The sequence below is a fragment of the Ranitomeya imitator genome, chromosome 5 (genome assembly GCF_032444005.1).
Source record: "Ranitomeya imitator isolate aRanImi1 chromosome 5, aRanImi1.pri, whole genome shotgun sequence".
In the NCBI taxonomy this organism is placed as follows: Eukaryota; Metazoa; Chordata; class Amphibia; order Anura; family Dendrobatidae; genus Ranitomeya; species Ranitomeya imitator.
This window is the reverse complement of record NC_091286.1, coordinates 420,121,115-420,264,814: the sequence shown is the minus strand read 5'-3', so window position 1 is coordinate 420,264,814 and position 143,700 is coordinate 420,121,115. Positions and strand designations below refer to the sequence as shown.

Sequence of the window (143,700 nt, the reverse complement as noted above, 5' to 3'; positions counted from 1 at the left end):
TTGGCACAGGAGACAGATGCCCGAATATAGTCTCCGATGTCATGGGCCATATGCGGCCACCAGTACGCCCTCACCAGAAGCTCAGATGTCCTCTTGGTCCCAAAATGTCCACCCATCATGGACGAGTGAGCCCAAGAGAGAACCTCCGGTTGCAAATTAGATGGCACAAAAGTCTTGCCCGGAGGCACAGACTCTAGCAAAGCCGAAGTCACAGTTCTGAGGCTCTCTGAAGGGGCAATAAGCTGAGGCTCCTCCTCCTCTGATGACACTACGAATCGGGAGAGAGGGTCGGCACGGATGTTCTTCTCCCGGAGAGAAAATGGAGGGTGAATTGGAACCGGGAGAAGAACAGGGACCTGGTGAGAATTTAGCCGCTGGGCAGTCTGTAGATACAGAAAAAAGAAAATGATTCAGCTTACCCTTGTGATGGTATTCTCACAGCCCACGAGAAATTTGATCCGAGCACGGAAACATCTCGGCTTGAGGCCAGGTACTTGTGCATGAAAATGAAGATATCCAGCTCAGGAAATAATATCAAAAGTCTTTATTTGGACAAATTTAAAAAGAAAGCTGCTTGACAAACCAGTGCATACTGGAGGAAGGAATGTCTTGAATAACTGGATGCGTTTCGAACACGTAGTCCTCAGTTTCAGAAAGAATTGCTCTGAAGTAGTCTTTTGCATTCACCAAGTCCTTTTTGTCTTCTATGCTGGGCCCATAACCTGTTGCATAGTTTGGTTGCAGAAGAAACTTGTAAGAGTAGATTATATGGGGTAATTCAACTTTTATCTACACAGAACATGAGGTACATGCATCAGCTTCTTAATACAGCATAACAGGAAGTCTGAAGGACCTTTTACCAAAGAGAAAGTGAAACTAAAGTACAACAAGTATACACATTACATTCAACTAAGCATATAACAGTAACAACATCGACATCTACTGTCAGAAAAGTGTAAACTCCTCCTGCCCACAAATAAGTCTGTATCTGTTCATATCTGCCAACAAGTATATTATGCTCACACTACATTACATGCATATACACACATTTAATGAATAAAAAAGTTAGTGTGAGGCTTCTTTAAATGGTACCTAATTTTTATACAGTGTACTATATTGAGTTTATGTCACAATTTCTGAATCTATCTATATATATATATGTATATATATATATATATACTGTATTTCGGAGTAACATGTGCTATCATTTTTTACCTGCATTGTTATAAGGAATACTTAATAAATGTAGCTTGATATAGAAAATGTACCATATTGTATACAAAACTTACAGTTCTGATCCAAAACTCCCCTTTTTTTCTTAGATTCAATTCAAAACTGCCATCGCAAATACGTTATAGAAAGCATCAGTAATATAAAATGAAAAGCATATAATTAGCAAAAAAGCACACAACTCAACATCTAAATACATTACTAGCATTCTTCTTATGAATGTGCTGTGAAAATGAAATTTGCAGCATGTCAGCAATTTACTGATTTTTTCACTTTCCTGTAATATACGGCAAAAGTGAGAGGTTGTCGTTTCCACTCCCCAATGTTTCCACTGTATGCGTGGTATACTTGTCATATGTCTGTAAGTGCATAGATTGGTTATCGTCTGTGTGCCGTGTTGTTGAATATGATGGGATTATTTAGAAACCATGCAAACGATCAAACTGAGTTGCAAGTCAATTGCAAATAATACACAAAAAGGTTTATAGTGTACTAGATGGCAGCCCGATTCTAAAGAATCGGGAGTCTAGAATCCATATATACTTTATTTATTCAAATGTAAGAATAATACAATTAATAAATAATAGTAAGAAAGAACAAAAAATGGCTGCACTCACCAGCTCTTGACAATTCTTGTTATTTAAGGTACAGTTACACAGGATCCATGAACATGCTTGTGAGGGGAGGGATGAAAGACATCAGACGACAACTTGTCTTTTTGCTCTGCATTATTAGTATACTTTCTATCAGACCTAATCTTACGTGCGCCATCAGCAGCTTTGGGCTCTGTGTCATTAGTATCCTTACTATTAGAGCTCATGTTGGCTAAGCTAAACAGCTTTAAGCGTGGTGGTGGCAAACAACAGGTTAATAAGAGGCAGTGTCAGGTAGTAGGAAAATAGCCAGTTAATAATAGGCAATAGTTCTTTGCAGGAATGCAGATATTAATAAATAGGCAGTTTATATTGCAGAGAAATTGCTGGGCAATAATAGACAATGTCCTTATGTGGCAAATAATAGAGCAATATACCCAATGTGGCAAAGAAGAGGTTAATAAACGGCAGTCTCTCAGTATAACAGTCAGTGAATAATAGGCAGTATATGGAGAAAACACCAAACAAAAGTTCAAAATTGGTGTGAAAATGTCACTGAACCACTTCACAACTAAATATATATAGTTTTGGTAAATGGTATTATCATTTTTTTGACGAAATTCGGCAGGAGCTTGAAGAGCAACGTCACTGGGCCCGCCTCCACGCAGTAGAAACTTGCTGTGAGGTAAAAATTCAAAAATCACACCAAAATGGCGGGCGGAGTGTGTCACAGTACGGCACGTTTCTGATTGGTCGCTCGCAGCAGGCGGCAACCAATCAGACACTGGACACTGTTGACGTCACTTATCTCCGGACATTAGCTCCGGACATTAGCTCCGGACATTAGCTCCGGACAGGAAGTTGGCACAAATTGCAGGAAGTAGTATTCTAGGCAATTATATATTAGATGAATAATGTTCCAAAAAGAGATCTAGGACTGGAATACAAATACCAGAGGATAACAAAGCATTAAAGTGAACCTGTCACCTCAAAAAGCGCCATTCATACTCTGCATACAGGCACATAGTGAACGTTTACAAAAACAATCTTTATTATAGATAAAATATAAGGGATATGATCCCCATCACATACATAATGAAAAAAAGGAAGAAAAAACACACACCTGGTAACCAAATGTGATCAGGTAATCAGTGATTCTGATCTTTTTATACGTAGCTTATCACACCCTCACTATTTGCACTTTATCATGGTCAGGGCAGTCACGATTGTATAGTATGCCCTTTTGGGATTAAAACTATTCTTGTTCACTTTTAATCGTTTGGCGTCTATATTTTCACGTATACGACCAGTTATTATTCTGGTCATCGAATTATGCACTCTTCTGTCCGGGGATAGGAATAAACATTTTTTAATATGTTTATCACTATTATCGTCTTTGTTTTAATCAGGTTTTTTAAACAAAATTTTCTTTATATATTTATCCAATTTGGTGGTTATGTCTGATCTATGTGTATAGATTCACACCTAGTCACTCTACCCTTGGTCAGTGTAGATCTTACCTTAATCTATTATGGTAGAGCTGGCCCTAATATGCACTTTTGGCACTTTACGCACGTATCACTTTCTTGAAAAATTTTTTTGTTGCTATGAGTACTACTTTGGACGTGCTGCTCTGATAATGGTTACACCTATTTGAGTTTATGTATTTTAATTATATTTGTTTTTTGGTGTGAAGCTTATTGTTATACGCTGCCCCACATCTAACCCACATTGTCCTGCTTAAGACTTTCCTTCTATATGATCCGGTGCTTAGTCGCTCTGGGTGTCACGCAGGCGCGCCGGGGCTCTGGGGGCGTGGCTGGTGATGGTGTTGTCTGCCGGCGTTGGGCGGTTAGCTGGGCGGTGTTTTCCTTCCACGTACGGCCGCGTGGTTGGTCTTCCAAGCCCGGCGCGCCGCCTACCGCTGGAGACGTACACGTCGATCATGCCTGTCTCTGTAGCGTCGGCGTCGCAGGCGATTTGACTCAGGCCACTTCCGGTCAGCTGGAACTACAACTCCCGGCACTTCTCTGTAGCGTCGGCGTCGCAGGTAATTTGACTCAGGCCACTTCCGGCCAGCTGGAACTACAACTCCCGTCATTCCTTTGTGCCGACACTATGTGTTTGATCGTCAGCTCCCTAAGCGCCATATGATTGGTTCCCCCCAGCATTTAAGGTGTGATTTTGCAACATGATGCCACTCCCCCTGAAGAAGGCACGCTGCCGAAACGCGCGTAGGGGTCGTGGCACCATCCTCTGAGTGTTTCGGGTAAGGTATTGTTATTATTGTCTGGCCTATACGTACACCTAACTGTCGCTAACTTGTCTGTCAGTACTTGGAGACTCTTTTTGCCATAGTGGCTTTTCGATTACAATAGACGTTAGGTTGGTCTGATTCTACTTACTACCTGTACTCTAGCATTACTGGTGTGGCTATCACTATTTACATATTATATGTGGTAGCTTAGTTACATTCCTTTCTGTATTATATACTCAGAGGGGTGCCTTCTATTCTTTGTTGGCTCACCATTGCTACACACATTTGGTTACCAGGTGTGTGTTTTTTCTTCCTTTTTTTCATTATGTATGTGATGGGGATCATATCCCTTGTATTTTATCTATAATAAAGATTGTTTTTGTAAACGTTCAGTATACGCATTTCCTCTTTATATGATTTCAAATATATAGCTTTGAACACGTATATATTCTCCATGATTGTAGACGCTTTATGTACTCGCCATTGATGGCTAGTAGAATGAATATACATGCGTCATAATTTGTCAAAGGTTATTATTTGATTATTTATACAGGCACATAGGCACAGACACATCAATCCAGTGCAGTGGGCGGTGAGAATCCCCTCAAGATCTGCCTGACTGACTAGACTACAGCACAGCTCGGTCCCAACAGCTTTTAGGGTATGTTTTTCTCATAAATATGCTATTTTCTATTTTCTAATATACATTTTGGTTTAATTCCTTGTGATTTTTAAGATTTCTGATTGCTGTGTGAATGTAAATATACTGTATCTCCCATTCAGTGGCTGAAAACCCATAATGATTCAGCAGGATTCGACAAGGGGGAGAAAAGTGAAACATTACCCCATAGCGCAATGAAAGCCAGTCGAGAAAGTGACGATTTCTTTTTAGGTTTCTATTTAATGGGAACTTTCTGACTTGCCTCATCGCTGATGGTTTCAGCACAGTTCTCTCCCGATCGCTGCCCTTTAACTTAAATCCATTCTGCTGACAGTTTCACATTTTCCTTCAGTGACTAAATTCTTTATGCAATGTATAAGGAAGGTGGCAGATATGCCTCCCACTGAAATTACACAATGACTAATGATGGGCTTTCTGCTCTGTAAAAATGTTTAAGTTTTAAAAAATGACTGAGATGACTCCCCAGACAATGAGAAATAGGGAATCAAAACTATATTGGCTGATATAGTTTGCAGTGAAGCAATAGTTTAATTACATCCATTGTGTAAAGGAGATACTTGGTTGTGTCCATAGAGAGACTTGAGGTCACTGCCGGCTGTTGCCATATTGTTTACAGGCGAAAGTAGCACATACCAGAGTCTATACATACATTTTTATTTTTATTCATTTTTTTCCCAAACAGTGTAAACAGAGTCTCTCCATAGCAGGGCACCCAAGCTTGCACCCCATGAGCCATCTGAGGCTCAAGGGCCCCTGATGTGTGGCTCCTGGCTGTCTACTTCCTCAGTAAGCTACAAACAGGACAAAGTGGAGGAGGCAGACAAGCCTTGAAGAAGTTAAAGGGGTGGTGTGGTCTGAAACTGACACTGATTTAATCCTAAATCTCTATCTAATGTAATAATCTATTTGCTTTTCTATATACTTTAATTTTGAAAATTCGCCACCATCCCCTCACTACTCTGCTTTATTTTATTTTTTTCACTACTTCTTGTTTGATGATGCTTCATCTGAGTATCCCAGTGCAGAGAACAGCCACACCTGTGAAAGTGAGTTTGGTTTTGGAGACAGGGCTGGTCTCTGTTTTTTCTGTTCGCCGAATTATCTCCTTAAAGGGAACCTGTCAGCATAATTGTGTATAGTAAACTACAGATTCTGTCAGGTCGCCGTTATACTGTTTAAAATGATACCTTGGTTGATGAAATCCGTCTTGTGGTTGTTGTTTACTCTTTATTTTCAGTTTTGAGTTAATGATATGCTCGTGCCCTAAGGCGGTTCTGGAGGGAGGGCTCTTCATGTTGTGCTCTGATTAGGTATTCATCACTATGCCTTCTGACAGTTCACTGATCCCTCAGTGACCTGCCCCCCTACATAATTAATAATTGTGATGTAGCGATGTCCTTGCTGTGCAGTGAATAGGCAGTGACCCATATAAAGTTCAAACAAAGTCTTGTTTATTTCATAGCATACTCACAAACCGGAAAAGAAAGCAAATAAGTCCTTCGGTATGCAGCCGGGAAAAAAATAACAACAGTCCACAGTCCGCTGCCGTGAGCGTATTACACCCCCGTGTACGCTGGGGTGTCTGGCTTTTCAGGCTCTGCCTGGCCCGTGTTTCTCCACACGGAAGGAGCTCTGCACAAGCCTCCTGCTGGGTCTGACTCCCAGACCAGACTGACACACCCAAACTCTCTTGCTGGGGTTTTTTTTTTATCCTCTAGATTCTATGGCCATGGGCCACTATAAGATCTGGGCTGGAGGAAACGGACCGGCCCCACTACCATCCTGCAGTCCGTTTCAAAATAAAAGCCCATACCAGGTTTTCCTGAATAAATTCTGGGACAAATAACTTGACCCAGTTCACACTTACTTTTATTCTTCCCTGTGTCTCACAGGCAACCTGCTGTGAGCACAGGGCACTCCAGCGGATCTAATATGCTTCTAAGCACATCCTGGGGGACACATAGCGGCCCTCGCATATGACACCGGTCACTGCCTCACATACCCTCCCCCCCCTCTGTTCAGACTTGTGGGGTTGAACATTTGTCAGCATACATGGTGCCCATGACAGGGCATCTGCATTTCCCTGTGATTTCCCAGCTCGATGTTCCACAGAGAAGCTGAAATTTTGTAGGGACAAGAACCATCTGGTGACTCGGGCATTCCTTTCCTTTGCATTTCTCATCCAGACAAGGGGTGAATGGTCTGTTACCAACTGAAACTGACGCCCGAGCAAATAGTAGCATAGGGACTCCAAGGCCCATTTCATCGCCAAGCACTCCTTCTCCACTACGCTATAATTTTTCTCTGCCGGGGTCAGTTTCCTGCTTAAATAGGTGACTGGATGCTCATCCCCGTTCACCTCTTGCGACAGCACCGCTCCTAAGCCTACCTCTGAGGCATCGGTTTGCACAATAAAGGTTTTCTTGAAGTCGGGGCTGATGAGGACCGGCTGTCCACACAACGCCGACTTCAGAGACTGGAACGCTTCCTCTGCTTGAGGATTCCACTTGACCATCACCGTTTTCTTCCCTTTTAACAGGTCTGTTAGGGAAGCCAATTTACCAGCAAAATTGGGTATAAACCGACGGTAATACCCAATGATGCCAAGGAATGCCCTCACTTGTTTGGAACTTAAGGGCTTGGGCCAGTTTTGAATGGCCTCAATTTTGTTCACTTGAGGTTTGATAACCCCTGGCCGATCACGTATCCCAAGTACCGGGCTCCCGTGAGACCTATCGCACATTTCTTTGGGTTTGCTGTTAACCCTGCGGCTCTAAGAGACTCTAGCACTGCTTGTACCTGGGACAGATGGGTATCCCAGTCGGTACTAAAGATGACTATGTCATCCAAATAGGCCGATGCGTAATCTCTATGTGGCGCTAACACAATGTCCATCAGCCTCTGGAATGTGGCCGGAGCCCCATGTAACCCAAAAGGTAAGACAATGTATTGATAGAGACCCTCTGGGGTTATAAAAGCAGTCTTTTCCTTCGCTGACTCTGTTAAGGGAACCTGCCAGTAACCTTTCGTGAGATCCAGCGTGGTGAAGTACTGGGCCTTCCCCAGTCTCTCAATTAGCTCGTCCACCCGTGGCATGGGATACAGGTCAAATTTTGACACTTCATTTAACTTCCTAAAGTCATTACAGAAGCGTAATGACCCATCAGGTTTTGGTATTAGTACAATGGGGCTAGCCCACTCACTTCGGGACTCCTCAATGACTCCCAACTGAAGCATTTGCTTTACCTCGGCCGCGATGGCTTGCCTTCGTGCTTCTGGCACTCGGTACGGTTTCATCCGCACCTTTACCCGGGGCTCAGTGACAATGTCATGCTGAATCACTGAGGTTCGCCCCGGCAGCTCTGAGAATACATCCATATTCTGCTGTACCAAAGCTCGAGCCTCCCGCCGCTGCTGTTTTGTGAGGGCATCATTGACCTTTACCTCACACCTGGCTGTGTCCTTGGCCAGGGCCAGAGGGACCTCCGATTGTATGACCGTAGTTGCATCTGTGACCAAACATTCTCGGTCCTTCCAGGCCTTTAGCTGGTTTACATGGTACAACTGCTCTGGTTTTCTTCTCCCGGGTTGGTACACTTTGTAATTCACTTCCCCCACCTTTCCCCGTATCTCATACGGCCCTTGCCACTTGGCCATGAGTTTACTCTCTGGGGTGGGCACTAGTACCAACACCCGGTCTCCTTCTTTAAAGGACCTGACCGTGGCCCTTTTATTATAGGTACGGCTCTGAGCGGCCTGGGCATCCAACAGATGCTCCTTTACGATGGGTTGCACGACTGCAATCCGATCCTGCATACTTGCCACATACTCGATAACACTCTTATGTGGAGTGGGCTCCTGTTCCCATGTCTCTTTGGCTACATCCAGCAGCCCCCTCGGGTGCCTGCCATACAATAGCTCAAATGGGGAGAACCCCGTGGACGCCTGCGGTACCTCGCGTATGGCGAACATTAAATATGGCAACAACATATCCCAATCCTTCCCATCCTTGGCGACCACCTTTTTGAGCATGGCCTTGAGGGTCTTATTAAACCTCTCGACCAACCCATCGGTTTGTGGATGGTACACTGACGTACGCAACTGTTTAATTTGGAGCAATTTACATAGCTCCCTAGTCACTTTAGACATAAAAGGGGTTCCCTGATCTGTAAGGATCTCCTTGGGGAGCCCAAGACGACAAAACATGGCAAACAGTTCACGGGCTATTAGTTTAGCCGAAGTGTGCCGGAGCGGTATCGCCTCTGGATACCTGGTGGCGTAGTCTACGACTACTAATATGTGCTGATGGCCCGGGCGGATTTTACTATTGGTCCCACCAGATCCATCGCTATCCGCTCAAACGGTACTTCTATGATGGGCAGAGGTACTAACTGACTCCGGTAGTTCGTGGTGGGTGAGGTTAGTTGACACTCAGGACATGTGTCACAGTACTTTGTAACCTCAGCGTAGACACCAGGCCAAAACAACCTCTGTAATATGCGCTCCAACGTCTTTTTGGCCCCCAAGTGCCCCCCCAACATGTGAGTGTGAGCCATGTCGAGCACCGCCCGACGATAGGGTTGGGGCACTACCAGTTGTTCCACCACCTCATCCCGGATTTTATCAACCCTGTACAGTAACTCCTGGATGACCGCCATCCGGGGAAACTCCTTTTCTGCACCAGGTTGTTGTGCCACCCCATTTACCTCGATTACTCTTTCCCTTGCCCGGGTCAGAGTGGGATCCTGGAGCTGGGCAGTCCCAAACTTACCAGGTGACACCTCCAGCTCATGAATTGGTGGATTCTCTTCCACTTCCCCTGCCAATACCTCTAGGGGAAACCTGTCGGGATTACACACTGTCCCTATCGTGGCGACCCCTACGGCAGGTGTCCCTGACTCGGGATCTTCGGGTTCTGCACCCGGAATGCTTTTTACCCTGAGAGGGTTAACTCTGGTCTCCCAGAGGGACCAGAACAACGGTAAGTCTCTACCCATCACAGTCCCATACGGAAGAGTTTTTACCACTCCCACCACATGTTTTATCTCTCCACATGGGGTGGAGAACGTGACCTCCGCAGTCGAGTACTCTCGGAGGTCCCCATGTATGCACACTACCCCCACCTTTCGTCCATTAGGACTGTCCCCAGCAACCAGGGACCCCTGTACCAGGGTCACCAGGCTCCCCGAGTCCAAGAGAGCATCTGTCTGGTACCCGTTAACGAGCACTCTGCACAGCTGAGGTTCGGTACCGGCAGGGTCTGTAGTGGCAATGCAGACTGGCTGGGCATACATAGACACGCGGCGGGTATACCCGCAGTCCATGGGTTCTGTTGTTAGGGGACAATTAGCAACCACATGTCCAGTTTCTTGGCACCGCCAACACGTAACGACTGTGGCACGAGGTAACCTTGGAGCCAGTTTAGGGGACACAGGTCTGTGGTCACTCTCTTTCCGAGACAACCCCTCAGCACGGACTCGGTCCGGTCTTGTCCCAGTGGAGGGCCGTGGACTTTTCTCAGACTCCTGAGCTGGCGGAGCCTTACGTGACAGCCGAAGCGGAGCAGTGTCCCGTATAAAGTCCTGGGTGGCCTTATATCACTCTATCAGGCCTACAACCTGGTCTAGGGTACCCGGGTCCCCTTGACCCACCCAACGCTGAATGGCCGCTGGCAGAGCCCTCACCAGTCGGTCGACCACCACCCTCTCCACTATCTGACTTGTGGATAAAGTCTCAGGTTGGAGCCACCGTTTCACAAGCTGCAATAAGTCAAAAATCTGAGACCGGGCAGGCTGGGCTTCCACAAAAGTCCAAGAAAAGACCCATTGAGCTCTCATATAAGTATTAACCCCCAGTCGGGCAAGGATCTCACCTTTTAACTTGGAATAGTCCTGGGCATCCTCCCGACTGAGGCCAAAGTAGGCCTTTAGCGCATCACCCCTCAAGAACGGAGCCACAACTTCAGCCCACTGTGCTGCTGGCAGATTCTCCCGTTCTGCCGTGCGCTCGTAGACGGTGAGGAAGGCTTCCACGTCATCTTCCGGACTCAATTTCCTCAAAGCGGAGAGGACCTTGTCACGGGCATCGCGACGTTCCGGGGTCGGTGCTGGAGGTGCCTCTCGCAGGGCTGTAATTTGCTGCAGCAACAGATTATTAGTTTGTTGCTGTTGTTGCTGTGTGAGGACTAGCTGCCTCAGGATCTCCTCCATTTTGTCTGTAGGCCTGAGTTGCAATGTAGCAGGCTTAATAACAGACATGCAAATGGCGTTGGGGTATGCCTTAATTCACACTGCTCCGCATTCTCCAACCAATTGTGATGTAGCGATGTCCTTGCTGTGCAGTGAATAGGCAGTGACCCATATAAAGTTCAAACAAAGTCTTGTTTATTTCATAGCATACTCACAAACCGGAAAAGAAAGCAAATAAGTCCTTCGGTATGCAGCCGGGAAAAAAATAACAACAGTCCACAGTCCGCTGCCGTGAGCGTATTACACCCCCGTGTACGCTGGGGTGTCTGGCTTTTCAGGCTCTGCCTGGCCCGTGTTTCTGCACACGGAAGGAGCTCTGCACAAGCCTCCTGCTGGGTCTGACTCCCAGACCAGACTGACACACCCAAACTCTCTTGCTGGGGTTTTTTTTTTATCCTCCAGATTCTATGGCCATGGGCCACTATAAGATCTGGGCTGGAGGAAACGGACCGGCCCCACTACCATCCTGCAGTCTGTTTCAAAATAAAAGCCCATACCAGGTTTTCCTGAATAAATTCTGGGACAAATAACTTGACCCAGTTCACACTTACTTTTATTCTTCCCTGTGTCTCACAGGCAACCTGCTGTGAGCACAGGGCACTCCAGCGGATCTAATATGCTTCCAAGCACATCCTGGGGGACACATAGCGACCCTCGCATATGACACTGCCTCACATAATATAAATACATAATTTAAAAAAAACCCTTCTGCAGTTAGGTACCAGCCATGGCACCCGTGCTGCAGCATAGGCACATGTGTACTGTGCATATACAGTGGGTTCGGAAATTATTCAGACCCCTTTACATTTTTCACTCTTTGTTTCTTTGCAGCCATTTCGTGAATTCAAATAACTTCATTTTTTTTCTAATTAATGTACACCCTGCACCCCATCTTGGCTGAAAAAAAACCCAGAAATGTAGTAGCTTTTGCAAATTTATTAAAAAAGAAAAACTGAAATATCACATGACCATAACTATTCAGACCCTTTGCTCAGTATTGAGTCGAAGCCCCCTTTTGAGCTAGTACAGCCATGAGTCTTCTTGGGAATGATGCAACAAGCTTTTCACACCTGGATTTGGGGATCCTCTGCCATTCATCCTTGCAGATCCTCCCCAGTTCTGTCAGGTTGGATGGTGAATATTGGTGGACAGCCATTTTCAGGTCTCTTCAGAGATTCTCAATTGGGTTTAGGTCAGGGCTCTGGCTGGGCCAGTCAAGAATGGTCACAGAGTTGTTCTGAAGCCACTCCTTTGTTATTTTAGCTGTGTGCTTAGGGTAATTGACTTGTTGAAAGGTAAACTTTCGGCCAAGTCTGAGGTCCAGAGCACTCTGGAAGAGGTTTTCATCCAGGATATCTCTGTACTTGGCTGCATTCATATTTCCTTCAATGACAACCAGTTGTCCTGTCCCTTCAGCTGAAAAACACCCACATAGCATGATGCTGCCACCACCATATTTCACTGTTGGGATTGTATTGGGCAGGTGATGAGCAGTGCCTGGTTTTCTCCACACGTACCGCTTAGAATTGTCACCAAAACGGTTTATCTTCATCTCATCAGCCCAGAGAATCTTATTTCTCATAGTCTGGGAGTCCTTTATGTCCTTTTTTTTTTTAGCAAACTCTATGCAGGCTTTCATACGTCTTGCACTAAGGAGAGGCTTCCGTCAGGCCACTCTGCCATAAAGGCCTGACTGGTGGAGGGCTGCAGTGATAATTGACTTTGTGGAACTTTCTCCCATCTCCCTTCTGCATCTCTGGAGCTCTGCCTCAGTGATCTTGGGGATCTTCTCCCACAATTGCTCAGTTGGACTGGATGATCAGGTCTAGGAAGACTTCTGGTGGTCCCAAACTTCTTCCATTTAGGGATTATGGAGGCCACTGACCTCTTAGGAACCTTGAGTACTGCATAAATTCTGTTGTAACCTTGTCCAGATCTGTGGCTTGCCACAATTCTGTCTCTAAACTCTTTGGCCAGGTCCCTTGACCTCATGATTCTCATATGGTCTGACATGCACTGTGAGCTGTGAGGTCTTATATAGACAGGTGTGTGCCTTTCCAAATCAAATCCTATCAGTTTAATTAAACACAGGCTCTATTCTTGATGACCAACCTTGCTGAAGCTGACAGCTGATTGTTGCTGCCCCCAGCTGTGAGTTTTGCCTGGCTGGTTACAGAAAATACAGGGGAACTCACGCCATTTTTTTCCATTTATTTATTTATTTATTTATTTATAGTGCAGGCAGCGGCTGATGAATACCCCCAGAGCAGGGGAGAATGATGAGAGCCGTGTTCAGCACCGGGGAACAGCACTTACTGTAACGCTTCTTCACCTGCGCCGATGCATGTCACATGAATGACATCCATGTGTGTTATGCATATGCACATGTGCGGGACGTTTTGTGGCCCGCACTGACATTAAAAAGCGGACATGTCAGCGTGTTGTGCCCACGGACACATGGTCTGTGGAAACACACTGACATGTGCACAAACCCATTCACTTGAATAGCCAAATAGCGCCCCTTTCCTCCTGAGTCTCTCCATATGGCTAAGCAGTTCTGTACATCCACATACACTGTGTTCCAAATTATCATGCAAATTGGATTTGTCATAAAGATTTAATTGTTTTGTTTTTCAAATAAACTCGTGGATGGTATTGTGTCTCAGGGCTCAATGGATCACTGAAATCAATCTTAAACACATGTTATAATTAGTTTTCCACGTGATTCTAATTAAAGGAAAACTACTTAAAATGATGTTCCACACTATTAAGCAGGCCACAGGTTTCAAGCAATATGGGAAATAAAAAGGATCTCTCTGCTGCTGAAAAGCGTTAAATAGTGCAATGCCTTGGACAAGGTATGAAAACCTTAGATATTTCACAAAAACGTAAGATTGATCATCATACTGTGAAGAGATTTGTGACTGAAACAGAGCACAGACAGAGTTCATTAAGATAAAGGTATAATGAGGAAGGTTTCTGCCAGACAAATTCATTGGATTAAGAGAGCAGCTGCCAAAATACCATTACAAAGCAGCAAACAGTTATTTTGAAGCTGCTGGTGCCTCTGGAGTCCCTCAAACCACAAGGCATAGGATCCTTCAATGGCTTGCTGTGGTGCAGAAACCTACTTTTCGGCCACCGATAAAAAGTGTTCACAAGCAGAAACTGTTGCAGTGGGTCCAGACATACATGAAGACTAATATTCAAACTGTCTAGTTTACTGATGAGTGTCGAGCAACCCTGGATGGTCCAGATGGATGGAGTAGTAGATGGTTGGTGGATGGCCACCTTGTCCCAACAAGTCTGCGATGTCAGCAAGGAGGTGGAGGAGTCATGTTTTGGGCCATAATCATGGGGAAACAGCTGGTAGGACCCTTTAAGGTTCCTGAAGGTATGAAAATTACCTCTGCAAAGTATATAGAGTTTCTGACTAACAACTTTCTTCCATGGTATAAAAAGCAGAAACATGCCTTCAGGAGCAAAATCATCTTCATGCATGACAATGCACCATCTCATGCTGCAAAGAATACCTCTGAGTCATTGGCTGCTATGGGCATAAAAGGAGATAAACGTATGGTGTGGCCACCATCTTCCCCTGACCTCAACCCTATAGATAACCTTTGGAGTGTCATCAAGCAAAAGATATATGAGGGTGGGAGGCAGTTCATATCACAGCTCTGGGAGGTTATTCTGACTTCATGCAAAGAATTGCAAGCAGAAACTCTCCAAAAACTCTCAAGTTCAATGGATGAAAGAATTGTGAAGGTGATATCAAAGAAGGAGTCCTATGTTAACATGTACAATAACTTGGCATGTTAAGAAGTTTTGGAGTTAAATAGATTTTTTTATTCAGTGAATTTGAACTCCTAATGCTGCAAATTCCACAAATGAGCATTTTCAGTTCTTTAACTCCTTCCCGACCTTTGACGCCACGTAGGCGTCATGAAAGTCGGTGGCAAACCGACCCATGACGCCTATGTGGCGTCATGGAAAGATCACGTCCCTGCAGATCGGGTGAAAGGGTTAACTCCCATTTCACCCGATCTGCAGGGACAGGGGGAGTGGTAGTTTAGCCCAGGGGGAGTGGTAGTTTAGCCCAGGGGGGGTGGCTTCACAACCCCCCCCCGTGGCTATGATCGCTCTGATTGGCTGTTGAAAGTGAAACTGCCAATCAGAGAGATTTGTAATAGTTCACCTAAAAAAACTGGTGAAATATTACAATCCAGCCATGGCCGATGCTGCAATATCATCGGCCATGGCTGGAAACACTGGAACATGGCTGGAACACCCCCCGTGCTCCAATCCAACCCCCCTGCACTCCAATCCACCCCCCCGCACTCTGATCCACCCCCTGCACTCCGATCCACCCCCCGTGCTCCAATCCACCGCCCCATGCTCCGATCCACCCCCGTGCTCCGATCCACCCCCCATGCTCCGATCCACCCCCCGTGCTCCCCCCCACGCCATCATACTTACCAAGCCTCCCGTGGTCCGTCCATCTTCTTTCCTGGGCGCCGCCATCTTCCAAAATGGCGGGCGCATGTGCAGTGCGCCCGCCGAATCTGCCGGCCGGCAGATTCGTTCCAGAGTGAATTTTGATCACTGTGATAAAACCTATCGCAGTGATCAAAATAAAAAAAATACTGAATGACCCCCCCTTTGTCACCCCCATAGGTAGGGACAATAATAAAATAAAGATTTTTTTTTTCTTCCACTAAGGTTGACCACAGTGGTCAAAATAAAAAAACAGTAAATGACCCCCCCCCCTTTGTCACCCCCATAGGTAGGGACAATAATAAAATAAAGATTTTTTTTTTTCCACTAAGGTTGGAGTTAGAACTAGGGTTAGGGTTAGGGTACGGTATGTGCTCACGTATTCTGGTCCTCTGCGAATTTTTCTGCAGCGGATTTGATAAATCTGCAGTGCTAAACCGCTGTGGATTTATCGCGGTTTTTCTGCGCATTTCACTACGGTTTTACAACTGCGATTTTCTATTGGAGCAGTTGTAAAACCGCTGCGGAATCCGCAGAAAGAAGTGACATGCTGCGGAATGTAAACCGCTGCGTTTCCGTGCAGTTGCAGTTTTTCTGCAGCATGTGTACAGCAATTTTTGTTTCCCATAGGTTTACATTGAACTGTAAACTCATGGGAAACTGCTGCGGATCCGCAGCGTTTTCCGCAGCGTGTGCACATACCTTTAGAATTAGGCTATGTGCACACGGTGCGGATTTGGCTGCGGATCCGCAGCAGTGTTCCATCAGGTTTACAGTACCATGTAAACATATGGAAAACCAAATCCGCTGTGCCCATGGTGCGGAAAATACCGCGCGGAAACGCTGCGTTGTATTTTCCGCAGCATGTCAATTCTTTGTGCGGATTCCGCAACGTTTTACACCTGTTCCTCAATAGGAATCCGCAGGTGAAATCCGCACAAAAAACACTGGAAATCCGCGGTAAATCCGCAGGTAAAACGCAGTGCCTTTTACCCGCGGATTTTTCAAAAATGGTGCTGAAAAATCTCACACGAATCCGCAACGTAGGCACATAGCCTTAGGGTTAGGGTTGGGTTGGAATTAGGGTTGTGGTTAGGGTTAGGGGTGTGTTGGGGTTAGGGTTGTGGTTAGGGGTGTGTTGGGGTTAGGGTTGTGATCAGGGCTATGGCTACAGTTGAGATAAGGGTTAGGGGTGTGTTGGGGTTAGTGTTGGAGGTAGAATTGAGGGGTTTCCACTGTTTAGGCACATCAGGGGGTCTCCAAACGCAACATGGCGCCACCATTGATTCCAGCCAATCTTGTATTCAAAAAGTCAAATGGTGCTCCCTCACTTCCGAGCCCCGACGTGTGCCCAAACAGTGATTTACCCCCACATATGGGGTACCAGCATACTCAGGACAAACTGCGCAACAATTACTGGGGTCCAATTTCTCCTGTTACCCTTGAGAAAAAAAAATTGCTTGCTAAAACATCATTTTTGAGGAAAGAAAAATGATTTTTTATTTTCACGGCTCTGCGTTGTAAATGTCTGTGAAGCACTTGGGGGTTCAAAGTGCTCACCACATATCTAGATAAGTTCCTTGGGGGGTCTAGTTTCCAAAATGGGGTCACTTGTGGGGGGTTTCTACTGTTTAGGCACACCAGGGGCTCTGCAAACGCAACGTGACGTCCGCAAACCATTCCATCAAAGTCTGCATTTCAAAAGTCACTACTTCCCTTCTGAGCCCCGACGTCTGCCCAAACAGTGGTTTACCCCCACACATGGGGTATCAGCGTACTCAGAAGAAACTGGACAACAACTTTTGGGGTCCAATTTCTCCTGTAACCCTTGGGAAAATAAAAAATTCTGGGCTAAAAAATTATTTTCGAGGAAAGAAAACCTATTTATTATTTTCACGGCTCTGCATTATAAACTTCTGTGAAGCACTTGGGGGTTCAAAGTGCTCACCACATATCTAGATAAGTTTTTTTCGGGGTCTAGTTTCCAAAATGGGGTCACTTGTGGGGGGTTTCTACTGTTTAGCCACATCAGGGGCTCTGCAAACGCAACGTGACTCCCGTAGAGCATTCCATCAAAGTCTGCATTTCAAAACGTCACTACTTCACTTCCGAGCCCCGGCAAGTGCCCAAACAGTAGTTTACCCCCACATATGGGGTATCACCGTACTCAGGAGAAACTGGACAACAAATATTGGGGTCAAATTTCTCCTGTTACCCTTGGGAAAATTAAAAAATTTGGGGCTAAAAAATTATTTTTGAGGAAAGAAAATGTATTTATTATTTTCACGGCTCTGCGTTATAAACTTCTGTGAAGCACTTGGGGGTTCAAAGTGCTCACCTCACATCTAGATAAGTTCCTTTCGGGGTCTAGTTTCCAAAATGGGGTCACTTGTGTGGGGTTTCTACTGTTTAGCCACATCAGGGGCTCTGCAAACGCAACGTGACGCCCGCAGAGCATTCCATCAAAGTCTGCATTTCAAAACGTCACTACTTCACTTCCGAGCCCCGGCATGTGCCCAAACAGTGGTTTACCCCCATATATGGGGTATCAGTGTACTCAGGAGAAACTGGACAACAACTTTTGGGGTCAAATTTCTCCTATTACCCTTGGGAAAATAAAAAATTGCGGGCTAAAAAAATCATTTTTGAGAAAAGAAATTTTTTTTTTATTTTCATGGTTCTGCGTTATAAACTTCTGTGAAGCACTTAGGGGTTCAAAGTGCTCACCACACATCTAGATTAGTTCCTGTGGGGGTCTATGTTCCAAAATGGGGTCATTTGTGGGGGATCTCCAATGTTTAGGCACACAGGGGCTCTCCAAACGCGACATGGTGTCCGCTAATGATTGGAGCTAATTTTCCATTTAAAAAGCCAAATGGCATGCCTTCCCTTCCAAGCCCTACCGTGCACCCAAACAGTGGTTTACCCCCACATATGGGGTATCCTCGTACTCAGGACAAACTGGACAACAACATTTGTGGTCATTATTGTGGAATTATTTTTTATTTTCATGACTCTGCGTTATAAACCTCTGTGAAGCACCTGAGGGTTTAAAGTGCTGAATATGCATCTAGATAAGTTCCTTGGGGGGGTCTTCTAGTTTCCAAAATGGGGTCACTTGTGGGGGAGCTCCAATGTTTAGGCACACAGGGTCTCTCCAAACGCGACATGGTGTCCACTAACGATGGAAATAATTTTTCATTCAAAAAGTCAATGGCGCTCCTTCCCTTCCGAGCCTTACCATGTGCCCAAACAGTGGTTTACCCCCACATGTGAGGTATCGGTGTACTCAGGAGAAATTGCCCAACAAATTTTAGGATCCATTTTAGCCTGTTGCCCATGTGAAAATGAAAAAATTGAGGCTAAAATCATTTTTTGGTGAAAAAGAAGTACTTTTTCATTTTTACGGATCAATTTGTGAAGCACCTGGGGGTTTAAAGTGCTCACTATGCATCTAGATAAGTTCTTTGGGGCGTCTAGTTTCCAAAATGGGGTCACTTGTGGTGGAGCTCAAATTTTTAGGCACACGGTTTACCCCCACATATGAGGTATCATCGTACTCAGGACAAATTGGACAACAACTTTCGTGGTTCAGTTTCTCCTTTTACCATTGGGAAAATAAAAAAATTGTTGCTAAAAGATAATTTTTGTGACTAAAAAGTTAAATGTTCATTTTTTCCTTCCATGTTGCTTCTGCTGTTGTGAAGCACCTGAAGGGTTAATAAACTTCTTGAATGTGGTTTTGTGCACCTTGAGGGGTGCAATTTTTAGAATGGTGTCACTTTGGGGTATTTTCAGCCATATAGACCCCTCAAACTGACATCAAATGTGAGGTGGTCCCTAAAAAAAATGGTTTTGTAAATTTCGTTGTAAAAATGAGAAATCGCTGGTCAAATTTTAACCCTTATAACTTCCTAGCAAAAAAAGATTTTGTTTCCAAAATTGTGCCGATGTAAAGTAGACGTGTGGGAAATGTTATTTATTAACTTTTTTGTGTCACATAACTCTCTGGTTTAACAGAATAAAAATTCAAAATGTGAAAATTGCGAAATTTTCAAAATTTTCGCCAAATTTCCATTTTTATTACAAATAAACACAGAATTTATTGACCTAAATTTACCACTAACATGAAGCCCAATATGTCACAAAAAACAATCTCAGAACTGCTAGGATCCATTGAAGCGTTCCTGAGTTATTACCTCATAAAGGGACACTGGTCAGAATTGCAAAAAACGGCCAAGTCATTAAGGTCAAAATAGGCTTGGTCATGAAGGGGTTAAAACATATCAAATGTTTAGAAATTCTACTGTGCCTAATAATTTGGAACTGTGCATTTTGAGTTTTTATTCATTTTGGAGATTATACTGTTATCATTGGGAGGTTTCTTCAATAAAATTCGATGTATACTCTAACAGGTGATGACTTTTGTTAGACTGACTGTCATTTGCACCGACCATTTAGGAAAATCCAAGAAAAATGTAATTTGCATAATAATTTGGAACATGGTGTATTGGGTATTGCCACGTTCAGTAGAAATTGTGGGACACATTTGGGTGCCATATTTACCCACTTCTTGCGTGAAAATGTAAAATCTTCGGCTATAACAAAATTTTGGAGGTAAAATTTTAGATATTTTGTCTTCACTGCCCAATGGTATAAAATTCTGTGACACACCCATGGTGTCAATATGATCACAGCACCCCTAGATGAATTCATTGAGAGGTGTAGTTCGTAAAATGGGATCACTTATGGGGGGTTCTGCTGTTCTGGCATTTCATGGTCTCTCCCAGTGGGTCATGGCACCTGCAAACCATAACAGTAAAATCTGGCGCTCCTTGCCTTCTGAGCTTTGCACTGTGCCTGAAAAATATTTCCCGATTACATGTAGGGTATTGGCACACTCAGGAAAAAATGGATCTCAGTTTGTTTTCAAAAAATTTCCTATTAGCCCTTAGAAAAACTAAAAACTTGGGGCTAAAACAACATTTAGTGGTAAAAATGTGATTTATTCTTTCTTCAACGCTCAGTGGTATAAAATTCTGTGAGGCACATGTGGTGTTAATATGATCACTGCACCCCTAGATGAATTCATTGGGGAGTGTAGTTTGTAAAATGAGTTCACATATAGGAGGTTTCTGATGTTCTGGCACCTCAAGGGCTCTGCCAATGTGACATAGCACTCTCAAACCATTCCAGCAAATTCTGAACTCGAATATGGTGCCTCTTCCCTTCTGAGCTCAAAGCGACACGTTCCAGAGTTCAGTGAAGGTCAGTCTGTGAGGGAGCGCAGCTTCAGTGATGGCACCACTAGTCGCTGAAGCTGCGCTGGCAGCATCTCCTTATTCACCAGTAGTTTTCAGCCAGGGAGGTGGCATCTTGGCACCATCCTGGTTTAAAACTGTATATACCCCAGATATGGATTACAGCGTGGGACACAACTATGGACAGGTATGGGTATATTTTTGGTTATTTTTTTACTTTTATTACAGGAGATTGAGGGCGTCACATGGATTAACAGTAACAATAAAATTGTAAAACTGTGTTGTGTTTTATTTCATCAAAAGACTTTATTCTGGCTGTTTCTTTATTTAACATGTACCAACTATAGGATTAGTAATGGATAGGTGTCTTATTGACACCTCTCCATTACTAAGCTGTGGGCTTGATGTCACCTTTCAATACAAAGGTGACATCAACCCCACAACTATTACCCCACTTGCCACCACTACAGGGCAAGTGGGAAGATCGAGGCTAAGTGCCAGAATTGGCGTATCTTAGAGATGCATGTTTTCTGGGGTGCCTGAGAGCTGATGTTTTTAGCCAGGAGGGAGCCAATATCCATGGCCCCTTCCTAAGCTATTAATATCAGCCGTAGCTGTCTGCATAGCCTTTGCTGGTTATTAATTATGGGGGAACCCCACATCATTTTTTTGGGGGGTCCCCCATTTTAATAGCTAGTAAAGGCTAAATAAAGCTGTGAGCTGATATTAATAGGCTGGGAATCTCCATGGGTATTACCCCCTTCCAAGGCTATAAACATATGCCCCTAGTCACTGGCTTTCCCTCTGCTGGTTTTGAAATTGCGCGGGAGCCCACGCCCTTTTTTCCATAACATAATCTTTTATTAATTAAATACATGTCCAGTAATTTGTACACACACTGTACTAATTGTATTTGTCACTGCTATCTATATATCTACCTATTCTATTGGTATTTACTGTATGTAGTCCATCTTTTCCATCCTGTCGGCTCCTGCAGTGAATTTACAGAACCCGACAGATGCATTACCGGCTTTTCTTATATCTATCTCTCTATGCAATATAAATACATATATATACATGTGTGTCACTGACAAATATATGTATTATATGTGTATATATCTATTCTGTCTATTCTAACCTGTCAGTGTGATTTTACTCTACGCGCACAGGAATTGCCGGCTTTTCTTCTATCTATCTATCTATCTATCTATCTATCTATCTATCTATCTATCTATCTATCTATCTATTATATATATACACAGTGTGTGTGTCTTTTGACAAATATTTCCTTTCAAAGCAATGTGTAAATGACTGAGAACTGCCATATGTAAAAGCTCATGTTAAAATCGCATTGCAGTCGGATAGCAATCGCAATGCACTCGGATGTAAATCTGATGCTAGGTGTGGGAATCGCATTGTACTCGAATGACACTCATATGACACTTGCATAGCACTCGTCCGTTTTTTCAGCCCGGAAATCGGACCTTTTTTTCTCACATATGGGTATGAGCTGTTGTGAATTCTGTGGCGGAGTTCACTTCTGTGGTCACAAGTGGTACTTCGGCTGATTCTCTCTGGGAGCTTCCGTTTGTGGAGGAAAGTGGTACTGCAGCTTCTGAGTTTCCTCCCTCAGGTGATCTGGTGAGCTCGTTAGCTGCTTCTCTACTTAACTCCACCTAATGCTTTGATCCATGCTTCCTGTCAATGTTCCAGTGTTGGACTTGTGTATCTCTGGATCATTCCTGTGGCCTGCTGCTCTGTATAGCTAAGTGCTTCTTTGCTATTTGTTGCTATTTTTCTGTCCAGCTTGTCTATTTGTTTTGCTGGAAGCTCTGGGACGCAAGGGGTGTACCTCCGTGCCGTTAGTTCGGTACGGAGGGTCTTTTTGCCCCCTTTTGCGTGGTTTTCTTTAGGGTTTTGTGTAGACCGCAAAGTTATCTTTCCTATCCTCGTTCTGTTCAGAAAGTTGGGCCTCACTTTGCTGAATCTATTTCATCCCTACGTTTGTCTTTTCATCTTACTCACAGTCATTATATGTGGGGGGCTGCCTTTTCCTTTGGGGTATTTCTCTGAGGCAAGGTAGGCTTATTTTTCTATCTTCAGGCTAGTTAGTTTCTCAGGCTGTGCCGAGTTGCATAGGTAGCGTTAGGCGCAATCCACGGCTGCCTCTAGTTGTGTTTGGAGAGGATCAGGAATTGCGGTCTACAGAGTTCCCACGTCTCAGAGCTCGTTCTATTATTTTGGGTTATTGTCAGATCACTGTATGTGCTCTGATCGCTATGTACATTGTGTTTCTGAATTGCCTATCATAACAGTACAGGAAGCCTAAGTACTAATGTTTCTCAATAGAGGGAAAAAAGAAGTTCTGAGACCATTTTTTTTCCTTTGCACTGTGTTTTGTCTTTTTTTTTTTCCCCTAGACATTTGGGTGGTTCAGGACACAGGTGTGGACATGGATATTCAGGGTCTGTGCTCTTCAATGGATAATCTCGTTATAAATGTACAAAAGATTCAAGACTTGGTGGTTCAGAAGCCTATGTTAGAACCAAGAATTCCTATTCCTGATTTGTTTTTTGGTGATAGAGTCAAGTTTGTGAATTTCAAAAATAATTGCAAACTGTTTTTGGCCTTGAAACCTCACTCCTCTGGTGACCCAGCTCAACAAGTGAGAATTATTATTTCTTTTTTGCGTGGTGACCCTCAGGACTGGGCATTTTCCCTTGCGCCGGGAGATCCTGCATTAAGTAATGTTGATGCGTTTTTCCTGGCGCTCGGATTGCTGTACGATGAGCCTAATTCAGTGGATCAGGCAGAGAAAAATTTGCTGGCTTTGTGTCAGGGTCAGGAGGAGATAGAGGTATACTGTCAGAAATTTAGAAAGTGGTCTGTACTCACTCAATGGAATGAAGCTGCGCTCGCAGCGATTTTCAGAAAGGGTCTCTCTGAAGCCCTTAAAGATGTCATGGTGGGATTTCCTATGCCTGATGGTCTGAATGAATCTATGTCTTTGGCCATTCAGATCGGTCGACGCTTGCGTGAGCGTAAAGCTGTGCACCATTTGGCGGTATTATCTGAGATTAAACCTAAGCCTATGCAGTGCGATAGGACTTTGTCCAGAGTTGAACGGCATGAATACAGACGTCTGAATGGTCTGTGCTTCTACTGTGGTGATTCCACTCATGCCATCTCTGATTGTCCTAAACGCTCAAAGCGGTTCGCTAGGTTTGCCACCATTGGTACGGTACAGTCAAAATTTCTTCTGTCCGTTACCTTGATATGCTCTTTGTCATCATATTCTGTCATGGCGTTTGTGGATTCAGGCGCTGCCCTGAATTTGATGGACTTGGATTATGCTAAGCGTTGTGGGTTTTTCTTGGAGCCCTTGCAGTGTCCTATTCCATTGAGAGGAATTGATGCTACACCTTTGGCCAAAAATAAGCCTCAGTACTGGACCCAGATGACCATGTGCATGGCTCCTGCACATCAGGAGGATATTCGCTTTCTGGTGTTGCATAATCTGCATGATGTGGTCGTGTTGGGGTTGCCATGGCTACAAGTCCATAATCCAGTATTAGATTGGAAATCCATGTCGGTGTCCAGCTGGGGTTGTCAGGGGGTACATGGTGATGTTCCATTTCTGTCAATTTCGTCATCCACCCCTTCTGAGGTCCCAGAGTTCTTGTCTGATTACCGGGATGTATTTGATGAGCCCAAGTCCGATACCCTACCTCCGCATAGGGATTGTGATTGTGCTATCAATTTGATTCCTGGTAGTAAATTCCCAAAAGGTCGATTGTTTAATTTATCCGTACCTGAGCACACCGCTATGCGCAGTTATGTGAAGGAATCCCTGGAGAAGGGGCATATTCGCCCGTCATCGTCGCCATTAGGAGCAGGGTTCTTTTTTGTAGCCAAGAAGGATGGTTCGCTGAGACCGTGTATAGATTACCGCCTTCTTAATAAGATCACTGTTAAATTTCAGTACCCCTTGCCATTGTTATCTGATCTGTTTGCTCGGATTAAGGGGGCTAGTTGGTTCACAAAGATAGATCTTCGTGGTGCGTATAATCTGGTGAGAATCAGGCAAGACGATGAATGGAAAACTGCATTTAATACGCCCGAGGGTCATTTTGAGTATCTAGTGATGCCGTTCGGACTTGCCAATGCTCCATCAGTGTTTCAATCCTTTATGCATGACATCTTCCGTGAGTACCTGGATAAATTCCTGATTGTGTACTTGGATGACATTTTGATCTTCTCGGATGATTGGGAGTCTCATGTGAAGCAGGTCAGAATGGTTTTTCAGGTCCTGCGTGCTAATTCTTTGTTTGTGAAGGGATCAAAGTGTCTCTTTGGTGTGCAGAAGGTTTCATTTTTGGGGTTCATCTTTTCCCCTTCTACTATCGAGATGGATCCGGGTTAAGGTCCAAGCCATCCATGATTGGACTCAGCCAACATCTCTGAAAAGTCTGCAAAAGTTCCTGGGCTTTGCTAATTTTTATCGTCGCTTCATCTGCAATTTTTCTAGTGTTGCCAAACCATTGACCGATTTGACCAAGAAGGGTGCTGATTTGGTCAATTGGTCTTCTGCTGCTGTGGAAGCTTTTCAAGAGTTGAAGCGTCGTTTTTCTTCTGCCCCTGTGTTGTGTCAACCAGATGTTTCTCTTCCGTTCCAGGTTGAGGTTGATGCTTCTGAGATTGGAGCAGGGGCTGTTTTGTCACAGAGAGGTTCTGGTTGCTCAGTGATGAAACCATGCGCTTTCTTTTCCAGGAAGTTTTCGCCTGCTGAGCGAAATTATGATGTGGGCAACCGAGAGTTGCTGGCCATGAAGTGGGCATTCGAGGAGTGGCGTCATTGGCTTGAAGAAGCTAAGCATCGCGTGGTGGTATTGACTGATCATAAGAACTTGACTTATCTCGAGTCTGCCAAGCGCTTGAATCCTAGACAAGCTCGTTGGTCGTTGTTTCTTGCCCGTTTTGACTTTGTGATTTCGTACCTTCCGGGCTCTAAAAATGTGAAGGCGGATGCTCTGTCTAGGAGTTTTGTGCCCGACTCTCCGGGTTTATCTGAGCCGGCGGGTATCCTCAAGGAAGGAGTAATTGTGTCTGCCATCTCCCCTGATTTGCGGCGGGTGCTGCAAAAATTTCAGGCTAATAAACCTGATCGTTGCCCAGCGGAGAAACTGTTTGTCCCTGATAGGTGGACGAATAGAGTTATCTCTGAACTTCATTGTTCGGTGTTGGCTGGTCATCCTGGAATCTTTGGTACCAGAGAGTTAGTGGCTAGATCCTTTTGGTGGCCGTCTCTGTCGCGGGATGTGCGTACTTTTGTGCAGTCCTGTGGGATTTGTGCTCGGGCTAAGCCCTGCTGTTCTCGTGCCAGTGGGTTGCTTTTGCCCTTGCCGGTCCCGAAGAGGCCTTGGACACATATCTCTATGGATTTTATTTCTGACCTTCCCGTTTCTCAAAAGATGTCAGTCATTTGGGTGGTCTGTGATCGCTTTTCTAAGATGGTCCATCTGGTACCCTTGTCTAAATTGCCTTCCTCCTCTGATTTGGTGCCTTTGTTCTTCCAGCATGTGGTTCGTTTGCATGGCATTCCAGAGAATATTGTTTCTGACAGAGGTTCCCAGTTTGTTTCGAGGTTTTGGCGAGCCTTTTGTGGTAGGATGGGCATTGACTTGTCTTTTTCCTCGGCTTTCCATCCTCAGACTAATGGCCAGACCGAACGAACCAATCAGACCTTGGAAACATATCTGAGATGCTTTGTTTCTGCTGATCAGGATGACTGGGTGTCCTTTTTGCCTTTGGCTGAGTTCGCCCTTAATAATCGGGCCAGCTCGGCTACCTTGGTTTCGCCGTTTTTCTGCAATTCTGGGTTCCATCCTCGTTTCTCTTCGGGACAGGTTGAGTCTTCGGACTGTCCTGGTGTGGATACTGTGGTGGACAGGTTGCAGCAGATTTGGACTCAGGTAGTGGACAATTTGACCTTGTCCCAGGAGAAGGCTCAACTTTTCGCTAATCGCAGACGCCGTGTGGGTCCCTGACTTCGTGTTGGGGATCTGGTTTGGTTATCTTCTCGTCATATTCCTATGAAGGTTTCCTCTCCTAAGTTTAAACCTCGTTTTATTGGTCCGTATAGGATTTCTGAGGTTCTTAATCCTGTGTCTTTTCGTCTGACCCTCCCAGATTCTTTTTCCATACATAACGTATTCCATAGGTCATTGTTGCGGAGATACGTGGCACCTACGGTTCCATCTGTTGAGCCTCCTGCCCCGGTTTTGGTGGAGGTGGAATTGGAGTATATTGTGGAGAAGATTTTGGATTCTCGTGTTTCAAGACGGAAACTCCAGTATCTGTTTAAATGGAAGGGTTATGCTCAGGAAGATAATTCCTGGGTTTTTGCTTCTAATGTCCATGCTCCCGATCTTGTTCGTGCCTTTCATGTGGCTCATCCTGGTCGGCCTGAGGGCTCTGGTGAGGGTTCGGTGACCCCTCCTCAAGGGGGGGGTACTGTTGTGAATTCTGTGGCAGAGTTCACTCCTGTGGTCACAAGTGGTACTTCGGCTGATTCTCTCTGGGAGCTTCCGTTTGTGGAGGAAAGTGGTACTGCAGCTTCTGAGTTTCCTCCCTCAGGTGATCTGGTGAGCTCGTTAGCTGCTTCTCTACTTAACTCCACCTAATGCTTTGATCCATGCTTCCTGTCAATGTTCCAGTGTTGGACTTGTGTATCTCTGGATCATTCCTGTGGCCTGCTGCTCTGTATAGCTAAGTGCTTCTTTGCTATTTGTTGCTATTTTTTCTGTCCAGCTTGTCTATTTGTTTTGCTGGAAGCTCTGGGACGCAAGGGGTGTACCTCCGTGCCGTTAGTTCGGTACGGAGGGTCTTTTTGCCCCCTTTTGCGTGGTTTTCTTTAGGGTTTTGTGTAGACCGCAAAGTTATCTTTCCTATCCTCGTTCTGTCTAGAATATCGGGCCTCACTTTGCTGAATCTATTTCATCCCTACGTTTGTCTTTTCATCTTACTCACAGTCATTATATGTGGGGGGCTGCCTTTTCCTTTGGGGTATTTCTCTGAGGCAAGGTAGGCTTATTTTTCTATCTTCAGGCTAGTTAGTTTCTCAGGCTGTGCCGAGTTGCATAGGTAGCGTTAGGCGCAATCCACGGCTGCCTCTAGTTGTGTTTGGAGAGGATCAGGAATTGCGGTCTACAGAGTTCCCACGTCTCAGAGCTCGTTCTATTATTTTGGGTTATTGTCAGATCACTGTATGTGCTCTGATCGCTATGTACATTGTGTTTCTGAATTGCCTATCATAACAATGAGCCCTAAGTTGACCAACTATATTGTATTGATCTTTAAGTCATCAATCTCACAAATTTAAAGCACAAAAAACTATGTAAGTCAAAAATTATACAAATAGTTTAATAAATATACACTTACAAATTCTAAGTAAATATCATAAACAAAAGACGGTGATAAATGTGCATTACAAAATTATTGGTGTTAAATGAGTATTGCAGTCAATTAATGACAAATCCAGAAACAAAGTCACTTGCTGTTTGTGTGACTTCCATGCAGAGAGACAGATTTTTCTTTGTCACCTTCAAGTTGTTGCTGCTGATTGCACCACATGGATGCCTGACACTGTACAGAACTCATTGTTGGCACTGTATAAAGCTGGCAGTCTATAAGGGCTTTGTGTCCGACATTAACTGTAAAATGTTATATGATATCCAATATCTTCTGCCCACTTAACGTAAAGTGTAATAATTGTATAATAATACACAAAAAAATAATCATATTTTATCAGAGAAATCTGCTTCCTTCTCCCTCTAGACTGAACTTTCACTCTCAATTCATGAGTAAAACTTGCATTCAGCGAAGACAAATTTTGCCACTATTAACAGGAAATTTACATTTGGTGCTTTAATATTTTATGGATGTGGCTAGAGGCAGACAGTATGTATATATGTCAGTGACTGTAAGTTATGCAGAAAAGACTATTACAGTTCTCCATAGAACTTTATGAGAACTAACTGTCATCTCTCTCAGTAATGGGATAGTTTGTATTGATTGAAGGCAGATTTTACACATTTAACTAAGAATTTCCAGAGCAAATGATCAGTCCACAAGGAGAAAGAAGCAGATTTCTCTGATAAGATATAGTGAAAAATGCCTTATTTTCATGTGTAATATTGATTTATGGAATAAAATATAAAATAAATGTTACTCTCTATGCAGACTATTAATAACAGATATCAAGAATATGCTTTTTGTTAATTTTCTTCTGGTGGGTTTTCTTAAGTATTTTAAGCAGTTGGCCACTTTCTTACAATTTTTACAAATGTTCCAAAAAAAAAAACAACTTATAAACTAGTCTTTACCACAATAGTGACGATCTGCAAATTTTTCTAAAAAAATAAATAAAATGATAATGGATGAAAGTCAAAAAAGACAATGTGATGCCTTTAACTTGATAAATCTCTCTCACCGTGAGAGTCACTGGTTTATAAGAGGTTGTAAAAAATAAGTTGTGTGCCTCACGTACCTTCCCCAGTCTCCATTCTTTAGCGGCAAAAGGGATGTTGCATCAACATCGTTGCTGCAGCCAATTACTGAGCTCAGCAGCTTGTGCCATCTACAGTCAATGAGCTCAATGATTGGCTGCAGCGATGTTGACGTGACTTCACCGCTGCAGCCAAACAATAGAGACCAAAGCAGCAGCAGTGACAGAGAGTAAAGGACACTTTGTTTTTTGCAACAAACTGTGCAGAAAGGGAAAACTTTTCTGAAATAAGACAACCCCTTTTGTGTATGTTTTTCGGTCATTTTTGAAAAAAATCCTAGCCTTTTTTTTTACTTTTTTTTTTCAAGCCCTAGAATTTTAGAAAGTGGCCTTTTAAAAAACATGGGTGATAGAGAATTTTCCCACTGTATCCCAACTGTACCAGAGCATCTTCCAAATATAAAAATAGACATTATTATTTACATCGACATCAGTACATCATATTCTATTTTATTATATTCCATATTGACTACTTTGATGTCTTTAAAGTCTTTCCTAGTTTACAAGTTACAGGCACATGGACTGAATTCTTACTCAATGTCCCACACAAAAGATGAAATTTGTCCATTCAGATAGATCAAAACAGTCTTCTTATCATGGCAGAGATTGGCACCACTGCCCGAGCAGCCACTGATCCATAAATAGAAATTCAAGTTTGAATGTTATTAGTCCACTTTTTGGAAATTATGCTGATCTTCCCTTCTTTTCTCCCATTGATGGGGTCTGTGGTGGGAACATGATAGTTGCATATTCCACTTGTTCCGGTACATTCAGTTCTGACTTCCTGTAGGGTTGTCTAGATCCAAATTCTAAAATCCCATAATTTACGGTGTAAACTGAAGGATCCTGAGGAGATTTTTCCTATTACAGAAAAAAATAACTGGTTATCTAACATGGTAGAGATTACAGGTTAATATAAAAGTGTTTTGTTACTTATAATTTTGTTAAAAAAAAATAACGTCATATTCTCCAATTATGCAGGCTACTAAATGTTTCCATAGTGTTCGAATAGAGTTGTGCAGTCGTCAGTCATCTGCCAGTTTATGTGGGTGTACACATGCTGTAAAGTCTGCCAACGCAATACGTGCACTAGGAGGCACTGACCAATTGAATGTCTGTCCTGAATTCTGTACACGATCCTTTCTTTGGACTATATAGAATATGACAAGTGAAATGGGGGACAGAGAAAATGGTGAACGCACTTTCATGGAAGACAAGTTGGCTGGAAGTGAGACACTTAGGCCCCAATTCATCAAAGCAATTTTACCAGATTTTTTGCATAAATTGCTTTACAAGTCGCAAAATTATTGCACAACTTGCAGTTGCACAAAAATTTTGCAACTTTTAAAATTAGTACAACAGGTTCTCCCAGCTCCACCAAAATGGGCAGAGCTGGGCCGGGATAGGGCGCAGCGGGGGTAGGGTAAGATTTGTGGCGATGCACTCACTACTTCATAGGAGGCGTACGCCTTAGGAGCTTCTGACTCCTATCCCCCCTCTCTTAAATTGGAGCCTTTGTGGCTGATTCCATAGAGTCATTTTTTCAGTTGAGTGTGTAGGGGGGAGTAAATTCTCTAAGAAAAAAGTAAAATATAATGCAGCCATTTACGACACTCTTTCATATGCAGAGAAGTTACTTGAAAGTACAGTAAACACTGAACACTGCTCATAGGGGCATTTTGAGACAAAACAGCTTAATGTTTAGCAGGACATGCATAGGATAGCAGTAAAGTGAGGAGACAGTGGTATTTGTTGTAAAAGGTAAGCACCTAAAAACTTTCTTAGTTTAAAGAATAACTAAACTTTCATATTTTTTAAATCATTTTGTCCAGTATGGAAAATTATGAAACTTTGAAAATTGCTTTATTTTCAAGTTTATCTTCACTCCTGAATAAAATGCATGTAATGTAGGTGGCCTCCAAACTCCTGCTTTTCACATGGTCCATTTGCGTTCATTTAGCTGCATTGTTATCAGGATATACTCATTAGGAGTACAGATGCTGGTAGTGAGATGGTCAGCACCTGACTCCTCCTCTGATGGTTCTGCTTATCTAACCATCTCCTGCAGGAGTTTATTCCCAAAATTAGTGAGACAGTTGCTGACCCTTCCACTGCCATCATCAGAACTCCAATTCAATACATACTGATATTACTGCAGCTAAAGGCAGGCAAATAAATTGAGGAAAAGCAGAGGTTTGGAAGCCACTTAATTTTTTTTATAGGTGTGCTGCTCAGTTTATTATGATAGACTTTCAGCCATACATGGACATTATGTAGTGCTAATAAGCCTGGTTCTATCATTTGTTATACTTTGCTGCCATCTACTGGCCGTTTGCTATATCACTGTAATATTTGTTATGGAATTCTCCCACAACACCTTTCTGTCTTTAGCTCCTCCTATCTTTTTCCTTCTCTTCCTGTTTTGTACTCCGTGCCATCTTGGATCCCACATGTGCTGCAGAGCTGGAGAAAGGATTCTCTTGTTACCTCTAACCTGAAGCTTCTATTATCTCTGTCTGGTGATTCTGTAACAGCTCTAACCTACAGTCCTCACTCTCACCAAGGTACTGTAAATAAACCTGTTGAATGTATCACTGCATCATCTTTCCGGATCACCACGCGCAGCTGATAGAGACTGGCGGCACAGGTTGGCGAGTAACGCTACCTGCCATTGTTTATATAGCGATTTGTGATCACTAGGGTTGAGCGAAACGGGTCGAACATTTTCAAAAGTCGCCGACTTTTGGCTAAGTCGGGGTTTCATGAAACCCGATCCGACCCCTGTGCGGGGTCGGCCATGCGGTACGCGACTTTCGCGCCAAAGTCGCGTTTCAATGACGCGAAAAGCGCCATTTCTCAGCCAATGAAGGTAAACGCAGAGTGTGGGCAGCGTGATGACATAGGTCCTGGTCCCCACCATCTTAGAGAAGGGCATTGCAGTGATTGGCTTGCTGTCTGCGACGTCACAGGGGCTATAAAGAGGCGTTCCCGCCGACCGCCATCTTACTGCTGCTGATCTGAGCTTAGGGAGAGGTTGCTGCCGCTTTGTCAGAAGCAGGGATAGCGTTAGGCAGGGTCCATTAACCACAAAACCGCTTGTGCTGCAGCGATTTGCACTGTCCAACACCACCCTCGGTGTGCAGGGACAGTGGAAGTTTTTTTTTTTTTTTTTTTCCCCTCAGCGCTGTAGCTCATTGGGCTGCCCTAGAAGGCTCCCTGATAGCTGCATTGCTGTGTGTACGCCGCTGTGCAAACCAACTGCTTTTTTCAAAGCACAAATCCTCTTGTTCCTTCCTTTCTGCACAGCTATCTTTTTTGTTTGTCCACACTTTTTATTTCATTTGTGCATCAGTCCACTCCTTATTGCTGCCTGCCATACCTGGCTGAGATTACTGCAGGCAGGGAGATAGTAGCTGCCTGCCATACCTGGCTGAGATTACTGCAGGCAGGGAGATAGTAATTGTAGGACATTCCCTGTTTTTTTTTTTTTTTTTTTTTTTTTGGTGGGAGATTAAGATTGGCAATTTGGCATTTCTGCTAGAGTGCCATCCCTGTGTGTGCCATCTCTCTCACATAGTGGGCCATAGAAAGCCTTTTCATTTTTCTGTATTTTTTTTTGTGGGGTGTATAAATTCTCCCTGATAAAAATACAGTGGGAGATTAATATTGGCCTTTGGGCTTGTGTGCCAGTCCTGAGTGTGCCATCTCTCTCACAAATAGTGGGCCATAGAAAGCCTATTTTATTTTTTTTGGGTTTTATAAATTCTCCCTGAAAAAAAGGGAGATTAATATTGGCCTCTGGGCTTGTGTGCCAGTCCTGAGCGTGCCATCTGTGCCAGCCCTGAGCGTGCCATCTCTCTCACAAATAGTGGGCCATAGAAAGCCTATTTAAATATTTTTTTGGTTTTATAAATTCTCCCTGAAAAAAAGGGAGATTAATATTGGCCTCTGGGCTTGTGTGCCAGTCCTGAGCGTGCCATCTGTGCCAGCCCTGAGCGTGCCATCTCTCTCACAAATAGTGGGCCATAGAAAGCCTATTTAATTTTTTTTTTTGTTTTATAAATTTTCCCTGAAAAAAGGGAGATTAATATTGGCCTCTGGGCTTGTGTGCCAGTCCTGAGCGTGCCATCTGTGCCAGCCCTGAGCGTGCCATCTCTCTCACAAATAGTGGGCCATAGAAAGCCTATTTTATTTTTTTTTGGGTTTTATAAATTCTCCCTGAAAAAAAGGGAGATTAATATTGGCCTCTGGGCTTGTGTGCCAGTCCTGAGCGTGCCATCTGTGCCAGCCCTGAGCGTGCCATCTCTCTCACAAATAGTGGGCCATAGAAAGCCTATTTATTTTTTTTTTTGGTTTTATAAATTCTCCCTGAAAAAAAGGGAGATTAATATTGGCCTCTGGGCTTGTGTGCCAGTCCTGAGCGTGCCATCTGTGCCAGCCCTGAGCGTGCCATCTCTCTCACAAATAGTGGGCCATAGAAAGCCTATTTAATTTTTTTTTTTGTTTTATAAATTTTCCCTGAAAAAAGGGAGATTAATATTGGCCTCTGGGCTTGTGTGCCAGTTGTGAGCGTGCCATCTGTGCCAGTCCTGAGCGTGCCATCTCTCTCACAAATAGTGGGCCATAGAAAGCCTATTTAAATATTTTTTTGGTTTTATAAATTCTCCCAGAAAAAAAGGGAGATTAATATTGGCCTCTGGGCTTCTGTGCCAGTCCTGAGCGTGCCATCTGTGCCAGTCCTGAGCGTCCCATCTCTCTCACAAATAGTGGGCCATAGAAAGCCTATTTTTTTTTTTTTTTGGGTTTTAGAAATTCTCCCTGGAAAAAAAAAGGGAGATTAATATTGCCCTTTGGGCTTGTGTGCCAGTACTAAGCGTTCCATCTCTCTCTCTCTCTCAGTCAGTGGGCCATAGAACGCCTATTTTTGGTTTTATTTGTTTTCTAAATTCTCCCTGAAAAAATCATTTTATTTTATTTGGTTTCTAAATTCTTCCTGATAAAATCATATTTTTTTTATTATTTTTTTTTCTAAAGTCTCCCTGAAAAAAAAAAAAAAAACAGTGGGAGATTAATATTGGCCTTTCTGCTTGTGTGCCAGTCTTGACTCCTGGGTGCGTCATCTCTCAGTCAGTGGGCCATAGAACGCCTATTTTTGGTTTTATTTGTTTTCTAAATTCTCCCTGAAAAAATCATTTTATTTTATTTGGTTTCTAAATTCTTCCTGATAAAATCATATTTTTTTTATTATTTTTTTTTCTAAAGTCTCCCTGAAAAAAAAAAAAAAAAAACAACCAAAAAAAACAGTGGGAGATTAATATTGGCCTTTCTGCTTGTGTGCCAGTCTTGACTCCTGGGTGTGCCATCTCTCTCTCTCTCTCTCTCTCTCTCTCTCTCTCTCTCTCCAATTGTGGTCCATAGAAAGCCTATATTTTTTTTCCTTACTTTGGGTTCTAAAATCTACCAGAGAAAATAACTACATCAATCATTGGTAGAAAAATATTGGCCTCTGGGTTTGTGTGCCACTCCTGACTCCTGTGTGCGTCATCTCTCAGTCAGTGGGCCATAGAACGCCTATTTTTGTTTTTATTTGTTTTATAAATTCTCCCTGAAAAAATCATTTTATTTTATTTGGTTTCTAAATTCTTCCTGATAAAATCATATTTTTTTTATTATTTTTTTTCTAAAGTCTCCCTGAAAAAAAAAAAAAAAAAACAACCAAAAAAAACAGTGGGAGATTAATATTGGCCTTTCTGCTTGTGTGCCAGTCTTGACTCCTGGGTGTGCCATCTCTCTCTCTCTCTCTCTCTCTCTCTCTCTCCAATTGTGGTCCATAGAAAGCCTATATTTTTTTTCCTTGATTTGGGTTCTAAAATCTACCAGAGAAAATAACTACATCAATCATTGGTAGAAAAATATTGGCCTCTGGGTTTGTGTGCCACTCCTGACTCCTGTGTGCGTCATCTCTCAGTCAGTGGGCCATAGAACGCCTATTTTTGTTTTTATTTGTTTTATAAATTCTCCCTGAAAAAATCATTTTATTTTATTTGGTTTCTAAATTCTTCCTGATAAAATCATATTTTTTTTATTATTTTTTTTTCTAAAGTCTCCCTGAAAAAAAAAAAAAACAAACAAACAAAAAAAACAGTGGGAGATTAATATTGGCCTTTCTGCTTGTGTGCCAGTCTTGACTCCTGGGTGTGCCATCTCTCTCTCTCTCTCTCTCTCTCTCTCCAATTGTGGTCCATAGAAAGCCTATATTTTTTTTCCTTGATTTGGGTTCCAAAATCTACCAGAGAAAATAACTACATCAATCATTGGTAGAAAAATATTGGCCTCTGGGCTTGTGTGCCACTCCTGACTCCTGTGTGCGTCATCTCTCAGTCAGTGGGCCATAGAACGCCTATTTTTGTTTTTATTTGTTTTATAAATTCTCCCTGAAAAAATCATTTTATTTTATTTGGTTTCTAAATTCTTCCTGATAAAATCATATTTTTTTTATTATTTTTTTTTCTAAAGTCTCCCTGAAAAAAAAAAAAAACAAAAAAAAAAAACAAAACCCCCAAAAAAATGGGAGATTAATATTGGCCTTTCTGCTTGTGTGCCAGTCTTGACTCCTGGGTGTGCCATCTCTCTCTCTCTCTCTCTCCAATTGTGGTCCATAGAAAGCCTACATTTTTTTTCCTTGATTTGGGTTCCAAAATCTACCAGAGAAAATAACTCCATCAATCATTGGTAGAAAAATATTGGCCTCTGGGCTTGTGTGCCACTCCTGATTCCTGTGTGCGTCATCTCTCACTCAGTGGCCCATAGAAAGCATATAGTTTGTTACATTTGTTTTCTAAATTCTCCCTGCAAAAATCTATTTTATTTTTTTTGGGGGGTTTCTAAAGTGTTCCTGAAAAAAATAAAAATAAAAAAAAAATAATAGTGTGACATTAATATTAACATTTGTGCTTCAGTGACAGTCCTAAGAGTGTGTAACATTGGGCCTGATTTTCGCTGTGGTCTCACCAACCTGTAAAGGGGTAGCTAAATCATACTGAAGTTATAGCTCACCGTGTAAGTTGTGTGACTGCAACAAATAACGTTAGTTTGGTTACGTTTTTAAAACAATGAGGAAGTCTAGTGGAAGAGGTCGTGGCCGGGGGCGTTCATTGTCAGCTGGTAATGAGGGTAGTGGTAGTGGTGGAGCATCAGGTGGTCGTGGGGAAAAAAATATTGCACCTAAGTCTGGAGCTGTGGAGCCAGGTTCGTCGTCCGGCTACACAAGGCCTCGAACGCTCCCTTTTCTGGGATTAGGAAAACCGCTTTTAAAGCCGGAGCAGCAAGAGCAAGTTTTGGCTTATCTTGCTGACTCAGCCTCTAGCTCTTTTGCCTCATCTCGTGAAACTGGTAAAAGTAAAAGCAGCGCGTCGTTAGTGGATGTTCACGGTCAGGGACAAGTCACTTCCTTGTCCTCTTCAGCAAAAACAACAACAGAGAAGAATGCAGCAGGCGACACAACGGGTTACTCCATGGAGCTCTTTACACATACCGTCCCTGGCTTAGAAAGTGAAGCAGTTAACAGTCCATGCCCATTACAAATTGAATCTGACATGGAGTGCACTGACGCACAGCCACAGCCAGACTACTATGCTGGTCCTTTGACTCAGACCACAACATTGCCCTCGCAGGGTGCTGATCAAGAATCAGACCCTGATGAGACTATGTTGCCCCATCACGAACGCTATACCACCGAACGACACGGTGACACAGACGAAGTTGCGCAGGAGGTACAAGAAGAGTTATTAGATGACCCAGTTCTTGACCCCGATTGGCAGCCATTGGGGGAACAGGGTGCAGGCGGCAGCAGTTCTGAAGCAGAGGAGGAGGAGGGGCCGCAGCAGGCATCAACATCGCCACAGGTTCCATCTGCCGGGCCCGTATCTTGCCCAAAACGCGTGGCAAAGCCAAAACCTGGTGGAGGACAGCGTGGCCATCCGGTTAAAGCTCAGTCTGCAATGCCTGAAAAGGTATCCGATGCTAGAAAGAGTGCAGTCTGGCATTTTTTTAAACAACATCCAATTGATCAGCGCAAAGTCATCTGTCAAAAATGTTCTACTTCCTTAAGCAGAGGTCAGAATCTGAAAAGTCTCAATACTAGTTGCATGCATAGACATTTAACCACCATGCATTTGAAAGCTTGGACTAACTACCAAACGTCCCTTAAGGTTGTTGCACCCTCGGCCAATGAAGCTAGTCATCAACGCAACATCCCTTCCGGCAGTGTAGGACCACCATTTAGCGCACCACCTGCTGTATCTGTGCAGGTATCTTTGCCAGGCCAAAGCAGTCAGGGTCAGGGAATCACCAGTTTCGTAGTAGGAAACACTGCATCTAGGGCACCGGCGGCAACAATACCATCTCCCACCGTCTCTCAGTCTGCCATGTCCACCGGCACCCCCGCTAGTTCCACGATCTCCAGCTCTCCAGTCCAGCTCACCCTACATGAGACTATGGTTAGAAAAAGGAAATACTTAGCCTCGCATCCGCGTACACAGGGTTTGAACGCCCACATAGCTAGACTAATCTCGTTAGAGATGATGCCCTACCGGTTAGTTGAAAGCGAAGCTTTCAAAGACCTGATGGACTACGCTGTACCACGCTACGAGCTACCCAGTCGACACTTTTTTTCCAGAAAAGCCATCCCAGCCCTCCACCAGCATGTTAAAGAGCGCATCGTCCATGCACTCAGGCAATCTGTGAGCACAAAGGTGCACCTGACAACAGATGCATGGACCAGTAGGCATGGCCAGGGACGTTACGTGTCCATCACGGCACACTGGGTAAATGTGGTGGATTCAGGGTCCACAGGGGACAGCAAGTTTGGGACAGTTCTGCCTAGCCCACGGTCTAGTAAACAGTTGTCTGTAGCCGTTCGCACCCCCTCCTCCTCCTCCTCCTCCTCCTCCTCGTCCTCCTGCAGAAGCAAGAGCTCGTCCACAGACCGCAGTCGCACAAACACTCCATCCGCACCTGCCACTGTTGCACACCAGGTCTCCCATTATGGGGCAGCTACTGGCATACGTCAGCAGGCTGTATTGGCTATGAAGTGTTTGGGCGACAATAGACACACCGCGGAAGTTCTGTCCGAGTTCTTGCAGCAAGAAACGCAGTCGTGGCTGGGCACTGTAGATCTTGAGGCAGGCAAGGTAGTGAGTGATAACGGAAGGAATTTCATGGCTGCCATCTCCCTTTCCCAACTGAAACACATTCCTTGCCTGGCTCACACCTTAAACCTGGTGGTGCAGTGCTTCCTGAAAAGTTATCCGGGGTTATCCGACCTGCTCCTCAAAGTGCGTGGACTTTGCGCACATATCCGCCGTTCGCCTGTACACTCCAGCCGTATGCAGACCTATCAGCGTTCTTTGAACCTTCCCCAGCATCGCCTAATCATAGACGTTGCAACAAGGTGGAACTCAACACTGCACATGCTTCAGAGACTGTGCGAACAGAGGCGGGCTGTTATGTTTTTGTGGGAGGATACACATACACGGGCAGGCAGTAGGATGGCAGACATGGAGTTGTCAGGTGTGCAGTGGTCGAAGATTCAAGACATGTGTCAAGTCCTTCAGTGTTTTGAGGAATGCACACGGCTGGTTAGTGCAGACAACGCCATAATAAGCATGAGCATCCCCTTAATGCGTCTGCTGATGCAAAGTTTGACGCACATAAAGGATCAGGCGTCTGCACCAGAGGAAGAGGAAAGCCTTGATGACAGTCAGCGATTGTCTGGTCAGGGCAGTGTACATGACGAGGTACCGGGCGAAGAGGAGGTGGAGGATGAGGAGGATGATGGGGATGAGTATATTTTTAATGAGGAAGCTTTCCCGGGGGCACGGGAAATTGGTGGCGTGGCAAGGCCGGGTTCTGGTTTTTTGAGGGACACAAGTGACGTAGATTTGCCTGCAACTGCCCCTCAACCAAGCACAACCGCAGATTTGACAACGGGAACTTTGGCCCACATGGCGGATTATGCCTTGCGTATCCTCAAAAGGGACACACGCATTACAAAAATGATGAACGATGACGATTACTGGTTGGCCTGCCTCCTTGATCCTCGCTATAAAGGCAAATTGCAAAATATTATGCCACATGAGAACTTGGAACTAATATTAGCAACAAAACAATCAACTCTTGTTGACCGTTTGCTTCTGGCATTCCCTGCACACAGCGCCCGTGATCGTTCTCACACGAGCTCCAGGGGCCAGCAGACCAGAGGTGTTAGAGGGGCAGAAATCAGAAGTGGCGTTGGCCAGAGGGGTTTTCTGACCAGGTTGTGGAGTGATTTTTCTATGACCGCAGACAGGACAGGTACTGCAGCATCAATTCAAAGTGACAGGAGACAACATTTGTCCAGTATGGTTACAAACTATTTTTCATCCCTTATCGACGTTCTCCCTCAACCGTCATTCCCATTTGATTACTGGGCATCCAAATTAGACACCTGGCCAGAATTGGCAGAATATGCATTGCAGGAGCTTGCTTGCCCGGCAGCTAGTGTCCTATCAGAAAGAGTATTCAGTGCTGCAGGTTCAATACTAACAGAAAAAAGGACTCGTCTGGCTACCCAAAATGTAGATGATCTAACCTTCATTAAAATGAACCACAACTGGATTTCAAAATCTTTTGCCCCACCCTGCCCGGCTGACACCTAGCTTTCCTATGAAAAGGTCTTGCCTGTGGACTATTCTGAATGACTTTTCCAATCTCGTAATTTTCTTCACCTGATTGTCCAGCATACGACATGTTTCCACCTCACGAAATGGCCAAACTCCCCACACGGGGCCGTGCTATCGCCACTTTGCGCTTGGACCCTTGAGAGTGCTGTTTGTCTGAAGAGGTGGGTGTGGCCGCTTTTGGTCGACGGCACTGCCACTGGGTCCCTCATAGTACAATAAAGTGTCTCTGGCGGTGGTGGTGCGCACCCAACGTCAGACACACCGTTGTAATATGAGGGGCCCTGTGCCTGTACCGCCGGCCACAAGACAGTTCCCCCCCCCAGCTCAAACAGTGCTCTACCACTAGCAAAATTATCTCTCACAGCTTCACCAATGTGTAGTCTAGGCGCTGACATCCTTCAATGCCTGGCACTGACAATACCATTGTTTTGACATTTTTGTTATGTTAGGCCTTCGAAGCCTGTCTGCGGTCCCTTCTTTCTACAACTACTACACTGACCAGGCCACTGCTGGCCGTGTTACCCTGGAACCAATTTAAAAGTGCCTACAGTCAGCCCAATTTTGTTATGTTAGGCCTTCGAAGACTGTCTGCCGTCACTCCTTCCACTAGACTTCCACTGACCATACACTGCTGCCCATGTACCCCTGGAACCAATTTAAAGTGCCTACAGCCAGCCCAATTTTGTTATGTTAGGCCTTCGAAGCCTGTCTGCGGTCACTCCTTCCACTAGACTTCCACTGACCAGACCACTGCTGCCCGTGTACCCCTGGAACCAATTTAAAAGTGCCTACAGCCAGCCCAAGTTTGTTATGTTAGGCCTTGGAAGCCTGTCTGCGGTCACTCCTTCCACTAGACTTCCACTGACCAGACCACTGCTGCCCGTGTACCCCTGGAACCAATTTAAAAGTGCCTACAGCCAGCCCAAGTTTGTTATGTTAGGCCTTGGAAGCCTGTCTGCGGTCACTCCTTCCACTAGACTTCCACTGACCATACACTGCTGCCCATGTACCCCTGGAACCAATTTAAAGTGCCTACAGCCAGCCCAATTTTGTTATGTTAGGCCTTCGAAGCCTGTCTGCGGTCACTCCTTCCACTAGACTTCCACTGACCAGACCACTGCTGCCCGTGTACCCCTGCAACCAATTTAAAAGTGCCTACAGCCAGCCCAAGTTTGTTATGTTAGGCCTTCGAAGCCTGTCTGCGGTCACTACTTCCATTAGACTTCCACTGACCAGACCACTGCTGCCCGTGTACCCCTGGAACCAATTTAAAAGTGCCTACAGCCAGCCCAAGTTTGTTATGTTAGGCCTTGGAAGCCTGTCTGCGGTCACTCCTTCCACTAGACTTCCACTGACCAGACCACTGCTGCCCGTGTACCCCTGCAACCAATTTAAAAGTGCCTACAGCCAGCCCAAGTTTGTTATGTTAGGCCTTCGAAGCCTGTCTGCGGTCACTCCTTCCACTAGACTTCCACTGACCAGACCACTGCTGCCCGTGTACCCCTGCAACCAATTTAAAAGTGCCTACAGCCAGCCCAAGTTTGTTATGTTAGGCCTTCGAAGCCTGTCTGCGTCCCGTTCTTTAAACTACAACTACACTGACCAGGCCACTGATGGCCGTGTTCCCTTGGAACCAATTTTAACTTGCCTACAGCCAGCCCTATGTTATTATGTTAGGCCTTCGAAGCCTGTCTGCGTCCCGTTCTTTCAACTACAACTACACTGACCAGGCCACTGATGGCCGTGTTCCCCTGGAACCAATTTTAACTTGCCTACAGCCAGCCCAATGTTAGGCCTTTGATGCCTGTCTGCCGTCACTCCTTCCACTAGGCCTCCACTGACCTGTCTATTGCTGCCCGTGTACCCCTTGAACCAACATCATTAAATATAAAAAAAATTAATTTGATTATAAAAAATAAGATCGTGTTGAGATCTCAAATGCAGACATTTTAACAATCAAAACAAACACACAACAAATATCTGGAACTGTACTACAAAGGTCCAACAGCTACAATTTCTTTCTCCTGCAAGAAGTTAACTGAAAGTTTTTTGGAGTTGTTAACACAGATATGGCATCCACCGAGTGTTGTCCTGTCGCGTCTCCTTTAAATTATTTCCAATAAGATGTTAAACTATTAATTTAATAAAATCAATAATTAAAAAAATAATTGAGTAAGTCAAAAGCACATTGCAAATAAACATTAATTACAAATCAAGAAGCATGGCGCGTCCGAGGGTGAGTAGATACCGAATAAGAATATAATCACCCTCGGACGCGCAATGCTTATTTACAACAGCCTTCCTTCCTAAGAATCAGCCCTTCCGTGGTGTAGAGAGAGGTTGTGTTACACTCCAAGGTGTTCCCCAGGTTGCCTTTCCTGAGCTTCGATCTTCCGGCTCTCGTTTAGTAGCTGTTGGAAACTACGCTGCATTAGGCCTACTAATTGTGTATGGGTGAAACAGTGGCGCATCTGCGGTCCCTCCTTCCACTAGGCCTCCACTGACCTGTCTACTGCGGCCCGTGTACCCCTTGAACCAACCTAATAAAATATTTAAAAAATTAATTTGATTATAAAAAATAAGATCGTGTTGAGATCTCAAATGCAGACATTTTAACAATCAAAACAAACACACAACAAATATCTGGAACTGTACTACAAAGGTCCAACAGCTACAATTTCTTTCTCCTGCAAGAAGTTAACTGAAAGTTTTTTGGAGTTGTTAACACAGATATGGCATCCACCGAGTGTTGTCCTGTCGCGTCTCCTTTACATTATTTCCAATAAGATGTTAAACTATTAATTTAATAAAATCAATAATTAAAAAAATAATTGAGTAAGTCAAAAGCACATTGCAAATAAACATTAATTACAAATCAAGAAGCATGGCGCGTCCGAGGGTGAGTAGATACCGAATAAGAATATAATCACCCTCGGACGCGCAATGCTTATTTACAACAGCCTTCCTTCCTAAGAATCAGCCCTTTCGTGGTGTAGAGAGAGGTTGTGTTACACTCCAAGGTGTTCCCCGGGTTGCCTTTCATGAGCTTCGATCTTCCGGCTCTCGTTTAGTAGTTGGTGGAAACTACGCTGCATTAGGCCTACAAATTTGGTATGGGGTGTAGAGACAGGTTGTGTTACACTCCAAGGTTTTCACCAGGTTGCCTTTCCTGAGCTTCGATCTTCATGCTCTCGTTTAGTAGGTGTCGGAAAGTAGGCTGCATTAGGCCTACAAATTAGGTATGGGGTGGAGAGAGATGGTGTGTTACACTCCAAGGTGTTCCCCAGGTTTCCTTGCCATTGCTTCGGTCTTCCGACTCTCGTTTAGTAGTTGTAGAAAAGTACACAGCATTAGGCCTACAAAATGGGTATGGGGTGTAGAGAGAGGTTGTGTTACACTCCAAGGTGTTCCCCAGGTTGCCTTTCCTGAGCTTCGATCTTCCGGCTCTCGTTTAGTAGCTGTTGGAAACTACGCTGCATTAGGCCTACTAATTGTGTATGGGTGAAACAGTGGCGCATCTGCGGTCCCTCCTTCCACTAGGCCTCCACTGACCTGTCTACTGCGGCCCGTGTACCCCTTGAACCAACCTAATAAAATATTTAAAAAATTAATTTGATTATAAAAAATAAGATCGTGTTGAGATCTCAAATGCAGACATTTTAACAATCAAAACAAACACACAACAAATATCTGGAACTGTACTACAAAGGTCCAACAGCTACAATTTCTTTCTCCTGCAAGAAGTTAACTGAAAGTTTTTTGGAGTTGTTAACACAGATATGGCATCCACCGAGTGTTGTCCTGTCGCGTCTCCTTTACATTATTTCCAATAAGATGTTAAACTATTAATTTAATAAAATCAATAATTAAAAAAATAATTGAGTAAGTCAAAAGCACATTGCAAATAAACATTAATTACAAATCAAGAAGCATGGCGCGTCCGAGGGTGAGTAGATACCGAATAAGAATATAATCACCCTCGGACGCGCAATGCTTATTTACAACAGCCTTCCTTCCTAAGAATCAGCCCTTTCGTGGTGTAGAGAGAGGTTGTGTTACACTCCAAGGTGTTCCCCGGGTTGCCTTTCATGAGCTTCGATCTTCCGGCTCTCGTTTAGTAGTTGGTGGAAACTACGCTGCATTAGGCCTACAAAATGGGTATGGGGTGGAGAGAGATGGTGTGTTACACTCCAAGGTGTTCCCCAGGTTTCCTTGCCATTGCTTCGGTCTTCCGACTCTCGTTTAGTAGTTGTAGAAAAGTACACAGCATTAGGCCTACAAAATGGGTATGGGGTGGAGAGAGATGGTGTGTTACACTCCAAGGTGTTCCCCAGGTTGCCTTTCCTGAGCTTCGATCTTCATGCTCTCGTTTAGTAGGTGTCGGAAAGTAGGCTGCATTAGGCCTACAAATTGGGTATGGGGTGGAGAGAGATGGTGTGTTACACTCCAAGGTGTTCCCCAGGTTTCCTTGCCATTGCTTCGGTCTTCCGACTCTCGTTTAGTAGTTGTAGAAAAGTACACTGCATTAGGCCTACAAAATGGGTATGGGGTGGAGAGAGATGGTGTGTTACACTCCAAGGTGTTCCCCAGGTTGCCTTTCCTGAGCTTCTGTCTTCAGGCTCTCATTAAATTGTGGTTAAATGGAACAACTGCATTTGGCGTACTAGTTGGTTTGGGGCCTACTATCGGTGTCTGCCACTCCTTGCTGTTCTCCTGGTTTCCTGTCCTGAAATACCATTTTCAGCCTCTCGTTAAGTAGTTGTTAATGTTAGACTGCATTTGGCCTACTAGTTGGGTTGGGGCCTACTATCGGTGTCTGCCACTCCTTGCTGTTCTCCTCCACTGAACAAAGCTGTGCCGCCTGTTTACTACGGTTGCCAATTTTGAACTGCATTTCGACTACTTACTGATTTGGCCCTACTCTCTGTGTCAGCCTCTCATTCCAGTTGTCCTCCACTGCAATGCCCCCTGGTTATTCCTGTGTTACCAATTTTGAACTGCATTTAGCCCACTTTCTTCTTTGGGCCTATATCTGTGTTTCCACTTCATCGTGCCCATTGCCCAGCCAGTGATAGATGAGTCTGCTGGTACATTGACCCATAACGCAACATTCCCCGTGCACGCTACACAACAACATTGTGACCCTGCTGAAAGTCAGGTTGCTCTTCCCGCATACCATACCACCTTACACGGGGACAAAGAGGAAGGTGCAGATGAAAGTGCAGGTTCCTTCATCAGGTGGGGGGAGGAATACTAGTTGGCGACGTCACTGGCACAGGGCCTCTCATAGTACGCAAAAGTGTTGCTGCCGGTGGGAGGCGCCCCCGCCGTGCAAACACACCGCTGTACTTTGAGGGGCCCTGTGCCAGTGCCAATGCCAACGAGTGGGCCCCCCCTGCTTGCTCAGGTTCACAGCACTTGCAAAGTTGAAATACTTACCTCTCCCTGCTCCACTGCCGTGACGTGGTCCAGATTTCCTGGGCCCACTAATTACTTGAACCAGCCCTACCCCCCACAACTTTAGCCAAATGACCCCCAATTTCAAATGCCTTCCAATTATTATAAGGTAAATTACGCTTGACAAGCTTCATTAAGAAGAATGGATGGTTTTGACATTAAAATGGGCACTCTAGGTGTTTTCCTGGCCCCCACTCACTGCCGACTATGCTGCCCCATTGACTTGCATTGGGTTTCGTGTTTCGGTCGATCCCGTCATAATCGGCCGATTTCACTCGACCCGACTTTGGACATAGTCGGGTTTCGCAAAACCCGGCTCGACTCTAAAAAGGTCAAGGTCGCTCAACTCTAGTGATCACATCCCTCAGACACATCTCATCCACGTATATCGGTGGCAGAATAGTAACAAGAGACCTAAGTCTACAGTGTCTGTGTGCATATGCATTGTCTGCTAGCAAGTCTTAACCGTCCGCCATCTTAGCTAAAACATGTCCACAAAGGGCACCGTGGACCCATCTGCAAGTGAAGCACATCAGGTTCCCGACACCATAGATGCTGCAGGAGCAGAGTCCACACTTACTGCAGTGCAGGACGTACGACCCAAACGTGTAACCAAGCCGACACAAAAGGCCAGAGAGAACTTTGAGGCCGGCGTCACACTTGCGAGTTTTACGGACGTAAGAGCGCAGAATCTACGTCCGTAAAACTCGCAAAAAATACGGCACAATTATTCTCTATGCCTCTGCTCCTATTTGCCGTATTTTACTGATCAGTATTATACGGCTTTCTACGGCCGTACAAAATCGCAGCATGCTGCGTTTGTCACCGTACTGCGCAAGAAATACGCCAATGAAAGTCTATGGAAGCGTGAAAAATACGGATTACACACGGACAAGCAGTGTGACTTGCGAGAAATACGCAGCGCTGTTAGAGAGAAAAGCCGGCAATTCAGTGCGGTGTACAGTAAAATCACACTGACAGCTTACAGTCCAATAGGTAGAATAAATGTGTACACATAGAATAGGTATATATATATATATATGTCAGTGAGACACATATATGTATATATATTAATATTTATTCCAGCGCTATACAGCTTGAAAGCCGGTAATTCCAATACCGGCTTTTTCTTTCTCCTTCCTAAAACCCGACATGATTTGAGACATGGTTTACATACAGTAAACCATGTCTTCTCTCCATTTTTTTTGCAGATTCCACACTACTAATGTCAGTAGTGTGTATCTGCAAAATTTGGCCGTTCTAGCTCTTAAAATAAAGGGTTAAATGGTGGAAAAAATTGGCGTGGGCTCCCGCGCAATTTTCTCCGCCAGAGTAGTAAAGCCAGTGACTGAGGGCAGATATTAATAGCCTGGAGAGGGTCCACGGTTATTGGCCCCCCCCTGGCTAAAAATATCTGCCCCCAGCCACCCCAGAAAAGGCACATCTGGAAGATGCGCCTATTCTGGCACTTGGCCACTCTCTTCCCATTCCCGTGTAGCGGTGGGATATGGGGTAATGAAGGGTTAATGCCACCTTGCTATTGTAAGGTGACATTAAGCCTAATTAATAATGGAGAGGCGTCAATTATGACACCTATCCATTATTAATCCAATTGTAGTGAAGGGTTAAATAAAACACAAACACATTATTTAAAATTATTTTAATGAAATAAAAACAATGGTTGTTGCAGTATTTTATTCAACGCCCAATCCAGTCACTGAAGACCCTCGTTCTGTGAGTAAAAAAACATAATAAACCAACAATATACTTACCCTCCGCAGATCTGTAACGTCCAACGATGTAAATCCTTCTGAAGGGGTTAAAACATTTTGCAGCAAGGAGCTGTGCTAATGCAGGCTGCTCCTCGCTGCAAAACCCCAGGGAATGAGGCTAAAAATAGATCAATGATCTATATTTAGCTTTATTTGCGGTGAGGCGCCCTCTGCTGGCTGTTCATAGATCGTGGGAAATTACCTAGAAAGCCAGGGAGCTTTCTAGGTAATTTCCCACGATCTATGAACAGCCAGCAGAGGGCGCCTCACCGCAAATAAAGCTAAATATAGATCATTGATCTATTTTTAGCCTCATTCCCTGGGGTTTTGCAGCGAGGAGCAGCCTGCATTAGCACAGCTCCTTGCTGCAAAATGTTTTAACCCCTTCAGAAGGATTTACATCGTTGGACGTTACAGATCTGCGGAGGGTAAGTATATTGTTGGTTTATTATGTTTTTTTACTCACAGAACGAGGGTCTTCAGTGACTGGATTGGGCGTTGAATAAAATACTGCAACAACCATTGTTTTTATTTCATTAAAATAATTTTAAATAATGTGTTTGTGTTTTATTTAACCCTTCACTACAATTGGATTAATAATGGATAGGTGTCATAATTGACGCCTCTCCATTATTAATTAGGCTTAATGTCACCTTACAATAGCAAGGTGGCATTAACCCTTCATTACCCCATATCCCACCGCTACACGGGAATGGGAAGAGAGTGGCCAAGTGCCAGAATAGGCGCATCTTCCAGATGTGCCTTTTCTGGGGTGGCTGGGGGCAGATATTTTTAGCCAGGGGGGGGCCAATAACCGTGGACCCTCTCCAGGCTATTAATATCTGCCCTCAGTCACTGGCTTTACTACTCTGGCGGAGAAAATTGCGCGGGAGCCCACGCCAATTTTTTCCACCATTTAACCCTTTATTTTAAGAGCTAGAACGGCCAAATTTTGCAGATACACACTACTGACATTAGTAGTGTGGAATCTGCAAAAAAAATGGAGAGAAGACATGGTTTACTGTATGTAAACCATGTCTCAAATCATGTCGGGTTTTAGGAAGGAGAAAGAAAAAGCCGGTATTGGAATTACCGGCTTTCAAGCTGTATAGCGCTGGAATAAATATTAATATATATACATATATGTGTCTCACTGACATATATATATATATATATATATACCTATTCTACGTGTACACATTTATTCTACCTATTCTACTGTAAGCTGTCAGTGTGATTTTACTGTACACCGCACTGAATTACCGGCTTTTCTCTCTAATATATGTGTCTACTGACATATATATATATATATATATATATATATATATATATATATATATATAGACAGTATATATATATTTTCTTTTCTTTTTGGGACACATGGATCACTTCTATAGCGGTATGTTGGTTTTGCTAGCCTGCGAGAAAACCACGCAGTACGGATGCCATACGGATTACATACGGAGGATGCCATGCGCAAAAAACGCTGACACACCCTGCCTACGGAGGAGCTACGGACCACTTTTTTCGGGACTTTTCAGCGTATTACGGCCGTAACATACGGACCGTATTGTTTTACGCTGTGTGTGACGCCGGCCTGAGACTACTAGAGACGAGTTCCATGATAACCTAGAACATTTATGGGGCAGAGTTGATCACTATTTAGCAGCTCTTCCACGCTATCACAGTGACGCTGCAGGTTTAACCGCCACATTGAAGAGTTTATCTGCCGCCTATGATCGCTACCAGAGACTGTCTGCAAAGTACATCACATTCCTGAGTAACTGTGACATAGAAGATGCCCCAGCAGAAGTAACTGAAAGGGAAACTCTTCTCCAAGAAAAGACCTCATTAGTGCGAGATGCCCAGGATAAAGCAGAACTCCGCATTGCTCACCTCCAAGAGGTTAGGTCACATCGCACAACATCGACCAAAATCACAGCTCGGTCTTCCAGATCATTTCACTCCAGGAAGTCAACATTGTCCGACAAGCTACTAGAGATCCGTGCAGCTGCAGAGGAAGCTAGAGTAAAAAGCTCCTTTGCTAAAAGGGAGGCTGAAGTGGAAGTGGAAGCTCAAAGAAATGAGATGGAAGCTCAAAGGAAATTAAAAATACTCCAAGCAGAAAGGGAAGAAGCAACAGCCCTTGCTAAACTGAAGGTCCTTGAACAAGCACTGGGACAAGACGATAATCCTGACTGTCTTATTCCAGAAGAAATGGAAGACGCAGCTGATCGAACTTCAGACTACGTGCTAAGACATGTAACATCTGCACCAGCACCACCTCCAGTTTCTAACACGGATGCGCCCGCAAGTCAAGAAATGTCGCCACCTACTGCCGACAAGGTAACTTCCAGCACTAACTCACAATTTAGGCCACAGCCAGCAGAACCTATAGAGACTAAACCGCAGTTTAACCCTTATGGCGCATCATTTCGTCCTGATTTGTCGCAGTCATATAAGCCAGAGAACTTACATTCCCTACGGATACCACAAGTTCATCCTGCAACAATGACCGGGAGCTCGGATATGTCTGACTTCGCCAGATACATGATTCGCCGGGAGTTAATAAACATTAGTCTCTCAAAGTTTGATGATTGTGCTGAGAATTATAGAGCCTGGAAGTCCACCTTTCAAGCAGTGATCCAAGACCTTAATCTCACCGGCAAGGAACAACTGGATTTGCTTGTTAACTGGTTAGGCCCTGAATCAGCAGAGCGCATAAAGACAATAAGGACAGTTCATGTGGACTATTCAGATGCAGGTCTTATTGCAGCCTGGGAGAGACTAGAACAAACCTATGGCAGCTCAGAAGCTATAGAATGTGCCTTATTTAAAAGACTGCAAACCTTCCCAAAGATAACTAACAAGGACAATAGAAAACTTCAAGATCTGAGCGACCTGCTAAAGGAAATAGAATTGGCAAAATTAGACCCACGTCTCTCTGGACTGAGCTATCTAGACACTGCTCACGGTGTTAATCCAATAGTGTCCAAGTTGCCACACGGCATACAGGATAAATGGGCAGACCACGGCTCACGGTATAAAAGGCAGCATGATGTCTCCTTTCCCCCCTTTTCATATTTTTCCAGGTTCATCAGTGACCAAGCTCGGAAGAAGAATGATCCCAGCTTCGACTTCACTGAGCCTACTCCACCAGCATCATCATCATCTACAAGGTATGATAACATTGCCAAACGTAGAGATTCAAGGAACACAGTATCTGTGAGAAAGACTGACGTTCCACTTACTACACCTGCCTTCACTAAGACAAATAATGTTGCTCCTAAAGTCATGGACAGTAACCGTATGTGCCCTATCCACAAAAGGCCTCACCCACTTAAAGAATGCCGTGGATTCAGAGCAAGGACTTTGCAGGAGCGTATAGATACCCTCAAGGAGCTTGGGATATGTTATAAGTGTTGCACCTCCTCAGACCACCTCGCTAAGGACTGTAAGGCCGCCATTAAGTGCACTGAATGCAGCAGTGATAAACACGTCACAGCCATGCATCCCACGCCAGCTCTATACAACTCACAACCTTCTGCAGCATCTAACCCTGCTCAAAAGCATGGCGGGGAGCCACAGGTCCCTGACCCAACTGCAACCGCTGTTTCCTCCTCATGTACTGAGGTATGTGGAGAAGGGACTGATCCTAAATGCTGTGCCAAGGTATGTCTGATTGAGGTCTATCCAGAAGGACAACCCGACAAGGCCTCCAAAATGTATGCCATAATAGATGAGCAAAGTAACCGATCTCTAGCAAGGCCCAAATTCTTTGAGATCTTCAACATAAAGGGACAAACGACTCCATACATCCTCAACACCTGCTCTGGTCGTGTTGAGACTTCTGGCAGGAGAGCCTCTGGGTACATAGTCTCTTCAATCAAGGGAAACGTGCATATACCCTTGCCAACCCTAATTGAATGTGACCAGATACCTGATAACAGGGAGGAGATTCCCACTCCGGAAGCCGCACTTCATCATCGCCACTTGAGGCACCTGACTAATGAAATTCCTCCTCTGGACATGAATGCTGATATTCTAATCCTACTCGGAAGGGACATTCTGAAGGTCCACAAGGTACGCCAACAATGCAACGGCCCAGATGATGCTCCATACGCCCAAAGACTCGACCTAGGCTGGGTAATCGTGGGCGATGTATGTCTGGATAGGAGTCACAAGGCATCCGAAGTCAACGCCTGTAAAACGTATGTGCTCCAAAATGGTCGAGCAACTCACTTTAACCCCTTTACCCCCAAGGGTGGTTTGCACGTTAATGACCAGGCCAATTTTTACAATTCTGACCACTGTCCCTTTATGAGGTTATAACTCCGAAACGCTTCAACGGATCCTGGTGATTCTGACATTGTTTTCTCGTGACATATTGTACTTCATGATAGTGGTAAAATTTCTTTGATAGTACCTGCGTTTATTTGTGAAAAAAAACGAAATTTGGCGAAAATTTTGAAAATTTCGCAATTTTCAAACTTTGAATTTTTATGCAATTAAATCACAGAGATATGTCACACAAAATACTTAATAAGTAACATTTCCCACATGTCTCCTTTACATCAGCATAATTTTGGAACCAATTTTTTTTTTTGTTAGGGAGTTATAAGGGTTAAAAGTTGACCAGCAATTTCTCATTTTTACAACACCATTTTTTTTTAGGGACCACGTCTCATTTGAAGTCATTTTGAGGGGTCTATATGATAGAAAATGCCCAAGTGTGACACCATTCTAAAAACTGCACCCCTCAAGGTGCTCAAAACCACATTCAAGAAGTTTATTAACCCTTCAGGTGTTTAATAGGAATTTTTGGAATGTTTAAATAAAAATGAACATTTAACTTTTTTACACAAAAAATTTACTTCAGCTCCAATTTGTTTTATTTTACCAAGGGTAACAGGAGAAATTGGACCCAGAAAGTTGTTGTCCAATTTGTCCTGAGTACGCTGATACCCCATATGTGGCAGTAAACCACTGTTTGGGCGCATGGGAGAGCTCGGAAGGGAAGGAGCGCTATTTGACTTTTCAATGCAAAATTGACAGGAATTGAGATGGGACGCCATGTTGCGTTTGGAGAGCCACTGATGTGCCTAAACATTGAAACCCCCCACAAGTGACACCATTTTGGAAAGTAGACCCCCTAAGTAACTTATCTGGATGTGTGGTGAGCACTTTGACCCACCAAGTGCTTCACAGAAGTTTATAATGCAGAACCGTAAAAATAAAAAATCATATTTTTTCACAAAAATTATATTTTTGCCCCCAATTTTTTATTTTTCCAAGGGTAAGAGAAGAAATTGGACCTCAAAAGTTGTTGTCCAATTTGTCCTGAGTACGCTGATACCCCACATGTGGCAGTAAACCACTGTTTGGGCGCATGGGAGAGCTCGGAAGGGAAGGAGCGCAGTTTGACTTTTCAATGCAAAATTGACAGAAATTGAGATGGGACGCCATGTTGCGTTTGGAGAGCCACTGATGTGCCTAAACATTGAAACCCCCCACAAGTGACACCATTTTGGAAAGTAGACCCCCTAAGGAACTTATCTAGAGGTGTGGTGAGCACTTTGACCCACCAAGTGCTTCACAGAAGTTTATAATGCAGAACAGTAAAAATAAAAAATCATATTTTTTCACAAAAATTATATTTTTGCCCCCAATTTTTTATTTTTCCAAGGGTAAGAGAAGAAATTGGACCTCAAAAGTTGTTGTACAATTTGTCCTGAGTACGCTGATACCCCATATGTGGCAGTAAACCACTGTTTGGGCGCATGGGAGAGCTCGGAAGGGAAGGAGCGCCGTTTGACTTTTCAATGCAAAATTGACAGGAATTGAGATGGGACGCCATATTGCGTTTGGAGAGCCACTGATGTGCCTAAACATTGAAACCCCCCACAAGTGACACCATTTTGGAAAGTAGACCCCCTAAGGAACTTATCTGGATGTGTGGTGAGCACTTTGACCCACCAAGGGCTTCACAGAAGTTTATAATGCAGAGCCATAAAAATAAAACAACATTTTTTTCCCACAAAAATTATTTTTTAGCCCCCAGTTTTGTATTTTCCCTAGGGTAACAGGGGAAATTGGACCCCAAAAGTTGTTGTCCAATTTGTCCTGAGTACGCTGATACCCCATATGTGGGGGGGAACCACCGTTTGGGCGCATGGGAGGGCTCGGAAGGGAAGGAGCGCCATTTGGAATGCAGACTTAGATGGAATGGTCTGCAGGCGTCACATTGCGTTTGCAGAGCCCCTAATGTACCTAAACAGTAGAAACCCCCCACAAGTGACACCATTTTGGAAAGTAGACCCCCTAAGGAACTCATCTTGATGTGTTGTGAGAGCTTTGAACCCCCAAGTATTTCACTACAGTTTATAACGCAGAGCCGTGAAAATAAAAAATCTTTTTGTTTTCCCACAAAAATTATTTTTTAGCCCCCAGTTTTGTATTTTCCCTAGGGTAACAGGAGAAATTGGACCCCAAAAGTTGTTGTCCAATTTGTCCTGAGTACGCTGATACCCCATATGTGGGGGGGAACCACCGTTTGGGCGCATGGGAGGGCTCGGAAGGGAAGGAGCGCCATTTGGAATGCAGACTTAGATGGAATGGTCTGCAGGCGTCACATTGCGTTTGCAGAGCCCCTAATGTACCTAAACAGTAGAAACCCCCCACAAGTGACACCATTTTGGAAAGTAGACCCCCTAAGGAACTCATCTTGATGTGTTGTGAGAGCTTTGAACCCCCAAGTATTTCACTACAGTTTATAACGCAGAGCCGTGAAAATAAAAAATCTTTTTGTTTTCCCACAAAAATTATTTTTTAGCCCCCAGTTTTGTATTTTCCCTAGGGTAACAGGAGAAATTGGACCCCAAAAGTTGTTGTCCAATTTGTCCTGAGTACGCTGATACCCCATATGTGGGGGGGAACCACCGTTTGGGCGCATGGTAGGGCTCGGAAGGGAAGGAGTGCCATTTGGAATGCAGACTTAGATGGAATGGTCTGCAGGCGTCACATTGCGTTTGCAGAGCCCCTAATGTACCTAAACAGTAGAAACCCCCCACAAGTGACACCATTTTGGAAAGTAGACCCCCTAAGGAACTCATCTTGATGTGTTGTGAGAGCTTTGAACCCCCAAGTATTTCACTACAGTTTATAACGCAGAGCCGTGAAAATAAAAAATCTTTTTGTTTTCCCACAAAAATTATTTTTTAGCCCCCAGTTTTGTATTTTCCCAAGGGTAACAGGAGAAATTGGTCCACAAAAGTTGTTGTCCAATTTGTCCTGAGTACGCTGATACCCCATATGTTGGGGTAAACTCCTGTTTGGGCACACAGGAGAGCTCGGAAGGGAAGGAGCACTGTTTTACTTTTTCAACGCAGAATTGGCTGGAATTGAGATCGGACGCCATGTCGTGTTTGGAGAGCCCCTGATGTGCCGAAACAGTGGAAACCCCCCAATTATAACTGAAACCCTAATCTAAACACACCCCTAACCCTAATTCCAACGGTAACCCTAACCACACCTCTAACCCTGACACACCCCTAACCCTAATCCCAACCCTATTCCCAACTGTAAATGTAATCTAAACCCTAACCCTAACTTTAGCCCCAACCCTAACTGTAGCCCCAACCCTAACCCTAACCCTAGCCCTAACCCTAGCCCTAACCCTAGCCCTAACCCTAGCCCTAACCCTAACCCTAGCCCTAACCCTAGCCCTAACCCTAGCCCTAACCCTAGCCCTAGCCCTAACCCTAGCCCTAACCCTAGCCCTAACCCTAACCCTAGCCCTAACCCTAGCCCTAACCCTAGCCCTAACCCTAGCCCTAGCCCTAACCCTAGCCCTAACCCTAGCCCTAATGGGAAAATGGAAATAAATACATTTTTTTTTTATTTTTCCCTAACTAAGGGGGTGATGAAGGGGGGTTTGATTTACTTTTATAGCGAGTTTTTTAGCGGATTTTTATGATTGGCAGCCGTCACACACTGAAAGACCCTTTTTATTGCAAAAAATATTTTTTGCAATACCACATTTTGAGAGCTATAATTTTTCCATATTTTGGTCCACAGAGTCATGTGAGGTCTTGTTTTTTGCGGGACGAGTTGACGTTTTTATTGAAAACATTTTTGGGCACGTGACATTTTTTGATCGCTTTTTATTCCGATTTTTGTGAGGAAGAATGACCAAAAGCCAGCTATTCATGAATTTCTATTGGGGGAGGCGTTTATACTGTTCCGCGTTTGGTAAAATTGATAAATCAGTTTTATTCTTCGGGTCAGTGCGATTACAGCGATACCTCATTTATATCATTTTTTTATGGTTTGGCGCTTTTATACGATAAAAACTATTTTACAGAAAAAATTTTCTTACGGTGTTTACTGAAGGGGTTAACTAGTGGGACAGTTTTATAGGTCGGGTCGTTACGGACGCGGCGATACTAAATATGTGTACTTTTATTGGTTTTTTTTTTTTTTATTTAGATGAAGAAATGTATTTATGGGAATAATATTTTTTTTTTTTTTCATTATTTTGGAATATTTTTTTTTATTTTTTTTACACATTTGGAAAATTTTTTTTTTACTTTTTTATTTTGTCCCGGGGGGGACATCACAGATCAGTGATCTGACAGTTTGCACAGCACTCTGTCAGATCACTGATCTGACATGCAGCGCTGCAGGCTTCACAGTGCCTGCTCTGAGCAGGCTCTGTGAAGCCACCTCCCTCCCTGCAGGACCCGGATCCGCGGCCATCTTGGATCCGGGGCTGGAGGGAGCAGGGAGGGAGGTGAGACCCTCGCAGCAATGCGATCACATCGCGTTGCTCCGGGGGTCTCAGGGAAGCCCACAGGGAGCCCCCTCCCTGCGCGGTGCTTCCCTGCACCGCCGGCACATCGCGATCATCTTTGATCGCGGTGTGCCAGGGGTTAATGTGCCGGGGGCGGTCCGTGACCGCTCCTGGCACATAGTGCCGGATGTCAGCTGCGATAAGCAGCTGACACCCGGCCGCGATCGGCCGCGCTCCCCCCGTGAGCGCGGCCGATCGGCTATGACGTACTATCCCGTCCAGGGTCAGATAAGCCCAGGACACCTCGACGGGATAGTACGTCTAAGGTCACAGAGGGGTTAAGCCATGCCTTCATCACTACGAAGTGAAAGAGAGGTTCTCTGATTGCATCCAGGAGCCTGACATCATTCCCACTCCCTACGGTGATGACTTAGGGAGAACAGTGTTTCACACAACAAAAGATGACAACAAAGTCGCCTTATCCATAGAAGACAAGGAGTTTCTTAAAATCATGGACAGTGGATTCTTCAAAAATGAATCTGACCGCTGGGTTGCTCCCTTACCCTTCAAGGCTTCAAGGACCAGGCTTCCTAACAACAAAGAACAGGCCTTATCTAGATTCATCTCACTGCAGAGAACATTAAGGAACGAGCCTGAAATGAAAGAACATTTCATAGCTTTTATGGACAAGATATTTCGCAATGATCACGCAGAGCCAGCTCCACCATTGCAAGCTGATGAAGAATGCTGGTATCTACCTTCCTTTGGAGTGTATCATCCAAGAAAGCCGAAACAAATCAGGGTGGTGTTCGATTCAAGCGCCAAACATGACGGCGTATCTCTGAATGACGTTCTCCTCACTGGTCCGAACCTGACTAACAACCTGGTTGGAGTGCTCATGAGATTCAGAAAGGAACCGGTCGCCATTACCGCCGACATCGAACAAATGTTCCATTGTTTCATCGTGCAACAAGATCACAGAAATTATCTCCGTTTTCTATGGCACCGAGACAACGACACCAACAAGGAAATGATCGAATACCGCATGAAGGTGCACGTTTTCGGAAACAGTCCTTCTCCTGCAGTCGCTACCTACGGCCTACGTAGGACCGCCTCCGATGGTGCAGCAGAGTTCGGGAAGGATGCCCAACAGTTCGTTGAAAAGGACTTCTACGTGGACGACGGTCTTAAATCCCTGCCCACGGCGGAAGAAGCCACAGATCTGCTCAAACGGACACAAGGTATGCTTTCTAAAGCTCATTTAAGATTGCATAAAATTGCCTCCAATAGTGCTCTTGTCATGAAGGCCTTTCACCCTAATGATCATGCCGCAGAATTTAGGGACTTGAACCTAGGCTCAGACAATCCACTAGTACAGAGAAGTCTAGGCCTGAGGTGGAACTTGCTAAATGACTCCTTCAGCTTTCAGGTTAGTGGTGCAGAAAAACCATTTACTAAGCGTGGGGTTCTGTCAGTGGTGAACAGTCTATATGATCCACTTGGGTTTGTCGCACCCCTGACTATACAAGGCAAGCTCCTGCTGAGACAACTCTCAGAGTACATTAAGGACTGGGATATACCACTCCCTGCAGACAAACAACTAAAGTGGAAGTCATGGAGAGAATCTCTTTGCGCCTTGGATAAGATCCACATACCACGTTGTTACACTCCGGCATCCCTAACTACAAGTCGAAGGAAGGAGATTCATGTATTCGCTGATGCCTCCACTGAAGCTATTGCCGCTGTCACTTACTTGAAGGTTGTAGACTCTAATAATGAAGCCCATGTTGGATTTCTGTTTGGAAAGGCTAAACTGGCTCCTAAACCCGAGCACACCATACCCAGACTCGAGCTCTGTGGGGCTGTACTAGCCATAGAGATTGCAGACTTCATACAGAGCGAACTAGCTATTCACGTGGATGACACAAAATTCTACACAGACAGTAAGGTAGTTCTGGGCTACATATACAACCAGACGAAACGCTTCTACGTCTATGTCAGTAACCGAGTGGAAAGGATCAGGAAATCCTCCAAACCCCAGCAATGGCAGAACGTCCCATCCCATCTTAACCCTGCGGACCTTGCAACTAGACCAGTGTCTATTGGTGCCTTCGCAAGCTCTTCTTGGTTGACCGGACCGGAGTTCCTTCACGAACAGTGCAAAGAGACTGCCGTTGAAGACAGCTTCAGCCTTGAGGATCCAGATGTCGACCCAGAGATCCGTCCTGATGTCAGCACCTTCATCACCAAATTCAAGGAGAAGGTTGGCTTGGACTGTCAGCGTTTTGATCGCATCTCAAGATGGATGAGGCTGGTTCGTGCCATTGCAAGGTTAGTACACATTGTACAATGCTATCGCAATAAGGACAGTAACACTGATTGTCATGGTTGGCATATCTGCCATAAGCCTCTCTCTGCAGAAGACATTGCTCTGAGTGAACTCATTGTGATACGCAATGTGCAGCAGAATGTTTTTCACAAGGAACTGGAATGTATACGTAAAAAACAAGACGTTCCTAAAAACAGCCCCATTGTCAACTTAAACCCAGTAATAGACGAAAGGTGTTTATTGAGAGTTGGTGGTCGTTTAAACAAAGCTAAATTGGATGAGGCAGAAAAGAATCCTCTAATTATTCCTGGTCATCACCATATCACCACTCTACTTATTCGACATTACCATGAAAAAATCAAACATCAAGGCAGACACTTCACTGAAGGTGCTTTATGAGCTGCAGGCCTCTGGATTGTGGGAGCAAAGAGACCGGTTTCCCATTTAATTCATCATTGTGTTCAGTGTCGTAAGACAAGAGGAAAACTGCAACAACAACAGATGTCTGATTTGCCTGCTGATAGGACAAGCACAGAGCCCCCATTTACCTATGTTGGCTTGGACGTTTTTGGCCCATGGGCAGTCGCTGCACGTCGGACCAGAGGCGGGCATGCGGAAAGTAAACGTTGGGCAGTGTTGTTCACGTGCATGAGTGTACGAGCAGTACACATAGAAGTGATAGAGTCCATGGATTCCTCCAGTTTCATTAATGCCCTAAGACGATTCTTCTCCATCAGAGGACCAGTAAAACAACTAAGATCTGATTGTGGAACAAACTTTGTAGGTGCCTGTCGAGAACTACAACTGAATTCAACACCAGTCCAGAACTTCTTAACAACCAATGGCTGTTCCTGGGTCTTTAATCCTCCTCATGCTTCCCATATGGGCGGATCATGGGAAAGAATGATAGGCATTACTCGTCGGATACTGGAATCTATGCTGATGGACTCAAATCTTTCAAGACTCACTTACGAGACCTTGACCACTTTCTTAGCAGAAGTCTCTGCTATAGTAAACTCAAGACCTCTTGTACCCATATCTACGGATCCAGAATCTCCTACAATTCTCACTCCGGCAACTCTCCTCACCCAGAAACTTGGAACTGTTCCTAACCCGCCTGAAGACTCTGTGTCTGGTAACAAATATCAGAGACGGTGGAAATATGTGCAACATCTGGCTAATTGTTTCTGGAATAGATGGAAGAGGGAGTACCTGACACTTCTCCAAAAACGAAGAAAATGGCAACACGTAAAGCCAAATTTACAAGTAGGAGATATTATCCTCATGAAAGACCAGAAGGAGGAAAGAAGCACATGGCCTATGGGACTTATATCTAAAACCTTTCCAAGTGACGATGGCAAGGTATGCAAGGTAGAAGTGACAGTTACTAAGCAAGGTGACCCCAAAACTTTCATTAGGCCTATATCAGAGATTATTTTACTCATACCGGTTGAGGATTGATTATCCATCCAATCAGTAGGAACTCTTTCAAGGAACTTCAACCTTTGGATTACAAATGGGTTGGAGACAGTTTGGCCTAGCGCGGCTTCTCCAATCCGAAGATGGGTTATCCTTTGGATTACTTCAAGAAATCATTCTAGACTTGTTATTCAATATGTTATTGTTGCATTGCATGCGTTGTTTTTATCTTACAGGTTGAGGTATCCCTCCATGCACTTCTGGTGAACACTCCCAATTCGAGACTTATGGTATAGTGAAATCCAAGGATTTCAGACGGGGAGTGTGCTGCTCAGTTTATTATGATAGACTTTCAGCCATACATGGACATTATGTAGTGCTAATAAGCCTGGTTCTATCATTTGTTATACTTTGCTGCCATCTACTGGCCGTTTGCTATATCACTGTAATATTTGTTATGGAATTCTCCCACAACACCTTTCTGTCTTTAGCTCCTCCTATCTTTTTCCTTCTCTTCCTGTTTTGTACTCCGTGCCATCTTGGATCCCACATGTGCTGCAGAGCTGGAGAAAGGATTCTCTTGTTACCTCTAACCTGAAGCTTCTATTATCTCTGTCTGGTGATTCTGTAACAGCTCTAACCTACAGTCCTCACTCTCACCAAGGTACTGTAAATAAACCTGTTGAATGTATCACTGCATCATCTTTCCGGATCACCACGCGCAGCTGATAGAGACTGGCGGCACAGGTTGGCGAGTAACGCTACCTGCCATTGTTTATATAGCGATTTGTGATCACATCCCTCAGACACATCTCATCCACGTATATCGGTGGCAGAATAATAGGAATGAGGACAAGTCATCTAATAAAGTGATTTTAAAAATGTTATAACTTCCATATTGGCCATAATTATAAGATAAAATGTTTAGTTACACTTTAACATTGGTTTACTTGACAAGTGCCAATTGATTGGTTACATCATTAATGACTATGTACAGCTATTTCAAAGTGTTAACAGTTATTAATGAAAAATGGTCCTTTTTTCAGGGTTTCAAGAGAAAATATATTTCCATATTTTTCTAAAGAGATAAGATATTACATAATAATACTCACCGGGTCCTGTTGCTGAGGCTGTGGAATTCTGTTTCCTAAAATGTAAGAAGGAAAAAAAGCAATAATTAATTTAATATGGTATTATAATTATGCCTTTAGCTTCTGTGCATATGAAAAATTAATTATCACTGTGCTCATCTGACCTTAACCCCATAGAGAATCTATGAGGTATTGTCAAGAAGAAGATGAGACACCAGACACCACAATGCAGACGAGCTGAAAGCTGCTATCAAAGCAACCTGGGCTTCCATAACACCTCAGCAGTGCCACACGTTGATCACCTCCATGTCACACCGCATTGATGCAGTAATTGATGCCACAGGAGCCCTGACCAAGTATTGAGTGCATTTACTGAACATACATTTCAGTAGGCCAACATTTCAGAATTTAAAATCATTTTTCAAGCTGGTGTTATAAAGTATTCTAATTTACTGAGATAACGACTTTTGGGTTTTCATTGGCTGTAAGCCATAATCATCAACATGAACAGAAATAAACATTTGAAATAGATCACTCTGTTTGTTATGACTCTATCTAATATATGAGTTGCACTTTTTGTATTGAAGAACTGAAATAAGTTAACTTTTTGATGATATTCTAATTTTGTAAGATGCTTCTGTATGTGGTATCCCACAAAGTGGCCATTTCTATGGGATACTGGATATATAGTGTGTTTTCATATAAATGCTGTGAATTTTTTATATGGACTGTGCATTTTAAATACATTGTGAGACCTGCTGACAGGCAGCATCAAAAGGGGTTAATCTTGTTCTCACAGGCTTGATCAGGTGACCCAGCTCTGTTTTAGCTTTGTGCACACGTTGCGGATTTACCTGCGGATCCACAGCGTTTTTTGACGCCTCTCCATTATTCACCGGGCTTAATGTCACCTTACAATAGTAAGGTGTCATAACCCCTTATTACCCCATATCCCACCGCTACACGGGAGTGGGAAGAGAGAGGCTAAGTGCCAGAATAGGCGCATCTTATAATGGTCCACTGGCCCCCTGGATCCTTCAGCTTATCGGTTCATAGGTTGGTATGCGTCCTTATTAGGGATATCTTGCCCCTATGACTTAGGCTTATCTCCCCACTATATATGGGAGTTGTGGGTCATTATGTATATGTTTTAGACCCCCCATGAGCCGTTAGGTAAGAGGTTACTGCCATATATATGTCTTTATATTTATCTTGGGCATATTGATAAGCTGTATAGTCATTGTCTGTATATATACATGTACGTTATGTATCCAGGTGGTTGACAGTGGCGTAGTGATTTTAATTGTTTTTATTTTTTATAAACACTGCAATAAAGTTTGTTTTGTATGTTTATATACTGGGTGGTGTGCAATTTGTAGCAGCGTCCTTTTTCTCTTTATTCTTGTCTATTTTGAATGGAGCATCTTATGGGGCCCATCATGAACTTTATGGAGCATTGTATGGGGCTCCTGATTCAATATGGATATTCAAAAATACTTAACCTACTGATGTCTCAATTAATTTTACTTTTATTGGTATCTATTTTTATTTTTGAAATTTACCAGTAGCTGCTGCAGTTCCCACCCTAGGCTTATACTCGAGTCATTAAGGTTTCCCAGTTTTATGTGGCAAAATTAGGGGAGTCGGCTTATACTCGGGTTGGCTTATACTCACTCGAGTATATACGGTATATATATTTTTAAGATTATTTTGTTTTTTGATATAGTATCTAGTGGCATTATTGTATTCACTGTAGGTTAGTGATTATCCAGCAATATGGGATGCCGCAGATGAGTCCTATAAAGACAAATATTACTGCAACATTTGCTGGACAAAAATATTTAGGGACCTATATCCCGAATGGGATTCCTGTACAAATGCCAGGCAATTGGAAATTGGTAATTATAATGTTATTTAACAATTAATATTATACTTTCTTCAAAAATTACTAAGATTGATAATTTTTTAAATATTTTTTAGAGAGAGATATTAAACAGAGGTGGCGGTCGGTGAGGGACCGGTTCACTAAATTTGTGAACACTTGTGATAGAAGTGGCTCCTATCCCGTTCGGAAAATGTTTCCATTTTATGAGGAATTGCAGTTTCTGATCACAAACAGGACATTGTGGAGGTAATTTGTAAACCAAAAATAGAGAGATCTTTAATTAACGATATATGTAGCCTCTATGCTTCCAAGTGGCATAGCACAGTTGGCTGTGTATTGAATGCTGCATACAGCAGCAGCGTTCAATACGCAGCATCCAGATGTTATAGCATAGTGGAGGGGATTTTCAGAAATCCCGTCTCCACTATGCTTCCAAAGATGGAGGTGTCAGACCTACGTCACCGGACATGCGTTGCATCTTTTGACACCACAGCATGTCTATTTATCTTGCGTTGGAGCTTTGACTCCACAAGATAACTATCACAGTGTATTGATAGCATGTGGTGAGAATGCATGTGTTAACTGAAAACATGCATTATCACCACACAAACAAAAAAGGGGGCTGCGCTTTAGGCGGAGCGGCCTTTTTGCTGCGTCCAAAGCATTGCTCCTCCGCAGCATTGTAAAAATACCGTAATAATTTGTTTTCTTTTTTTCACACAGGACTGAAGGGAACATTTCTCCTCCTGAGCCTCCTGCAGGTGATGAATCCGAAGATGGAGCAGGCAATTCCTCTGGAGCTGGTGGCACCAGTTCTCCATCTGTTGCAACAGCTTCTACTGGTGCAACATCTTCAGAAACTGCTGCAGGCACATCTGCTTCAGCAGCTGTTGGAGCATCTGGTTCCGCAGAAGCTGTTGTAACGGAGAGGAGAGAAAGAGCTGCCTATCCGGTGGCAGGAGAGCTGAGCAAAAAAAAAAAAAAAAAGAAAAAAAATGATAACACTGTTAAAATAGCAAATAAGACTCTGGATTTGATAAAAAATCAACTACAGAGGATCATTTTGACTTCTTTGCCCTGACAATTGCAAGGAAGGCTCGCTCACTGCCACCGGATAGGCAGTCAATTTTTATGACTATGGTGCAGATGTTACTGACAGCTTTGGCGGACCCTGCTCCAATTTTGCCGTATGAAGACGTATTGATGGGGGTTTTTGGACTTTTTCGTCTAAGATCAAAACCCCAAGTACGAGAACCCCAACAAAGAGAAGCTGACTACCCATACAGCAGACCAGCCACCACTTTTTGTCATAATTCTGAGGCAGGGAACACATAAAGGCTGGGACCCTCACCAACTGCCACTTTCCCTACTGATCCTGCTACCTCCTATGGGTATTGCCTGGACTATCAGTACTTGCATTAATGTGCAATTTTGTTGGAAAATATTTCCAGTTTGCCAGCCCGAGTTGGACATTGCCACCAAAAGGCCCACTTCAGCACCAAGAGAGCAATAAACTTTGTTGACAACTGGCTAATGTTTTGTTAAGTTGTCCAAAAATGTATTTCTTTGGGCAAAAGTTTATGTTTTCATATTGAAAAAATAATGATAATGTTTGTCATGAGTTCTTTATTAGTTTTAAAATAAAGTTATATTTAAAAATGTCATTTTTGTTTTTTATATACTTTAGCATAAGGGAACTAGACAAGACCTCTATGTATTACTGTGTCATGGGTATATGAGCGATGGACTATGGGATAGAAGATATGTATGATGGTATATGGGCACTGGACTATAGGATGGAGGATATGTATGATGGTATATGGGCACGGGACTATGGGAAGGAGAAGAATCATGATAATTTGTTTCAACAAACACCACTTAGTAAATAGAAAACTATCCACATGAAATTAACAATACATATTTTTATTACATACAAATCCAGATGAAATAATAAAAAAAAAAAAAACGTAACACACAATTGATCTTGGCTTCTTCAAACAGAATTTGATAGTGATCTTGGCTTCTTCTCACACATTTTGATACCATCACAAAGGGTACTGGATCTGTGGAACCCTGCAAAGGTCGTGGGGCTGGAAGCGTTCCGCAATCTCGAAGAATTTGCAGACCGATCTGTGATGTTCGCAACACCCGAGAGTCTCCAGTACTGCCATAGGCACCAACATCAATGGCAACAAATTTGTAATGGGCATCAGCCACTGCAATCAGACCAAAGAAAAATACTTCTTATAATTAAAGAAGCATGATCCTGATCGTGGTGGCTGATAAACCCTTACATGTTTACCATCGACTGCACCTATGCAGTTTGGGACATTGGCCACAGACTGAAAGCCTGCTGCAATCTGCAGCCAAGTCTCCTCGGTTGGGGAAGGCATCAAAATGGGCTGCAACTTCTGCCAGATCACGTTACATGTGCACCTCACAATTTTTGAGATGGTGGATTTACCAACTCTAAATTGGAGGTGCAGGGATGTATAGCTCTCTCGTGTGGCCAAAAATCTGCAAAGAAAAAGAAAAGATTATTAGAAATGTCTCACAAAAAGGTAAGGAAACCTGTCAGCAGTTATGGGCAATATAATATGTGGCCACCACCTTTCAGATCTTATCTAAAGCATTCTATAATGTTGGCCATAGCACCTCGGTCCAACACAAAGGGTATAAAGAAAAAATAAACCAAAAATAAAAAAATAAGACACAACTGCGTGGGGCGGTCACGTCAGATGGGACTTGCAGGTCCGTGTTTTTCCACTCCAATCTTTTGGCAACGCCTCCGCCCTCCAGCTTGCTTCAAAGCTCTATTGCTCAGCCATACTTATCTGGCCTGTTGAGGGCAGAACTAATTCCTGCAGTGAGCAAGCGCAAGGAAAGGTCTGAGAGGCCCAGCACATGCACACCTCTGGACTTTGGTCTATCCTCATCAGGACAAAAAAGTACACCTGCGCAGTAGAGCAATGAAGCAAGCAGGAGAGTGGTATCGCAAGAAGGGAGGAGCCGGACCTGGACCTGCGACACCTATCGGATAAGATCACACGATAGCGCCCCACCCACGGGTATAATCCAAATTATGTGTCTAATTTTTCTTATCTATCTCCTCTGACCCACGGGCTTAATTATAGAATGCTGTAGATAAGCCCTGAAAGACAGTGGGCGCATCTTATAGCAGCCAAAAATGCTGACAGGTTACTGGCGTGTTTTAGCCCCTTAAGCCCCAAGGGTGGTTTGCATGTTAATGACCGGGCCAATTTTTACAATTCTGACCACTGTCCCTTTATGAGGTTATAACTCAGGATCAATGGATCCTGATGATTCTGACACGGTTTTCTCAGGAAATATTGTATTTCATGTTGTTGGTAAAATTTCTTTGCTATTACCTGCGTTTATTTGTGAAAAAAACTGAAATTTGGCCAAAATTTTGAAAATTTAGCAATTTTCCAAATTTGAATTTTTATGCCCTTAAATCACAGAGTTATGTCACACAAAATACTTAATAAGTAACATTTACCACATGTCTACTTTACATCAGCACAATTTTGGAACCAATTTTTTTTTTTTAGGGAGTTATAAGGGTTAAAAGTTGACCAGCAATTTCTCATTTTTACAAAACCATTTTTTTAGGGACCACATCACATTTTAAGTCATTGTGAGGGGTCTATATGATAGAAAATACCCAAGTGTGACACTATTCTAAAAACTGCACCCCTCAAGGTGCTCAAAACCACATTCAAAAAGTTTATTAACCCTTCAGGTGTTTCACAGGAATTTTTGGAATGTTTAAAAAAAAATGAACATTTAACTTTTTTTCACAACAAATTTACTTCAGCTCCAATTTGTTTTATTTTACCAAGGGTAACAGGAAAAATGGACCCCAAAAGTTGTTGTACAATTTGTCCTGAATACGCTGATACCCCATATGTGGGTGTAAACCACTGTTTGGGCGCATGGCAGAGCTCGGAATGGAAGGAGAGCCGTTTGACTTTTCAATGCAAAATTGACTGGAATTGAGATGGGACGCCATGTTGCGTTTGGAGAGCCCCTGATGTGCCTAAACGTTTAAACCCCCACAAGGTACACCATTTTGGAAAGTAGACCCCTAAGGAATTTATCTATATGTGTGGTGAGCACGTTGACCCACCAAGTGCTTCACAGAAGTTTATAATGCAGAGCCGTAAAAATAAAAAATCATATTTTTTCACAAAAATGATTTTTCGCCTCTAAGTATTTATTTTCACAAGGGTAAGAAAAAAAATTGGACCCCAATAGTTGTTGTACAATTTGTTCTGAGTATGCAGATAACTGATATGTGGGGGTAAACCACTGTTTGGGCGCACGGCAGAGCTCGGAAGGGTAGGCGCGCCATTTGACTTTTCAATGCAAAATTGACTGGAATTGAGATGGGATGCTATGTTGCGTTTGGAGAGCTCCTGATGTGCCTAAACATTGAAACCCCCACAAGTAACACCATTTGGAAAGTAGACCCACCTATCTAGATGTGATGTGAGAGCTTTGAACCCCCAAGTGATTCACTACAGTTTATAATGCAAAGCCGTGAAAATAAAAATTCTTTTTTTTTCACAAAAATTATTTTTTTACCCCCAGTTTTGTATTTTCCCAAGTGTAATAGGAGAAATTGGATCCCAAAAGTTGTTGTCCAATTTGTCCTGAGTACGCTCATATCCCATATGTGGGGGGGAAACACCGTTTGGGCGCAAGTCAGAGCTCGGAAGGGAAGGAGCGCCGTTTGGAATGCAGACTTAGATGGATTGGTCAGCAGGCATCACATTGCATTTGCAGAGCCCCTCATGTACCTAAACAGTAGAAACCCCCCACAAGTGACCCCATATTGGAAACTAGACACCCCAAGGAACTTATCTAGATGTGTTGTGAGAACTTTTACCCCCCAAGTGTTTCACTACAGTTTATAACGCAGAGCCGTGAAAATAAAAAATCATTTTTTCCCACAAAAAGGGTTTTTTTTGCCCCCCAAATTTTTATTTTCTCAAGGGAAACAAGAGAAACTCGACCCCAAAAGTTGTTGTCCAATTTGACCTGAGTACGCTGATACCCCATATGTTGGGGTAAACCCCTGTTTGGGCGCACGGGAGAGCTCGGAAGGGATGGGACACTGCAATTGAGATCGGATGCCATGTCGCGTTAGGAGAGCCCTTGATGTGCCTAAATAGTGGAAACCACCAATTCTAACTGAAACCCTAACCCAAACACACCCCTAACCCAAACACACCCCTAACCCTAATCCCAACTCTAACCATAACCCTAACCACACCCCTAACCCAAACATGCCCCTAACCCTAATCCCAACCACACCCCTAACCCCAACGCCCCTCAACCACACCCCTAAATCCAACACAACCCTAACACTAATCCCAACCATAACCATAACCACACCCCTATCCCTGACACACCCCTAACCCTAATCCCAACCATAAATGTAATCCAAACCCTAACCCTAACTTTAGCCCCAACCCTAACTTTAGCCCCAACCCTAACCCTATCTTTAGCCCCAACCCTAACCCTAGCCCCAACCCTAATCCCAGCCCTAGCCCTAACCCCAACCCTAACCCTAGCCCCAACCCTAGCCCCAACCCTAACCCTAGCCCCAACCCTAACCCTAGCCCCAACCCTAGCCCCAACCCTAGCCCTAACCCTAACCCTAATTAGAAAATGGAAAAAAATACATTTTTTTAATTTTATTATTTTTCCCTAACTAAGGGGGTGATGAAGGGGGGTTTGATTTACTTATATAGCAGGGTTTTTAGCGGATTTTTGTGATTGGCAGCTGTCACACACTAAAAGATGCTTTTTATTGCAAAAAATAGTTTTTGTGTCATCACACTTTGAGAGCTATAATTTTTCCATATTTTGGTCCACAGAGTCATGTGAGGTCTTGTTTTTTGCAGGACAAGTTGACGTTTTTATTGGTATTATTTTCGGACAAGTAACATTTTTTGATCGCTTTTTATTCTGATTTTTGTGAGGCAGAATGACCAAAACCAGCTATTCATGAATTTCTTTTGGGGGGGGGGGAAGCGTTTATACCATTCCACGTTTGGTAAAATTGATAAAACAGTTTTATTCTTCAGGTCAGTACAATTACCTCATTTATATCTTTTTTCATGTTTTGGCGCTTTTATATGAGTCCTATCTCTAAACAGCTTTTATATGAGAAAAACTATTTTATAGAAAAAATAATTATTTTTGCATCACTTTATTCTGAGGACTATAACTTTTTATTTTTTCGCTGATGATGCTGTGCGTTGGGTCGCTTTTTGCTGGACATAATGCTGTTTTCAGCGGTACCATGGTTATATATATCCGTATTTTTGATTGCGTGTTATTCCACTTTTTGTTCGGCGGTATGATAATAAAGCGTTGTTTTTTTCCTCATTTTTTTTTTCTTTTATAGTGTTCACTGAAGGGGTTAAATAGTGGGACAGTTTTATAGGTCAGGTCGTTATGGACACGGCGACACTAAATATGTGCACTTTTATAGTTTTTTTTTTATTTTATTTAGATAAAGAAATCTATTTATGGGAACAATATTTTTTTTTCTTTATTTAGGTTTTTTTTTTCTACAATATGTGAATTTTTTTTTTTTTTTACTTTATAACATTTCCCTGGTGAAGGGGGGGGGGATATGCATCATGTTATAGGGTCAGATTGCTGATCTGACACTTTGCAGCGTTTGTTCTGAGCACGCGCTGGTAAACCACTTCCCTGCAGGACCCGGAAGCAGCCCCGCAGCCATATTGGATCCGGGGCCTGCAGGGAAAAGTAGGTAGGAGACCCTCGGAGCAACGCGATCACATCGCGTTGCTCCGAGGGTCTCAGGGAAGCACGCAGGGAGTCCCCTCCCTGTGCGATGCTTCCCTATACCGCCGAAACACATCAATCATCTTTGATCGCAGTGTGTCGGGGGTTAATGTGCCAGGAGCGGTCTGTAAGCGCTTCTTCACCAGTGCCAATGCATGTCATGTGTGTTCTCCATGTACACGTGTGAGAGACACTTTGTGGACCGTGCAAATGGTAAAGATCTGACATGTCATCGTGTTTGGCCCACGGACACGCGGCCCGCGAAAACACACTGACATGTGCATAGACTCATTAATTTGAGTAGGTCCACGTGTGTCAGTGTCTCCGGGACATGTGAAAACTTTCATCACACCGGACACACTGACGTGTGAAAGAGCCCTAATGACATACAAACAAAAAATTAGTTACTTAACCGAAGGTGACTGATGAGCAGCTTTTCCTCAGCAGACATTGCCTTCTTCATGACCATATCACTCAATGTCAGATAGGGTGCCAGAATGTGAAGCAGTCTATCAAAAGCCGGGATTGTGAGACGGCAGAAGGAAATCTGAAAATTTGACAGGAAAAAATGGTTAGTTAACATATGATAAAATGTTTGGAAACACATTTTAATTCGGAAATTGTCTTTATATATTTTGCAACTAACCTCCTCAAATCAGTGTAAAGCACATAAAAGTGCCCCTTCTCTGTGCACTCAGCTACCAGAGGGTACACCCACATTCTTTTACACGCTTGCTTTCTCCTCTGCTGTTGCGCCTAAAATAAAAAATAAATAAAGATTGTTTAGAACACAACACTGTGAAAAAAAAATACATGTAAAGATTATTTTAAATGTACTTTAGCTTACCTGCTCTCTGCGATTGAGGATTTGCAGCAGCAACCCCGGCATCAGAATCCTGTAGGGCCTGCGGAGCTGTAGCTGTGGGCTCTGATCTTGGCTCTGCTCTGCGCTCTGCTGAGCGCTCTCATCTTGGAGCAAACGTCCACTCATTATTGGTGTGTGTTTCCAAAATGGAGAATGGAAGAAGAAGGGGTTGGACAAGGAAATGACAGTTTTTTTTTCTTTGTGAAGTTTGTCAAGTTTATAACTTTATTGGTGTAAAAAACGCAGACAATTCTGCAGGAGAAAACGCAATGAAAACCGCATAAAAAGCGCATCAAAACCGCACCTGCGTTTTCTGCCAAGAGATGCGGATTCAGAGCAGAAAAATCCGCAGGCAAATCTGCAACATGTGCACATAGCCTTAATATGCAGAAGGTTCTGGAAAAACACCTCAGGGCAGTCAGCCAATTACCGCAGCTCTACAGTCACATAGAAGGGGGAGGAGCCATGTCCTGTGAGATAGTTTTAATTTGAAGTGGCAGTTGGTGGTCGGACACGTTGAGCAGAGGAACCATTTTGTAGATGAAGGAATTGCCTACCTTCTCCTTGCCTGCTTTGCTTAAAAAGGGGACTGACACGATAAGGGAAGTTAATAGTCTTCATATGAGGAAGACTATCATTGCACCTCTAGGAGGAATAATTACCTCGGGGCAGAAACAGAGCACAGCGCTGAAGAAGAAATATTCAGACTTAATAAAACCAGAGGTTACTAAGATCTGCCTGTCTGCAGGTACACAGCAATCATCAAGTGTGAGTGTAGTCCTGTACATCAGTTTCCTGCTGTTTGTAAATTATTATTATTTATTATTATAGCGCCATTTATTCCATGGCGCTTTACATATGAGGAGGGGTATACATAATAAAAACAAGTACAATAATCTTAAACAATACAGGTCACAACTGGTACAGGAGAAGAGAGGACCCTGCCCGCGAGGGCTCACAATCTACAAGAGATGGGTGAGGATACAGTAGGCGAGGGTAGAATTGCTCGTGCAGTGGTTTGGTCGATCGGTGGTTACTGCAGGTTATAGGCTTGTCGGAAGATGTGGATCTTCAGGCTCTTTTTGAAAGTTTCGATGATAGGCGAGAGCCTGATATGTTGTGGTAGAGAGTTCCAGAGTAGGGGTGATGCGAGAGAGAAATCTTGTATGCGATTGTGGGAAGATGAGATAAGAGGGGAGTAGAGAAGGAGATCTTGTGAGGATCGGAGGTTGCGTGCAGGAAAGTACGGGGAGACGAGGTCACAGATCTATGGAGGAGACAGGTTGTGGATGGCTTTGTATGTTATGGTTAGAGTTTTGTACTGGAGTCTCTCGGTAATGGGGAGCCAGTGAATGGATTGACAGAGGGGAGAGGCCGGGGAATAGTGGGGGGAGAGGTGGATTAGTCGGGCAGCAGAGTTTAGAATATATTGGAGTGGTGTGAGAGTGTTAGAGGGGAGGCCTGTTATGATCTGGTGGCCTAGGAGTACCATGTGACGTACTCTGGAGAAGTTGGTACCTGTACTGACCGCAGACCCTGAACTTAGCATCGCAACTAGAAGCAGCCGTGGCATATACCTACAGTTAGGGCCAGAAATATTTGGACAGTGACACAATTTTCGCGAGTTGGGCTCTGCATGCCACCACATTGGATTTGAAATGAAACCTCTACAACAGAATTCAAGTGCAGATTGTAACGTTTAATTTGAAGGGTTGAACAAAAATATCTGATAGAAAATGTAGGAATTGTACACATTTCTTTACAAACACTCCACATTTTAGGAGGTCAAAAGTAATTGGACAAATAAATGTAACCCAAACAAAATATTTTTATTTTCAATATTTTGTTGCAAATCCTTTGGAGGCAATCACTGCCTTAAGTCTGGAACCCATGGACATCACCAAACGCTCGGTTTCCTCCTTCTTAATGCTTTGCCAGGCCTTTGCAGCCGCAGCCTTCAGGTCTTGCTTGTTTGTGGGTCTTTCCGTCTTAAGTCTGGATTTGAGCAAGTGAAATGCATGCTCAATTGGGTTTAGATCTGGAGATTGACTTGGCCATTGCAGAATGTTCCACTTTTTGGCACTCATGAACTCCTGGGTAGCTTTGGATGTATGCTTGGGGTCATTGTCCATCTGTACTATGAAGCGCCGTCCAATCAACTTTGCAGCATCTGGCTGAATCTAGGCTGAAAGTATATCCCGGTACACTTCAGAATTCATCCGGCTACTCTTGTCTGCTCTTATGTCATCAATAAACACAAGTGACCCAGTGCCATTGAAAGCCATGCATGCCCATGCCATCACGTTGCCTCCACCATGTTTTACAGAGGATGTGGTGTGCCTTGGATCATGTGCCGTTCCCTTTCTTCTCCAAACTTTTTTCTTCCCATCATTCTGGTACAGGTTGATCTTTGTCTCATCTGTCCATAGAATACTTTTCCAGAACTGAGCTGGCTTCTTGAGGTGTTTTTCTGCAAATTTAACTCTGGCCTGTCTATTTTTGGTATTGATGAATGGTTTGCATCTAGATGTGAACCCTTTGTATTTACTGTCATGGAGTCTTCTCTTTACTGTTGACTTAGAGACAGATACACCTACTTCACTGAGAGTGTTCTGGACTTCAGTTGATGTTGTGAACGGGTTCTTCTTCACCAAATTAAGTATGCGGCGATCATCCACCACTGTTGTCATCCGTGGACGCCCAGGCCTTTTTGAGTTCCCAAGCTCACCAGTCAATTCCTTTTTTCTCAGAATGTACCCAACTGTTGATTTTGCTACTCCAAGCATGTCTGCTATCTCTCTGATGGATTTTTTTTTTTTTTTCAGCCTCAGGATGTTCTGCTTCACCTCAATTGAGAGTTCCTTTGAATGCACTACCTAGGTTAATACGATTAATCCCCAATCCCCACAGTTTTAAGCGTGCCCTAAAAACTCATTTGTTCAGACTGGCCTACCGCCTCAATGCATTAACCTAACGATCCCTGTGTGGCCTATTTATAATAAAAAAAAAAAAAAAAAAAAGGTTCCTCGCATCATGTTCTCATACACTTTATGCAGTATTAGCCCTCTGTGTCTGTACTGCTACATACTTAGGCAGGTAACTGGTTCATGCAGCTTTACATGAACACCTGAGCCTTACACTATAGCTGGTCCGAATAACTAAAGCAATTGTTACCATCCACCTCTCGTGTCTCCCCTTTTCCCCATAGTTTGTAAGCTTGCGAGCAGGGCCCTCACTCCTCCTGGTATCTGTTTTGAACTGTATTTCTGTTATGCTGTAATGTCTATTGTCTGTACAAGTCCCCTCTATAATTTGTAAAGCGCTGCGGAATATGTTGGCGCTATATAAATAAAATTATTATTATTATTATTATTCCTTTGACCGCATGTTGTCTGCTCACAGCAACAGCTTCCAAATGCAAAACCACACACCTGGAATCCACCCCTGACCTTTTAACTACTTCATTGATTACAGGTTAACGAGGGAGACGCCTTCAGAGTTAATTGCAGCCCTTAGAGTCCATTGTCCAATTACTTTTGGTCCCTTGAAAAAGAGGACGCTATGCATTACAGAGCTATGATTCCTAAACCCTTTCTCCGATTTGGATGTGGAAACTATCATATTGCAGCTGGGAGTGTGCACTTTCAGCCCATATCTTATATATAATTGCCTAGAATACTACTTCCTGCAATTTGTGCCAACTTCCGTGGCTTTGTCCGGAGCTAATGTCCGGAGCTAATGTCCGGAGCTAATGTCCGGAGCTAATGTCCGGAGATAAGTGACGTCAACAGTGTCCAGTGTCTGATTGGTTGCCGCCTGCTGCGAGCGACCAATCAGAAACGTGCCGTACTGTGACACACTCCGCCCGCCATTTTGGTGTGATTTTTGAATTTTTACCTCACAGCAAGTTTCTACTGCGTGGAGGCGGGCCCAGTGACGTTGCTCTTCAAGCTCCTGCCGAATTTCAAGTATATATGGATTCTAGACTCCCGATTCTTTAGAATCGGGCTGCCATCTAGTTATATATATAATTGTATTTCTGAACATGTTTTTGTAAACAGCTAAAATAACAAAACTTGTGTCACTGTCCAAATATTTCTGGCCCTAACTGTAACACTCCCTAGACACCTCGACACAGCCTAAGGACTAACTTCCCCTAAAGATAGAAACGGGAAAACTATCTTGCCTCAGAGAAAATCCCCAAAGGATAGACAGCCCCCCACAAATATTGACTGTGAGAGGAGAGGGAAATTACATACGCAGACTGAAATCAGGATTTAGCAAAGGAGGCCTTTCTAGCTAAAAAGAAAGAATAGGACAGAGTACTATGCCTTCAGTATTAAAACACTAGAAAATATCCACCACAGAAAATACAAATCTCCACATCTGACTAAAGACATGGAGGTTATATCTGCATCTCCAGAGATACAGCTTGGCTGCAAAAAATCCTTACACAGACAAAGCTGGACAAGACAAAACATGAAAATGCACAAAACTATAAGGCCCACAGCATGTGGATAGCAAAAACAAAGCCAGAACTTATCTTTGTTGAAAAGAACAGCAAAACAGGAGAGACCAGTCAGGGATGTGAATCCTCCAAAAACAATGGACAACTGGCACTGACTAAAGGATCAAGCAAGACTATATATAGCCCAGTCCAAATTGCAATAAGTGGACACACCTGATAAATGCTGCGATCCAAAGACAGCAGCACTACCAATCATAACCAACGGAGGGAACCCAAGAGCAGAATTCACAATAGAGGCCACAGAGCAGGAGGTTACAGTAGTCGAAGCGGGAGATGATGAGGGCATGGACTAGGGTTTATGCAGATTCTTCGTTTAGGAATGTACGGATCCATGAAATATTTTTGAGTTGAAGGTGGCAGGAAGTGGAAAGGGCTTGGATATGCAGTTTGAAGGAGAGATCAGTGTCAAGGATTACCCCGAGGCAGCGAGCTTGTGGGACTGGGGAGAATGGGCAGCAGTTTACTGTAATGGATAGGTTTGTTGGGGAGGTCGCGTGAGATGGGGGAAAGACAATGAATTCTGTTTTGTCCATGTTAAGTTTTACAAATCTAGTGGAGAAGAAGGATGAAAGAGCGGACAGACATTGAGGGATTCTGGTTAGTAGGGTGGTGATAACTGGTCCAGAGATGTAGATCTGCGTGTGATCAGCATAGAGATGATACTGAAAACCCTGAGATTCTATGAGCTGTCACAGGCCAAAGGCGTAAATGGATAAGAGCAGGGGTCCTAGAACTGAACCTTGCAAGACTCCGACAGATAGGGGGCGAGGTGAGGAAGTGGTGTGTGAGTGGGAGACGCTGAATGTCCGGTCTGTTAGGTATGACGAGATTCAGGATAGGGCCAATTCTGTGATGCCAAGGGATGAGAGGGTCTGTAGCAATAGGGAAAGGTCCACTGTGTCAAAGGCAGAGGACAGGCCCAGGAGGAGGAGGACAGAGTAGTGTTGCTTGCTCTTTGTGGTTAATAGCTCATTGGTGACCTTAGTTAGGGCAGTTTCAGTGGAGTGGTGTGACCGGAAGTCAGATTGTAAGCAGTCGAAGATCAAGCAGGAAGAGAGATGGGAGGACAGTTCAAGATGGACGTGTTGTTCAAGCAGTTTTGAGGCATAGGGGAGAAGTGTAGGGCGATAGCTAGATACAGAGGATGGGTCAAGAGAGGGCTTTTTGAGGATAGGTGTGATTGAGGCATGTTTAAAGCTTGAGGGGAAAACTCTAGTTGTTAGTGATAGGTTGAAGAGATGGGTTAGGGTTGGGATGAGTTTTGGGATGAAGTGGGATGGGATGGGGTCAAGTGCACATGTGGTGAGATGCGATCTTGAGAGTAGAGTGGAGAGTCGATCTTCTGTAATGGTGGAGAAGTTGGTTTTTCGAGGTGGATGGTGTTGTGAATTCTGTTGTCGGGCTCCCTCCTGTGGTCATGAATGGTACTTCGGCTGGTTCTGTCCATGGACTTCCTCTGGTGGGTGTTTCTGAGTTTCCTTCCACAGGTGACGATGTTAATTCGTTAGCTGCTGCTCTATTTAACTCCACTTAGATCTTTGCTCCATGCCACCTGTCAATGTTCCAGTATTGGTCTAGTTCACTCCTGGATCGTTCTTGTGACCTGTCTTCCCAGCAGAAGCTAAGTTCCAGCTTGTATTTCTTTGGTTTGCTATTTTTCTGTCCAGCTTGCTATTTTTATTGTTGTCTTGCTTGCTGGAAGCTCTGGGACGCAGAGGGAGCGCCTCCGCACCGTGAGTCGGTGCGGAGGGTCTTTTTGCGCCCTCTGCGTGGTCTTTTTGTAGGTTTTTGTGCTGACCGCAAAGTAACCTTTCCTATCCTCGGTCTGTTCAGTAAGTCGGGCCTCACTTTGCTAAATCTATTTCATCTCTGTGTTTGTATTTTCATCTTTACTCACAGTCATTATATGTGGGGGGCTGCCTTTTCCTTTGGGGAATTTCTCTGAGGCAAGGTAGGCTTTATTTTTCTATCTTCAGGGCTAGCTAGTTCCTTAGGCTGTGCCGAGTTGCATAGGGAGCGTTAGGCGCAATCCACGGCTATTTCTAGTGTGTTTGATAGGATTAGGGATTGCGGTCAGCAGAGTTCCCACGTCCCAGAGCTCGTCCTTTATTATCAGTAACTATCAGGTCATTCCGTGTGCTCTTAACCACCAGGTCCATTATTGTCCTGACTACCAGGTCACAACAGGAGGGCTGGGCAGTTGGGAGGAAGGGCTCTGGGGGTTGTCGACTCAAACTGTCTCTGATGTTATCAATCTTATGCTTAAAAAATGAGGCAAAGTCTTCAGCTGAGATAAGTGGGGAGGGAGGAGGTGCTGAGGGACGGAGGAGAGAATTGAAGGTGTTGAATAACTGTTTAGGGTTGTGAGACAGGGAGGATAGTAGAGATGAGAAGTAGGTTTGTTTCGCTGTGGCGAGTGTTTTCTTGAAAGTAGTGAGGGACTGTTTGAGTGCGATGAAGTGCTCGTTGGAATGGGATCTTTTCCATCTCCGCTCAGCAGCCCTGGAAGCTTGCCTCAGTTCTTTGGTCAGGCTGGTGTGCCTGGGCTGTCTGTTGATTTTGCGAGCTTTGGTATGTGTGAGAGGGGCAAGAGATTCCAAAGCTACAGCTATTGTGGTGTTATATAGAGCGGCAGCATCATCTGCATTGTGTAGGAAACTTACGTCTGTGAAAGGGAGGAGGGATTCAGAGAATGAGTGTAGATCAAGGTGTTTAAGATTTCTGCGAGGGTGTGCAAGATTGTGGGGTGGGGATTGTAGACATGGAATAGAGAGGGTAAATAATAATTTGCCCCATTACCTTCAGTAAAAATACTTCTGTTTTAAATTCTTACGGCTGCTTAATGACTGGGCTCAAATGCACAAACTACTACCACCATTATCATCGTCTGCCTAGAGGCAGTTACTGTGCAAACATTGCATTGTTGAATTTACTGTGCGTGTGTAATTTGAGAAGGAAAGACTCTTCTCCTGACAGAAAGCTTGGCTACCGTAAAATACAGCATACCCTGTCAGGAGTACAATCTTCAGCCATATACCATATGAGAACGTCACACATACAGTATACAGATATGATATATTATATACTGTGACACAGACATCAGATGTCATATAAAGGATAACATGTGTTGGTATAATATCTGATGTCTGTGGTCACAGTATAAAATATACCAGTTATATATTATCCTGTACATGACACCTAATCGGTGTAAACAATATACCACATGCATCATACAGGATAATATGATATACAGTGAGTACAGCCATCAGATGGCATACATTGGTCACATATTTTCCTGTATATTGTATATAGTATACTATGTACACAGACATCAGATATAAAAGGGTATTCCCATCTCCAATATCCTATCCCATTATGTAGTAAGTGTAATAATAATAATATTAGCAAATAGAAATGTAGTAACCTTTTTCTGATTCGCTATGTCTCTTTCCTCATGTGCAGGCATTGTATGACCTTAGGCATCCATGGTCATGACCATTAGCAACTAGCTAACTAACTGTCACTATATCAGTGGCCGTAACCATCTATAATATAACGCTGGGAGCGTCACTCTGTCCGAAGCCTTTATAGACTGCGCAAGCGCAAGCGCCAGACCCCACAGAGTGACGCTCCCAGGAGATCGTGGTATGCGTAAACACTGAACGCACACCGCGATCTCCAACGGATAGCAGGGACCGCCAGGAGGGTAAGTATTATATTCACCTGTCCCCCATTCCAGCGCTGCGTGCGGCTCCGTCTCCGTGTCCCGGTCCTCTGCCTGTGACATTCAGTTCAGAGGGCACGATGACGCGCTTAATGCGCGCCGCCCTCTGACTGACCAGTCACAGCCAGAGGAGCCGGAAGATTGCAGCGCGCAGCAGTGGAACGGGGCCAGGTGAATATAGCAAGTGTCGGGGGCCTGAGCTAGCGGCGATACCGGCACCTGACCCCCACAGTGCACCAGTGTCCCCGCCTGCTCAGGCCCCCCAGCACTCGGCGCCCAGCGACGATAGGTGAGTATGGATTTTTTTTTTTATATATTGCAGCAGCATACGGGGCATATACAATGGAGCATCTTATGGGGGCCATAAACCTTTATGGAGCAGTGTACGGGGGCATATACCATGGAGCATCTTATGGGGGCCATAAACCATAATGGAGCAGTGTACGGGGGCCTATACCATGGAGCATCTTATGGGGGCCATAAACCTTTATGGAACAGCGTACGGGGCATACACTATGGAGAATCTTATGGGGCCATCAACCATAATGGAGCAGTGTATGAGGGCATATACTATGGAGCATCTTATGGGGGCCATAAACCTTTATGGAGCAGTGTACGGGGCATATACTATGGAGCATCTTATGGGGGCCATCAACCTTTATGGAGCAGCGTATGGGGCATATGGATGGGAGCAGCAAATTAAAGAATGGTGGCGCAGGATGGGAGCAGCACATGACAGAACAGGGGCGCAGGATGGGAGCAGCACATGACAGAATAGGGCAGCACATGACAGAACGGGGGTGCAGGATGGCAGCAGCACATGACAGAATGGGGGTGCAGGATGGAAGCAGCACATGACAGAACGGGGGCGCAGGATGGGAGCAGCACATGACAGAACGGGGGTGCAGGATGAGAGCAGCACATGACAGGATGGGGGCGCAGGATGGGTGCAGCACATGTCAGAATGGAGGCGCAGGATGGGTATAGCACATGTCAGAATGGAGGCGCAGGATGGGTGCAGCACATGTCAGAATGGAGGCGCAGGACTGGTGCAGCACATGTCAGAATGGAGGCGCAGGATGGGTGCAGCACATGACAGGATGGGGGCGCAGGATGGAGCAGCACATGACAGGATGGAGACGCAGGATGGAGCAGCACATGACAGGATGGGGACGCAGGATGGAGCAGCACATGACAGGATGGGGGCGCGAGCAGCACATGACAGGATGGAGACCATATACCAATATAAATGCTCGCCACCCGGGCGTAGAACGGGTTCAATAGCTAGTGGATATATAAGGTCCTGAAATGCCTGCACAGGTGGAGGAGGCTGATGGACAAGTATGATCACTTGCTCCTCCACCATTTAATAGACAGCAGCGGGGTTAATACAGGTTTCCCCACAGATTACACAAGTGTCTGCGACAATTAATAAGCTCCACAAAGTTATGTCCTCAACACATTTGTTAATATAATGATGAAGTGGCTAACACTTTAAACAAGAACATTTTGGATGTCTGGAGTCACCACGAGTAGAAGCCTAAAAACAGCAATCACTTTACAAGCCAACAACACTGATGTGATATTTTATTAAATAGCTTTAAAATATTGTAATACTTACGTTTCTTGTACCAAATAAAAATAATAGTAGAGCCAATTGCTAGAAGCAGGAGAATCAGAGCAATCAGAGTCAAAACAACGGAAGTGGAAATTGACATTTTTAGTGGATTTGGGTTATCTTTGGTTAAATTGTTATGACTAGTTTTATCAGTCACTGCACTTAGGAAACCTAATGGAAGAAAATATACATTTATATTACAATTTTACAGGAAAAAAATCAATTCAAAATTAGTCATAAGTTGATTATAAGAATCCATTGAAAGCATTGTCTTAAGGTACCGTCACATTAAGCGACGCTGCAGCGATATAGGCAACGATGCCGATCGCTGCAGCGTCGCTGTTTCGTCGTTGTGTGGTCAATGGAGAGCTGTCACACAGACAGCTCTCCAGCGACCAACGATGCCGAAGTCCCCTGGTAACCAGGGTAAACATCGGGTTACTAAGCGCAGGGCCGCACTTAGTAACCCGATGTTTACCCTGGTTACCAGTGTAAATGTAAAAAAAAACAAACACTACATATTTACATTCCGGTGTCTGTCGCATCCCCCAGCGTTCTGCTTCCCTGCACTGTGTAAGCGCCGGCCGTAAAGCAGAGCGGTGACGTCACCGCTGTGCTCTGCTTTACGGCCAGCCGGCGCTGACCCAGTGCAGGGAAGCAGAACGCCGGGGGACACGACATACACCAGAATGTAAGTATGTAGTGTTTGGTTTTTTTTACATTTACACTGGTAAATCGGGTTACTAAGTGCGGCCCTGCGCTTAGTAACCCGATGTTTACCCTGGTTACCAGTGAAGACATCGCTGAATCGGCGTCACACACGCCGATTCAGCGATGTCAGCGGGTGAGCCAACGACGAAATAAAGTGCTGGCCTTCTAGCTCCAACCAACGATGTCACAGCAGGATCCAGATCGCTGCTGCGTGTCAAACACAACGATATCGCTATCCAGGACACTGCAACGTCACGGATCACTATCGATATCGTTGTTAAGTTGTTCAGTGTGAAGGTACCTTAAGTCATTGAGGGTATATCTCTTTATCCAAAGGCCATATGGTTGGTCCGTTCTAGTCAATGGCTCACCAGGTGGCCACTGGAAAAAGCTGAGCAGAGTCGACAGACAATAAATTGACATTGCACTTTTTTAATACTAGTGGTGGTCCACAGCAGTCAGACCAAAGCTGAAGGTATTTTATGATGGTTGTTATAAAAACCAGATTGTATCTTAATTTCCCAGACAACCATGTTTTTGAAAACCAAGAAGAATTGACTTTGTATCTGTATATTGGCTTGTGGATTTAAGTGTTTATTTCTGGTGGGTAAAGAAGAAAGACTTGTAAACTGATATACGATTTAACATACTGTGTAAGTCTGTAATAGTGACTTTTACATAGTGCACGTTTAACTTTGTTTTTTGTGTGCTGATATGCTAATTGTGTAATGTATTCTGTACCAGTTTGTTAACTTCCAAGGTAGATAGGGAAAGGCTGCGAGGGTGGACTGAAATACACTGGGTAAATCTAAAAATAGATCACATGCCTTGGGTATAAAAGAGACATCTTTTCTTCTGGTTGGAGTCACTCTTCAAAATCTCAGCTGAGGGTACATTGGACCTGGCTGAATGAACATAGGACTGCTCTCGATTAACTCCCTATGCTTGTCATTACCTCCTCTATGCGTGCGTATCACAGGTGGAATAGCAACCCTGGGAGCTCAGACATAACATCTACTATTATCCCAGCGAGTCAGCGGAAGGGTAAGGCCCTGTAATGTGCACCATCTTGGGTTAATTGCTGGGATTGTTCTGTTTGCTATTGGGTGTTCTGGTTCAATAAAGTATTGGCACACTGTTTCACCCTAACCCTGTGTTGTCTGTGTAGTGTATTGCCCACCGGGAAATAGAGCGAACCTTCAGTGGTATGAGCCCTGGTCCATGAAGTCTGGCTAAAAGGCAGCCGGGCAAGCAGACGGGAGCACCCACTGACCCCATTTCTCCAAAGGTGCCTTTAGTGTCTTTTCCAAGACAATCCCTTTAAGACTTGCACAAAATTTGATGTTCCCAGTGTAAAGCATTGTGGGAACCCTCACAAAATTGTTAAAACTGCTTCTATGGCACATGTAGATTTTGGCATAATAAGTCTTGTTCAATTGTAGACTGTTTAAATGTTTGCTAACTGCCACAAGTTCAAACTAGGAGTTAAATTATTATGGTTGTGTTGTTTAATATGTATTCTCATGTCCAAGGTGCTATCCCAATATGTAGTAGGTATAATAATAATAATTTAGCACATATCTCCAATTAGACATGTAGTATAGTTTTTATTTGCTAAGTCACTTACCCTATGTGCAGGGCATTGCAGTAGCTTAGGTATCTATAGTTGCTACCACTCATATAGTGACAGTTACTTAGTTGTTAGTGGTGGTAGCCATGAACTCCTAAGCAACAGCAAGGCCCTGCATGTGGGGTAAGCGACTTAACAAAATCGAGTGTGAGTTGTCGGTCATAGTATTTGTAAGTTGACTTTTTTCCAATTGTCCTCACATGTAGTATGACTATCTGTGACCAATACAGTTTTAGTTTTGTGAGTTGATTATTTTTCTAATTACAATTTTTCCTCAAGTTTTTTAACATTGCGTTATTACTATCTCTATATCGATTATTAAGTGAAGGAAAGATTCAGTACAGACCAAAAGTTTGGACACATCTTCTCATTTAAAGATTTTCTATATTTTCATGACTATGAAAATTGTACATTCACACTGAAGGCATCAAAACTATGAATTAACACATGCGGAATTATATACTTAGCAAAAAAGTGTGAAACAACTGAAATTATGTCTTATTCTAGGTTCTTCAAAGTAGCCACCTTTTGCATTGATGACTGCTTTGCACACTCTTGGCATTCTCTTGATGAGCTTCAAGAGGTAGTCACCGGGAATGGTCTTCCAACAATCTTGAAGGAGTTCTCAGAGATGCTTAGCCCTTGTTGGCCCTTTTGCCTTCACTCTGCAGTCCAGCTCACCCCAACCATCTATAGAGGCCAGGTCATCTGGCATAGCACCCCATCACTCTCGTTCTTGGTCAAATAGCCCTTACACAGCCTGGAGGTGTGTTTGGGGTCATTGTCCTGTTCAAAAATAAATGATGGTCCAACTAAACGCAAACCGGATGGAAGAGCATGCTGCTGCAAGATGCTGTGGTAGCCATGCTGGTTCAGTATGCCTTCAATTTTGAATAAATACCCAATAGTGTCACCAGCAAAGCACCCCCACACCATCATACCTCCTCCTCCATGCTTCACGGTGGGAACCAGGCATGTAGAGTCCATCCGTTCACCTTTTCTGCGTCGCACAAAGACATGGTGGTTGGAAACAAAGATCTCAAATTTGAACTCATCAGACCAGCACAGATTTCCACTGGTCTAATGTCCATTCCTTGTGTTCTTTAGCCCAAACAAGTCTCTTCTGCTTGTTGCCTGTCCTTAGCAGTGGTTTCCTAGCAGCTGTTTTACCATGAAGGCCTGCTGCACAAAGTCTCCTTTTAACAGTTGTAGAGATGTGTCTGCTGCTAGAACTCTGTGTGGCATTGACCTGGTCTCTAATCTGAGCTGCTGTTAACCTGCGATTTCTGAGGCTGGTGACTCGGATAAACTTATCCTCAGAAGCAGAGGTGACTCTTGGTCTTCCTTTCCTGGGACGGTCCTCATGTGAGCCAGTTTTTTTGTAGCGCTTGATGGTATTTGCCACTGCACTTGGGGACTGTCATGATCCCAATGGCAGGGGATCACAAAAGGACAAGCACAAAAACAAAACAAGCTCTAGGGTGATGGAACCTGAGCTGACTGCGATCCTGAACCTAAACACACAACTAGCAGTAGCCGGGGAACGTGCCTACGATGATTCCTAGACGTCTCACGCCAGCCGAAGGATTAACTTCCCCTATTAGAAGAAACACAGACCTCACTTGCCTCCACAGAAACACCCCACAGAAATAGCAGCCCCCCACATGTAATAACGGTGAAATGAGAGGAAAGCACATACGTAGTTATGAAAATAGAATCAGCAAAAATGAGGCCCGCTAAAGCTAGATAGCAGAGGATACAAAAGTGAACTGCGCGGTCAGCAAAAAACCCTTCAAAAAACCATCCTGAAATTACTTGAACTCATGTGCCAACTCATGGAACATGAGGAGTAATTTCAGCCCACAAGAGCAACCAGCAGCAAGGAATCACATATCTGCAAGCTGGACTAAGACAAAAATTAAGCAAAACGTGGAACAGGAAAATCAAAACTTAGCTTGTCCTGAAGATAAAAGACGCGGGGAGCAGGGGTAAAAAGACACGCTGATTACATTGATAGCCGGCGAGGAAATGACAAAAAAGCCAGGTTAAATAGGAAACTCCCATAACCTGATGGAACAGGTGGACACCAGAGACCGCAGAGAACACAAGTCACCCAGTACCATCAGTAACCACCAGAGGGAGCCCAAAAACAGAACTCACAACAGGGGACACTTTCAAAGTTTGCCCAATTTTTCGGACTGACTGACCTTAATTTCTTAAAGTAATGATAGCCACTTGTTTTTCCTTACTTAGCTGCTTTTTTCTTGCCATATTACCAATTCTAACAGGCTATTCAGTAGGACTATCAGCTGTGTATCCACCAGACTTCTGCACAACACACCTGATGGTCCCAACCCCATTTATAAGGCAAGAGATCCCACTTATTAAACCTGACAGGGCACACCTGTGAAGTGACAACCATTCCCGGTGACTACCTCTTGAAGCTCATCAAGAAAATGCCAAGAGTGTGTAAAGCAGTCATCAAAGCAAAAGATGGCTACTTTGAAGAACCTAGAATATAAGACATAATTTCAGTTGATTCACACTCTTTTGTTAAGTATATAATTCCACATGTGTTAATTCATAGTTTTGATGCCTTCAGTGTGAATGTACAATTTTCATAGTCATGAAAATACGGAAAAATCTTTAAATGAGAAGGTGTGTCCAAACTTTTGGTTTGTACTGTATATCTTGGTACCATGTTAGCCAGTGGATAGAAAAATATTTAGAATTGAGAGTCCTCAGTGGTTGATACCTTTTAATGGCTAACTGAAAAGATGGTAACAAATTGCAAGCTTTCGAGACTCCTCCGGTCTCTTCATCAGGCTAGACTAAGAGAAATTCTGAAGAATCACATATTTAGGCACAACACAGCACAGAAAAATGCCATAGATAAGACAGGTGACGTGAAGCAGAATTACCATTATGTGAGTTATAAACAGTGATGTCCATAAATATTGGAACAGTTCATAGATAAGGAGTGTGAATTGTTTTATTGACCTGTGATTGGGGTCTGGTTCTATGTTATGATTTCCCCACACGGTCTGAGGAGCAAATTCCTTAATTGATGTAAAAAGACATAAATCTATGCGACACATTCATTCCTGCACTGAGATTGTCAAAGGTCATCACCAGCTCATATTCTCAGACTCTTCTGTCTCTCTGAGATTTGAAGTTACCTTTAAATACAATTTAATGTCCATAATGCTATGATCAGGGAGACAAAAATGTATTGCCACAGGTAGATCCATTCTTTTTCTCTTATTGTATGGTGATGAGAGTTCATCCTTGTTCTCAGTTTCTGCCCTGCCTCCCCTACATACAGACGCCCAGTTGGACATTTACAAATAATTAAGTATACCATATTAGAAGTGACGCAGCTGAAAGTACCTGGTATCTTGCAGTCCTGATGTGAATTAGGGATCTTTATATTTTCTGTGGTCTTTATAAATGGACAGGTTTTACATTTTATCTGGTTGCAAGGAAAGGTTCCTGCAGCTGTTGGAGAGGACAGGGAGCGTCTGACAATGATACTTCTTAGATTTGGGAGCTGCCAAAAACACAGTAGTGGGGGGACTGGAAAAATGGATTGTAAGCAGGCATCTTTTTGTAGCTCCCCTTAGCACCTACAGATTTGGATTGTAGGTGACTACTAGAGGCACTCGATTATTTTCTTCTTTAGCTTTGTAATGCAGCAGGTGATTCCTGGATATTCTAGTTGTTTTTGTAATTTGGTTTTGAATTGTTCTTGGATGGTAGCCCTGATTCAAAAAGGTCTTTCTGAGGCGACCAAGGTGTTCATCTCTATCCATGGGGTTGGAACATATACGATTGTATCTGATGGCTTGGCTGTAGACAATAGAGTTTTTTTATGTGTTTTGGATGGAAACTGTCCCATTTAAGGTATGTTGGACGGTTGATTGGCTTCTGATACAGGGATGTTTCTATTTCATTGTTCTGCAGCTTAATGATAGTGTCCAAAAGTTAATTTCAGTGCAGGAGTAGTTGAGTGTTAAGTTGATGGTAGGATGAAATTGATTAAACTGTTCATGGAACATCTTTAGCTGTGGCTCAGACTCTGTCCAGATGATTAAAATATCATCAATGTAGCGGTAGCAGGCCAGAGACCTGATGGGACATGAGGATAAAAAGTCGCTTTCAAGCTTGGCCATGAAAAGATTTGCATACTGTGAGGCCATTTTTCTTCCCATTGCTGTGCCAGTCTCCTGTAGATATATCTTGCTGTCAAATTCAAAGTAATTGCGGGTGAGGATGAATTTTATAAGTTTCACCACAGAATCAGCATCAATCCCTGAGTTTTCCAGGAAGAATTTGAAGGCATTTAATCCATCTCAGAGAGACAGAAGAGTCTGGGTATATAAGCTGATGATGACCTTTGACACTCTCAGTGCTGGAATGAATGTGTCACATGGATTAATGTCTTTTTACATCAATTAAGGAATTTGCTCCTCAGACCATGTGGGGGCATCATAACATAGAACCAGACCCGAATCAGAGGACAATAAAACATTCACACTCCTTATCTATGAACTGTTCCAATATTTATGGACATAACTGTTTATAACTCACATAATGGTAATTCTGCTTCACGTCACCTGTCTTATATATGGCATTTTTCTGTGCTGTGTTGTGCCTAAATATGTGATTCTTCAGAATTTCTATTAGTCTATGCCTGATGAAGAGACCGGATTAGTCTCGAAAGCTTGAAATTTGTTTCCATCTTTTCAGTTAGCCATTAAAAGGTATCAAACATTGAGGACTCTCAATTCTAAATATTTTTCTAAGTGATACACTCGCTGAATCTTTTGTGTGCATGTTGCACTGCTGTATACCACATGTGATTGGACTATGTATCCATTTTCATTGTCCGCCCTCTAGGCAATACCTTTTGAGTCCATATATATATATATATATATATATATATATTGCTTTCATGCACTAGAGAAAATACTCTGGGTTACATCATAGAGGGCAACCACCTCTGTGACATATGCCTCCCATCCACTATGCGACCATTAGCCACAAACCTCCATGTACAAACAAAAAACTAAGGCAGCCTACCAGTTCAGGGTGAAAAAATGTGGCTATTTAATTGCCCAAAATGGCGACATTTCAGCTCAGGTTCGCCTCCTGACAAAAGGACTAAACGCGCGTTGGGGCGCCTGGGGAAGACCACATGTAGCAGACCACCACCAATGTAAGTGCCCTATTAGTATTCCCGCATCTGATTATGGCCTCAGTAGGACACTAGTTGTACCAGAGATAGGATAGTTTATGGGGCTAAAAAGGTGGGACTGTATTACGCACTATGCACTTTGGTTGTAGGTCAGGCTAATGGTGGGATATTTCCCCGTTTTGTTTAAGTAGTGACCTTGATATTCTAAGTCAAACTTTGTTGTATTATGTATACATGAACTTTGTTGAGTTATATTTTATGTACATTTTAATTACGGCACGCTGTTCTGGATGATTTTTTCTTCTGTGGTTTCAGACAAAAAACTAAGGCAGCATACCAGTTCAGGGCACCTGCCCTATCACCTGCGGCATATAGATTAGTCTTGAATTTCTACATGTTATGTGCATATCTGGCCAGGAGATTTTCTCTCAATTTAATCCTAATCTGATAGATCTCCTTGGAGATAGAAGGCGTGGGAGCAGACTTGTTGATATTGTCTAAATATTGCAGGTGGGAAAGTAATACCTCTCTGCCACTCTCCCTCTTCCTTTTCAGATAGGAAGCTTGTTGGAGAAGCAGACCTGTAATCACAACTTTATGCGCCAATCATAAGGACTCATCAGAAACCTCCCATTATCATTTATCTGAAAGTAGTGTTCCAACTCCGAAGAGATTCTATCTAACACCTCCCCATTCAACAGCAATGCGTCATTTAAAGGGAACCTGTCACCCCGTTTTTTCAGTACAAGATAAAAATACTGTTAAATAGGGCCTGAGCTGTGCGTTACTATAGTGTATTTTGTGTACCCTGATTCCCCACCTATGCTGCCGAAATAAATTACCAAAGTCGCCGTTTTCGCCTGTCAATCAGGCTGGTCAGGTCATATGGGCGTGGCGACATCGCTGTTTCTTCCCCCAGATCTTGCATATCTTTCCGTTGGTGGCATAGTGGTTTGCACATGCCCATCTTCTGAATCCACTGGGCAGGAGAAGAAAAAACGCGCAATCTGCGCTATTTCCCTGGTGATCTGTGGGGGCGGCCATCTTCCTGAGGCCGCGCGTGCGCATATGGAGTCCTCTGCTGCCCGGGGCTTCAGGAAAATGGCCGCGGGATGCCGCGCGTGCGCAGATGGAGATCACGGCGGCGATTTTCCTGAAGCCGAGATGCGACCGTGCGTCCTTCATAAGTGATAATCAAACACACAGGATTAAACCCCCATCGGTAACGTATGTTGATGTCCCTCAATGCTTTACAGACATGGGCGTATTCTCTCCTTTTGGCCAGGGTAGCAGCTGACAAATTCGGGCAGACCTGGAGATCCCGGAATTCAAGGGGTAGGTTAGGGGGGCTCCTTATCTGCCGCAGGAATGTCTCTTTAGTAGTGTACAAATGAATCCGTGCAAGGATGTCTCTAGGAAGAGATGGGTCTAGATGCTTGGGCTTGGGTTTTCTATGTACCCTGTCTGCCAATAGATCTCTTGAGGAAAGTGAGGGCAGGACAGCCTGCATAAAATTCTGGAGGAAAGCAGCTAAATCTTGATCTGCAACATTCTCAGGAATTCCTCTCACACGAATATTGTTCCTCCTGGATCTGTCCTCTAAGTCGTGCAATTTATCAAATGCCCCTGCTAACTTGCCTTTTATAACTTGGTTTTCATCCACCAGAGCGTTAATTACAAAGACATATTCGGACATTTTATTTTCCAAATGATCCGTGCGGGCCCCTAAGGAGTTAATGTCTCCTCTTATCTCCTTCAACATGTCCTGCATATCCTCTTTTATTGAGGCGCGTATAGATGTGAGGAATTCTGTCATATCCCCCCTGGTCATAGGTGCAGAGCTGCTATATTGTGCTCCCGCTGAGGTCTCACCTCTTTCTGAATCCTGGGAGCCGTGGGAGGAGTGTGATGATCTAGGGGGAGAAGCCGCCGCCATTTTCCCTGCGGTATGTGCGGTTTGAGACCGCGGAAAGAAGTCTGGCAGGCGAGGAGGAGAGGCCTTCTTATGAGATCTGCCTCGGGTCATCATATGCCCAGTCGTGCTGTGGTGCTAGCGGTAAGCGCTTCAGCGGTCAGGAGAGTCAGTGGAAGCCGGTATGAGCCGCGTTATGTCTGGTGGTGCCAAAGCTCGTCACCTCATTTTAGGTCCAGCATGACAAGGTTAGGTGTGGGACAAGCCCAGGACAGTGTACTTGAGGGTACAACTCAGTGATGATGTTGTAGAAGCAGAGGAAAAAACATACAGGAAGCTCACTGTCTCTGATATATGTCTTATTGTTCTCCTGGGTGCTGCTGCTGGAAAAGGGATGGGATTCCAAAGAAATAGTTTATCTTCTCTTATGGAGGAGAGTGACAGTGGTAGAAGATCAGCTTCTGTTGACTAGAAGGGATATTGTCAGCCTCCCTTATCTCTCACACTGGAGTCCTGTTTGCTCAGCAGAGGAGGATCTGTCCTGGCCCCCCCACTATGAGAACAGGGCTATTGCAAGCGTGTGCAGGCTGTAATCACCGCTCTGCTCATGGGGAATCTCCTAATAGATCTGACTGTGGGCAGAGAAGGATTAAGGAAACCTCTGGAAGATGATAAAAGTGCTGGTGTTTCTGCTGTTAGATGTTTGGGAAGCGAGAGGTGCAGAGAGCAAATTACAGGCCCTCCTCCACAGGGGAAGCACTGGCCTGTTACACTCACCAGGCCTCGAGGCTCAGGTTCCAGAGATCCCTTCACACTCTGCAAAAGCTATTTTTTTGTGGTCCACAAGATGCAGCACACTCTCATGGAGGCTTAGATGGTAAGACAAGATGATTTACAGCAGCAGTGTGGCCTATGGATGTTGATTTCCAGGCTGGAGATCAGGAGCTCCTGGAAGAAGCTTCCTCTCTTGATGGTGCCTAAGCCACACCCCTGGGTTATTTGCATTCTAAGGATAAATTGCACAATAAAGTTTGGGGTTCATTTTCTTCTGCTACTTTTGTGAAAATGAAAAATTTGGGGCTATAGCAACATTTTTTGGGGAAAAATCCTAATTTTAGATTTCATGGCCCAACGTTATCAAATTCTGTAAAGCATGTGTGAGTTCAAGATGTTCACCACATCTGTAGATAAATTCCTTAAAGGGTGTATTTTCCAAAATTGGGTCACTTGCAGGGGGTTTCCATCGTTTAGGCACATTAGTGACTCTGAAAACACAACATGACGTCTGCTATCTATTCCAGCCAATTTTGTGCCCCAATAGCGCTCCTTCCCTTCTGAGCGCTTCCGTGTGCCCCAGTAGTTTTCCACCAGATATGGGGTGTCGGCGTACTCAGCAGAAATTGCACAACAAACTGGGTAGTCCATTTTATCCTGTTACCCTTGGTGCTAAAGTAACATTTTTGCGGGAAAAAAAAATTATTTTCTCTTTTCCCTTTCATAATGTTTTAATTTCTGTGACACACTTAAAGGATTAATAAACTTCTGTGGTTTTGAGCACTTTGAGAAGTGCACTATTTAAAATGATGACACTTTTGGTCATTTTCTGTCACATATACTCTTCAAAGTCACTTCATATGTGATTTGGTCCCTAAAAAAATAGGTTTTGTAAATTTTGTTGGAAAAATGAGAAATTGCTGAAAACTTTTAACCCTTCTAATTTCGCAAAAAAAAAAATTATGTTTAAAAAATGAGGCTGATGTAAAGTAGACATGTGGTAAATTGTATTTATTATCTATTTTGTGTAGTATATCTGGTTTAAGGGCAAACAATTTCAAAGTTTGAAAATTGTGATATTTTCAAATTTTTTGTAAAGTTTTAGATATTTTTCTCCAATAATTGTCAATCATATCAACCTAAAGTTCCCACTAGTATGAAATATAACGTCACGAAAAAACAATCTCAGAATTGCTGGGATATGTTTAAGCATTCTGGAGTTATTACCTAATAAATTGACACTGATCGGAATTGAAAAACTTGTCCTTGTCCGGAATGTGAAAATAGGCTTCAGGGAGAAAGAGTTAAACAAGCAGAAATTGGACTGTGTAAATTAACCCATTATCTACCAATGTCCTTTTTTTTGGGACGCCTAATCTTTTGCTTCTAGCAAGTAAGATTTTATCATTTTTATAATTAGGTCCAATTTTTTGTGTTGTGTTTGTAAAATGAATGTTTTCAAAATAGGAAATCAAGTCATTGTCATTTTTAATTGAATATTGGGACGCCCTTTTCTGAAAAATCCGTAAAATGAAAATTTCTAATTTGGCAAGTAATGGGTTAAGACCCTCGAATTGAGCTTCTGAAAAGTACCAGAAATTGGTGGAGTTGAAGAACTGAGCTAAGCTGAATCATGCTGAGATCCCTAAAGCATGGAAGATTATGTTTGTGTACAAACACTGTCTTAGAAGTCCAAATAGGGAGAAAAAGTGTCACTCACCAACTCAAAATGTAATTTGATTATTATACAGTACAGACCAAAAGTTTGGACACACCTTCTCATTTCAAGATTTTTCTCTATTTTCATGACTGTGAAAATTGTGCATTCACTCTGAAGGCATCAAAACTATGAATTAACACATGTGGAATTATATACTTAACAAAAAAGTGTGAAACACCTGCAATTATGTCTCATATTCTAGGTTCTTCAAAGTAGCCATCTTTTGCTTTGATGACTGCTTTGCACACTCTTGGCATTCTCTTGATGAGCTTCAAGAGGTAGTCACTGGGAATGGCTTTCAATTCCCAGGTGTGCCCTGTCAGGTTTAATAAGTTGAATTTCTTGCCTTATAAATGGGGTTGGGACCATCAGTTGTGTTGAGCAGAAGTCTGGTGGATACACAGCTGATAGTCCTACTGAATAGACTGTTAGAATTTGTATTATGGCAAGAAAAAAGCAGCTAAGTAAAGAAAAATGAGTGGCCATCATTACTTTAAGAAATGAAGGTCAGTCAGTCCGAAAAATTGGGCAAACTTTGAAAGTGTCCCCAATTGCACAGGCAAAATGTGATGTGCTGCTGCAGTGCAGTATAGAGCAATCTCCACCAGGGGGTGCTGGCTAAGGAAAGGAGGTTGCACACACAGCACAGCAACACTGAACAGCAACACAGGTGTCACAGGTAATGAAAGGGACATGAAACAAGCCAAGGTCATACACGGAGATAGCAGCGCGGTACAGAAGGGGCGAGCAGAGAATCGTCGGGGACAAGCAAGACGTCAGAACCTACCGGGAACGTGGTAACCAAAACGTGAGACGGAGACGGAGTCGAGGTACAGGCCAAAGGTCAGAACAAGTCATAAACGGGTGTAGGCAGTCAGAGGCAAACAGGAACACAATAGCAGGGATCAGGTCAGGAGCTCAAACCTTGCAGCATGAACTATAGCTGACACTGGCCCAATGGCTACAGAGGACTTAAATAGTTCAGCCAGCTCCAGGGTGAGGCAGAGAGGATTAACTCCCACATGACCAGTCCAGAGACAAGAGAGCTGAACATAATCTCAGAACTGGATCATGACACAAAAACCATCAAGCGCTACAAAGAAACTGACTCACCTGAGGACCGCCCCAGGAAAGAAAGACCAAGAGTCACCTCTGCTTCTGAGGATAAGTTTATCCGAGTCACCAGCCTCAGAAATTGCAGGTGAACAGCAGCTCAGATTAGAGACCAGGTCAATGCCACACAGAGTTCTAGCAGCAGACACATCTCTACAACAACTGTTAGGAGGTTAAGAGGAGACTTTGTGCAGCAGGCCTTCATGGCAAAATAGCTGCTAGGAAACCACTGCTAAGGACAGGCAACAAGCAGAAGAGACTTGCTCAGGCTAAAGAACACAAGGAAAGGATATTAGACCTGTGAAAATCTGTGCTTTGGTCTGATGAGTCCAAATTTGAGATCTTTGTTTCCAACCACCATGTCTTTGTGCGACGCAGAAAATGTAAATGGATGGACTCTACATGCCTGGTTCCCACCGTGAAGCATGGAGGAGGAGCTGTGATGGTGTGGGGGTGCTTTGCTGGTGACACTGTTGGGGATTTATTCAAAATTGAAGGCATACTGAACCAGCATGGTTACCACAGCAACTTGCAGCGGCATGTTATTCCATCCGCTTTGCCTTTAGTTGGACCATCATTTATTTTTCAACAGGACAATGACCCCAAACACACCTCCAGGCTGTATAAGGGCTATTTGACCAAGAAGGAGAGTGATGGGGTGCTACGCCAGATCTGAACATAATCGAGATGATTTGGGGTGAGCTGGACCGCAGAGTGAAGGCAAAAGGGCCAACAAGTGCTAGGCATCTCTGGGAACTCCTTCAAGAATGTTGGAAGACCATTCCTGGAGACTACCTCTTGAAGTTCATCAAGAGAATGCCAAGAGTGTGCAAAGCAGTTACCAAAGCAAAAGGTGGCTACTTTGAAGAACCTAGAATATAAGACATAATTTCAGGTGTTTCACACTTTTTTGTTAAGTTTATAATTCCACATGTGTTAATTCATAGTTTTGATGCCTTCAGTGTGAATGTACAATTTTCATAGTCATGAAAATACAGAAAAATCTTTAAATGAGAAGGTGTGTCCAAACTTTTGGTCTGTACTGTACATCCATTAAAATAAAAAAAAAAACAACTTATGTTATTTGGTTGGTGAGTGCCACTATGTTTTCACACTTAGACGAATAGTAGAGTGTCTGTCCTTATACTTAGAGAAGTGTCTGCAAAAGTAATATTCTTTTCAGCTAATATCAGGAACAATTCTGATAGACAATTAGGTCCCACTGAATACACACTGCAAAATATAATGTACAACTTGTACTGAGCATACCAGACATTCTCTTGAAAAATATCTAAAGTACAATGTTCAAAGGGAATCTGTCAGTAAGATCAACCATATATAAGGGCATGCTGTTAATTAAAATGTAAATACATCAACACCTTTAAATCTTCTACCTGTAGCTACATTTCCAAGTAATCAGTCTGTTAACTAATATGCAAATGATACCTTAAGTGCTTTGTGCATAACTGAGCACTTAACAAACCTCTGTCTACTCAGGTTATTTCCCCACCCAGCACCAGCCTCTTTAACTTGATTGATAACTTACTGTCTGATTCCACCTAATTTCAGGGGAATTTTAATACTTTTTTTTTATTAAAAACATTGCAGTACTAATAGGCGTTTAACTATGGCATGCCAAAAAGTCTTTGATTGTATTTGTGGTAATGACGGAGTCATAGAAATTCCTTCCATATTGAATTACTGAAAGCCACAGTCACCATTAGCCAAGGGTTTTGTCTTTGGCGTGCTCAAATAATATGTTTGAGTCCCCGCACCTGCATGTCACAAGGCTTTTTGACATCCGCAACACATGCAGGGATGCCTGTTTGTTAGACAATCCCTGCATGTATTGCAGCTGTCAAACAGCAGGGAGACATGCACATGAGCAGGCTCAGATAATATCGTATCCAAGCATATTTGCTAATCACTAGTTATTACATCTATCATCCCACTCCCAACAGAGATGGCTGTTGTGAATTCTGTGGCTGAATTCACTCCTGTGGTCACAAGTGGTACTGCAGCTTCTGAGCTTCCTCCCTCAGGTGTTCTGGTGAGCTCGTTAACTGCTTCATTACTTAACTCCGCCTGATGCTGCTATCCTTGCTCCTTGTCAATGTTTCAGTGTTGGATCTGAGCTTCTCCTGATTGTTCCTGTGACCTGCTGCTCTGTATAGCTAAGTGCTTTTTGCTTTTTTGTTGCTTTTTTTCTGTCCAGCTTGTCTTTTGTTTTGCTGGAAGCTCTGAGACGCAAAGGGTGTACCGCCGTGCCGTTAGTTCGGCACGGTGGGTTTTTTTTTGCCCCCTTTGCGTGGTTTTGCTTTAGGGTTTTTTGTAGACTGCAAAGTTCGCTTTACTGTCCTTGCTCTGTCCTAGAATATCGGGCCCCACTTTGCTGAATCTATTTCATCCCTACGTTTTGTCTTTTCATCTTACTCACAGTCATTATATGTGGGGGGCTGCCTTTTCCTTTGGGGAATTTCTCTGGGGCAAGTCAGGCCTATTTTTCTATCTTCAGGCTAGCTAGTTTCTTAGGCTGTGCCGAGTTGCCTAGGTAGTTGTTAGGCGCAATCCACAGCCGCTTTTAGTTGTGTTTAGGATAGGATCAGGTGTGCAGTCTACAGAGTTTCCACGTCTCAGAGCTCGTTCTTGTATTTTTGGGTATTTGTCAGATCACTGTGTGCGCTCTGATCGCTAAGCACACTGTGTTTCTGGATTGCCTTCATAACACCTGTCATTAGCAAACATAACAGTACAAGGAGCCCAACTAATGATTCTCAATAGAGGGAAAGAAAAAGTTCTGACATCATTTTTTTTTTTTCTGCTCTGTGTTCACTTTTTTTTTTTCCCCTAGACATTTGGGTGATTCTGGACACAGGTGTGGACATGGATATTCAGGGTCTGTGCTCTTCAATGGATAATCTCGTTATAAATGTACAAAAAATTCAAGATACTATTGATCAGAAATCTATGTTAGAACCAAGAATTCCTATTCCTGATTTGTTTTTTGGAGATAGAACTAAGTTTCTAAGTTTCAAAAATAATTGTAAGCTATTTCTGGCCTTGAAACCTCATTCTTCTGGTAATCCTATTCAACAGGTTTTGATTATTATTTCTTTTTTGCGCGGCGACCCTCAAGACTGGGCATTTTCTCTTGCGCCAGGAGACCCTGCATTGAGTAGTGTCGATGCGTTTTTCCTGGCGCTCGGATTGCTGTACGATGAGCCTAATTCAGTGGATCAGGCTCAGAAAAATTTGCTGGCTTTGTGCCAGGGTCAGGATGATATAGAAGTATATTGTCAGAAATTTAGGAAATGGTCAGTACTCACTCAGTGGAATGAATCTGCGCTGGCAGCTTTGTTCAGAAAGGGTCTCTCTGAGGCTCTTAAGGATGTCATGGTGGGATTTCCTATGCCTGCTGGTTTGAATGAGTCTTTGTCTTTGGCCATTCAGATCGGTCGACGCTTGCGCGAGCGTAAATCTGTGCACCATTTGGCGGTACTGCCTGAGGTTAAACCTGAGCCTATGCAGTGCGATAGGACTATGACTAGAGTTGAACGGCAGGAATACAGACGTCTGAATGGTCTGTGTTTCTACTGTGGTGATTCCACTCATGCTATTTCTGATTGTCCTAAGCGCACTAAGCGGTCCGCTAGGTCTGCCGTCATTGGTACTGTACAGTCCAAATTCCTTCTGTCCATTACCTTGATATGCTCTTTGTCGTCGTTTTCTGTCATGGCGTTTGTGGATTCGGGCGCTGCCCTGAATCTGATGGATTTGGATTATGCTAAACGTTGTGGGTTTTTCTTGGAGCCTTTGCGGTGTCCTATTCCATTGAGAGGAAGTGATGCTACACCTTTGGCCAAGAACAAACCTCAATACTGGGCCCAGCTGACCATGTGCATGGCTCCTGCACATCAGGAAGTTATTCGCTTTCTGGTGTTGCATAATCTGCATGATGTGGTCGTGTTGGGGTTGCCATGGCTACAAACCCATAATCCAGTATTGGATTGGAATTCCATGTCGGTATCCAGCTGGGGTTGTCAGGGGGTACATGGTGATGTTCCATTTTTGTCGATTTCGTCATCCACCCCTTCTGAGGTCCCAGAGTTCTTGTCTGATTATCAGGATGTATTTGAAGAGCCCAAGTCCGATGCTCTACCTCCGCATAGGGATTGTGATTGTGCTATCAATTTGATTCCTGGTAGTAAATTCCCTAAAGGTCGATTATTTAATTTATCCGTGCCCGAACACGCCGCTATGCGCAGTTATGTGAAGGAATCCCTGGAGAAGGGACATATTCGCCCATCGTCATCACCACTGGGAGCAGGGTTCTTCTTTGTAGCCAAGAAGGATGGTTCGCTGAGACCGTGTATTGATTACCGCCTTCTTAATAAGATCACTGTTAAATTTCAGTATCCCTTGCCATTGTTATCTGACTTGTTTGCTCGGATTAAGGGGGCTAGTTGGTTCACTAAGATAGATCTTCGTGGTGCGTATAATCTGGTGAGAATCAGGCAAGGAGATGAATGGAAAACTGCATTCAATACGCCCGAGGGTCATTTTGAGTATCTAGTGATGCCGTTCGGACTTGCCAATGCTCCATCTGTGTTTCAGTCTTTTATGCATGACATCTTCCGTGAGTATCTGGATAAATTCCTGATTGTTTACTTGGATGACATTTTGATCTTCTCAGATGATTGGGAGTCTCATGTGAAGCAGGTCAGAATGGTTTTTCAGGTCCTGCGTGCTAACTCTTTGTTTGTGAAGGGATCAAAGTGTCTCTTCGGTGTGCAGAAAGTTTCATTTTTGGGGTTCATCTTTACCCCTTCTACTATCGAGATGGATCCAGTTAAGGTCCAAGCCATCCAGGATTGGATTCAGCCGACATCTCTGAAAAGTCTGCAAAAGTTCCTGGGCTTTGCTAATTTTTATCGTCGCTTCATCTGTAATTTTTCTAGCATTGCCAAACCATTGACCGATTTGACCAAGAAGGGTGCTGATTTGGTTAATTGGTCTTCTGCTGCTGTGGAAGCTTTTCAGGAGTTGAAGTGTCGTTTTTGTTCTGCCCCTGTGTTGTGTCAGCCAGATGTTTCTCTTCCGTTCCAGGTCGAGGTTGATGCTTCTGAGATTGGAGCAGGGGCGGTTTTGTCACAGAGAGGTTCTGATTGCTCAGTGATGAAACCATGTGCTTTCTTTTCCAGGAAGTTTTCGCCCGCTGAGCGTAATTATGATGTGGGCAATCGAGAGTTGCTGGCCATGAAGTGGGCATTCGAGGAGTGGCGTCATTGGCTTGAAGGAGCTAAGCATCGCGTGGTGGTATTGACTGATCATAAGAACTTGACTTATCTCGAGTCTGCCAAGCGCTTGAATCCTAGACAGGCCCGTTGGTCGTTATTTTTTGCCAGCTTCGACTTTGTGATTTCGTACCTTCCGGGCTCTAAAAATGTGAAGGCGGATGCTCTGTCTAGGAGTTTTGTGGCCGACTCTCCGGGTTTATCTGAGCCAGCGGGTATCCTCAAGGAAGGAGTCATTGTGTCTGCCATCTCCCCTGATTTGCGGCGGGTGCTGCAAAAATTTCAGGCGAATAAACCTGATCGTTGTCCAGCAGAGAAACTGTTCGTCCCTGATAGGTGGACTAATAAACTTATCTCTGAACTTCATTGTTCGGTGTTGGCTGGTCATCCTGGAATCTTTGGTACCAGAGAGTTAGTGGCTAGATCCTTCTGGTGGCCATCTCTGTCACGGGATGTACGTACTTTTGTGCAGTCCTGTGGGATTTGTGCTAGGGCTAAGCCCTGCTGTTCTCGTGCCAGTGGGTTGCTTTTGCCCTTGCCGGTCCCAAAGAGGCCTTGGACACATATTTCGATGGATTTCATTTCTGACCTTCCCGTTTCTCAAAAGATGTCAGTCATTTGGGTGGTCTGTGATCGCTTTTCTAAAATGGTCCATCTGGTGCCCTTGGCTAAATTGCCTTCCTCCTCTGATTTGGTACCTTTGTTCTTTCAGCATGTGGTTCGGTTGCATGGCATTCCTGAGAATATTGTTTCTGACAGAGGTTCCCAGTTTGTTTCAAGGTTTTGGCGAGCCTTTTGTGGTAGGATGGGCATTGACCTATCCTTTTCCTCGGCTTTCCATCCTCAGACTAATGGCCAGACCGAACGAACCAATCAGACCTTGGAAACATATCTGAGATGTTTTGTTTCTGCAGACCAGGATGATTGGGTGTCCTTTTTGCCGTTGGCTGAGTTCGCCCTTAATAATCGGGCCAGCTCGGCTACCTTGGTTTCTCCATTTTTTTGCAATTCTGGGTTCCATCCTCGTTTCTCTTCAGGACAGGTTGAGTCTTCGGACTGTCCTGGTGTGGATTCTGTGGTGGATAGGTTGCAGCAGATCTGGACTCAGGTAGTGGACAATTTGATCTTGTCCCAGGAGAAAGCTCAACTTTTCGCTAATCGCAGACGCCGTGTGGGTCCCCGACTTCGTGTTGGGGATCTGGTTTGGTTATCTTCTCGTCATATTCCTATGAAGGTTTCCTCTCCTAAATTTAAACCTCGTTTTATTGGTCCGTATAGGATTTCTGAGGTTCTCAATCCTGTGTCTTTTCGTTTGACCCTCCCAGACTCCTTTTCCATACATAATGTATTCCATAGGTCGTTGTTGCGGAGATACGTGGCACCTATGGTTCCATCTGTTGAGCCTCCTGCCCCGGTTTTGGTGGAGGGGGAATTGGAGTATATTGTGGAGAAGATTTTGGATTCTCGTGTTTCTAGACGGAAACTCCAGTATCTGGTTAAATGGAAGGGTTATGCTCAGGAAGATAATTCCTGGGTTTTTGCCTCTGATGTTCATGCTTCCGATCTTGTTCGTGCCTTTCATGCGGCTCATCCTGGTCGGCCTGGGGGCTCTGGTGAGGGTTCGGTGACCCCTCCTCAAGGGGGGGGTACTGTTGTGAATTCTGTGGCTGAATTCACTACTGTGGTCACAAGTGGTACTGCAGCTTCTGAGCTTCCTCCCTCAGGTGTTCTGGTGAGCTCGTTAACTGCTTCATTACTTAACTCCGCCTGATGCTGCTATCCTTGCTCCTTGTCAATGTTTCAGTGTTGGATCTGAGCTTCTCCTGATTGTTGCTGTGACCTGCTGCTCTGTATAGCTAAGTGCTTTTTGCTTTTTTGTTGCTTTTTTTCTGTCCAGCTTGTCTTTTGTTTTGCTGGAAGCTCTGAGACGCAAAGGGTGTACCGCCGTGCCGTTAGTTCGGCACAGTGGGGTTTTTTTTGCCCCCTTTGCGTGGTTTTGCTTTAGGGTTTTTTGTAGACTGCAAAGTTCGCTTTACTGTCCTCGCTCTGTCCTAGAATATCGGGCCCCACTTTGCTGAATCTATTTCATCCCTACGTTTTGTCTTTTCATCTTACTCACAGTCATTATATGTGGGGGGCTGCCTTTTCCTTTGGGGAATTTCTCTGGGGCAAGTCAGGCCTATTTTTCTATCTTCAGGCTAGCTAGTTTCTTAGGCTGTGCCGAGTTGCCTAGGTAGTTGTTAGGCGCAATCCACAGCCGCTTTTAGTTGTGTTTAGGATAGGATCAGGTGTGCAGTCTACAGAGTTTCCACGTCTCAGAGCTCGTTCTTGTATTTTTGGGTATTTGTCAGATCACTGTGTGCGCTCTGATCGCTAAGCACACTGTGTTTCTGGATTGCCTTCATAACACCTGTCATTAGCAAACATAACAGACGGCACAGGCATCATTTGCTTCTGTTGATCACATAAAATAATTAGTGGTGGTTTCTATAAAGTTAACACAGATGGAAATAGGGAGCAAGACAGATATCCCTGTTAGCAGTTTAATGAACTAGATGCCACAGTCAATTGAAATAAATTACAGCTTGAAAACTGCTAAAAATATATTAGACAAGTAAATTAAACTTTTGTGATACTTACTATTCACAAATAGCTCTGACTCATTGCTTTGAAAGATCTGCCCGTTCTCAGATATGTAACTACAACGATATTTTCCACTGTCACTAAATGTAACATTGACTATGTGCAGTTTGGCTTCTCGCAGCTTCCAGTTAGTCGTTAAGTTCAGTCTTCTATCTGTTACATTGTTTATATCTGCAATCTTTACTGATGTGCCAACCATTTTGTACCAGTTAAAGTCCTTTGGATCACTATTCAGTGCTGAAATGTTGCAAGTGAATGTCGCATTTTCTCCAGGTTTTAAATGGAGAATTGTGGGAGAATGGACAAACAGAATGTTTACTCCTGAAGAAAATAAAGATATGAGATTACTTTAAAACATTTCTCAACAAACAAAATGGTTTTTAAAACATAAATCGAATTACTGTTGTTATTATTATTATTATTATTATTATCAACTATATAAAACAATAACCAGAAACCAGAAACACATGGGCTACTTGCACATTGAACAAGTTTGTAGGAACCTGTTCACACACCATCAAGAAACTTGAAGACACAAAAGAGCACAGTGAGGTCAAAAATACTCTGTTGTAAAAAAATATAAAACAATACGTCCATACTACAGGGTGGGCCATTTATATGAATACACCTAAATGAAATGGGAATAGTTGATGACCCAGATTGGCGCACTGAATTTGCAGAATGGGATAGACAAAAATTGGAACATGACCCTCAGTTTACACAGAACATTATGTTCAGTGATGACGCAAACTTTTTTGGGTGGGTCATTTATACGGATATACCTATTTAAAATGGGAATGGTGACAGTTTTTCGTATGGTGTTTTGCATTGAAATCTGCCGCAATGACCCGGTTACTGTGTTCACCAGACATAAACACAATTTCTATCCACTCCTCACATGTTAACCTCTGCGACATGTCAAAGGCTGTAAACAAAGAGAAACTTGTAAATAACTCATAAAAGAATAGTTACGTTAAAACCAAGCACACCATTGTTTTTCTTATGAAATCCTCAATAAGTTTGATGTGTCACATGACCCTCTTCCCATTGAAAAAAATGAAAAAAATAAAGTTGAATCCAAAATGGCTGACTTCAAAATGGCCGCCATGGTCACCACCCATCTTGAAAAGTTTCCCCCTCCCATATACTAATGTGCCACAAACAGGAAGTTGATATCTCCAACCATTCCCATTTTATTTAGGTGTACCCATATAAATGGCTAACCCTGTATACTAGATAGATAGATGGTTAATAGTATTAAACCTGGGAAAGTTCTATGCCAGTAGCATTCAAAAATGAAGGGGACTTAATTGTATAGGTGTGCAATAATAAAGCATGTACAACATAATACACCCGCAAAAATTAATAAATACTACTTCATTGGCGTACTAAATTCAGACCATACACTTACAATTGTATCCCAGTTTTAGGTAACATAATGCTTATATACATGAATTCATTACCTAGGTAAACAATGATGTGTTAATTTGTGCAGCTTACTGTGCTGGGTAAGGGATAAGAGCAAACGGTCCCTGTAGCAGGCTGTGCCTTTATTGCACCCATTACAGCTCTATTTAGCCATATTGGTTTTCTCAATCTTCTCCTATTGCACAGTAATTGCCCTCACCCCAGTTTTGACACTCCTAGAACCTTCTAGATATTATTTCATACAATAGCTGCACCCTCCATAAAGAAGTGTAATCCATTTCTCTCTACCATAAAGCCTGTAGCCAACAGAGAAGTAGGCCCAGTTCTCCAGGAACCCAAGGCCCACCTTCTTATACTAATTTCTGGCTTCATATTTACTTTCTTACAGTCTTGCTGGCACATGGTACAGGCAGTATTTCAGGAAATGCTACCAGTGAAGTTCTTGCATTAAGCTTATGGCCTTAATCTCCTAAATTATTTTAAGGACCTTACAACTACCTTTAACTCTTGTAATTGGTGGGAATTTGCACCATGACCAGTGGGTTCTCACCAAGCCCTCCCAGTAATCTGTCAGCCCAATCCATGGTCTTAAGGTACCGTTACACTGAACGACTTACCAACAATCACGACCAGCGATACGACCTGGCCGTGATCGTTGGTAAGTCGTTGTGTGGTCGCTGTGGAGCTGTCACACAGACAGCTCTCCCAGCGACCAACGATCAGGGGAACGACTTCGGCATCGTTGAAACTGTCTTCAACGATGCCGAAGTCCCCGGGTAACCAGGGTAAATATCGGGTTACTAAGCGCAGGGCCGCGCTTAGTAACCCGATATTTACACTGGTTACCATTGTAAAAGTTAAAAAAAAAAAAACAGTACATACTCACATTCCGATGTCTGTCACGTCCCCCGGCGTTCACTGTGTCAGCGCCGGCTGGCCGTAAAGCAGAGCACAGCGGTGACGTCACCGCTGTGCTCTGCTTTATGGCCGGCCGGCGCTGACACAGTCAGTGCGGGAAGCTGACGCCGGGGGACGTGACAGACATCGTGATGTGAGTATGTACTGTTTTTTTTTTTTTTACTTTTACAATGGTAACCAGGGTAAATATCGGGTTACTAAGCGTGGCCCTGCGCTTAGTAACCCGATATTTACCCTGGTTACCAGTGAACACATCGCTGGATCGGCGTCACACACGCCAATTCAGCGATGACAGCGGGTGATCAGCGACCAAAAAAAGGTCCAGATCATTCCCCAGCGACCAACGATCTCCCAGCAGGGGCCTGATCATTGGTCGCTGTTATCGCAAAAAGCAACGATATCGTTAACCCCTTCCCGACCCATGACGCCACGTAGGCGTCATGAAAGTCGGTGCCAATCCGACCCATGACGCCTATGCGGCGTCATGGAAAGATCGCGTCCCTGCAGGCCGGGTGAAAGGGTTAACTCCCATTTCACCCGATCTGCAGGGACAGGGGGAGTGGTAGTTTAGCCCAGGGGGGGTGGCTTCACCCCCTCGTGGCTACGATCGCTCTGATTCGCTGTTGAAAGTGAAACTGCCAATCAGAGCGATTTGTAATATTTCACCTATTATAACGGGTGAAATATTACAATCCAGCCATGGCCGATGCTGAAATATCATCGGCCATGGCTGGAAATACTAATGTGCCCCCACCCCACCCCACCGATCGCCCCCGCAGCCCCCCGATCTGGCCGGTACACTGCTCCGGCTCCCCTCCGTCCAGTGCTCCGCTCCCCCCCGTGCTCTTGTCCGCTCCCCCCGTGCTCCAATCACCCCCCCGTGCTCCAATCACCCCCCCTGCACTCCGATCCACCACCCCCGGTGCTCCGTTCCACCCCCCCGTGCTCCATTCCAGCCCCCCCGTGCTCCATTCCAGCCCCCCCGTGCTCCGTTCCACCCCTCCCGCGCTCCGATTCCCCCCCCGTGCTCCGATCCCCCCCCGTGCTCCAATCCCCCTCCCGTGGTCCCCCCCCACCCCATCATACTTACCGATCCAGCCGGGGTCCCGTCCGTCTTCTCCCTGGGCGCCGCCATCTTCCAAAATGGCGGGCGCATGTGCAGTGCGCCCGCCGAATCTGCCGGCCGGCAGATTCGTTCCAAAGTGCATTTTGATCACTGAGATATAATCTATCTCAGTGATCAAAATAAAAAAAATAATAAATGACCCCCCCCCTTTGTCACCCCCATAGGTAGGGACAATAAAAAAATAAAGAAATTTTTTTTTCCACTAATGTTAGAATAGGGTTAGGGTTAGGGGTAGAGTTAGGGTTAGGGGTAGAGTTAGGGTTAGGGGTAGGGTTAGGGGTAGGGTTAGGGCTAGGGGTAGGGCTAGGGGTAGGGGTAGGGTTAGGGGTAGGGGTAGGGTTAGGGCTAGGGTTAGGGCTAGGGTTAGGGCTAGGGGTAGGGGTAGGGTTAGGGGTAGGGGTAGGGTTAGGGCTAGGGTTATGGCTAGGGGTAGGGTTAGGGGTAGGGCTAGGGTTAGGGCTAGGGGTAGGGTTAGGGCTAGGGTTAGGGTTTCGGTATGTGCACACGTATTCTGGTCCTCTGCGGATTTTTCCGCTGCAGATTTGATAAATCCGCAGTGCTAAACCGCTGCGGATTTATGGCGGATTTACCGCGTTTTTTTCTGCGCATTTCACTGCGGTTTTACAACTGCGATTTTCTATTGGAGCAGTTGTAAAACCGCTGCGGAATCCGCACAAAAGAAGTGACATGCTGCGGAATGTAAACCGCTGCGTTTCCGTGCAGTTTTTCCGCAGCATGTGTACAGCGATTTTTGTTTCCCATAGGTTTACATTGAACTGTAAACTCATGGGAAACTGCTGCGGATCCGCAGCGTTTTCCGCAGCGTGTGCACATACCTTTAGAATTAGGCTATGTGCACACGGTGCGGATTTGGCTGCGGATCCGCAGCAGTGTTCCATCAGGTTTACAGTACCATGTAAACATATGGAAAGCCAAATCCGCTGTGCCCATGGTGCGGAAAATACCGCGCGGAAACGCTGCGTTGTATTTTCCGCAGCATGTCAATTCTTTGTGCGGATTCCGCAGCGTTTTACACCTGTTCCTCAATAGGAATCCGCAGGTGAAATCCGCACAAAAAACACTGGAAATCCGCGGAAAATCCGCAGGTAAAACGCAGTGCCTTTTACCCGCGGATTTTTCAAAAATGGTGCGGAAATATCTCACACGAATCCGCAACGTGGGCACATAGCCTTAGGGTTAGGGTTGGAATTAGGGTTGTGGTTAGGGTTAGGGGTGTGTTGGGGTTAGGGTTGTGGTTAGGGGTGTGTTGCGGTTAGGGTTGTGATTAGGGTTATGGCTACAGTTGGGATTAGAGTTAGGGGTGTGTTGGGGTTAGTGTTGGAGGTAGAATTGAGGGGTTACCACTGTTTAGGCACATCAGGGGTCTCCAAACGCAACATGGCGCCACCATTGATTCCAGCCAATCTCGTATTCAAAAAGTCAAATGGTGCTCTCTCACTTCCGAGCCCCGACGTGTGCCCAAACAGTGGTTTACCCCCACATATGGGGTACCAGCATACTCAGGACAAACTGCGCAACAATTACTGGGGTCCAATTTCTCCTGTTACCCTTGTGAATCTAAAAAAATGCTTGCTAAAACATAATTTTTGAGGAAAGAAAAATGATTTTTTATTTTCACGGCTCTGCGTTGTAAACGTCTGTGAAGCACTTGGGGGTTCAAAGTGCTCACCACATATCTAGATAAGTTCCTTGGGGGGTCTAGTTTCTAAAATGGGGTCAATTGTGGGGGTTTCTACTGTTTAGGCACACCAGGGGCTCTGCAAACGCAACGTGACACCCGTAGACCATTCCATCAAAGTCTGCATTTCAAAAGTCACTACTTCCCTTCTGAGCCCCGACGTGTGCCCAAACAGTGGTTTACCCCCACTCATGGGGTATCAGCGTATTCAGGAGAAACTGGACAACAACTTTTGGGGTCCAATTTCTCCTGTAACCCTTGGGAAAATAAAAAATTCTGGGCTAAATAATTATTTTTGAGGAAAGAAAACGTATTTATTATTTTCACGGCTCTGCATTATAAACTTCTATGAAGCGCTTGGGGGTTCAAAGTGCTCACCACACATCTAGATAAGTTCCTTTCGGGGTCTAGTTTCCAAAATGAGGTCACTTGTGGGGGGTTTCTACTGTTAAGCCACATCAGGGGCTCTGCAAACGCAACGTGACGCCCACAGAGCATTCCATCAAAGTCTGCATTTCAAAACGTCACTACTTCACTTCCGAGCCTCGGCATGTGCCCAAACAGTGGTTTACCCCCACATATGGGGTATCAGCGTACTCAGGAGAAACTGGACAACAACTTTTGGGGTCCAATTTCTTCTGTAACCCTTGGGAAAATAAAAAATTCTGGGCTAAATAATTGTTTTTGAGGAAAGAAAACGTATTTATTATTTTCACGGCTCTGCATTATAAACTTCTATGAAGCACTTGGGGGTTCAAAGTGCTCACCACACATCTAGATAAGTTCCTTTGGGGGTCTAGTTTCCAAAATGGGGTCACTTGTGGGGGGTTTCTACTGTTAAGCCACATCAGGGGCTCTGCAAACGCAACGTGACGCCCACAGAGCATTCCATCAAAGTCTGCATTTCAAAACCTCACTACTTCACTTCCGAGCCCCGGCATGTGCCCAAACAGTGATTTACCCCCACATATGGGGTATCAGCGTACTCAGGAGAAACTGGACAACAACTTTTGGGGTCAAATTTCTCCTGTTACCCTTGGGAAAATAAAAAATTGCAGGCTAAAAGATCATTTTTGAGAAAATAATTTTTTTTTTTATTTTCATGGCTCTGCGTTATAAACTTCTGTGAAGCACTTGGGGGTTCAAAGTCCTCACCACACATCTAGATTAGTTCCTTTGGGGGTCTAGTTTCCAAAATGGTGTCATTTCTGGGGGATCTCCAATGTTTAGGCACACAGGGGCTCTCCAAACGTGACATGGTGTCCGCTAATGATTGGAGCTAATTTTCCATTTAAAAAGCCAAATGGCGTGCCATCCCTTCCGAGCCCTGCCGTGCGCCCAAACAGTGGATTACCCCCACATATGGGGTATCAGCATACTCAGGACAAACTGGACAACAATATTTGGGGTCCAATTTCTCCTATTATCCTTGGAAAAATAGGAAATTCCAGGCTAAAAAATCATTTTTGAGGAAAGAAAATTTATTTTTTATTTTCATGGCTCTGCGTTATAAACTTCTGTGAAGCACCTGGGGGTTTAAAGTGCTCAATATGCATCTAGATAAGTTCCTTGGGGGGTCTAGTTTCCAAAATGGGGTCACTTGTGGGGGAGCTCCAATGTTTAGGCACACAGGGGCTCTCCAAACGCGACATGGTGTCCGCTAACAATTGGAGCTAATTTTCCATTCAAAAAGTCAAATGGCGCGCCTTCCCTTCCGAGCCCTGCCGAGTGCCCAAACAGTGGTTTACCCCCACATATGAGGTATCGGCGTACTCGGGAGAAATTGCCCAACAAATTTTATGATCCATTTTATCCTACTGCCCATGTGAAAATGAAAAAATTGAGGCGAAAATAATTTTTTTGTGAAAAAAAAGTACTTTTTCATTTTTACAGATCAATTTGTGAAGCACCTGAGGGTTTAAAGTGCTCACTAGGCATCTAAATAAGTTCCTTGGGGGGTCTAGTTTCCAAAATGGGGTCACTTGTGGGGGAGCGCCAATGTTTAGGCACACAGGAGCTATCCAAACGCGACATGGTGTCCGCTAACGATGGAAATAATTTTTCATTCAAAAAGTCAAATGGCGCTCCTTCCCTTCCGAGCCTTACCATGTGCCCAAACAGTGGTTTACCCCCACATGTGAGGTATTGGTGTACTCAGGAGAAATTGCCCAACACATTTTAGGATCCATTTTATCCTGTTGCCCATGTGAAAATGAAAAAATTGAGGCTAAAAGAATTTTTTTGTGAAAAAAAAGTACTTTTTCATTTTTACGGATCAATTTGTGAAGCACCTGGGGGTTCAAAGTGCTCACTATGCATCTAGATAAGTTCCTTGGGATGTCTAGTTTCCAAAATGGGGTCACTTGTGGGGGAGCTCCAATTTTTAGGCACAAGGGGGCTTTCCAAACGTGACATGGTGTCCGCTAAAGAGTGGAGCCAATTTTTGATTCAAAAAGTCAAATGGCGCTCCTTCCCTTCCAAGCCCTGCCGTGCGCCCAAACAGTGGTTTACCCCCACATATGAGGTATTAGCGTACTCAGGACAAATTGGACAACAACTTTCGTGGTTCAGTTTCTCCTTTTACCATTGGGAAAATAAAAAAATTGTTGCTAAAAGATAATTTTTGTGACTAAAAAGTTAAATGTTCATTTTTTCCTTCCATGTTGCTTCTGCTGCTGTGAAGCACCTGAAGGGTTAATAAACTTCTTGAATGTGGTTTTGAGTACCTTGAGGGGTGCAGTTTTTAGAATGGTGTCACTTTTGGGTATTTTCAGCCATATAGACCCCTCAAACTGACTTCAAATGTGAGGTGGTCCCTAAAAAAAATGGTTTTGTAAATTTCGTTGTAAAAATGACAAAATCGCTGGTCAAATTTTAACCCTTATAACTTCCTAACAAAAAAAAATTTTGTTTCCAAAATTGTGCTGATGTAAAGTAAACATGTGGGAAATGTTATTTATTAACTATTTTGTGTCACATATCTCTCTGGTTTAACAGAATAAAAATTCAAAATGTGAAAATTGCAAAATTTTCAAAATTTTCGCCAAATTTCCGTTTTTATCACAAATAAACGCAGAATTTATTGACCTAAATTTACCACTAACATGAAGCCCAATATGTCACGAAAAAACAATCTCAGAACCGCTAGGATCCGTTGAAGCGTTCCTGAGTTATTACCTCATAAAGGGACACTGGTCAGAATTGCAAAAAACGGCAAGGTCTTTAAGGTCAAAATAGGCTGGGTCATGAAGGGGTTAATGAAATTGTTATGTGTGAATGTACCTTTAGTCAAGCAGCAGCAAAGCTCAAATTTCTACTATTCTGAGCTTTGTGACTGATAGCCATGTCTGTTCCCCTAATTAATTCCCAATTACCAGCACCTCTATGGGCTGCCTTGCGCTCCGATTCCCCTCCTTACTGGAGCAAACATTCCCTTGACTTTCAGTGGACTTGTCTTGCAGTAGTCATCTGCCAATCTCTGCAATCGTCTGCAGTGTGACTCCTATAAGTCTGTCCTAGAAGTGTGAAGATTAATGCAGGGTACGTGCACACATTGCGGATTCTCTGCGGATCCGCAGTGTTTTTTGCAGTGCAGAAACGCTGCAGATCCGCAATTGATTTACAGTACAATGTAAATCAATGAGAAAAAGAAATGCTGTGCACACTTTGCGGAAAATCCACTGCGGAAACGCAGCAGTTTAAAAGAAGTAGCATGTCACTTCTTTTTTGTGAATCTGCAGCGTTTTTGTACCCATTCCATTATAGAAAACCGCAGGGGTAAAAAATGTAGCAAATCCGCAAGAAAACCGCAGCAAAAACGCACACAAAAAAGCTGAGGAACCGCACAAAAAACGCGACAAATCCGCAGGTGCGTTTTCTGCCAGGAGAGGCAGAATCCGCACCAAAAATTCCTAAGCCTAATCCGCAATGTGTGCACATAGCCTGAGAATTAAAACCAGAAGGATGTATACAGACTGTGCCCTGCTATCTGCCACCATCGCACTCTAACCAGCATGTCTATTCTTCCTACAGGTATGTTCATGTACCCAGCTCTCCAGCCTGCTCTCCTGCCTTGTCTGTCTATGAAGAGCACATAGTACATCACCCAACTTTCCACACAGACCTTCCTCTGCTCCTAGCATTCTCATGGTATGTTCATGCACCCAGCTCTCCAGCCTGCTCTCCTGCCTTGTCTGTCTATGAAGTGCACATAGTACATCACCCAACTTTCCACACAGACTTTCCTCTGCTCCTAGCATTCTCATGGTATGCCTTTCAGCTAAAGGTACTGTCACACTAAGCGACGCTGCAGCGATACCGACAACGATGCCGATCGCTGCAGCGTCGCTGTTTGGTCGCTGGAGAGCTGTCACACAGACAGCTCTCCAGCGACCAAAGATCCCGAGGTCCCCAGGTAACCAGGGTAAACATCGGGTTACTAAGCACAGGGCCGTGCTTAGTAACCCGATGATTACCCTGGTTACCAGCGTAAAAGTAAAAAAAAAAAAACTCTACATACTTACATTCCGCTGTTTGTCCTCCGGTGCTGTGCTCTCCTCTGCACTGTGTAAGCACAGCGGCCGGAAAGCACAGCGGTGACGTCACCGCTGTGCTCTGCTTTCCGGCTGGCCGGCGTACACAGTGCAGACTGCAGAGAAGCACAGCGCTGGGGACAGACACCGGAATGTAAGTATGTAGTGTTTGTTTTTTTTAACTTTTACGCTGGTAACCAGGGTAAACATTGGGTTACTAAGCGCGGCCCTGTGCTTAGTAACCCGATATTTACCCTGGTTACCAGTGAAGACATCGCTGGATCGTCGTCACACACGCCGATCCAGCGATGTCAGCGGGAGATCCAGCGACGGAATAAAGTTCTGGGTTTTCCCCAGCGACCAACGATCTCCCAGCAGGGGCCTGATCGTTGGTCGCTGTCACACACAACGATTTCGTTAACGATATCGTTGCTACGTCACAAAAAGCAACGATATCGTTAACGATATCGTTCAGTGTGACGGTACCTTTACCCCAGCTTTACCCTAGTGTTATTTATGACCTTGTTGACTCAATGCTTGATTGTATGCATCTGGTCCACTGATAATTTTCTGACCAAGATGAGCAGAGACCACTCCTCTCTGCTTCACCGCTGAATGCACTTAACTGTACATATATTGCATAGTACAAGTCTGCAAAGACTTTAGTTTTCTGTGTGATTCCTATAAGTGTGAAAATTAATTTAGAATTAAAACCAGAATTGAACCAGAAAGGAACTGAAGGTAACTGGACACAGTCACTGTAAACAATATTTCTGTTTGTTTTCACTTTCACCCCTATAATCCTTCACTTTCTGCAAACTCCCCTAATCCCTACTCCTAGAAAAAAACTCTTCATCTCTTCTTCAATCCTCCCCATCCATCTCACCTCCTCCTCTGAACTGTTCCTCAACATACAATCCTGTGTTATGGACCTGGTGGTTAGGAGCACCCGGAACGACCTGATGGTTAAACTCACACAGGACAAGCTCTGGGAAGTGGGAGCTCTGCTGACCGCAACCCCTAATCCTATCACACAACTAGAAATAGCCGTGGAGCGTACCTAACACGACCTAGACGCCTCTTCACAGCCTAAGAGCTAACTAGCCCTAAAGATAGAAAATAAAGCCTACCTTGCCTCAGAGAAATTCCCCAAAGGAAAAGGCAGCCCCCCACATATATTGACTGTGAGTTAAGATGAAAGTCACAAACACAGAAATGAAACAGGTTTCAGCAAAGGGAGGGCAGACTTACTAAACAGACTGAGGATAGGAAAGGTATCTTTGCGGTCAGCACAAAAAACTACAAAAGACCACGCAGAGTGTGCAAAAAGACCTCCGCACCGACTCACGGTGCGGAGGTGCCACTCTGCATCCCAGAGCTTCCAGCTAGCAAGACAAAATCATGATAGCCAACTGGACAAGGAAACAATGAACAAATAATTAACTAGCAGGGACTTAGCTTCTGCTGGAGTAGACAGGTCACCAGAAAGATCCAAGAGCGAACTGAACCAGTACAAGAACATTGACAGCTGGCATGGAGTAACGATCTGAGTGGAGTTAAATAGAACAGCCAGCCAAAGAATAAACTACGTCACCTGTGGAAGGAACCTCAGAAGTAGCAGCTCCACTCACAGCCAAAAGAGGGAGTCCATGGACAGAACTCGCCGAAGTACCATTCATGACCACAGGAGGGAGTTCGAAAACAGAATTCACAACAGTACCCCCCCCTTGAGGAGGGGTCACCGAACCCTCACCAGAGCCCCCAGGCCGATCAGGACGAGCCAAATGAAAGGCACAAACTAGATCGGCAGCATGAACATCAGAGGCAAAAACCCAGGAATTATCTTCCTGACCATAACCCTTCCACTTGACCAGGTACTGGAGTTTCCGTCTCGAAATACGAGAATCCAAAATCTTCTCCACCACATACTCCAACTCCCCCTCGACCAACACCGGGGCAGGAGGATTAACGGAGGGAACCATAGGCGCCACGTATCTCCGCAATAACGACCTATGGAACACATTATGGATGGCAAAAGAAGCTGGAAGGGCCAAACGAAATGACACAGGATTGAGAACTTCAGAAATCTTATACGGACCAATGAAACGAGGCTTAAACTTAGGAGAGGAAACCTTCATAGGAACATGACGAGATGACAACCAAACCAAATCCCCAACACGAAGTCGGGGACCAACACAGCGCCGGCGGTTAGCGAAACGTTGAGCCTTCTCCTGGGACAATGTCAAATTGTCCACCACATGAGTCCAAATCTGCTGCAACCTGTCCACCACCGTATCCACACCAGGACAGTCCGAAGGCTCAACCTGCCCTGAAGAGAAACGAGGATGGAAACCAGAATTACAGAAAAAAGGTGAAACCAAAGTAGCCGAGCTGGCCCGATTATTAAGGGCGAACTCAGCCAAAGGCAAGAAGGACACCCAATCATCCTGATCAGCAGAAACAAAGCATCTCAGATATGTCTCCAAAGTCTGATTAGTTCGTTCGGTTTGGCCATTTGTCTGAGGATGGAAAGCCGAAGAAAAAGACAAATCAATGCCCATCTTAGCACAAAAGGACCGCCAAAACCTCGAAACAAACTGGGAACCTCTGTCCGAGACGATGTTCTCCGGAATGCCATGCAAACGAACCACATGCTGGAAAAACAATGGCACCAAATCAGAGGAGGAAGGCAATTTAGACAAGGGTACCAAATGGACCATCTTAGAGAAGCGATCACAAACCACCCAAATGACCGACATCCTTTGAGAGACAGGGAGATCTGAAATAAAATCCATGGAAATATGCGTCCAGGGCCTCTTCGGGACCGGCAAGGGCAAAAGCAACCCACTGGCACGAGAACAGCAGGGCTTAGCCCGAGCACAAGTCCCACAAGACTGCACAAAAGAACGCACATCCCGTCACAAAGAGGGCCATCAAAAGGATCTAGCCACCAAATCTCTGGTACCAAAGATTCCAGGATGACCAGCCAACACCGAACAATGAACCTCAGAGATAACTCTACTAGTCCATCTATCAGGGACAAACAGTTTCTCCGCTGGAAAACGGTCAGGTCTATCAGCCTGAAACTTCTGCAGCACGCGCCGCAAATCAGGGGAGATGGCAGACAAAATTACCCCCTCTTTGAGAATACCCGCCGGCTCAGGAACACCCGGAGAGTCAGGCACAAAACTCCTTGACAGGGCATCAGCCTTCACATTCTTAGAGCCCGGAAGGTATGAAACCACAAAATCAAAACTGGAGAAAAACAGCGACCATCGAGCCTGTCTAGGATTCAACCGTTTGTCAGACTCGAGATAAGTCAAATTCTTGTGATCCGTCAAGACCACCACGCGATGCTTGGCTCCTTCAAGCCAATGTTGCCACTCCTCGAATGCCCACTTCATGGCCAACAACTCTCGATTGCCAACATCATAATTGCGCTCAGCAGGTGAGAATTTTCTAGAAAAGAAGGCACATGGTTTCATCACCGAGCCATCAGAACTTCTTTGCGACAAAACAGCCCCTGCTCCAATCTCAGAAGCATCAACCTCAACCTGAAACGGGAGTGAAACATCTGGCTGGCACAACACAGGGGCAGAAGAAAAACGACGCTTCAACTCCTGAAAAGCCTCTACAGCCGCCGAGGACCAATTGACCACATCAGCACCTTTCTTGGTCAAATCAGTCAACGGTTTAGCAACACTAGAAAAATTAGCGATGAAGCGACGGTAAAAATTAGCAAAGCCCAGGAACTTCTGCAGGCTCTTCACAGATGGCGGCTGAGTCCAATCATAAATGGCCTGAACTTTAACAGGGTCCATCTCGATAGTAGAAGGGGAAAAAATGAAACCCAAAAATGAAACCTTCTGAACCCCAAAGAGACATTTCGACCCTTTCACAAACAAGGAATTCGCACGAAGGACTTGGAACACCATTCTGACCTGCTTCACATGAGACTCCCAATCATCCGAAAAGACCAAAATATCATCCAAATATACAATCATGAATCTATCCAGGTACTCTCGGAAGATGTCATGCATAAAGGACTGAAACACAGATGGAGCATTAGAAAGCACGAATGGCATAACCAGGTACTCAAAATGGCCCTCGGGCGTATTAAATGCTGTTTTCCATTCATCGCCCTGTTTAATTCGCACAAGATTATACGCCCCTGGAAGATCTATCTTGGTGAACCAACTAGCCCCCTTAATCCGAGCAAACAAATCAGACAGCAGCAGCAAAGGGTACTGAAATTTGACTGTGATCTTATTAAGAAGGCGGTAATCAATACAAGGTCTCAAAGAGCCATCCTTCTTGGCCACAAAAAAGAACCCTGCTCCCAACGGTGATGACGACGGGCGAATATGACCTTTCTCCAAGGATTCCTTTATATAACTCCGCATAGCGGCGTGCTCTGGCACAGATAAATTAAACAGTCGACCCTTAGGAAACTTACTACCAGGAATCAAATTAATAGCACAATCGCAATCCCTATGAGGAGGTAAGGCACCGGATTTGCGCTCTTCAAATACATCCCGGTAGTCTGACAAAAACTCAGGGACTTCAGAAGGAGTGGAAGGCGAAATTGACAGCAATGGAACATCACCATGTACCCCCTGACAACCCCAGCCGGACACAGACATAGATTTCCAATCCAATACTGGATTATGGACCTGTAGCCATGGCAACCCCAAAACGACCACATCATGCAGATTATGCAACACCAAAAAGCGAATATCCTCCTGAGGTGCAGGAGCCATGCACATGGTTAATTGAGTCCAGTACTGAGGCTTATTCTTGGCCAAAGGCGTAGCATCAATTTCTCTCAATGGAATAGGATACTGCAAGGGCTCCAAGAAAAAACCACAGTGCCTAGCATACTCCAAGTCCATCAAATTCAGGGCAGCGCCTGAATCCACAAATGCCATAACAGAATAGGATGACAGAGAGCAAATCAGAGTAACGGACAAAAGAAATTTAGACTGTACCGTACCAATGGTGGCAGACCTAGCGAACCGCTTAGTGCGCTTAGGAAAATCGGAGATAGCATGAGTGGAATCACCACAGTAAAAACACAGCCTATTCCGACGTCTGTGTTCTTGCCGTTCAGCTCTGGTCAAAGTCATATCACATTGCACAGGCTCAGACCTATGCTCAGAGAATATCGCCAAATGGTGCACAGCTTTGCGCTCACGCAAGCGCCGATCGATCTGAATGGCCAAGGACATAGACTCATTCAGACCAGCAGGCGTGGGAAATCCCACCATGACATCCTTAAGGGCTTCAGAAAGACCCTTTCTGAAAATTGCCACCAGGGCACACTCATTCCACTGAGTAAGCACAGACCACTTTCTAAACTTCTGACAGTACACCTCCGCTTCATCCTGACCCTGACACAAAGCCAGCAAGATTTTCTCTGCCTGATCCACTGATTTTGGTTCATCATAAAGCAATCCAAGCGCCAGAAAAAACGCATCTATATCACGCAATGCAGGATCTCCTGGCGCAAGGGAAAATGCCCAGTCTTGACGGTCACCACGCAACAAAGAAATAATGATTTTTACTTGTTGAACGGGGTCACCAGAGGAGCGGGGTTTCAAAGCTAGAAACAGTTTACAATTATTTTTGAAATTCAGGAATTTAGATCTATCCCCAGAAAACAAATCAGGAATTTGAATTCTAGGCTCTAACATCGGATTCTGAACCATAAAATCTTGAATGTTTTGTACCCTTGCAGTGAGATGATCCACACAAGAGAACAGACCTTGAATGTCCATCTCTACACCTGTGTCCTGAACCACCCAGAAGTTAAGGGGAAAAGAAAGACAAAAAACACGGCAGAGAAAAAAAAATGGTCTCAGAACTTCTCTTATCCCTCTATTGAGATGCATTAATACTTTGGGCCAGCTGTACTGTTATGGACCTGGTGGTTAGGAGCACCCTGGTTAAACTCACACAGGACAAGCTCTGGGAAGTGGGAGCTCTGCTGACCGCAACCCCTAATCCTATCACACAACTAGAAATAGCCGTGGAGCGTACCTAACACGACCTAGACGCCTCTTCACAGCCTAAGAGCTAACTAGCCCTAAAGATAGAAAATAAAGCCTACCTTGCCTCAGAGAAATTCCCCAAAGGAAAAGGCAGCCCCCCACATATATTGACTGTGAGTTAAGATGAAAGTCACGAACACAGAAATGAAACAGGTTTCAGCAAAGGGAGGCCAGACTTACTAAACAGACTGAGGATAGGAAAGGTATCTTTGCGGTCAGCACAAAAAACTACAAAAGACCACGCAGAGTGTGCAAAAAGACCTCCGCACCGACTCACGGTGCAGAGGTGCCACTCTGCATCCCAGAGCTTCCAGCTAGCAAGACAAAATCATGATAGCCAACTGGACAAGGAAACAATGAACAAATAATTAACTAACAGGGACTTAGCTTCTGCTGGAGTAGACAGGTCACCAGAAAGATCCAAGAGCGAACTGAACCAGTACAAGAACATTGACAGTTGGCATGAAGTAACGATCTGAGTGAAGTTAAATAGAACAGCCAGCCAAAGAATAAACTACGTCACCTGTGGAAGGAACCTCAGAAGTAGCAGCTCCACTCACAGCCACCAGAGGGAGTCCATGGACAGAACTCGCCGAAGTACCATTCATGACCACAGGAGGGAGTTCGAAAACAGAATTCACAACAATCCTGTCTCCAAGCACAGACAGCCACCTCATGCCCTTTCCTGCTCCCACCTGCTAACACTTTCTCTGCTTCTTCTCACTGCTGGTGATATCTCTCCAAATCCTGGTCCTCCTCACCACATCCCCACAGTCAGTTCTACCTCCCATACACGCTCTATCACAAATTTCCGTAACCTCTCTAACCTTATACCCATTTGCCCAGCCCTCACTTCCCCAGTCCCACTAACAGGAGCTCTGTGGAATGCTCGCTCTGTCTGAAACAAGCTTTCCTACATCCACAATCTTTTTGTTGCTACCAAACTTTCCTTCCTCGCCATCACCGAAACCTGGCTCACCCCTTCTGACACAGCCTCTCCTGCTGCACTCTCGTATGGTGGCTTCCACCTTTCTCACACATCCCGCCCCAGCAGCAAGCATGGCGGAGTTGGTTTTCTCCTGTCAGATAAATGCTCCTTCACCCCAATCCCACTGCCACCCTCTGTTACCCTCCCTTCCTTTGAAGTGCACTCTGTGCACATCTATGCCCCCACCAACCTCCAACTGGCTGTCATTTACCACCCCCGAGGGCCAGCCACCACCTTCTTTGACCACTTCACCACCTGACTACTTCATTTCCTTTCAGCGGACATCCCCACTATCATCATGGGCGACTTCAACATACCGATTGACACTTCCCTCTCAGCTGCCACTTAACTTCTATCTCTCACTTCCTCCTCCGGCCTCACTCAATGGTCTTCTGTAGCCACTCACAAAGATGGTCACACATTGGACCTCATCTTCACCCGCCTCTGCTCCCTATCTAACCTCTCTAACTCACCTCTTCCTCTTTCTGACCACAATCTACTCACATTCTCTTCCCTCTCCACTCCTTGCCTACAATCCACACCCCACAAACGTGCACACCCTCACAGAAATCTTAAACACCTTGATCTACATGCACTCTCTGAATCCCTCCTCCCTCTCACAGACATAAGTTCCCTACACAATGCGGATGACGCTGCCACTCTATATAACACCACAATAGCTGCAGCTTTGGAATCTCTTGCCCCTCTCACACATACCAAAGCTCGAAAAATCAACAGACAGCCCTGGCACACCAGCCTGACCAAAGAACTGAGGCGAGCTTCCAGGGCTGCAGAGCGTAGATGGAAAAGATCCCACTCCAACGAGCACTATATCGCATTCAAACAGTCCCTCAGTACTTTCAAGACCATACTCGCAACAGCTAAACAAACCTACTTCTCATCTCTCATATCCTCCCTGTCTCACAACCCTAAACAGTTATTCAACACCGTCAGCTCACTCCTCCGTCCCCCAGCACCTCCTCCCTCCCCACTCATTTCAGCTGAAGACTTTGCCTCATTTTTTCAAGCAGAAGATTGAGAACATCAGAGACAGTTTTAGTCGACAACCCCCAGAGCGCTTCCTCCCAACTACCCAGCCCTACACCTGCAAAACCAATTTCTCCACTATTACAGAAGATCGACTCTCCACTCTTCTCTCAAGATCGCATATCACCACCTGTGTTCTTGACCCGATCCCTTCCCACTTCATCCCAAACCTCGCTACAGTCTTCATCCCAACTCTAACCCATCTCTTCAACCTATCATTAACAACTGGTGTTTTCCCCTCACACTTTAAAAATGCCTCAATCACACCTATCCTCAAAAAGCCCTCACTTGACCCATACTCTGTATCTAGCTATCGCCCTATATCACTTCTCCCCTATGCCTCAAAACTACTGGAACAACACGTCCATCTTGAAATGTCCTCCCATCTATTTTCCTGCTCCCTTTTCGACCGCTTACAATCAGGCTTCTGGTCTCACCACTCCACTGAAACTGCCCTAACTAAGGTCACCAATGACCTATTAACCGCCAAGAGCAAGCGACACTACTCTATTCTCCTCCTGGACCTGTCCTCTGCCTTTGACACAGTGGACCATTCCCTATTGCTACAGACCCTCTCATCCCTTGGCATCACAGACTTGGCCCTATCCTGGATCTCGTCATACCTAACTGACCGAACATTCAGCATCTCCTATTCACACACCACCTCATCACCTCGCCCCCTATCTGTCGGAGTCCCGCAAGGTTCAGTTCTAGGGCCCCTGCTCTTCTCCATTTACACTTTTGACCTGGGGCAGCTCATAGAATCTTACGGATCTACATCTCTGGACCAGATATCACCACCCTACTAACCAGAATCCCTCAATGTCTATCCGCTATTTCATCCTTCTTCTCCGCTATATTTCTAAAACTTAACATGGACAAAACAGATTTAATTGTCTTTCCCCCATCTCATGCGACCCCCCCCAATGAACCTATCCATTACAGTAAACGAATGCCCACTCTCCTCAGTCCCACAAGCTCGCTGTCTCGGGGTAATCCTTGACACTGATCTCTTCTTCAAACCGCATATCCAAACCCTTTCCACTTCTTGCTGCCTTCAACTCAAAAATATTTCACGGATCCATACATTCCTAAACCAAGAATCTGCAAAAACCCTAGTCCATGCCCTCATCATCTCCCGCCTCGACTACTGTAACCTCCTGCTCTGTGGCCTCACATCTAACACTCTCGCACCCCTCAAATCTATTCTAAACTCAGCTGCCCGACTAATCCACCTGTCCCCCCACTATTCCCTGGCCTCTCCGATCTGTCAATCCCTTCACTGGCTCCCCATTACCGAGAGACTCCAGTACAAAACCCTAACCATGACATACAAAGCTATCCACAACCTGTCTCCTCCATACATCTGTGACCTCGTCTCCCGGTACTTTCCTGCACGCAACCTCCAATCCTCACAAGATCTCCTTCTCTACTCCCCTCTTATCTCCTCTTCCCATAATCGCATACAAGATTTCTCTCTCGCGCATCACCCTTACTCTGGAACTCTCTACCACAACATATCATACTCTCACCTACCGTTGAAACCTTCAAAAAGAACCTGAAGACTCACCTCTTCCGACAAGCCTACAACCTGCAGTGACCACCGATCGACCAAACCACTGCACGACCAGCTCTTCCCTGACCTATTGTATCCTCACCCATCCCTTGTAGATTGTGAGCCTTCGCGGGCAGAGTCCTCTGTCCTCCTGTACCAGTTGTGACTTGTATTGTTCAAGATTATTGTACTTGTTTTTATTATGTATACCCCTCCTCACATGTAATGTGCCATGGAATAAATGGAGCTATAATAATAAATATTAATAATAAATAATAATAATAATCTACCAAACTTGTTGGGGTGTGCCAGATCAGGACTAGCCTCCCTGACACTTTTCTTTATACTCTTGTATCGGTATCCCAGCTAGCTCCCTCATTGTCTTGAGCTTCCATTCTATGATCCTTACCACATGTACCCCAGCAAGCACCTGCTCAATGAGCAGCAATCTCCTTTCCATATTGTCAATAGATCTCCATGATGCAAACTGCATGTACTTGGTCTTCCAAATGTTCAACATGGACTCATCAAGCCCAGCAGAATGCACCCTCAAACGGCTGGTCAAAGATTGCATACATCTGACAATATATACACTGAATGGCATTATCAATAATGGAGTATTGCACAAACTCAGTAATTTAAACAAATAAATAAATACAATCAGTGGAAACTATCTGACTGTCATTATACACATGATTAAACACTTGCAAGCTTGCTTTCTCTCTTTTTCCAGATGTATTTAAAGATCCTTTCTTGTCCTTAGCTCTATTTTTTTTTTCTTTTTTTTTTTTTTTTTAGCTCTATTTTAGCCTGCAAGGTTGGCACAAAAAGTGTGCAATGGCTTCATCAAAATAAAACCTGGCCAGCACTTCCTAATGGAAAGAAAGCAAATGTGAACATGTGCAAGCTATATTGACTGCATTAAATACATACAAAAAGAGGAGCAAACATATGTACAAACATTCTAAATCTATGTAATTTAATCTGCAATACTAAGGCTGCAGTCACACTAGCAGTATTTGGTCAGTATTTCTCATAAGTATTTGTAAGCCAAAACCAGGAGTGGGTGATAAATGCAGAAGTGGTGACGTTTTTCTATTATAATTTTCCTCTGATTGTTCCTCACTCGGTTTTGGCTTCCAAATACTGATGTAAAATACTGACCAAATACTAATAGTGTGACTGCAGCCTAAAAGAAGATACTTCCACCAGCCACAATCTCTTGGGGCACAAAGTGTGCTGCTGTATGTTTAGATACAGTGAGGCAAAAAAGTATTTAGTCAGTCAGCAATAGTGCAAGTTCCACCACTTAAAAAGATGAGAGGCGTCTGTAATTTACATCATAGGTAGACCTCAACTATGGTAGACAAACTGAGAAAAAAAAATCCAGAAAATCACATTGTCTGTTTTTTTAACATTTTATTTGCATATTATGGTGGAAAATAAGTATTTGGTCAGAAACAAAATTTCATCTCAATACTTTGTAATATATCCTTTGTTGGCGATGACAGAGGTCAAACGTTTTCTGTAAGTCTTCACTAGGTTGCCACACACTGTTGTTGGTATGTTGGCCCATTCCTCCATGCAGATCTCCTCTAGAGCAGTGATGTTTTTGGCTTTTCGCTTGGCAACACGGACTTTCAACTCCCTCCAAAGGTTTTCTATAGGGTTGAGATCTGGAGACTGGCTAGGCCACTGCAGGACCTTGAAATGCTTCTTACGAAGCCACTTCTTCGTTGCCCTGGCGGTGTGCTTTGGATCATTGTCATGTTGAAAGACCCAGCCACGTTTCATCTTCAATGCCCTTGCTGATGGAAGGAGGTTTGCACTCAAAATCTCACGATACATGGCCCCATTCATTCTTTCATGTACCCGGATCAGTCGTCCTGGCCCCTTTGCAGAGAAACAGCCCCAAAGCATGATGTTTCCACCACCATGCTTTACAGTAGGTATGGTGTTTGATGGATGCAACTCAGTATTCTTTTTCCTCCAAACACGACAAGTTGTGTTTCTACCAAACAGTTCCAGTTTGGTTTCATCAGACCATAAGACATTCTCCCAAAACTCCTCTGGATCATCCAAATGCTCTCTAGCAAACTTCAGACGGGCCCGGACATGTACTGGCTTAAGCAGTGGGACACGTCTGGCACTGCAGGATCTGAGTCCATGGTGGCGTAGTGCAGTGGTTCTCAACCTTTCTAATGCCGTGACCCCGCAATACAGTTCCTCATGTTGCGGTGACCCCCAACCCAAAAAATAATTTTGGTGGCTACTTTAAAACTGTAATTTTATTAGTTATGATTCGGAATGTAAATATCTGATATGCATTATGTATAGAGGTAATACAGAGATCACTGGTGACATTATACACAGGACCTCTATATAGTATACAGTGTATAGTGTCAGTGTATAGGTAACACTGACTCACCAGTGACGTCTCTAGGTGAAGTCCTTCATCTTTCATCCAGCACAGACCGCCATCATTCCTTCCAGCCAGGACTCGTTTCTGCAGGAAATAACACAGTTATCTAGAGCTCCGCTTGCAGAACACATTACTTAATTTTTCACAACTTCTACATTACACCACATGAAGATAAAAAGGCGATATAGTGTCACTCTGCACAGTAACAGGACCGCCCCCCCCATTTAAAACAGTATACTCAAAAAATAAAATAAATACATCACTGCAGTAATAATATCCCTTAATTATCCCCTATTATGCCTATGGTAACACTATTCCCCACCCTGGCCCCGTTTATCTCATTCCTGGCTCCAGCCATATGTTCTCGCATCCTGCCCTCATGAGTATCCATTCTACTCCATATGATCTCCCCATCCTGCCCCACCAGCCTCCATCGTATCCGTCCTGCCCCATGATCCAATCCTGCCCCATGTCTCCAATCATGCCCCGTATCTACATTCTGCCCATGCCTCAAGTCCTGCCCCCAGTGTGTCCAGCATATTACCCCCATGTTGTCCAGCAATCTGCCCCAGTGTGTCCAGCATATTACCCCCAGTGTCCAGCATTGCCCCAGTGTGTCCAGCATATTACCCCCAGTGTGTCCAGCAATCTGCCCCAGTGTCCAGCATTGCCCCAGTGTGTCCAGAAGTCTGCCCCAGGGTCTCCAGCATTGCCTCAATGTGTCCAGAAATCTGCCAAAGGGTCTCCAGTATTGCCCCAGTGTGTCCAGCAATCTGCCCCATAGTCTCCTGTATTGCCCCAGTGTGTCCAGCAATCTGCCCCATGGTCTCCAGTATTGCCCCAGTGTGTCCAGCATTCTGCCCCATGGTCTCCAGTATTGCCCCAGTGTGTCCAGCAATCTGCCCCATAGTAGTCTCCTGTATTGCCCCAGTGTGTCCAGCAATCTGCCCCATGGTCTCCTGTATTGCCCCAGTGTGTCCAGCATTCTGCCCCATGGTCTCCAGTATTGCCCCAGTGTGTCCAGCAATCTGCCCCATAGTCTCCTGTATTGCCCCAGTGTGTCCAGCATTCTGCCACATGGTCTCCTGTATTGCCCCCGTGTGTGCAGCATTGCCCCCAGACAGTCAGACATAAAGAAAAAAAAAAAAAAAAGTAAAATCCTCACCTCTCCCGTTCCTAGCGCAGGTCCGGTGCAGCCAGTCAGCGTCTCTCCAGCTCTGCGACGCTCAGGACAGAGAGGCAGAGCGGCGCGCACAGTAGTGACGTCATCGCGCCCTCTGCTCTGAGACGTCGCAGAGTCAGAGGACGCTGCAGCTGCCGGCGCCGCAGGAACCAATAGAGGTGAGTATTAGAGCGGGGGCGGGGCCCGGGGGTGGGGGGAGCTGGCCCTGGTCGTGGCGGCGGACGGCGCCGCCTGAAGATTTAAAAGGGCGTCTTTTTTTTTTTTTTTCTTCTCCCCCCTTCCTACGCCACTGGTGGCGACCCCTGTGTTTTGGTCGTTCGACCCCCCTCGGGGTCGCGACCCCCAGGTTGAGAACCGCTGGCGTAGTGTGTTACATTGGTCCCAGCTCTCTGCAGTTCATTCACTAGGTCCCCCCGCGTGGTTCTGGGATTTTTGCTCACCGTTCTTGTGATCATTCTGACCCCACGGGGTGGGATTTTGAGTGGAGCCCCAGATCAAGGGAGATTATCAGTGGTCTTGTATGTCTTCCATTTTCTAATTATTGCTCCCACTGTTGATTTCTTCACTCCAAGCTGGTTGGCTATTGCAGATTCAGTCTTCCCAGCCTGGTGCAGGGCTACAATTTTGTTTCTGGTGTCCTTTGACAGCTCTTTGGTCTTCACCATAGTGGAGTTTGGAGTCAGACTGTTTGAGGGTGTGCACAGGTGTCTTTTTATACTGATAACAAGTTTAAACAGGTGCCATTACTACAGGTAATGAGTGGAGGAAAGAGGAGACTCTTAAAGAAGAAGTTACAGGTCTGTGAGAGCCAGAAATCTTGATTGTTTGTTTCTGACCAAATACTTATTTTCCACCATAATATGCAAATAAAATGTTAAAAAAACAGACAATGTGATTTTCTGGATTTTTTTTTTCTCAGTTTGTCTCCCATAGTTGAGGTCTACCTATGATGTAAATTACAGACGCCTCTCATCTTTTTAAGTGGTGGAACTTGCACTATTGCTGACTGACTAAATACTTTTTTGCCCCACTGTATATGTCCAATGCCTGCAGCTAATCATTGGCCTCTGCAGTATATTATTATTATTATTATTATTATTATTACACCATTTATTCCATGACGCTTTACATATGGAAAGAGGTATATATATTAAAAACTAGTAGGGTAATCTTCAACAATAAAAGTCACAACTGGTACAGGAGGAGAGAAGATCCTGCCCGTGAGGGTTCACAATCTAAAAGGGATGGGTGAGGATATGGTAGGTGAGGGTAGAGCTGGTCATGTAGTGGTTTGGTGGTTACTACAGGTTATAGGCTTGATGGAAGAGGTAGGTCTTCAGATTCCTTTTGAATGTTCCCAGAGTAGGCCGGAGTCTGATATGTTGGGATAGAGAGTTCCAGGGTAGAGTGGATACGTGGGAAAAATCTGATATGTGATTGTGCGAAGAGGGGAGTAGAGGAGAAGATCTGGTGAGGATCGGAGGTTGCGTGCAGGTAAGTACTGTATATGGCACAATGAGGATAGTGATTGGCTGCAGCAGTTATGTTGGGTATATAGGCTGTGAATATGCAGCGAAAGAAAATGAGACTTAGCAGGAAGATTCAGAAGCTAGAAAATCAGGGATTAAAACGTGGAATATATGTTATTTATTTATTCTAAATTGCCTCCGGTGGGCTGATTTTGCATTATCTTGATCAACCCATTTAACATTTGTAAAGCTGATCCAGGCAAAGACAACAATTCCTTTGGGGCAGAAGCCAGCCTTTCTCATCTCAGGGAAATTTTCTTTTTTCTACTCGAAATATGACAATTGTAAAGAATCCTATTTCATCAAGTTATCTATAGTAATTTAATAAATATAACCTGTATTATTGGTACACTATGCAAAATAGTTATGCCGTACCCCTTTAAACTTTTTTTATTATTATTTACAATTGCATCATTCTCTGGTTCAGTATTCTCTCTGCTCTGACAGTAAAGAAACCTTTCTTCAAGATCCAGAGTCATACTTCTGTATGTTCTCTAAAAACCAGGCTAACAATGGGCAAACAACATAGCCAACAAAGAAGATAAATGTATAATTAACTTTTTAATTAAAAAAAACAGGTAATTCCATGCAACAAGTCACTTTATTCTGTGCGTTATTTCAACCTAAATCGTCAGAAATAGCCTCATCGGATGTCTTCTGGGTGGTGCATGCATAAAGAGCATATATTATATCAGCAAGAGTAACAAGAAAAACAGCACTCACCTGATCCTTCCAACAGGTCTCACTCTTCCTGAAAATACTCCCCTGACACCTGCACTTCGGCAAATATTAATGTCACCTATTTAATGGATTAAAACCACATCTTGAAAGAAGAATTGGGTGAGTGCTGTTTTTCTTGTTACTCTCCTGATATAATAATTAATGTTTTACCTTTTATCTCTATATATTTTAGATTTACAAAGATTTACATTGCCTGGATCATCCTGTTTTTTTCTTATCATTTCAAAGGCAATATTAAAACAATAGAAAGTTTGTGGTCTCTATCCACGAGGCCAGCTGATGAAGAAACGCCAAGTGCCATAAACAATGTAACATATCATTTTATTTATTTTTTTCTATGCGTTTCGAAGAATAACCCACTTCTTCAGGAAACAAAAACATAGCCCGGTGGCTCCACCCTGATGCTGCCGTTTCCCCTGGAAGAAGTATGGTGAAACGGCGTTGATGGAGTGCAGCTACAGGGCAAGTGGGCCCTCTTACGCTGATCCTGGGCTGTAAGTTTATCTATATTTTGAATGTCCATATTGAATGTATATGTTTGTCAAATGTACTTATGGACTCTGAACAGACTTATTTTGAGGCTAATATGGAAGATTAGACTCATAACTATGTTGGCACTTGCACTTTATCCTGATCCTGAACAGAAAACTCATCGTTGTTACAAATTCAGAAATGTATATGTCTTTGCATATTCCCACATAGTTTTTGTTTTTGATAGTTGAGAGATTCCCTGTTTCTTTTTAATGGTGAATTTTTGTATGTGTTTATTTTCAATAGAAATTGTATATATATATTTTTTTTTTTTTTATCTTGACAACCATCATTTTTATTGGATATGTACACACAATATATATACCTTTATAATATATTTTTTCTAATACATAACCTTTCAGAAAGACAAAACTAAATGGTGGAAACAGTACAAATATGTACATACAGTGCGCATGTGCAATGTATTCTTATAAATGTAGAGTTTCTAGGCATCATTCTCACATACACAATGCATTAGCTTCAGCAGACATAAGAAAATACTGTATAACCCCTGTAACTGAACTAGGGGACTACTAAACCTCTGATGAAAATGATCAAACTGCAAATACTAATTAAATGATGATTTCAGAAGTGCCCTGGAACGCGCTCTTGTGCAGTCCGAGTAGAACTGCTCACACCAGTGCCAAATGCCATACGTCTCTTTATAACCTGAGGTTATTTCCCTTGGGCAGTGTTTGCATATTTTGATATGGAAGTGGTATGCATAATGTGATTATTGAGACAAGTGTGGCAATTTGTCAGTAATAGCAGTAGTAACAATATAGACTGTATTGCTCTGTCAATGGTTTCAACACAATCTATACACCATATTAAATATCATTATCGATCTACCATAGCTTTCTACAAGTAGAATAACATATTTCCTTACCCAGATTTCCATCAAAGCCATAAAATATTTAACTACCTTGACCTTTTTTTTTTCTAAATTCTTATAATTATTTAAACAATAATGATCCTGCCCACGCAAGAATCTGAGAAAAACTGGAGGTCTAGTCTGTTTATGCAATGGGCTAGCTGTGTTTTTATTTACTTTTTAGTAGTACTAAGGCTATGTTCACACATTCCAATTATCTGTTTCATTTTAGGAACAGAAACATAACTTGTGTCCAAATGGATCCATTGCATAACTGATGCAAATAGAAGCAGAGGGACCCCATTGATTATTATGTGTCAGTTTTTAGAAAAAAAAATTCTGCGTTACGTACCTTTTTCTTCCATTCTAAAAACGAACAGAAAATGGAACAAGGATGGTGCCCCCCATATTTATTAATGAGGCCTCTTTGTTTCTGTTTGCATCAGTTATGAAACAATTATGTTTGAGTTACAAGATTGTTCCTAAGATAAAACAGGCAATCAGAAATCCAGAATGCAGGTGTGAATTGGCCTAAATTGGTTAAGCATTATAACTGGATGTCATAATTGCATAAAATGGGAAAGCCACAATATCAGTAAAACACATTACCAATATTATTAAGAAACCAAAAAGCAATAGAAGCAATCAAATCCACACTCTAATCATGGCCTAACACTTAATATTAACAGAATTATTACTGAATGGAATATAATAATTCTACTTTCCATATGAACTGTTGCTGTGCCCCCCATTCCTGTTATCATATGTTCAATATCAAAGAAACACTGTAAGGCCAAAATCACACTTCAATTTTTTTGGAGGGAACTAAAAAATGGGCTGTTTTTCAATAGTGATCTGAATTCGATTTTCATCCATTTTTGGTTCCAGAACCTGATTTTCCATCTATTGTCATCCATTTTTCTCATATATATTCATTTCAATGAGATTCAAATTCAGACAAGTCTCTGTTTTTCACAAGTGGACATGTGAATATGGTCATAGACTAAAATGGGCATGTGCTGTATCCATGAAAAAAAATGAATGGGACGCATATGAAGCTCGAACGTGTGGACTCGATCTAAGTAGCAGCTATGATTCAGAGTGGTGACATTTCTCATTCATTCTTTTCAGAAAGAAATAGTACATTAAGCTATACAGTCCAGTATATGTATGGGAAAAAGACATCCATCAACAACTTATTTAGCACGACTGTACTTCTTAAAAGAATGCATGGTTCCTTGTAGTCCAAAGCTACTACTTTAATTGTTCATTAATAAAATATTTAACATTTCAAATATTTATGTACCAAGTTTTTAGTATCTAATTATAGAGAAATTATTCCTGTAATTACACATTAATTGTAAAATGATTTTGGAACGTGTTTAGGGAGTTTTTCATTGGTATTTTATGTATATGTAAGATTGAATGCAGTATATTTTTCAATGCATATAACATTATCAGACTGGATGGGTATATCTGGGACAATTAGGAAATGTAAATGTGTCAAACATGCCGACTTATTCTGTATTATTCAATATATTTCTGAACATAAATAGGTAACATTGCTCCTTTATCATTTCCACAAGCACTTTAAAAAACTATTATGACATTTTAATAAGCACAACATGCAATTGTTCATGATGCAATTTAAAAAATTCAGGTTTTTTACTACATTTAATTCTGTCTTACTCAACTTTTCATTTCCTGTATATGCCTCTAAACCACTTTTCTTAGGAACAAAGCACATGAAAAATGCAAAAGTTTTGGTCACGGTCTTAAAATATAATGACGTTTGTAAAGTTTATTGAATTTAAGGATTCATACATATATTCATAAAATATATTTTGGTATGATGTAGCATGGTATTCTAGGGTTCTTATGGTAAGTCATAGTATAACATAGTAAGGTGTTATATACTATGGTATGGAAAGGTATAATATATGGTATAATCTAACTTGCTACAGTAACATTAGATAATACTGTTAGTTAAAATATATTAATATATAATATGGCACACTAAGGTATAAAATAAGATATAATAAGATATAGTATATCAGCTGTCAGCAGGTATCCTAAGGTAGCCTATTGAATAGTACAGTATGGTAAGGTATTTTATATTAGCTGTGGTATAGTATAAAGTGTTGTGGTGGCATTTTATTGTATAATATAGCTTAACAGGATGAAACCATATGATATAATATGATACACTACTGTATATACAATAATATAAGGTATTGTATCAAAATGTAATACTGGAAGGTAAAGACTAAAATGATGATCCCTACACTGGCTCCGCATTGCCTAGAGACTCCAGTTCAAAACCCTAGCCATGGCATACAAAGCCATCCACAACCTGTCTCCATATATCTGTGACCTCGTCTCCCGGTACTTACCTGCTTGCAACCTCTGATCCTCACAAGATCTCCTTCTCCCCTCTTATCTCCTCTTCCAACAATCGCGTACAATATTTCTCAGGCTCATCCCTCCTTCTCTGGAACTCTCTACTCCAACATATCAGACTCTTGCCTACCATGGAAACCTTCAAAAGGAACCCCAAGTCCCATCTCTTCCCGAAAAGCCTACAACCTGCAGTAACCACCAAACCGCTGTATAACCCTGTCTACCTTCGCCTACCATATCCTCACCCATCCTTTGTAGACTGTGAGCCCTCGTAGGCAGGGTCCTCTCTCCTCTTGTACCAGTTGGTGACTTGTATTGCTCATGATTATCGTAATTGTTTTTTATTATGTATACCCCTTTCACATGTAAAGTGCCATGGAATAAATGGTGCTATAATAATAAATAATAATAATATCGTAGTTTAATAAAAATTTCATATGGTAATATACAGTATATTGTAATAGGGTAAGGTATCACATAGTATAGCAAAGTGTCGTAATTATGTCGTAGAGTTAAATATTTTATGTTATGGTACAAAAAAATATAAAGTATGCAAGCATGTGTCTGAGTTCTGCTTATACAAATATATGTCCTTACAAAGCAATATATTACTTCAACATCTTTTCATCACCCATAATGGATTACATCCCATTGACAAATTTTTAAAGTACTAAATATGGCATAACCCACCATAACTGATTTGTGTCAGCAATGTTGCTAAATTTTGTTTTTCATTCACACTACATTACAAATTCTATTTCAGTTAGGGAAATATCACTTCTGACCTTTTCATTTTATAAACATATTTTTTCTATAAATGTCCCATTGTATGCAAAGCTGTATAAATATAGCTAAATGTTGATACATACAGATAAACATATGTGTGTAATCAGTAAAATACACAGTGATATATAAATGAAGTAACATTCTTACCAAAAAGGGCATCTCCCAGAACAATGCTGACACAGATACTTTGTGTGATAAGACACAAACGCTCCATTCTCATCAAAACGAGCGGGGGAGTCTTATTTCCCTCTGTCTCAGTCTACTTGAACGTAAAATTGAGTTGGCACCTGTGTAGCTCACGTGTTGAGAAAAATAAAGAAGTCTGTTCTGATGAAAATTAACTGTTGTAGATGAAGGAACTTGTGGTGAGTAGAATGGGTGGTCTTTCTGTGGCTTGTGGTCTACCTTGATACGCGAGCTGTGGTTGTATTCACAACTCTCTTGACAGCGAAGTATTATTGAATTCAGATTGTAAAAAAGACTTGTCCATAGAGAAAAATGTAGCCAGATGGTCAAAAAGTGAAGGTTCCAACTTTTTTCAGGTCTTGGATTCTTTAAAGTCCTATATCTAAAGACTAATTAGCACTGATCGATGTTCTGAAATCTTTAACAAGGTATGGTAATGCAATACTCTTTCCATCCTGTGTCCTATAGCTAGTTTTTTTTGCTGTGTCTCAGTGTCATATGAGTTAAGAAGCGCTTATGGATACAGGCCTTGTCCGCAGAGAAGTGAGAAACACGAGGAAGCATCTGAATATGAAAGCTGATGACTTGCAGACAATGCACTGATGTACTTACCTCTCATTGTAGGAGGAGTATTTTACTTGTGTCTCTATTATGTGACGATGTGGAGGCGGTGAAAGGAAGAAATCTCATACACTGAATGATGTAGAAAGGGAACGTACCTTGTCTAGCTTGCATGTTTGTCAGATTCATATAAATGCAAAATAGAATCATTGTATAATCAAACTTTACACAACTTTCTAAAATTCTTTTTCATTTTGTCACTATTTTCAATATCTTAAATTGCTGTCAGCAAAAAAACAAAAAAACATTCTGATTCACACAAAGAGGTTAAAAAAATCTGTACAAACTTTAGCTATCCCAACTCAGTCACTCAAAGAATAAGTGATGACTTGATTGTGTAATGGACACCGCACTGCCCTTGCTTATTGAGCCAGTGCGCGTGTCCTGAGTTGAGCGGATGGTGCCCAAAGATTCCAGAGGAACCGGACGGCCGCGGTGGGGAAGCATGCTTCAGCTAAAGAGGACGGGAAGCATGCTTCAGCTAAAGAGGACCTGAAGCATGTGACGGCAAGGAGAGTGTCAGGGGGTGGAGACAAGCCCTGGACTCCGGGGACCGGAGCTTGGGCTAGAGAAGCCCAGGGGAATGCCAGACCGACACGGGTAAACCAGGAGATGACACAGTACAGGCGGAAACGGACAGATATGGTCAATAACAATCCAGGGTCAGAAAGCCAGAGATAGCAGTATGGTATAAGATGGCAAACACAAAGCGGAAGGTCAGGGACAAACAAAGGTCAAAACCGAGAGACTAAGAAAGTACAGAATCGGGTAGCAAACTCAGAAACAGGAACGGACCGGATCATACACAAGCAATCACACACAGGCAGGCAATATCCTCAGATACACGGGGGTCAGGAACTCAGCCGAGGTCAAAAGTATCACTGACAATGGACAGAGCCCAAAAGAGGCTATTGAAAGCCCTCCCACAGCCAGAGGGAGGCCAACAGTCTGGCTGGGATAGCACGCACGCAGGCGCGCGCAACAGATATTAAGTGCAACAGTATCAAGTGCTTGGCAGTTAGACAATGGAATTGAAGCTGATGTTCCTCTCTTCTTCACACAGGTATTTCATCCATCATCCATTTGTGTGCTCTGTCTGACAAGTGTGAATGAAACCATATCTAGCAAGCTTTTTTCATGGTATTTCATCCATCATCCGTTTGTGTGCTCTGTCTGACAAGTGTGAACGGAACCATATCTTGCAAGCTTTTTTCATGGTATTTCATCCATCACTCCTGTGGTGATTTTGTTTTTGTTTTTTCTTTTCTCTCTTTTTGGTTTCTGCTTTAAAGTGTTCAAAGCTATTTTTTTTTCTTTCCCCACTGTTTTATGGCCTTGTTCAGCATTGGTTGTTTACCCTGCATAGTAATGCCTGCTCTGGCCTTATGCTAATTGCTTAATTGCTGATTGTGGCCATTTGTTGCCTGATGGTAGCAGTCATTTCATTACATATATATTTAGTCTGGCTGGGATAGCACGTGCGCAGGGTGACGCACGCAACAGATATTAAGTGCAACAGTATCAAGTGCTTGGCACTTAGACAATGGCAGTTGGACAGGGCAAAAGAACCACTCAAAGCAAATAATATCAAGATCCTAGAAAACAACCAAAAAACCAAAACACAACAAGGATCCTTAAAATATAACTTTTAATAATTAAAGCTAAAAAAAAAGTTTGTTCCAATATATGCAACAAAGGTATTACAAAATACAACCCATGAGAGCCAGATACAAACTACCTTGCCCTGTCAGGTGCCCTATTCTTAATTCCTACCTGACAGCGGAGGTTGGCACCCTAAGTTTCTGCGGTAGGCGCCCCCGCTCCTCGACGACTGGCCCTAGTAGCCCTAAATAGACCCTATATTCCCTAAAAGAGACGTGCCAAATATATCCACCCCAGAAAAAATGAAAGAAATATAAAAAATCAAAAAACTACACAAATAAAAATAGAAAAAAATCAAGAAAATGAACATAGCAGAAAAACAAAGAATATTTTCTTGATCCGCCAAACCAGAGAGTCCCTTAGATAGGGATAGTCGAAAATGTCACTGCCAAAGGGGTAAAAATAACACCAATGTCTCTTTAATCCAGAAAAATATCAGCGGGCCACTCCATCCCATGTATATACTTCAGGGTGACCATGTGCTTCTGTACATTCAATGACATTTCCCAAAGAGGGACATATCCACTATAAATACCCCCAAAAATGAAAGGAATATAACAAAAATCAAAAAAACTACAAAAAAAAAAAAAAAAATGAAAAAAATAAACACAGCAAAAAAACACAAATTTTTTGTCTGCCAGAAGAAAAGAGTCCCTAAAAGGGAATAGTACAAAGTCACACCCCAATAGGTAAAAATACCAATGTCTCGTTTATCCACAAAATATCAGCGAGCCACTCCATCCCATATTTATACTTGCAGGAAAAAAATAATAAATATAGTCCAAAAAATAAATCCAAAAACGTCCAATGACTCCCAGATATATGGAATTCACAAAAGGACAGTGGCCCACATCATACCAGAGACATCCCAGCAAAAAGAAAAAACAGAGAACCACCAAAGCAGGTTAAAAAAGTTGTCCCAAAACACCCCATAGTTCAATACTGTATCCAACGCTTCTACTCATCTGCGTCCCAGAGGCGTTGTGGGTGGTGATGCGATCATCCAGCTCCTTTAATCTCCTGCCGGGATATCCTCCCTATTCTGCCCGACGCGTTCCCCCCCCCCCCCCCCCGTAAGAATCCTGGGGGTTCATCAGGGGACATGGATCAATGCCACAAAGATATCAATATGCAGTTGGACAGGGCAGCAGACAGGTAAGGTGATTAAGTTTTACAAACCATCATGCTTCTTGGTCATTCATATTACAGTATGAATTCATCATATCAATCTGCTTCTTATTTGTTTTTACTTCTGCTTTCTCACAACACACCCGCCCTTCAACACCTTCTGTGCACTCTCTCCATATACACCCCTCCCTTCTCCCCTCTCCCATGTATAACTCTGAGGCTCTACTGACATTTCTTACCCACTCCAAACCATCCAATACCTCCATGCAGCACTCAAAATGCTCATACAAATCATCCCACCACCTGCTCTTTCTGTTTTTTCTCCTTTTACTAATTGCAGGCGACATCACCCCAAACCCTGGGCCTCATTCCACCAGCATACATTACTCTCCTCCAGCTATATATAAAAACCCTGCTAATCTTATTAACATTCAGTGCATGCCTTCTGCTATTGCTTTCCACTGTGCTCTCTGGAATGCACGGTCTGTGTGTAACAAACTAACTTACATTCACGATTTCTTCCTCTCTAATTCTCTTAACCTTCTGGCTATTACAGAAACCTGGATCCAGCATTCAGACAACACCGCCGCTGCTACTCTCTCATTTGGTGGGCTGAAATTTTCACATACCGCCAGAGCTGAGAACAGACAGGGTGGAGGTGTTGGTTTGCTCCTTTCATCACAATGTGACTTCCAGGTCATCCCCCCGGATCCCTCACTTACATTTCCTTCCTGCGAAGTCCACGCCGTCAGACTCTTTAAGCCCTTCTCCTTGAGAGTGGCGGTTGTTTATCGCCCTCCAGGCTCCTCCCGCCAGTTTCTAGACCACAGTGCCACCTGGCTTACTCACTTTCTATCCTGTGACATCCCCGCCCTCATCATGGGAGACTTTAACATCCCCATCAATGATCCCCTCTCCAAATCTGCCTCTCATCTTCTTTCTCTAACTTCTTCATTCGGCCTCTCACAGTTTACTAATTCTTCTACGCATGAGGACGGGAATACTCTGGACCTGGTTTTCTCCCGTCCCGGCTCGTTGAACGACTTTATTAACTCCCCTCTCCCGCTCTCGGACCCCAACTTTCTTTCCTTCTCTGTCAAGAATTGTCTCCTCACCTGGGACACCCCCACTTACCACACTTATCAGAATACACGTACCATTAACACCTAGCAGCTTATGGACAATCTCCACACATCTTTAGCCCCCATCTCCTCCCTCTCCTGTCCAGACTTAGCATTGTCACACTTCAATAATACACTGAAGAATGCCCTAGATGAAGCAGCACCTTCCACACGCAGAAAGACTCAACACAGACAATGGCAGCCCTGGCACACTATGCAAACACGCTTTCTTCAGCGTTGCTCAAGGTGTGCAGAGCGGCAGTGGAGAAAATCTCTATTAGCAGAAGACTTCATCCACTATAAGTTCATGCTCAAAACCTATAACTCTGCCCTTCATCTGGCCAAACAATCCTACTTCCCCACACTCATCACCTCACTATCCAACAACCCAAAATGACTTTTTGAAACCTTAAACTCCCTCCTGAAACCTAAAGTACAGGCCCCCTTCACCAACCTCAGCGGTCAGGATCTGGCCACTTATTTCCTAGAAAAAATCCAAATTCGCTGCCGCACCTCAAGCTCACTAGACATCTTTGAGCCTATTTCAGAAGAAGTTTCCAAGCTCCTCGCTTCTGCTCGGCCTACAACCTGCAACAGTGACCCCATTCCTTCACATCTCCTGCAGTCTCTCTCACCAATGGTCATCACTCACCTGACTAAAATATTTAACCTCTCTCTCTTTATTCAGGTATCTTTCCCTCCTCATTTAAACATGCCATCATAACCCCTTTACTTAGAAAGCCATCCCTGGACCAGAACTAGACTGCTAACTACTGACCTGTCTCTAACCTTTCCTTCATCTCTAAACTCCTGCAACGCTTGGCCCACTCCCGTCTAATCCGCTATCTCTCAGATAACTCTCTTCTCGACCCCTTACAATCTGGTTTCCGCTCTTTACACTCCACTGAAACTGCCCTCACTAAAGTCTCTAATGATCTAATAACAGCTAAATCCAAAGATCATTGTTCCCTGCTGATTCTCCTGGATCTCTCCACAGCATTTGACACTATTGATCATCAGCTCCTCCTCTCTATGCTCCGCTCGATAGGCCTCAAGGACACAGCCCTCTCCTGGTTCTCCTCCTACCTCTCTGACCGCTCCTTCACTGTATATTTTGCCGGCTCCTCTTCCTCTCCTCGTCCCCTTACTATTGGGGTTCCGCAGGGCTCATTCCTAGGCCCCCTCCTCTCTATACACTTCCCCTATTGGACAAACAATCATCAGATTTGGATTCCAGTACCATCTCTATGCTGACAACACCCAATTATACACTTCTTCCCCTGACATCACCTCAAAATACCAAGGATTGTCTGTCTGCTGTTTCTAACATCATGTCCTCCCTCTATCTGAAACTAAATCTCTCCAAAACGGAACTTCTTGTGTTTCTATCTTCTACTAACCTCACTCTACCCAACATCAAAATTACTCTGGGGGGTTCAACCATAACTCCGAAGCAGCATGCCCGCTGTCTTGGGGTCGCATTTGACACCGAACTTTCTTTTACTCCATATATCCGATTACTCATTCGCTCTTGTCACCTGCATCTTAAAAACATCTCCAGAATCTGACCTTTTCTTACCTTTGAAACTGCTAAGACTCTTACTGTCGTTCTTATTCATTCCCGTCTGGATTACTGCAACTCTCTTCTGATCGGTCTCCCTCTTACCAAACTTTCTCCTCTCCAATCCATCTTGAATGCGGCAGCCAGGGTCATATTTCTGTCCAGCCGCTTTACCGACAGTGCCAGTTATTACACTGGCTACCCATTCACTACAGGGTCCAGTATAAACTCATCTCTCTCACCCACAAAGCTCTCCACAGTTCTGCACCGCCTTATATCTCCTCTCTCATCTCTATCGCCCTACACGTGCCCTCCGTTCTACAAATGACCTAAGACTAGCATCCCCCATAATCCGAACCTCGCACCTCCATCTCCAAGACTTCTCTCGTGCTGCGCCAGCTCTCTGGAATGCACTTCCCCAGACGATCAGGCTGATACTTAGCCCCGACCTATTCAAGCGCGCTTTAAAAACCCATCTCTTCAAACAAGCCTACCACATCAACTACTCAGTAAACTAACTATGCCCTGTTCCCTCCTTCCAAATATTATTCTGAATCTGCACCCTACTATTCATCTGTCTCCACACCCTCCATGCACATAACTGCACTTGATACTTGACTATTGCACTTAACCTCTTTCTACCATTGGACATACTATTCCGTCCATGTGGGGTGGGCCCTACTTCCCATGGACGGAATAGTACTTCCAGTGCGATCAGCCACGCTCACGGGGGGAGCGCGGCCGATCACGGCCGGGTGTCAGTTGACTATCGCAGCTGACATCCGGCACTAAGTGCCAGGATCAGTCACGGACCGCTCCTGGCACATTAACCCCAGGCACACTGCAATCAAAAATGATCGCAGCGTTCCGGCGGCACAGGGAAGCATCGCGCAGGGAGGGGTCTCCCTGCGTGATTCCCTGAGACCCTCGGAGCAATGTGAGGTGATCACGTTGCTCCGAGGTTATCCTACCTCCTCCTCCCTGCAGGCAAGGATCCAAAATAGCTGTGGGGGGCCTCCTGGGTCCTGCAGAGAGGTGGCTTGCAAGCTCCTGCTCAGAGCAGGTGCCGGGAAGCCTCTCTGCAGTGCCTGTGTGATTGCTGATCTGACACAGTGCACTGCAAAGTGTCAGATCAGCGATCTGTCACTATAATGTGATGTCCCCCCTGGGGCAATGTAAAAAAAAATATTTACATGTGTAAAGAAAAAAAAAATCCTAAATAAAGAAAAAAATATATATATATATTGTTCCAATAAATACATTTCTTTATCTAAATAAAAAAAAAAACAATAAAAGTACACAAAATCAAGCATTTACTTTATTTGAGTCACAGTGTAAAGTTTCAACCAACCCCACGGGTTTACTATACTTGCTCCTTCAATTTTATTCAAAGTGCATTATCATATATTTCAACTTTACTATTATTATTTACCATGTTAACTCTTTAATGTATTAACTCTCTAATATGCTGACTAACTAGCATAACAAACCAACTCAAGGCACGAGTTCAATGAAGTGCGACGACTCAACATTCCCTTTAAGGGTTCAAGCAAGATTCAAGTCCTTTCTCTTTGAGGTAGTGCAAATAGCATTCGAGTCAGTCATTAAACAGCAGCAATATTAACTTTCAAAATTATCAGGAACAGTCTTTTCAGTAAGCTTCTTCTTGTAAAACCAGTAGGAGGCACCTTTAAGAAGGTGCAAACTATTTACAAGTGAAAGTTTTTGATCATGCACCGTCCATGATTCCCAGTTCTTTAATGCAACTTGTGCAAACTTAGGATCCTCTTAAAACTGAGGACCTCTTTCAAGAATAACCCTGGTTGGGTTCAATAAACATTAGCAGCAAAAAGGCAACAGTGAACTATTTACAGTCATTTTTCTCATTTCTAAATTACTTTAGCAGTAGCCAAGGCACCAGCTGGTATCGAACACTTCCTAGCCAAGGAAGGTGGGTATCCGGATCTTCTTCTAGTTCCAAGTAAACGTCATGGATTTGTCTCTCATGTATGGTCAAGTCATTAGCTGCTATCAATTTTTGTGTAGTTGCGTACGTATGTCAGCTATTGCATTTGCCACAGCAGTTGTCTCAGTGGCGGTGATTATGCACACAGTGGTAGTAGTGTTGGATTGAGAAGTTGCAGGCTCTGTAACTGGAGGGATAGTGGCGGTATCAACTTTGACACTAGGTGGCGTTGTGGTGGGTGCGCGTTTCCTAACATTTCGAGTGCACCAGCCCTTTTTATCCTTGTGTCGGGTACAGGTCACATGGTCCACTCGGCATAGATCTCATTCAGGATGCCCCCCCCCCCGGAGATGAGATTCCACATCACCGCGGGTGACATAGACGTTTGTCGGCAGCCTGGATTCCTGAATGAAACCCCAACCCCTTTTAGGGTAGAAGGCCACTACTACACCCCATCTGGCTGGAAGATTGTCCTGTGTTTTACATTGGACTTCATGCTCCTTTCTCTCTTTCCATTGTAATATCAAGCATTGTCTATATTCCTCCCAGGTGAGGACTGTGATATAGGACCCTCCCGATTGGGCCTCCCCAGTGGACTCGCTCAACCCGGCTCTCGGAGTGTCCCATTGGAAAATCACCCCCTCAGGGCTTACGTCCAGCGGTATGCCCTCTGGTGCTGGGAGTAGGATTAGGGTCTTGTCGGTGGTGTTGGGAGTCACTGGAGCAGGAGCGAAGGCTGGGGTCTGGTCATAGTCTGGGAGAGGGACTGTCACCGGAGCGGGATCGGTCACCGAGGCAGGGTCGTTTTCTATACCTGCGTCTGATGTGGTTCCATCGATGTCGGTCCACTCCGCTGATGAGGATGCTGGAGTCAGCTGCTGCACGGACTGCGACTCTTCCAGTACGATCTTCCTACACAGGACCGACTTCCATTTCTTCACTGCGGTGAGCTCTGTGTCCTGGAGCTGGCGGCTCAGTGTCTCCACCTGCGGCTCCAGGAAGTCTGGATCCTCCAGCAGCGGTGAGTTCGGGTCCTCCTCCGGTGGTTTGTGATGGCCCCGGGTCACTTTGTCATCATTCAGGTACCCACTGGTCGCCATCCCTGCTCCGGGGTCTGCGGACACACATGCACGCTACTCCTCCATTTCTTGGGGGCGGTGCTCCTCCTTCTCCTTGTTCCTGTCATTGCAGATCAGGAGGCGGACCTCTTTGGTAGACGGGCATATCCTCGTCGAGTAGTAGCATTCTTAGGGGGTGTTCATCACTGTTCACGCCACTTTGGTAGTCTCCTCCCATGATGGCATGCCCTTGACGTAAGGGTTTCACAGATGCGATGTTTCGCTCTCTTTGTCCCCCGTATAGGATAGGACAAAACCCGTATGACTAGTGACTTGAGCCTGTTTATAGGGTCTTTAAGATAACCCGGCTTTGTAGATGGTCCTTACTCCCTCGGTGTTCCGGCTACCGAGATGTTCCACCTCAGGAGGAGACAGCTTGAGCGGGACTGGTCCCCTTCTGGTATCCTCTCCTTTGCTTCGACTTCCTTCACGCTTGCTTCAATATAGTTCTGCCTTTCAATGTCTCTTTCTGGAAGCAACAGCTCTGAGGGCATGCACAGTTCCTTTTACCCTCCATCCTCCTCAGACTCTGGTCTGGAACGTTCTAACTCTCCATACAGACTACCAGTTATATATATATGGGGAGTGACCTAATAAATAGGGGCAGGAGCTCCCCCTGGTGGCCTGGAGTGTGAAATGTGTTGCATGTTTGTGATACCTGGATGCAGTTATCCTTCTTTGCCTCCAAATGTAGCATCACTCTCCCCGAGAGGAAAGCAATATCACTGCGACGACCAGGACCCTGGGGCGCCGCATAAACCCATAGGTGAACAACGTAAAAAAAAAAGGAAAAAAAGACGCTTTATTATCATACGGCCAAACAAAAAGTGGAATAACACGCGATCAAAAAGACGGATATAAATAACCATGGTACAGCTGAAAACATCATCTTGTCCCGCAAAAAACGAGCCGCCATACAGCGTCATCAGCGAAAAAATAAAAAGTTATAGTCCTCAGAATAAAGCGATACAAAAATAATTATTTTTTATGTAAAATAGTTTTTATCGTATAAAAGCACCAAAACATTAAAAAAATATAAATGAGGTATCACTGTAATCGTTCTGACCTGAAGAATAAAACTGCTTTATTAATTTTATCAAACGTGAAATGGTATAAGCGCCCCCCCAAAAGAAATTCATAGATAGCTGGTTTTTGTTCATTCTACCTCACAAAAATCGGAATAAAAAGCGATCAAAAAATGTCACGTGCCTGAAAATGGTACCAATAAAATCATCAACTTGTCCCGCAAAAAACAAGACCTCACGTGACTCTGTGGACCAAAATATGGGAAAATTATAGCTCTCAAAACGTGGAGACGCAAAAACTATTTTTTGAAATAAAAAGCGTCTTTTAGTGTGTGACGGCTGCCAATCATAAAAATCCACTAAAAAAATTGCTATAAAAGTAAATTAAACCCCACATCATCACCCCCTTAGTTAGGGAAAAATAATAAAATTTAAAAAAATGTATTTATTTCCATTTTCCCATTAGGGTTAGGGTTAGGGTTGGGGCTAAAGTTAGGGTTATGGTTGGGGCTAAAGTTAGGGTTAGGATTGGGGCTAAAGTTAGTGCTAGGGTTAGGGCTACAGTTAGGGTTAGGGCTACAGTTAGGGTTGGGGTTAGGGTTGAGGCTAAAGTTAGGGTTAGGGTTGGGGCTAACATTAGGGTTAGGGTTGGGGCTAAACTTAGGGTTGGGGCTAAAGATAGGGTTAGGGTTGGGGCTAAAGTTAGGGTTAGAGTTGGGGCTAAAGTTAAGGTTTGGATTACATTTACGGTTGGGATTAGGGTTGGGATTAGGGTTAGGTTAGGGTTAGGGTTGGGATTAAGGTTAGGGGTGTGTTTGGGTTAGGGTTTAAGTTAGAATTGGGGGGTTTCCACTGTTTAGACACATCAGGGGCTCTCCAAACGCAACATGGCGTTCGATCTCAATTCCAGCCAATTTTGCGTTGAAAAAGCAAAACAGTGCTCCTTCCCTTCCGAGCTCTCTCGTGCGCCCAAACAGAGGTTTACCCCAACATATGGGGTATCAGTGTACTCAGGACAAATTGGACAACAACTTTTGGGGTCCAATTTCTCCTGTTACCCTTGAGAAAATACAAAACCAGGGGCTAAAAAATAATTTGTGTGGGAAAAAAAAGATTTTTTATTTTCACGGCTCTTTGTTATAAACTGTAGTGAAACACTTGGGGGTTCAAAATTCTCACAACACATCTAGATAAGTTCCTTGGGGGGTCTATTTTCCAATATGGGGTCACTTGTGGGGGGTTTCTACTGTTTAGGTACATCAGGGGCTCTGCAAACGCAATGTGATGCCTGCAGACCATTCCATCTAAGTCTGCATTCCAAACGGCGCTCCTTCCCTTCCAAGCTCTGCCATGTGCCCAAACAGAAGTTTTCTCCCACCTATGGGGTATCAGCATACTCAGGACAAATTGGACAACTACTTTTGCAGTCCAATTTCTCCTGTTACCCTTGAGAAAATACAGAACTGGTGGCTAAAAAATAATGTTTGTGGAAAAAAGAAAGAATTTTTGTTTTCACGACTCTGCGTTATAAACTGTAGTGAAACATTTGGGGGTTCAAAGTGCTCACCACACATCTAGATAAGTTCCTTGGGGTACACTAATAGCCCAACAGGTATATTAACTAGGCCACAGAATGTTTACGTTCAAAAATTCAAAGTTTATTAACAATAAATAGCATAAAACTATTTTTTTACATAATAATACACCAAGAATGCCTCCAATCCAATGTACCAGTACTAGATGCATTGCAGGTATTTAGCCAGTGATAATGCTAAGGATATACCCCGAGAACATTTTCATTAGTCATATGACTTCTACTTCTATCCTACAGCTAGAAATGTATATTTATGCTCAAATGGGCTGCTGAGAAAAATCCCCCACTGTGCTATAGTGCTAGTATAACTATATACCAGGGCTTCACCACAATCTGAGTTATGGCCCAAGCACCATGTATTAAAAAGCACCTGGATAGTATACACTCTGTTAAATACAATAATAACGCAGGGGATTCCCAGCGGTGACCTAATAAAGAGACATAATTACCTCTGCACATGCACACAGGACCGGTGCAGTACCCCTACGCGCGTTTCGATAAGATTCTTCTTCCGGGGGCGTGTGTTCTTAGAGGA

General features: G+C 43.9%; 1 protein-coding gene and 1 long non-coding RNA gene across 2 annotated transcripts; one reads left to right on the top strand and one right to left on the bottom strand.

The window, feature by feature from the left end:
- Positions 1–29,150: 29,150 nt before the first annotated feature.
- On the bottom strand, positions 29,151–131,814 carry PDCD1 (programmed cell death 1). The gene is made up of 5 exons (XM_069727071.1): positions 131,331–131,814; positions 101,372–101,695; positions 80,384–80,551; positions 60,936–60,970; positions 29,151–30,195 (listed from the first exon to the last, which is right to left on the bottom strand). Exons 1-5 carry the CDS (start codon positions 131,401–131,403, stop codon positions 30,019–30,021), a joined length of 777 nt encoding a protein of 258 aa, XP_069583172.1. The 5' UTR covers positions 131,404–131,814; the 3' UTR covers positions 29,151–30,018.
- On the top strand, positions 59,383–64,280 carry LOC138638082 (uncharacterized). The gene is made up of 3 exons (XR_011312449.1): positions 59,383–60,487; positions 62,895–63,045; positions 63,523–64,280. It is a non-coding gene; the product is annotated as an uncharacterized lncRNA (long non-coding RNA).
- Positions 131,815–143,700: the final 11,886 nt, after the last annotated feature.

Bases quoted from the DNA above. Each gene is read 5' to 3' on its own strand.
- PDCD1 (XM_069727071.1), bottom strand. From the start codon at position 131,403: ATGAGAATGGAGCGTTTGTGTCTTATCACACAAAGTATCTGTGTCAGC. The intron at 101,696-131,330 runs GTAAGAATGTTA...TATTTTCTTCAG, and splicing joins TCTGGGAGATGCCCTTTTTG to GAGTAAACATTCTGTTTGTC. The intron at 30,196-60,935 runs GTGAGTATTATT...TTTCTGTAATAG, and splicing joins AGCCTCAGCAACAGGACCCG to GAAAAATCTCCTCAGGATCC.